Here is a 144,179-nt window from a genome sequence, read left to right on the forward strand (position 1 = left end):
ATTACCCGTGAACTTCAACTGACACAGTGAAGTGCGTACTGCTTTTTTATGCAATCATCAGGAGAGCAATTAGACATACATGACTCCAGAGATACGAACTAAAGTCTTGGTAGCGTATAAAATTGTAGAACACCTAGTTCTTATCGGTGAAGTAAAGAGATAGTTCCTATGGTGGTCTTAAATTGCTGAATGAATCAAAGTAGTAGATGGTATTGGTTTTTTTAATGTACACAACTCAATGAGTCCCAAAGCCTCTGCAACATATAAATTGACAAGCCCGCATTATCAAGATTTTCACATCATCTCTCGCAATGTAGCCCACATAAAAGCACCACAAAACCGTAGGATTTTGTGTTTTCTGACAAGCTTAAGCAGATCTGTGTTGTAAATAGTCTGTTCGATAGTATCGCTATGACCTTTTCTTTATGAACAGCTGAAGCCCTTACCTGTATAGTTTTAAGCATAGCCCTTTACCGTTATCAATGGTCTCCATTGCCATACTATGTCTTTTAGACTCTTGTAGTTGCTTCTCTGCAATTCGTGCATTCTTTATTGCCTAAGTTATGGCATCGGTTCCTCCTTCTGGTGAACCAATGACTGACAGCATGGCAAATGTAAAGACTAGAAACTAAATTATTCCATCAGATGTCTTAGGTATTGACAAAACCCTAAGCGTATTAACATGTCTTTTTGTTCCTCCTTTCTGCCTCAAGGCACCTATCGCCACTGCCACCACTGACTGGATGCAATTTTTTAAACATCCGGTAGATTTTTTTCCCTTCTTCTCTACTGTACAACGAACTGCATTCATAGTTAACCATAAAGTTATTCCAACACCCAGTTTACGTTTGGCAAACACTGCCTTATCGACTGCAAATGTAGCAATACGTTGTCCTATATCAGTGTTCTTCCTTCAGTGTATCTCCTCCGTTTTATCAGCTAATGTTGGGTCTACAACGCGACACTCTATTTTATGGCATAATCAGTATCGTGCTCCTTGCATGTCTCATCTGGTCTGTTAATTCACTTCTCGCTAGGCGCTATTTCATCTTCGTTCCAGATCCACAGAAGTTTTTCCAGGGGTTTGCAATTCAACTGGTAGATTATCGAGAATACCACCCCCATATCAGTTGACACGTTTGCTAGCACTCATGTCACCTTACTTCATGGCGTGAGGTCTCCCTGTTCTATTATACAATAAATTGAAAGAATTCACCCAACTGTAGTGCTTTGTTGGAAAGCCAAGCCCATTCATTAATGTCTTGCTCCCTCGATGTCTTATGACCCGCTCTAGAAGGGACACATCTGGTTCAGATCTTTTCTCTGATTCCTCTGTGCAAATACTCCCTGCATTTTCTGCACCATCACTGTCCTTTAAGAGCAAGTTCTTACGTACTTTGGAAGCCATAAATACTGTATCACCTTGAATAGTTCTGTAGGTAAGACTTCTCAAAAACCGTTTTGTATTTAGAAAAACATACCAAATAACATGCATGTGTGGATCCCACCAACTTAATACGATTGTACACTGAATTTAGAAGCCCATTATCATGGATGTCAATAGGTCTCATCTGAACTGTATAATGAGTAGTATGAATATACTTGTCAATAATTCCATTAGCGCTTTGAAATGCCTTTTGTAAATTTCGGTTCTATGGTCGGTTTGAAGGTTGTCAGGACATCGATTTGGTCCAGTCTGTAGCAATTGTTCAAACACCTTCACAGAAAAATGTCGCGATGATGTTGGGATTCTGGGAACGTGGTGATAAAAATGTGCTGACGGATGCTGAGTCAACAAATTCCGCTAGAAATTGCAGTGAAAACCTATTAAAACTAGGTGCCAAAAGGGTACATTTCTGTGCTCTGAAACCCAGCAATTACATAGCTTAGTGGTAGAGCTCCTGGCCACACTTTTGAAAGAAGATTCCCGAATGTTACTTTTGTTACTCTCCTGCTGCAGTTGTTTCCCCAATATCACATGAATTTGTTATCCCAAAATGACTTTAAGGGCTTGAGCAAAGACTTGTCCACTGGCTGCAGGGTGTGGGTTGTGTTGCTTGGCAGACAATAAAGAGCAACATCATTCTCCTCTGCCACATCAGGAATGTTTGCATTGATATGAGGCGAAGCTGCATAAAAAAATCTACAAAGCCTTGCCAGCCATTATGCACTTGGTAATAAGTTTAACCCATCCAATGAAAACCATGGATGACATAGAGCCTTTAGGTGTCATCAAGAGCACTGAGCCAGCTGATAAGTTTTCTGTCCATTCAGGCTTTATTCACTGTCCTTGGATCAATACAATGGGAGGGATTGATTGGGCAAAAGCATTCGCACAAGCCACTATCTTTACATTTTCTCCACATTCTGGTGCCAATAAATGCACATTTTACCCTTTTTGGCCAAAACCATTGGTGAATGGTGTAGTGTCAGTCTGCACCCTTTTTCATCAATATTGTATATGCATTGTGGTTTGTCCATCACATCGGTTCCTCTTATCGCCTTGCGTAATTTTATGAAATGGTCATCAACTATTCAATGATACAGTTAAATTCCATATGCAGAGTTCAGGTTCTATGCCTTTCTCTTGGCTATTTCTACATTCCAAATCATGAACCCATTAAAACTACTTTCTTACAGTTAAACTCTTTACAAGTGAAAATGAATGTGGAATATTATTTGCTGCACTGAAAGTGAAACTGACCTTCGAACAAACTTTGGTATGACAGAAATTCAGATATCAGTCATTCTGATGATCCTCAAACTTAATTGGTTTTCTTGGTTGAGAGTGAGATGCAGTAGATGTTCTACCCCTTTTACCTCAGATCCATAACTCAAGTGACTTCTTAGGGTGCTGTGAAAAATGTTTCAAATTGAAGAGAAAGCTTCATACTCATTCCATTCCAGACAACAGCCATAACTCACTTCAGCTGACCTTTGGACCACAGTCCTCTTCTCGGAGGGTCTTTCTTCCCTCTTACTTCACCTGTAGTATGAGCCAAGACCTGTGAAAATAAGATAAGTAAATAAATCATAGGAGGAAAAACAGGTGTGAGAGCCCAATAAGATTTACACACAGCTTTTTGTCCTTCTCACACATAATTCGGCTGTTTCTAACAAACCAATCTTAAAATAATTCAGTAGTGCCAAATTGACTACAAATATGCTTTAAAAGAATCACCAGTTCATAAAGCAACCACAAAAATTAATAACTCCAATGCACAAGAAAAACGTATCTCAGTAGCTTAGAAAAAAACCTCTGAAATCAAATATTCGGGTCTGCTACCAAATAACATAAAACATGGTACCTCTTCTTCTTTTTTGGCACTCGGACACCAGTTCCACTCATGTAACAGCTGTCATCCGACAGATTTGACTGGGAGTTTGCAAAATAAGGGCAATAGTCTTATTAGGGGCTATAGCCTTATTTGGCACACTTGCCCAGTGTGGCGCATTCCTATATAATGTTAAGCCCATGAAGGCTTTGTATAGGTTGTTTTTTATCCTAGTGTTGCATTCATGCTTTTAACTAATTTTTGTGAAAAGAGGAAAGCTGGTAATGACAAAGAATTATGTATAACAAAGTAGTTGGCAAAATACCCTGTTTTTGAAGAGGTTTCTACAAGATGTTCCAGAATTAACACCAAACATGATTCTTATAATACATTTCTGTATTCTAATGATACTATCCCTGCAATCTGAATTTCCCTACAAAATAATTTCATAACTCATTTGTGAATGGAAATAAGTATAATAAATGATTTTCTTCATTGCATGTAATTACTGTTATAGACATATAGCAGCAATCATGTGTACTGGACAAATAGCTAAATCAAGAGGTTCATTAATTGTAGAGAGTGGTTTTTGTTTCAATAACTCTTTAGAGAATGGAACTATGCTTAAAAACTATTTTCTTCATTTTTAAATGGCCTATAACAGAAATCATGTGAACTGCATAAATAGTTAAACCAAAGGGCTTCACTAACTGTAGGCAGCGGTTTTACCAGTTGAGGTTATGATTTATCTTAGTCCCTAAAACTTAACACTTTTTACTTCTTGTATTTTATTGTTTTATAAACTTATTTTTTATAGCTTGTGGAGTTCTGTGAGCTGAGTCTTGTCAGAATTCAATGATAATTATTTTACCTTGAATCATCTTTAAGTTTTTTTTCCAAAATTACATTAGCTGTGTTTTTAGTAAGGGAACCAGTACTTGCATTCTGTACAAAAAGTACAGCTTACAGTGCACATTACAGTATCTGCATCCCCCACCAAGCCACAAAATGTAGTCAATAATATAGTCGTACCAGAAGTATAATTTCAACTAGAATCTTGTATGTACAGAACTATAAAAGAGCTGTTTTCCTGTCTTACAATAATAGTATAGGTACACAACTATAAAACAGTTGTTTTCCTGTCTCTCTACATGAGGTGATACACAGGTTGCTAAATTTCAGTTTTTGTTGCCTAGTATCTTCCAACTATTGCAGTACAATATTTCATTAAATCCACCCCACTGTGGATTCCTTTACTTGTATTTGTGCATGGAGCAGTTTCCTCCCCTGGACTGAGACATGTAATTCAAACGATTTTATGAGGTCCTCTGACTTTAAATCAGAATGCTTGCTATAAGCTCAAGAATAACTCTTCAGCCTTGTTCTGTTCTGTTTTAATCCCGTGTCTTACGTCTTTCTTTTCTGCTTCAACTTAAAGCCTTTGTAGTGCTCTGTAATACTATCACAATGTCCATAATTTCAATGAATACAATGGACCTATTTGTCAGCTTCCTGTTTGGGCAAGCATAGCTTGCATTCATTTTCTTCTGGATTTGTCCTACAAAGCATTGTCTATTTTGCTATATATTGGTATTTTAGCCTTAGGTAAAACAAGTGGCGTCGTTAGCGGTTGCTACTTATTATCAAGTCATTAGCAGATGATCTGTTTAAAACGAAGAAAGAAGGGAGATACTAAAGCGCTATGAAACAAAATTACGAATAAAACTAACTTCTATGCACAACTATATATACTTGAATATGTTACATTGTAACTCGTCAGCTTAGGAGGCCTGGAGATATGTTGACAATTTAAACATATCTGGTTTCCATCTGACTACATAATAATATAAAGATGCTAACTTTGAAGTCACAGTTAAAACTAAAAAAATATTTGCAATGTAAAATTGACTGTGAGAGAGAGTTTTCTCGAAATGTAAACTAGTAAAAATTTACTTAACTAGTGTAGTATGTAGTCTGTCTCTGTAGCTGAGTGTTCACTGCAGCTGCCTGGAACGCAGAGCTTGCGGGTTTGTTTCCCGATACTACCAGGAATTTTTTCTTGGTGACAGGACTGATGAGGAGTGACTCAGCTTCATGAGCCCAATTGAGGAGCTACTCGGCCGATTAGTAGAGGTTCCAAGGTCAAAAAACCTGACAACGACCTGGAGAGCCATATGATGCCCACATGCTCCTCCATACTGCATCAAAAGACGCATTTGGCAGAGGGTGACAGGCAGCTGGTCGAGTCAATTGCCCATCTAGGCTCGTAACGCCTATCTTTACATTTACCTTACTAGCGCAGATTAATCATTAGTACACTAAAAGCAATATAGATGGCGTCCGACTGCAGATGTGATGCACAAGCAGCAAACTCGTATTTGGCAGTTGCTGGTATACGCTAAGCAGCCAGTGTGAAAGACCTGATAAATCAAGCTACTATAAGAGAAGTGCATGCTGGCAGAAAAAGGAACGCCAACGAAGTAAACAGGCAAGGAAGAGGGAGAAGAGATATTATAACAGAGTAGAAAATAATTTGAAGGAGGTTTTTTACACAAATCTCTTTGTTCATTTAACACGTGATCTTCGTATTTTTTTAAATCAGTAAAAATTTCAAAACTCTTCAAATGTTTGTAAAGGGCATCGTTTAGGAACATACGAACTTGTTAATCGATGCATCCTACATTAGGTCCACATTTCTTTGATTGTGAACCAAATCAGTTTTATCGTTATCTATATCGCATTGATTTCTAAAGTAAACACAAAATAAACTGCACATTTGGCCAATGTAAAATTTTGGTCATATGCCACATTTTATCTGATACACACTTTAAAGTGTCCGCTGCAGGTGGTCGAAAAATAAAGGCCCAGGTATACAATGACCACCATAATTTTCAGTGTGATAGGGTCTGCAGCTGCAATGAATTTTCTGAAAGATTTCATGATTATGAAATGTTTCAATGAACACCATGTTTACTTGAAGTAAGAAAACACAAACTTCCTTCCTGGAAACGAGTCTTGAAATTGCCATAAATTAAAAGTTCTTGGTACACTTGGTGCAGAAACAAGGTCCAGAAAGGACCACTTAGAGTCAAAGATCACAATGAGAAAAATTTCTAAGTCCAGTAAAACCAAATTAGAGAGAAACACAGAAATTTGACAAGTCCACAAATTTTCTATGTTAGTCACAGTCAATGGCAGGAAAGAATTAACATAAATATAATCCAAAGGCAGAAGGCCTTTAGAGCGAAAGCAAACACTGTTTGAAACTGTTATTAACTAGAAACTACACAAAGCGCTATGCTAAAAATGAAATTCCAGTACTGACAGGACAGTCACAGCTGTAACATTCCAGTATGCCAAACGGGGTAGCTGCACGGTCTAAGGCGACCAGTCACGGTTCACGCAGCTACCTCTGTTGGAGGTTGAAGTCCTCCCTCGTGTTTGGATGTGTGTGTTGTCCTTAGCGTAAGTTAGTTTAAGTTAAATTAAGCAGTGTGTAAGCTTAGGGACAGATGACCTCAGTAGCTTGCTCCCTTCAAATCTTACCACAAATTTCCAAAAAAAAATTTCCAGTATGGCGAAAACAGTTTCAGATCTGGGGTATCACAAGTGAAGACAGTCTTGAAACCCTACAAGTCCGTTTGCAGGAACAATGACACAAAGTGACTGGCCCAAGAAGCCCACGTGAAGTGAACTGCCTGCTCAGGGCCCTGATGTCGGCCTGATTACAGTCCCAGCGCCAGGATAGAGTTGGTCTTCCTTTCTGTCAACGACCATCGTAGACAAAATTTCCGTAACTTTGCTGTAATGGGTGTTGCTAGGCCCCTGATACAGCACACCTGACTTTTGAGTATTTATTGCGAACCACTGTTCCTTTGTGCTGTATTTTATCTCGAAGCTGACTGACAGTGCAGAAGATTACGCTCGTTTCATTCTTGTAGAAAGAACAACCAGTCCTCTTAGATGTTTTTCTAATGTAAATCAGTACAATGGTTTTTTGTGTGTGCTATACTTTTATCATATACACAGCTCATCCACTCTTTTATTAATTTCTTATGCAAGTAACTTAAGTCCTTTACTTTACAACCATTAGTCATTACTACTTGTTTTGATATATCAATCTTTCATTGTTCTCGTCCTGATTTACAGGTTCACTGCATAATCTGCATGCATTAAATAACAAAACAGCGCCAGTTGGGCAGACCTATCTAAGGCATTTGACTATGTGAATTTGATAAACTGGAGTTTCACAGCATTGATGGTATAGTTGACAAATGGATAATGTGATATCTAACCAGATGAATGCAAAAAGTTGTGCTTAACACTACCACTTACATAGTCTGGGAATATTATTTTGACTGAGGAAAAATCACATATGGGGATTTCCAAGGCTTGATCTTAGTTCTGTTAACATTCATCATATGTGTAACCAATCTTTTGTCTGATATGCAAGAAGTAGAATTATTTCTCTTTGCAGATTGCACTAGTATTGTAATCAGTCCAAGCATACAACACCAACAGGAGTAATCATAAACAATACCCTTAAAAGTATGATTGACTGGTTTACTTCACAATAAATTAAAATTTATTAATAAAAAAATTCTATCCTGCAACTGTTTTTGGCTGCCATCCTTTATTGTGAAGAATTTTAACAGTTGCTGCTGCAGCCATGTTTAAAATCTTGTGACTGGTTTACTGTGAATGGACTTACCCTCAGTTTTAAAAAGACACAATACACTCAGTTCTGCACATCTAGGTATACTACACCAATGTTAAGTATAATACATGGTGAGAAAATAATAAATATGGCGGAAACTTCAAAATTCTTAGTTGTCCATATTGATGAGAACTTAAACTAGAAAAAGTACATTTTAGAACTCGTAAAACAACATATTTCGGCCGCATTTGCACTTAAGATCATTATAAACCTTTTGGGGAGACATTTTTCATGTTTACAGTCAATAATGTCATATGGAATAATGTTTTGTGGTTATTCATTTTTAAGAAAGAACGTTTTTATTGCTCAAAAGCATACTGTAAGGATAATAGGTGATGCTCTCACCCATGATCATCTTGTAGACATCTGTTACAGGAGAAGGGCATTATGACTACTGCTTCACAGTATATTTATTCCCTCACAAAGCTGGTGCAAATAATCCACTGCAGTTCAAAAGGAACAATGGTGTACATAATTACAACACCAGAAGAAAAAAAATCATTACTTACTCCACATTAAGGCTGTTCTAAGTACAAATAGGGGTGCACAAAGCTATAACTTAAATTTTGGATTACTGAGCGAGGTGACACACTGGTTAGAACACTGGACTCACATTCTGGAGGACGATGGTTCAATCTCGTGTCCGGCCATCCTGATTTAGGTTTTCAATGATTTCCCTAAATCACTCAAGGCAAATGCTGGGTTGGTTCATTTGAAAGGGCACAGCCAACTTCCTTCCCCATCCTTCCTAATCTGATGAGACCAATGACCTTGCTGTTTGATCTCTTCCCCCAAACAACCCAACCCTACCTATAAAATTTTGGATCACTTACCCAGGGACATAAAATGTCCGAGAGACAACAAAGTAAAATTTGGAAACACACTGAAGAAGTTTCTTTTTCAGAACTCCCTCTATTTTTCATAAGAATTTCTATGACTGCAATGTGTTAAATGTTGTGGGTAAGAATTACTACCTCATATCTGTGTATTTAATAATGATAATAACAATAATACAGACTTATAAATGTTCAACATGTAGCCATACTTACAAATTAATTTGAGATGTGAATGTAAAATTACTCATTCCCTGTCACTGAGATGTATCATGTAAATGATCCATGGAACACGAAGCTAACTAACTATGTGTATCACAGACTGGAAATATGCCCACTTGCATTGCAGCAGGTGTATTGGCTTCTGAGTAATGAAAGAATCTGAACAAGTCATCTTGCAGTAGACAGTAAACAAGATAATAAACACAGAAACGAAGAAATTCAGTTTATCTTCAGCCACATTCAAATTCTGTTATGTTCATTTAAAATTTAACATTTTTAAATGCAATCAATAATTTTTCTTATTGTGCCTTGTCAAATTCTTAGATGCTATCAATATGTTACCTTTATGTGCCACTGTTTTCATGAACATTGCTGTCCATCATGTTTGATGTGACATTTTAATGAAATTGTAACACCCCACCCGTCACTTATCTGGTTTTGGTATGTGTTCACCCCATTTAATTGACTAACAGATCAACAGAGAGTGCAAAACTGCCGAAATGTCAGATAACGCAAAGAAAGTAAGAAGGCTCTGTGACTCCTGATTGAACTGCAGTGGCAGTGTTGACATTAATTGATTCAGAATTAATCCCTTTTAATTAAAAAGGGTGCACATTGATGTTATATTCAGCTATTGAACACCAGATGCAAATGTTGAACATAAAATTAATTAAGAAAGTGACTAGGGATTTCAACTACTTGGTTGAAAACAGATGCAGTCGATTAGCACAGATTTGCTTATAGTGTCAACTTTGTCACACCGTGAAGCAGTTATCTGTGTTTCAGCAAGTGACGGTTCAGTCAACGCAGTAATTACACCCTTCTCCTTTCCTGGTTTCTGTGTAATGAGACGTTTTACCTCGTCCTCTAACTTTCTTTTTAATGTCTCCACCTCCTCTTTCAACATCTCGTTAGGCCCTATGTCCGGTTGCTCTTGTTGCTTTTCTTCGACACGTTTTATCCGGCTTTGTAGCCTTGATAACATGACCTTTCCTACTTTTGCCGTGCTTTGCGTGGAGTCCCGAGTTTCTCTCGCTATTTTCCTTGCTCCTTTCGCAGTTAATTTGGCTTCAATTGCCGTTCGTTTGATGATGGTAATCACTTTCTCTATTTTGACGCCGAGATTCTTTATCTCCTCTTTTACTTCCCTATGAACTTCTGTGAGCCTAGAGTTCAGCTCCGAATTCGCCTTTTTAATTTCGGCATTAAGGTTGGCGCTCTGCTCTTTCAGCTCCGAATTCGCCTTTTTAATTTCGGCATTAAGGTTGGCGCTCTGCTCTAAGTTCACCGTTTGCATCTGTTGCAACAGGTCAGTAATATTTTTGAGAGTCGCCGCATTTTGATCCTCGTTCTTTTGTGGTTGAAAATGCGACTCTTCCCCTCTGTTCCGAGGAACCCTTCGATATCTAGACAAGTACCGTCTCCGCGCCCCCGTCGGATCACTTTTGAATGAATCGTTTGATAATGGTCGGACACCTTTTTGTTCCAACACACTCTGGCTTCTTAGGCTGGATCTTCCATACTTATGGATTAATTCTGTACTCCCTGTGTCCTCCGAGCCCTCAGTATCACTGCCTGAATCAATGTCCTTGCTATTCAGCGGACTAAACCGGTTGTGAGACCCAATTTCACGAAGTTGCAACTCGCGCTCATCACGCTCATCGGTAGAGCTTTCCCTACTATCACCCATGTTCCCCGAGTAACAATCTGATTATATTTTGCCGTTTTCTTGGCTTTTCTCCTCGTTATCATTTGCACTTTTATGTTACACGAAAACTCAAAACCCAAGTATCCCTTACACTGAATAATTAGATAACGCAAAACATATATCAGGACACAAATTGATACACTGGGTGTGAGCAGTAACCCGACAAATAGTTCATGAAGCGTTCCCCCAAAAGGGCTAGTACCAATGATTGTGTTCTGTGTGCTCAGCATCGGCTGATTATGGCACTGCACATCATAAATACTCCAACAAATCACAAATACAATGCACAGGCACCTATAAATGTCAATTTTAAAGGACAGCACATGAAGAAGATAATGTAACTTATTGTAACTAATACTACCCCTTTTTCAATTAAAAATGGCTAAGCAATGGATCACGTGGAAAAATTTCCTTTTTCAAGACTACTTCCCAGCAAATCCCGAAGTATCATATCCTGGCATGGGTCAGCCATATGTAACACCCCACCCATCACTTATCTGGTTTTGGTGTGTGTTCACCCCAGGTAATTGACTAACAGATCAACAGAGAGTGTAAAATTGCCGCAATGTCAGATAACACAAAGAAAGGAATAAGGCCTTGTGACTCCTGATTGAACTGCGGTGGCAGTGTTGACATTAATTGATTCAGCATTGATCCCTTTTAATTAAAAAGGGGTGCACATTGATGTTATATTCAGCTATTGAACACCAGATGCAAATGTTGAACATAAAATTAATTAAGAAAGTGACTTGGGATTTCAACTACTTGATTGAAAACAGATACAGTCGATTAGCACATATTTATTTTAACTCACGATCTTCAGTCATCACATCACATGACTCTCCTAGCAGGCAGTGGTAATAAATTGCGTTTGCTTGGAGTAAAGCACGATAAATCAAAAGTAATTCCTATCGACTGAACCAGGCGTAATGCGAAGTGCGAGAAGAATTCTACAATACATGGCCCATGAAACCCTCATGGAATCTTTGCCGACATGATCCAACAAATTAATCAGTGGCCAGAGCGGGCGCAATATCACCGAATTCAGCATGGCAGCACGGTGTCGTTATGCGGACATCGGCCGACCTCGTGGTGCTGCAAGGCTGCGCTCATCTATTCACTTCTAGCTACCTTACTCAGTACATAGCTGAATGAAAACTTTCTATCTCCAAGCTCAATCGCTCCGTTTGCTAAATCCTAAACTGCAGAGATGCTCACTCTCTCTCAGGCAAGCTGAGTAAAGAAGGCCACGTAAGCACTCTAGTCAAGCTGGGAACAGAAGACCTCTTCTGGGACTTTTCCCAGTCCGCTCTTTGCTTCGGTTTCCCCTCCAGTAAAATCACTTACGTCAATTGCAGCGCAAGTTGCGTTAATTGTGTGTCGCTTCCCAGCGCTGACCAATGCCTGCTCTGGGAAGTGAACAAATTCCCACAAAATTTCTCTTCCTCTCAACTTCTGCTATTTAGCTCCTCCCAGGCCACCCATCAAGGTTAGTGTCTGCACAAAACACCAATTTTTCCGGAATTCTGACTCCCAGGAGAGTACTTCAAATTCCTTGCTCCTATTTTCCCGTTGGAGGCCGGCGTATTTCATTCTGTCGCTCTTCACCTGATTTACTTCAGACTCTGTGGACAGTGAATTCAGCGTGAAGTTGCTGTAGTCACGAACACGCATCTTTTGGCCCTTGTTGACCACTCCACCATAGCTTTGTGTGGCTTACTTGCATGTTTCACTGAAAACGGGACGACGGACATTTATCAACAGGTGTACAAGTTCTCCGTCTGCTTCCCAGTACACCAGCATGGTGTCAACCACCCGCTCACTGTCACTCATCTTAAGGCAGCTGGAGGCCATGCCCCGTTACCGCTTTCTCAGAGCTTGAGCCACCCTAAGCTGCCTATTGTCACTTCCCTTCGCCGCTCCCCGGCCGGCCACGGTTAACTCTGTATACTTCCCTCGGATAAAGTAGCCTCCAGTAAATCGACACGTTTCCACTAAGTTTTTCATGTCATGTGAATTACTTTAAAACCATAACCCGACATTAATTATTCCAATACGTCCATACTATACCCTCTACAAGAAGCATTGTGCCTTGTCAGTCATTTTTTTTAGCCCTACTGTTCGCTCAACGTGAGTTAGGTGATCTTTAATGACTTCATGTAAGGGGCACAGTTCTTTCCATCTTACAAAATCAGGTGATTTAATGGAACCAGATGGAAATCTACTCAGAGCATACAACATGTCTTTAAGCTGATGGCCATTACCTCCATAGACCTGGACTGTGTTCATGTGGCATAACAAATTTGTTAGTTGTTCTTACGTTTAATATGAGAAATACTGAGCCATCATTCTGTATCTCAATCACAACTGGATTATAATTATTACAAGAGCTGATTCAACAACATTTTTGCACACAAGTAGTTTATCATTTGGCACCCCCTCCCATTCCCTTGTACACTTTCAGCGGTGTCAGTTTTCACTGCTAATTGTGAAATACAGTGTATACAAATCTTGCACCTGGGCGCCCTTGGTGCCACTCACAATAGTGGCCCGAGTGGCCAGTACTGACAGAGATACATCATGTATAGAAAACTTACAGCTGTGGAGCCTCTCACGCCCTCTCAGTTTGGCACCCCAAGCAAGGGCTTTGCATCACTTGAGCCTTAAACCAACCCTGATCATTACTGTAAGACTGTAATCGACACAAAAGTTAAATTGAACACCTCTTTACTTTACTATGCATGGTCTTAATAGAAGCAATAAGCCATTGCTTTCTTCTGACCTCTGAACTGACTTTCCCACCCAGTTATAGAGTGACCTACATGGGTCAATACTCATGATGTACCTCAGAATATTCACATTAACAAAAACAGTCAGACTGTAATCGACACAAAAGTTAAATTGAACACCTCTTTACTTTACTATACATGGTCTTAATAGAAGCAATAAGCCATTGCTTTCTTCTGACCTCTGAACTGACTTTCCCACTCAGTTATGGAGTGAGCTACATGGGTTAATACTCATGATGTACCTCAGAATATTCACATTAACAAACACAGCTAGACGTGAAAGAAGTGAAAAATGACGAATAAAAATCCTAGATCAGACCAAGAACTGAACCTGTAAGTCTTTTGATATGTATAGTATCACACTTTTCCACTGAGCCTTGGAGCCATTACTTTTGCATCTGTTAATAATACCATGGCTTTCTACAAAATATCTCATTGTCTTCTGACAGAATGCAGTGGCATGTATTAAACAGACAAGAGGTAAACAATGCTTAGCCACGATAAACTGGAAACAATAGCGAAACTAATAGAAACATTAAACTTTAATAACATTCCTTACATAGATTAAAACTGCAATATTATACATTAGTTTTGGATTAGCACTGCAGTTATTTATTATTCTCAGCAAAATTCATAAGCTGGCACACATAATGCATTATAATCCAGGCAAGGACCAATGTTCTCTGAACAGGCTGTATAAGCAGCCTCTGTAGCTGCAGGAAGCGTGACTACTTGCTACCCCTATAACCACAGCCTGCAGTGAGGCAACTGTGGTCCTTAGGTGAGAAGAACTGAAAGTTGAAATTTCTTTTCTTGTGCTAACAGAAACGTACAGAAAATGACTAATTACAAATATGGAACATACTCTCAAGCTATCTCAACGCCATAAGCAGCCTTAACAGGTTGTAATAACCATTGCATATACATGGCGCTGTTTCAGGAAGGGCAAAAGAAGGCGCTCGCTGTGTAACACACCACTGAGTTGTGAAATCATGAAAATACCAGCAATATGGCGCCAGTGTGGATGTGGGACTCTGCGGCACAACTTTGCTGCCCACAGTTTCCAGAAGGTGAAGAACGTAATACAACTGGGTAGACCCACAACTGAATTATGCATTATAACAACAATTCTTGAACACAATGCAACTTCACAAAATACACTCTTATGTATTCTCAGTGAATGTGAAGAGAAGCTAAAGCATCATTTAGAACATTTTTATGTCTCTACAGGAGTGTAAAATATAGTACAGAATCACGCTCATTCACAAAATTCGAAAGGAGATAATTGAATTTTGTGTCAGCTATTCTGGGTGAAGCAAATGATGTACACAATTGTTCACAAGTCTGCTCAGCACCTCACTGTGCCACAGTTGTTAGTCAAGGCCATGAAAGCTTTTTAAAATTCATGAGAATGCTAAGATTTATGATGGAGCTTGAGTTGCTTATTTCATTGCATTGCAATCAGAGGTGGTAAACATGGCTTCTACTGCAATGTATATTCACTATTTTGTTTGTTGACTAAATTCACTGCTATCGTAAGCTGTGTCAAAGATTGTAAGATTGTTTTTAGTCAACCAAAAGAACGTGGGCTCATGATGAGGAAGTGAAGAAACGACTGATATGGTTCTACATCTTATTTGGAAAAAAAACTCTACATCACAGTAAACTGGTATTACTTTTCAAGAGGATAATACATCCAGATTAGAAGTGTTGCTCATGTATTTGAAATCATCCCACAAGATGTCAGTTTTAATTTCAGCCTACATACTTCCCCACATATTTTTCCTCTCACTGAAGTCTTATTTCAGTGCAAGCCAGAGCTTATGGTATTCGCCATTGCCGAACAAAAATGAATTAATTCCGAGATATGTTTAAAACAAAGAGTGCTGGATTTGAAAAAATGTGGAACCCCTTAATTAATGGCCAACATATGGATGAATCAATAACTAAACATCCTACGCATAATGTTGCAGTCAATTTGAGAGAATCCACAGTAAAAAATTGGACACAGTGATGGAACAGTTACAAGATACATTTAGTAATTAGGACTCTGTGTTGCTTATGGAACCTTTGAATGTCCATAGGATCACTATGGTGTTATTCTGAACTTCTATTGTAGTCGCTAAAAGACTGCTATAGATCTTTTTTCCTGTTCATGGTCACAGCTAATGGCTGTGTATATTGTTTATTCATTGAAGTTTTGTCAACAAATCGACTCCAGAGTGCATACTGTGAAACGCTAAAACGTTTTTAACTTGTCTCAACTTCTTTTGTACTCATTGCCTTACTTGAGATAAGTTTAACAGTTTAGAAAGTTTAACAGTTCTAAAAAGGAAAAAATCTATGTATGTATTTCAAAAACTGAGGAACGGCTTACAAACTTAGTCCTATTAATAATCAAAAAGAATCTTCTGTGGCTGCTGAGTTCTGAATTTTATGAGCCAGTGGTCAACAAATTCGCCAAAAAGGAGAATTAAACTTTATTACATATAAGGGACCGTCATATTTAAAAATGATATTTTATTTTTTTCTAACTACCTATCTTAACAAGAATTTCAGAACAGACCACTGACAGAACATGTTTTATCTTTCGTCTCCATGTTTTGTACATTCTCTATTTTGGCTATTGTTCCTTCCCTCCTTATGGCTATATTTATAACTATAATCAACATATCCTCTTCGTTTCTGTTTTTTCACTCTTTGTCGAGCTATTTTCTCTTTCAGTCTTTCATTTACAAGTGTCCTGATTACTTTCATCCTTGCACTATTCTGTTTCTCTTCTTGAATAGCACATTTTATAACAAAAATAACTGTGTTGTCTGAACTCTCCATCTTATCCTCTACTTTAGACTTTCAAACCCTATCACTCCTCTGTTAGTTATCACCAGTTCCAATAAGCAGACCAATACATAAACCATCATGGTCACTGTAAAGAAATGTTTACACTGAAAATTGCATTAATGTCTCTTTCTTAATCATTTTCTTCTTTTCCATAATGGTTCTGTAACTTTCATGCAACACATAAACACTTCCAGAACATTTCTCGTTTCTTTTACTTTCTCTTTCATGTCTTATGATAACCAAAATTGCCATTTTTCTGAGTCATTTATAGCTATTATATTAACATAAGTCATGGTCTGATATATGTTTGCTCTTTCAAATTATGTTTCCACCTCCAGAGACTCTTGTATTACGTCTTTGCTGCATATTCCATAAAAATTAGATTTAATGTTGCTTAGTTCATAACTATTCATGATGAAATACAACTGACACACCCTGCAAGTTTTTATGAAGGCATGCTGAAAAGTAATGCCTCCGAATTTTTATGTGAAAATTCTTAACGATTTTAGAATAAAACGTGCATTATTAACATTCCACATCTTTATTCTTCATGTCTGCATATTAATTTCTCAACATAGTTACGCTTGTGATGAACACATTTCTCCTACTGAGAGACCAGTTTTTTTGATATCATCACTGTGGAATGTTTGACTTTGTTGACAGAGTCGCAATATTAACCCTGGTTGAACCATTTCATCATTACCAGAGGGAAGTCCTGATGATATTGAACCCAAAATGCTTTGCAGTTGCAGATGTTGCAGCACTCGTATGTGGTCTGGTATTGTCATGCTGCAGGAGAGGACGCTGCATCTGTGGACGAACTCTTAGAATTTGAAACTTAGTTGCAGCATGCTGTTTCTCACACACTAACAAAATTACATTACACACTGCCATTCTACATGGCTACACGCTAAGTTTCAGAATACTCTAGTGGCAGAAGGCTACAAATGTGTGGACTTGAAGAATAAATATTGAGAATGATTATCATATTCATTTTATTTTAAAAGCTTTATGAGTTTTCACATAAAAAGTCGGAGATATTATTTTTCAACATGCCCTCAGATTTGAATTCTGTCGATCAGTAGTCTGTTATCTTTTACGAATGTTACTTTTTGTAATCCCTGGTGACATAACTGTTAGCAGTTGTTGTCAGCCTGTCTTTCATCTGGCAGACAAGTTTACAAAATCACAACTGTGACACTACTGAGAATGTCTCCTAACAATCTATGGATCTGTAGAATGATCTCTCAACAAGAAAAATCTTAGCACCACAATTAAAAATACTGAGATCAGAAAATCACATCAAACTAAAATTTTCATTTTCTAGGGGAAGAATGTAGTTGTTTTCCATTTCAATAAACTTCACTAAATTTGTAGCTCTACCCAGCACATCCTCCACCTTTTGGCTCCGTTATTTAATAAAAATCTGTCACTGAGTAATAATATCTACATGGGATAAATCACCATTCACTTGTCTGTAAAAGTCGTGGCTGTCAATCAGCTATCACTAAACCAAATCATCTGCTCTGAAATCACACACATCTGTGCTAAAGGACCACCGTTATCTATGATCCTCAAACCTACTGCTAACTCAAAATTCCAGTTCCATCAAACATGCCACCACCCTGCACGAGAACCCATCACCGCCCACTTAAATTTCCTAAGTTCTGAGTAACTCGCAAAATACATTGAACACTAAAGTCATTTAACCAGTCAGTACTGTAACAGTGGAAAGACAAGCTTCTTTCTAACCCACAGGCATGATCACTAATTCAGCCCACTCTTCACCCAATAACCATTGCCCATCTAATGCTGTCATTTAACAGGCTCACTCATAACCCAATTTTGCAAAGTACTGAACAAAAAAATGTCTCTAAATTAATGAGAAACCCTGCCATCAAACAAGAAACCTTGCCATCAAGAAGGGCTAGCAAAATATTCAACTTGCATCGATGGCTTTCCTGAGTGGCTCAAAACGTTCGAATTTGGAGAAAAAGTCCCATATAATCATAAGGCTGCCAACAAAGAAAGCAGCTTAGGGCCTGTGTCCTCTGTCATTTTTGGATGCATTTCCCACTTTAACACTACAATGTTTTGTACCTACCTCTTCAGATTCAAGATGCCTTTGATTCATAAATACCTTCACAGTTTCCAGCAGAAATTTCGTTAATCTCATAAATAGTTTGGGATATATCAAGTTTTTTTTCTGATTTCTCGAACTATATACAAAAGCACCTATTTTCAGTATTTCTAATAAAATATTTGAGGTTTCTTCTGATCATTCTATTTCCGTGAGTGCAGTCAACTGTCCCTGATGATGAAAGTGAGTTTCATGTCTTGCATTACGCTGTTGATACAAGCACACCAGACGATAAATAACTTACTTCCAGCAGGCATAACGCTAGTATAATGTAACTGCCACCTCTAGCCTTGATAATGGCCTCAGTTCAGCTATGTAGAGACTTCACAGGTTTCTTCACCTATGATAAATAAATTCCTGTGTTCGTTATAAATATTTTAGCATGCAGCCACTAATATTAGGAACATAATCCATAGCAATTGGCTTCAGGAACCAAGATCCTGTCGAAGCTAATCCTACATAAAATGCACCTCAAAAGCACAAAAGGCAAAAATATAAAAACAAATAAAATTATTCAGGTATGAAGCCCTTGTCTTACTTTAAAAATGTCAACACCAGATTCTCTGCTCTGCTTGTTACTGCATATCCTCCAAACTGTTGCTCCTTTAAGATGATAAACACTGGTCACATCAGCTGCCTCTCCATGCACTGCTAGTTTGTTAACATATGCACAGCTCTGACAGACTGCACTGAACTATCAGCCATTCCATAATATTCCAAAGATGCTACAAAGGTCATGGAGAGACATCACACTAATGTTTATCTAAGCCAAATCGTCCACAGTTATAGCCTTAACGCCAGCCCTAAAAGAGATCTCTATGCAGAAGAGTTTACAGGGAGAGATTACCAAATCATGCCACATGCCAAGGACTTGATAGCCATCTTCGTGAAACAGGATCCCTTAGACCAGATCAATGGGAAACTGGTAGACCTCTCAGTGTCTGAACTGTTTATTTTCACAAAGCTGTGTTTCAATCAGTAGAGGACACGCTTAGCACCAGTACATGATCCACAGAGAAAGAACTAAATACCTCCAACTCATGCACAAGATGCAAGTAGCATTGGATACAAGACCTGTCAGCTGATGACTTTCCACAGCAAGTGGAATTCTGCCGATGGTATCTAAATCAAGCTGTAAACAGCCCTGACTTCCAAACATGACTTTTGTTTACTGCTGAGATGGAAAATCTTAAGGCAATGCGTGTGTTCCATCATCAACAGGGGTTTACCGTAAATGTGTGGGTTAGCATTGTTTGCGACCATCTGATTGGGCTGCATATTCTGTCTAACATGCTCGGTGGAGGAAGTTACTGTAGGTTTTTTCGTAAAGTACTAACAGAAATGTCACAAAATCTCCCATCAGCAGTCATTTAAAAAACAAACCTTTTTTAAAATGTAGTAGCATGAGTAGGGCTAAAAAAATAATATTATCATCAATGTTAATACTAGCCATGTATAAATATCCCGTTAACTGACTCGTTCCACATATTTCGATAAAATTACGTTCAAATGATCTATGGAACATGTAACTAACTAACTATCTAACTAATCAGCATACTGTGGTAAAAACACACTGCCATTTGCACCATAGAACATTTACACAATGTTCACCCAACTTCACTCCTGTGGATTTCTTTCTGTGGTATATGAGACATTGATAGATACTCCAAAAGAGCTGATTGCCCCTATAGCTAAAAGTGCAGTCATTATTCATGAAACACATGGTTGTTTTCGGTGTGTTAGACAATTATTAGCCTCTTGCCGCCAATTGTTTATTAATATTAATCGATGACATTTCCAACAACATCTCTGAAACAATATTCATCACACAGCTCTTCGACCACTGTCGCTGAACATCACTAATATGGTGCACCTGTGACATTTTTGTCAAGAAAAAGAAGTGTTCCTTTTTATCTCGTCTAAAAACTCTAAAATTTCCTGTACACAGCTTTTTTACACCCTGTGTAGTAAATATTTTGATAATACATGGCCTAAGGAGATCTATAAAATATTACAGACATTGACATTATAATGTACCATAGAGGAGGCGAAATGGTATGTGAAAATTTCCAGATAAACAAAACTAGGATAGTCCTGAGATTTGCGGGGGGAAAAAAACTGTATAATAAGCTTATACGAGAAATCGAATGTAGGTTCTAATAAATCTAACGTATTGTTTTGGACAATATTCTGAAAACTTTATGGTACCATGTACAAAACAGGTAAGGTTCTGATCCAGTGGTGAAATAGTGCTGGAAAAGGTTGAGAAGGAATGAGGGGATTTGTTGGAGTTTAGTACATTCTGAATCAATGTGTTGTTGATGTGGTGAACAGACTGAATAGGGACAGCCCTCCAGATGCAACAGAAAGATAAAATAGTCTCTCTACAAAATAAATGTTCCTACAGCAAATAAATCAAAAGTTACAAGTTGTGGCACAAAACATACAGAGTGTCCGAAAAGACTTTCCCTGATTACCTAAATTGATAACTCAGGCTAGAAGTAAGATACAAATATGAAATTGTTTACAACTATCAAAGTTTTTTTCTGTTTTAGGTTCGCAGTACGTAAGTAGTGGATGAGGTGCAGTGCCCAAGAAGCCATGTTAACCAATCAGGAGAAGGCACAGTATGTCCTGTGGTACCATGAGACATGATCACAAACCACAGTGCAGAGACACTTCCAGACAACATTTGGAAGGAATCCACCTATATCAAGAGCATTAAAGCGTGGTATGAGAAGTTCAAGAACACAGGATCGGTTGCTGACCTTCTGAGGTCTGGTCGATCAAGAACCTCAGCAGACAGGGTGGAAGCTGTAAGGCAGTCTTTTCTGTGAAGTCCGAAGTAATCGGTGCGCAGGGCCTCACGTGAATTACAGATGCCAAAAAGTTCTCTCCATGACATTTTACACAAACGTTTATTGTTTCGTGCATACAAAGTGCAAATCGTTCAGGCCTTCTTGCACAATGACAGTACACGTCGATATGGCTTTGCGGTCGAAATGCTATCACGTATTGAGGACGGTGATGGTTATCTCAGACGAATTGCCTTTTCCGACGAAGTGACCTTTTTTGTCAGTGGAGCAGTGAATCGCCATAATGTGCGCATTTGGGGTTCACAACCCCCTGTCGAGGTCATGGAGTGCACCAGAGGCAGTCCAAAGGTGAATGTTTGGTGTGCGCTATTGCACGATCGAATTATCGGGCCATTCTTCTTCGCTGAGGCTATCATCACATCTGCAGTGTATCTGGACATGTTGCAACTGTATGCTGTTCCTCAGCTGCTTCAGTATCACCCTGATGTCTTGCTTCAGCAAGATGGTGCACCGCCTCATTGGGGTTTGGATGTCCGTGCCTATCTTGATATGACCATTCCTGGATGATAGATTGGTCGTGATGGGCCAACGGTTTGGCCTCCACGCTCTCCTGACATAACCCCATTTGACTTCTTTTTATGGGGTTATGTCAAGGACGAGGCCTACTGAACACGTGTACCAGATCTTGAAACCCTGTGGCAATGGATAACCACAGTCGTTGAATCGATCCCTCCAGTGATGTTGGCTAATGTGTGGATGGAAATTGAATATCGCCTAGATGTGCTACGTGCTACCAAGGGTGCTCATGTGGAAGTTTATTGATGTGTCAAAAGAACTTTGATAGTTTGTAAACAATTAGACACCTGTTTCATATTTGTATCTTACTTCTAGCCTGAGTTATCAATTTATGTAATCAGGGAAAGACTTTTCGGACACCCGGTATAACTGGGTTGCATGCCACATGCTGCAAACTGGTGCCAGCAGTCCTGGGTGCATGTGTTGCAGCCACCTAGCTGTGCACTAACTGTCACCTCATCGGTCTTACAATGTCCGCCATGTGCTGAGAGGGGCATGGTTATAACTCCCTGTCAGCAGAGTCCGAATGTCTGAGTAAAATACAGTGTTCATTTTGACAGATGTTTTTCTTTTGGGCAGCCTCCAGCCAGCAAACCCACCACAGCCCTCTGCTGCCAGCCATCCTTCACTGGAGCCACTGCATCACCTCTGGGCAGCTTCATCTGATCTCGACATTGGGATCTTCAACTCTGTTGCCATATCATTTGGTGACAGCAGGAGGAGCGACATTATCTACAGCCACCATCTGTGAATGAAGAAGATTGCTCTACTACTGCAGGGTTGCAGTCTCATCAATATAAATTGGGGAGAGTGCAGTCTTTTCTTTTGTTTACATTTGACTGGAGTATCATGGCAAGCCTGTGAGGCTTTGGCCATATGTGTAATGCTATTTTTGGGCTTGATATGTGGAAGGTAAATGTTGATGATGTTCTGTGGATATGGAAATAAGAATGTTGAGTTTTTCAGTGGGTTTTGTCACGAGCTCATTGCGTAGTAGTATATAAGCTGTTAACCATTAGTAACGATTCAGGAGCTGACATTACATTTATTTATTGCTTCAGCATATAAATAGTAATTATGAGCAGCCAAATAGACAAGAATAGTTATGTTGTATTAAGAAGTAATATGATAGTATTATGGTTAAGTTTCCTCACAATTTGATTTCTTTTTGATGTTTTGCTATATTTATTTAATGAAGTTGTCATTATACCAAAGTCTGAGAATTGTATGGAATGTGTGGTAATTCGCGCTGTTTGGAACAGAGAAAAATATAGAGCAAGGAGTATGGTTCAGAATGTAAGCATGTGAAGTAGTGAGAAGTGTGGGATTGTAGTACATTTGAGCGTCCTTCTCGGTTGTGCGTGAAATTAAAAAAAAATAATGGTGTCGTGATTAGTATCACAGGAAGAGAAGTTTTTGTTCTCATGGAGGGCTACTTCACAGGAGGTGTTAAAAATTGTAAGAGCTGAAGTGAGTAAGGCACAAGCTAACAACACAGAGCTGTCTGACAGACTGGAAGCACTTCATGATAGGGAGAAGGAAACAGCTTCTCGCAGTACTGTAAAATATGTAGAGGAGGTGCAAAGCAGACATGATGACTGGTGGATTGAAAATGGGCCTGAGGACATAAGGAATCGGGAGTTTCATTGGAGAGAATGGAAAAAGAGTATTAGAGGAAGCAGAGAGGACGGAGAAGAAGAAGATAGAAAGAGAGAGAGTCAGACCTGTGAATAGCTTGCTTGTTCCTGTAATACCTCCATCTACCATTGATGTAGCTGACCCTGTCAATTCAGTATGGGGTAGAGCAAAATTTGATAGATAGTGGAAAAAATTGTTGAGTGGAAGGGTTAAGACAATTAGTAAAGAGAGTGGTTATGTTATGCAAATTCCTGAGAAATTACACACTGCACGGAATAATAGCGTTGTCCAGGTTGGGGAGAGTAACGTAGAAGTATCTGCTCTGATATGTGACTCTGTAGAGTTTGAGGTAGCAGGAATGAGTGTACACTGTACCAAACTGAATAAGTGTGTAGATAGCAACATGCGTGATGTAAGTGCTTGAGTGTTGTTTATAGACCATGGAGCCTGGGCAAGATTCACAGTGAACTGCATGTGTCGTTTTTGCGTCCTGCATAATGTAACTGCAGACAATGTTGTTATCTTAGACACTACGAAAAGTGCACGAGAAGTTGTTGATAGATATATTGCAGATGTTTTGGAAGAAATGGTGAACACGCACAAATTTCGTTAGAAGCAGGTTTAGCGGTAGTGGTGGTGGTTAGTGTTTAACGTCCCGTCGACAACAAGGTCATTAGAGACGGAGCGCAAGCTCGGGTTAGGGAAGGATTGGGAAGGAAATCGGCCGTGTCCTTTCAAAGGAACCATCCCGGCATTTGCCTGAAACGATTTAGGGAAATCATGGAAAACCTAAATCAGGATGGCCGAAGACGGGATTGAACCGTCGTCCTCCCGAATGCGAGTCCAGTGTGCTAACCACTGCGCCACCTCGCTCGGTCAGGTTTAGCATATGAAAAGGAAGAGGGGACAAGCTTATAAGGTTTGTGATCGGACCAGCAAGGTGGAGTCTGTTGAGGAGATGTGCAAGAGGATCGAAATGTAACAGTAGCTTGAGTACTGGGCCACAGAGTTGCAGAGCAAGTTGCTGACATTACTGTGAGATGTTTACAATGCAGCCACAGTCTGATATGCATGATGAGTATCAAGCAGGTTAAGGTGGGACAAACCTGAGAGTAAACATTCTGACCGAACATCATACCAACATTCACCTTCAGCGATGTGAAGCTGTTGCCAGTGGAGCTGTCGTAAAGTGCATCTATTGTGTGGGACACACCAGTTCAACTGCATACAAGTATTCTAAGTCTTCATTCGTATGTTTTAGTGCCACTAGGCACCAGGAAGTTGCTCTGGATTAGCAGGGGTACCAGGAAGCCAAGCATTTCTGGAGCAGTTCAGTCTGTGATGAGCACACAGTTAAAAAAATAAGTGGTTCTACCTGGTGCAGTATAGTGAGTGGTAGTATGGTGATGCATGTGTGAGGATAAGTTTGGAAATATGTTTTCTAAGAAAGCAGAAAGTGAACTGTTGTCGCAAGGACGAGGTCCCAAATGATGTTCCAATACAACATGCTAAGAACCCATCAGATAGACAAAACAGAATAATAGTTTAATTGAGCTAGACCATGTATTGTTAAAGGTGATATGTTAAGGATGAATTATTAAGAAAGAAAAGTCCTCCAGGCTAATTTCTAGTTTTTAAGTGTGGAATGGAGAGTTAGAAGTTGTGTGAACATAAACATGACAAGGTGTCTAGTGGTGAAATAGCTTTGAAAAAATGAGCAGGGTATGGGACCCTTGAGACATGTTGCAAGATTGAGCAACATGAGGAGAGATGACAAGGTGACAATAGCAGTAGCGACTATATATGTGGCATTGTAGTGTGAGTGTTGAGAAATGTATTCCCTAGAGCTTAGTAGGACATGGGGCCTCAGAATAAGACATGAGGGCATAGAGAGAGATTTGTTAAGGTCACATGACTAGCAGAAAACGAAGTAAAGGCATGGTGTGACGTGTGATCTAAGAGAAATAATGGACTATTACGTGCAGTAGTAAATATGTAACCCAGCAGCATAAGAGTAAGTCTACTGAGTAAGCTTTGCAGGTTAAATGAGGTTTCTGAACCCTGCAGTGTAATCCAACAGACATTCCTGTAGTGGAATCCAGTTCTGTGGTACGACTTTCACAAGTCTTGGGAATCTCTCATGTATATTGGTTTAAATTGTGGCCCAGGGGGTGGGGTGGGAGGGGGGAGAAGGGGGTTGGGTATTCCCTTAGAAGGAGTGGTGTAGCGCCGCTACTCTCTTGCGGGAAAAACTGTGGGAGTATAATGGTAAAGCGTTTCAGCAGCCACTGGCAGCTGGCAAGTATGAAGTGTTGGCATTCCATTTTCAGTAACAAGGCTGTTTATTCATTGGGAGACGGGCCAGGCATGGCTCCCCAAACCTGCCAATACACCAGTAAGATACAGGTCTTGCAGTATAGGCAAGGGGATTTCACCACCAAAAGGCTTCAATAGTGCTATCAAGAATGTGACCAGAAGTGGCACATTGACATAACAACGGTGCTGCTATCTAGTATAAACAGCTGTCATTTTGCAGCAGACTCATTCACAAACCAGCAGTACTACTAGGACATGGTGGCTACACCTGACAAGGGCATAACATGAACCTTCCAGCAGCAGTCATGGGTTCAGGCTTTTGTCACTGTATCTGCCTCCTGCACTAAGTCTACCTTCCAGACTTGGTGCCACAATATGGCAAGGCTATCCCAGGCCCACTCCCTCAGCGAGCTGGATCTCTGAAAGCAGTCGCAGTTTACTTTAAAGTCACTTACCGAAAGCAGCTGTAACGAGCACGCACCTCGAACAGTGCGCACCTGCTGTTGATATTTTGTAATTAGCTTCTGTGTCAATCACACGTGTGTGAACTGTCACTGCTCCAGGTAAAGAACTACTCACAGGCAGTGAAGAAAAATATGAGTTGCCTTCTAAATAAGACATACAAAGGTTAAAGTTATAATGCACATAATTCTGATAATACATAGTGAAAGATTCTCTAAAAAGGATCACAGTGAATGGATACGTAGAGATGTATTTTGGTCATTGTCACCTTGCTGAGTCCTGCAAATGGGAGCCTGTATCTACTAATACGTGTAGAGGATGTAGACTCTCAACAATATTTCTGGCTCTAAACAAAATGCATAAAAATAATTAGCGTTTTGTTAATGACAAGCACGAGAGTACTACATATTAAATTGCAACACCTATCCAGATGAAACATTTTCCTGTGGTAAGCCCGAAAAAAATTATTTACTTAACCAGATTTAGTATTCCGGACTATACAGAATAATTTAATTCCTCTGTACTTTGAAAAACAACTTAATAAATGTTTACCATAATAAATACTGATTCGTCAAGAGTAAAAGCAGTGCGTGATATGGGTGACATCCAGCAAAAATAAATAAACAAATGCGTTCCTTCTCTATAAATGTAGAATTCGATGAATGTCATGAATGTATATATGAAATCCGTTTTCGAAAATATTGTCGTTTTTTCGCAATGGATGAAAAGTTTGTTTGGAATCCTTACTTGCATTCTCTGTGCCTTGGCTTCGTATTTGTTTATATTCTTTGGTTATGGGAAAAAAAGGTATTTGGGAGAGTTGTATGAGGAGGGGAAGGTTGTACATACATGCAAAATAACTGTAGTACACTCCGTTCTAAGTTTTAAAAAAATCCCTTCTCCCCCCATGAGTGAAAAAGTTCTGAAGTTGTAGATGGCAAATTCTTGTATAAATATTAAATTTGCACAGACATTCAGGTTATGATACCACTTCCGTTAATAGTTTGCAAATTTCATCCACCGCGCCGTTTTAGAATTAATGCGCCTAAGTTTAACATTTTTACGCCTAAGGTTAAATGAAACGCGCACTATTTATGTACAGAATATTCATCTGAATGCTGCAGTTTGTCTTCCCTCAGAAGTTTATTCCTGACACGTTTTCTGCTCGTTTATAACCACTTGTGTTGGTTATGGATCTTGAAGGCTCTGACAGCTCACAATCTGGAAAAAATAAGGTAAATAACACATTCTGATAGCTGCTTTTCATGTTTAATATAAGTTATGTGTTCTTACCCGTATTCGTTAACAGTCACGAACTTTCAAAACAGCTGTGTTAGAGCAGAAATCTTGACATACTCTCTCCTTGTGTGACACTTCCTTGATGTTTCGAATAAATCCAGTCAACAAATACACAACTGTCGTCGTGATCAAAGTGTATATTAATCCGTAATTGAGCCGGCTCATTGAGAGTAAATGTAGCAGACAGCTTATTGTTTCTTATGATGTAGGTTCGAATAGATAAAGTCCAGTAAATGCTGTTGTTTCTTTAAACTTACTGGAGCCCTGGGATGGAAAAAAAACCCTACGTCTGTACAAAATTTGAAAGGAATTGTCACAGTTGTAGAAACAAGTGTGACGGTTTTAGAAGGAAGTGTTATTTTAACCATGTTGTTGGACTGACTATATGTGTAGCACTAGAGAACCGTGCATGTAAGATTTTCGGGTATCGTCATATGTTTTTCAAGTAGCGTAACAGGGTATAAATGGGAGACACACGCTGTTGGAACTTGTGCACAATTATTTTTTCGCCCAGCAAAAAATTGCAAGTAGTCTCAGAATAAATTGCTTGGCAATGTCGAACGAGATGGTTCATTCAGATTCCTTACTGCACCACAGAGTTTATTATTGCCTACAAAGTTCAGTGTAAAATATCTTATTCTGATTGATAATAGTTGCCATCTGATGAGGATTCATCTCTTATTTCCCCATTTTAAATAAGTTTTCTATTTAGCTATAAAAGAACTTAATAGAAACTAGACAGATTTTAACTATCAGGCTGATATTGAGAATTGTTGTTATTGGAGACAGTTCTATGGTGTTAATCCAGAAGCTAGTTAGTGTTTACAGCTGTTTAACAGTGACAGCTCAATATATATATAGAACTTCACTGTGAGAAAGATGATGAAAAAGAAAAGTCACTGTAAAAGCATCGGGAAAACCACACCATGTGGTTAAAAGCCATAAAATAAAAGCCCACTGATGATGATGCAACTGCAGTGAAACATGTTTGTGATAAAAAACAAACTTTTGTTTTGCTAAAGGCGGACCCCTTCAAAAAATGTGTTGTTAAAGCAAACACGGGCTAAAGAGTTTCAAACCTAAGATGATTACTTAGACGATTACCACGTGAAGATTGATTACATATAATTTGCTTTATCATCAGAAACTTCTTGTTAATGTGTAGGTCTTTGCTGATTAGTAATTCATTTATAGTAATATATAGTGGAACATTATCACTGAAATTTAGTTGGTTCCCACGTATTTTTGTTTTTAATTGCTTATTTTGCACTGTTTTTGGTAATACCATTAATCTGTAATTTGTATTAAAAATGTGAAAATTCGTGTGCTAGCTGTGCTCTCCTTAGTTTAGTTATAGTCTGATTATAAATACTGTCGAAAATTGTAGTATTTTGATTAAATTTTCCACAATACATACGTAATTCCTCATCCATACAAGCTAATAGTTTCCATGTTAGAACTGAATGAAGCAACTTTATAGCTGGACTCGTGTTAAAGGGTGTGTTATGAATACCTGTGCAACCATCCATATTTAAATTTTTCCTTAATCAGTTCTGCTGCATCCTGGAACTGATACGTTCAGTATTGTAATCATTCTCATCTGTGGTCCTTGCCGAGTTCAGCTAGTCCTCCATTTGTAATGCCCTGTCGATGAGATATTAATGCCTTCTTTACTTATCTTCCCAGTTTCCTTTCCAAATATCTTGAGGTGAATGCCAGGATGAATTTTTTGACAGACAACTGATTTCCTGTTCACTTTTTAGCTGATGTTATTCTCCTCTTGTAATGGCATTTATGTTGAGGCATTAAATGTTGATAATACTTTCTTATACATTCATAATTTGTATTATTAGGTGAAGAAAGGGTTTTGTATCTGCACCGCAGCCTAAGGTCTAGGTTAGGTTGGAAGGTAACAATTTAGTTGAGAGTTGATCACTAGCGAAGCTAATGTTTTCTGTGACGTATTGAAAAGTGGAAGGGAGTTAAAATAAATAACTGTTACCTGGCAATGAATATTTTTCTGTTCTATTGAAGTAGGTGATATATTTTACCTAAGTAGTGCTCTCCCCTCCCTTTCACAAAGGACTACAGTTGCAGTGTGACAATTCATGCTTTTCGTTAATTTTTTTTTCTGTTGCTTTAGTGTTCGATAATGGCAGTATGTGTAATTATCTAACTGAAAATTGTAAATTACTGTGTGACAAATTACCATTATAACATATTAATTTTCTTTGCAGCTGACAAACAGTGGCACAGAAAATGACTCGTCAAATAAGGAGATATCAGATAAAGATGTCAGATCAAAGAGGTGAGATTAAAATATCTTTCAATGCCTTGTTCTGATCACACACACACACACACACACACACACACACACACACACACACAAAATGGAAATCTACCTTTGTGGTGTTTAATGCAATTAAAAAAAAAAATCACTTATACTGTACACTATAAAGTTAATTACTAGTTTTTAAAAGAAATGTACACTGAAACAAGCAAGGTTTTCAGATGAATAAGTTGAAACATCCCCTTTCCAGTGAATGGAGGTTGTGGAGTGATTTGTTTTGGTAAGGCGGAAAACCTAGTCATCTATTAGCAATCAAAAATCTGATATCAGCGTTTTAATATGCCGACTCTCCTTAAATATTAGTTGTGATGACAGGTCAATTAGTAACGTAGCTCGAGGTCTGTGTTTGGTTGGAAAGTGACAATTTGGTTTATTTAAACTGCATACCAATACTGGTTTGCTTATGTTGTAATATAATCATAGCTTTGTGTTTTCAAGAAAGTGAGCATTATGGTGAATTCACTTGTGCATGTAATATAGTAGCCAAACAACATAGAATGACAGTGGTGGTTGTATGCTGCAAATAACACTATGCCTGTTATTTGAACATTCAAGTGTTAGTTGTACATACCTATATCTTGCTAACAAGAGTAACCAACATTATATTGACAACTGTAAACAGTTTAGAAATGGTTTTAAAGTTGTGTGGCATGTTAAAAATAGGAAAGGATTAATTTGTTTGTAAAGCAAGTGACATATTTATAATTTAGTTTGTCTTTGCAGATTTGGTGCAGATTTTGACTTTTCTGAGACTACTGTTTACTTATGTCTTCTATAGTTTTTCTCATCTGGGATAAATATGTAAAAATTATTCAATTTCCAAAAGATGCCAATATTAAAAATCACATAAGACAGATTTCCTTGTGGTTTGGTGATGTGGTTGACATTTATGTAGAACACATTTTTTTGGAACAGCTTGCCTGTATAATGTCCACATTTATTAACATTTTCTTCATTGAAAAGGTAGTTAAATAATAAACTAGAAGTAATTTGTCATTGGGGACATTGCTTTTTCTCAGTGTTATTCGGAAAAACTACTGTTTCCTTTGCCATGTTATATGTAGTGGTGTCTCAGACATTTTGAAGACTTCCTCCCATCATAGTCATCATTATTATCATTGTAAACTGACTGTAAAAAAAAAAAAAGAAAACCAACTTAGGAAACAACAACATTCAGGAAATAGTAGCACCTGTAACTAACAGCTCCTGATAACAGGGGAAGTCATCAAATGCTTGAAATACCATTTGAACATAAGGCAGGAAAGCTGAGTGGATTTTATCCATCCTACACCTATGTTAATTTCTTACATTGAATTTCTCTAGCGACTAATTTCTTTGATACATCAGCCCATGAACTTTGTTACACCACCAGATAGTGAGTAGGAATCAACAGGTACCCATAATTTATTTTATTTATGGTGATTATTATTATGATTAAGTATGATTCATTATAGTTCATCACATAAAGTTTCTCTTCACTTTTATAATGAGTGTTGTATTCTGTCACTCGTAGCTGCTAAAATTCAAGAAATAGGTCCTTTGTCAGTTGTTACCAACAGCACTTCATACCTGTATAAATATATTGAGAGTTATTTTTGTGAGGAGCCAGCCACTGATATAAAGGGTGAAATGAATCTGTTGATACCAGTTGTTTGCTTTGACACACGACATAATGGTAATGTGGCAAGCGACGTCATATACATGCAGAGATATAGCAGAACACTAGCAATCTGTATTTCGCTTCTATTTTATTTTAGTTTTTGGACTGTAGGGTATGGTGATATGTGTAGAGTTGTCAAAGGTGTAGGTTGGGTTGAAGGGTGAATGTTTTGCTGTGAGCTCGCAAAGCCAATGAATGTGATGTCACGAGAACAATTATAATTCTTGTTATGGAATGTACTTCACATATATTGGATGGTTGCACATGGCTTATGGTTACCATTTTGTTGACAATATCAGAGTGGTGATTCTTCTGGAAAACCTGGAATTCGCAGGCAATTACATTTTAGCTGGAAAAATCAGGGAAATCTTGGGGAATTTCAGGAATTTCACAAATTATCAGGGAATTTTTTGTTTTTAACTTAGCATTGAAACCGAATTTTATTTTTATAAATAACAAATTTTAATATACCTAAGATTTCTCAAATTGTCTTAATTATAGGAATATTATTCCATGTAAATTATCAATGTTTAAGAACTATGGTATGCTTTAATTTGAGTAATTATGACTTGCTTTCATGTTTTATGGAATGCAAGATGGTGACTTGGGATCAGTTTCAATTGCTGAGGTTGAGGACTTGTTAAGACTCAAATTTATTTTATTAGGAAATTGTAGTATTTTCAGATGTAGAATCACTTTCTAAACATTTGGGCCTATCGAGAAATATTCTTTTACTCCTGAAAGCTTAGGTCCCATGTATCATTACAGTTTAATCTCCCACCTTACTGGTGTTCCCTGACTCGGTATCTTCAGCTTTCTCACGCAATTTCCTAGTCCTCAAGGTTTTTGTAAACGTCCGTCAATTTCGTCGTATTTGGTTTTCCACATATACTTCGGTTTCTATAGGGATATTACAGAGTGGACCAAACAGAGGAAGGAAGCTTGTAGTAAAATCTGTAAATACAATTTTTGTGTACTTTTACTCCATGTGTGAAGTGAGTAATTTCAGGTGTGCATATACATTTTGAATCAGTGAGTTCTCTGATTTGTGTAAGAGAATAACTCAGCTCAGTAACATAAGATTCATTTGGAATTGCAGAAATCATTGGTGGAAACACTTTGTGGATTGTAACTACCCAGTGGCCCATAAGGTGTGCTGCAGTTCTGTTTAATGAAAGTTTTGGTAGCTGAAGCTGTGGCCACCGTTGATTTCTGGTGGTGGGATAGGGGACACATGACAATGCTGTAAATATAGAAATAAGCAGGTACAAAGTATGGAAGTTACATGAAGGGAGAATAAAAAATTGTAGTCAGATGTGGTGAGCTTTACATAACACTTACAATTATGCAAAAGAAATTAAAAACAGTCAGAGATTCTGTTAGGTTACAAAATACAGTTGTTTGTGGCTTATAGTGAATGACTATTTGTGTGACATGTTTTGGTTCTTTAGTTGTAAACATAAATTCCACAAATAATGGTTTTGCAAGACTTGGCTAATCAGTTTATCATTTGGAGCAAGAAGGCACTAAATATTAGTGCCCAACCACCACATACCATGACACCTACAAGGTGATTGATACTTTTCTGCTTTGTTTTCTAATAATATGTAAAGCTTGCGGATATTGAGGATCCAAGTTACTGTCCAGCCACACAGATTAGAGTTTTCCATAGTTTCTCTAAAATTGTTTCAGGCAAGTAGACGGGATGGTCATTTGTAAATGACTCGGCAGGTATCCTTCCCCATGCTAGTCCAGTCAGGGCATGCACTTCATCTCTGATGACTTGATCACTGACAGAACACAACCCCAGTTGCATGCTCCCCCTCCCCTCCAACCTTCCACAATTTTTTAAAGTTATTTTCTGGTACAGTCTGCATTTCAGCAAATAACATTTTCCTGCTGAAAAGATGTACCCAGTTTTTTTGACAGCACTAACTCCAATTCTGAAAATGATTGTTGTTGGGGTTGTGTAACATATTTTACCTCACTAGTTTATTTCTGTAATATATTATTAAGATTGGAGTCGCAGCTTGGTGGCATTGGTGCATGATGCTGGTTCAAATTTCTCATTCTGAAACCAGTAGGTTGCAATATGCATGTGAAATGCAGCAGATGACATTGTATTGATAGTATGTGGAACTGGAGGGCTTTTGATGTGAGTATGATTAATGTGGGAATTGCAAAGTTTTTTTATAAAACAGCTTCTGCTGAAAAGTTTTATGTGAGAAAGCGCCTTCTTAATTGTAAATATTCATTGAAGTTTCATGTGCTGTACTTAAGTAAAATATGGCGACCGGAATGTGTACGATTCATAACTGGAACAACTCAATTTTCTTGACTGAGTTGCCCTTTGGCAGTTGCAAATGTCAGCAGGCAATCTATTAGTGCTGACTGATAAACAAACGTGGCTGGAACACAGTACTGTAAATAGTTTGGATACATAATTAGTCAAAAGTTAACCACAATAAGTCTGAACAGTTTTCTGCTTTTCATTTTTACATTGTCAGACCAGAACACATTTGATATATTGTGATCCCATGAAACTCGACTGGCTCTGTTCATCCATGGAATTCAGAGGGCAAGAGGTAGCAGTGCCCGGCTTGACACCCTATTTCGATGATGATAAAAAAAATTGGTTGAAACAGTTTTACATTTAACACATCAGAAAAGAGTTATTTTGGGTGAGCAAGATAAGTGGGACACCGTGTATGATATAAACATTTCAGTAAATCAGAATTCAGTGTCATTTATATAAATAAAAATTGTTGAAGTAATGCAGTAGCTCATAAGAGACATGTTAGCCACTTGGGTGTCCTTGTCTACCAAGTTCCCTATATTACCCATCTTGCCATGCCCTGTTTATAGGTCATTTTTGTGCAGTCTAAATCTGATGAACCTTGTGCAAGAAGTTGGATGTTCTCTTTGTTTATTAGCAAAACTGCAGACACAATTTTTGATTAGTATGCCTCTCCCTCTATTTGTATATGATGAGAGATTATATTAATAATGAATATTTATGCACAAATTTAATAAAAGATATAATTTATAAAGAATCTGTATTGAACATTAATACAGTGTAAATGCTTAAGAGGGCAAATGTAACCAATCAGGAGGCTTATCACAAATGTTTCGATTCAAACTGAAGCATTTGCAGAAGTCATTACTTGACTTTTGCTTCCTTGGATTTCCACAGTCATTATCAATTTAATGTGTACATAAGAATACAAGTGACAACAATGTAGTGACCCAAATTCACAAGTTCATTCAGAAGGTAATTACACACGGCTGGTTTCTGTGAATATTAGCCATGATCTGACATTAATTCCTGGTTATGTAACACTGCCACATAACTAACTATTAATTTGGAATGTCATTGTTGCTTGGTAGGGACTGCTGGATCTCTCTCTCTCTCTCTCTCTCTCTCTCTCTCTCTCTCTCTCTCTCTCACACACACACACACACACACACACACACACACACACACACACACACACAAAATAAAAATAGAGAGAGGGGGGGGGGAGATTGCTGTATTCCAAATTGCAGTAAGTGTAGAGCAAGAATTAGAAATTCACTAAAGGCTGTTCATGTTTTTGCTTCATAGTGTACATTCATAACAGCTGCTGTTCCTGACGAGGGGTAATAAGGACAACAAACGAACAGTGGCTTCTCAGAAGCCAATGCTATAATGATATGATTTAGATCACAAAATAATGTGCGTGTAATGAAAGCAAAAGTGGTTGGATTGTAAAGAAATAGTATTTTCAGGTTAAATCACATTGTTTGTTGCTCACAGTCAATTAAAGCATAGTATCACCTTCCATCCTAATGTACATCTCAGACAGAGCAGTCCGTCACCCCAACCAAAATTCTGTATTTCATAAGAAATCAGAAATATAAATATATGGAGTCAGTGAAAGGTTGACCAACAATACAATGTTAGCAGCGTATTAAGAGCTTGTCATTGGCTGTTCCAAAATATCCTGTTATTGCCTACCTCTAAGTTGAAATGATAATGCATAACAAACATCCACTCTAAACTGTGCACAAACAATACACAGAAATGCAGATTAGTAAGCTAGAACTGATCTAGTAATACTGTTATGCCTGCACAAACACCACCACTTTTTCACATATGGTAATTGCATGAATTCTACTACATTTTTATCTTGACGTAATATTTTTGCTGCCTGCACAGTGCGAAGAAAAGAAATCGGAGGAAGAAAAATTCCATAATTACTACCGAATCAGAAGCTGATAAAAAGGCGTATGACTCTGCTATAGAAGAAGAAATTCAGGCAGGATGTAATATCTCTCTCCAGGTAATTGTGATGTGATTTGATTTTTGTTTGAAGGTTAACAGAAAGTAAGTTGTGAACTTAGTGAACAGACACCATCATTTACAATTTCCTAGGCACTTTGTAGCAATTTTTGTACAAAACATACATTGAAATGACAGTATGTGATACAGAGGAAAGTATAAACTGTTAAGTATTTTTTGAAAGCATGTTGTATGTCAGTCCTTTGTTTGTATCTGATGAAGACAAACTGGAAGTGTTCTTGAGATACGAGTGCTAGAACAACGTGAATCTGAATGGTGGTAAGTGATATTCATAGCTGTGCATGATTCAGGACTCCTGGTTCAGTGTGTTATATTTTCTGAGACTATGACATTCAAGATATCAACCCCATCTTATGAACAGTGCCATGATCCATTACTCTTGAATCATTTAGTTCAAAGTAAATAAAGTTGTCCAAAGCAAATTAGCAAGTCACTCTGGCTAAACTGATATCAAAATTTAATTCAGACACTACCACATATGTATGAAAGGACAGTAAGACACTCATCGGCTACCATTAAGTATGAATAAGTATAAACCCCATCCTAGTGCCTCTTTTAAGACCACAGCAGAGGCGACAGTTTCTGTGAGTTTGAATAGCCACTTTTTGGCTTGCACATGATCTGAAACAAGTAGCTTGATTAGAGTTATAGTGATGGTTTTGCAAGCTAACAGTGAAATGAGAATGTGACCTTCAGTACTTGATGCCATAAATCTTATTTGGCAACAATATACAGGGTGTTACAAAAAGGTACGGCCAAACTTTCAGGAAACATTCCTCACACACAAAGAAAGAAAATATGTTATGTGGACATGTGTCCGGAAACGCTTACTTTCCATGTTAGAGCTCATTTTATTACTTCTCTTCAAATCACATTAATCATGGAATGGAAACACACAGCAACAGAACGTACCAGTGTGACTTCAAACACTTTGTTACAGTAAATGTTCAAAATGTCCTCCGTTAGCGAGGATACATGCATCTACCATCCGTCGCATGGAATCCCTGATGCAGCCCTGGAGAATGGCGTATTGTATCACAGCCGTCCACAATACGAGCACGAAGAGTCTCTACATTTGGTACCGGGGTTGCGTAGACAAGAGCTTTCAAATGCCCCCATAAATGAAAGTCAAGAGGGTGAGGTCAGGAGAGCGTGGAGGCCATGGAATTGGTCTACCTCGACCAATCCATCGGTCACCGAATCTGTTGTTGAGAAGCGTACAAACACTTTGACTGAAATGTGCAGGAGCTCCATCGTGCATGAACCACATGTTGTCGTACTCGTAAAGGCACATGTTCTAGCAGCACAGGTAGAGTATCCCGTATGAAATCATGATAACGTGCTCCATTGAGCGTAGGTGGAAGAACATGAGGCACAATCAAGACATCACCAACAATGCCTGCCCAAACGTTCACAGAAAATCTGTGGTGATGACGTGATTGCACAATTGCGTGCGGATTCTTGTCAGCCCACACATGTTGAGTGTGAAAATTTACAATTTTCTCACGTTGGAATGAAGCCTCATCCATAAAGAGAACATTTGCACTGAAATGAGGATTGACACATTGTTGGATGAACCATTCGCATACCTGTGGAGGCCAATCAGCTGCTGATAGTGGCTGCACATGCTGTACATGGTACGGAAACAACTGGTTCTCCCGTAGCACTCTCCATACAGTGACGTGATCAACGTTACCTTGTACAGCAGCAACTTCTCTGACGCTGACATTAGGGTTACTGTCAACTGCACGAAGAATTGCCTCGTCCATTGCAGGTGTCCTCGTCGTTCTTGGTCTTCCCCATTCGCGAGTCATAGGCTGGAATGTTCCATGCTCCCTAAGACGCTGATCAATTGCTTCGAACGTCTTCCTGTCGGGACACCTTCGTTCTGGAAATCTGTCTCGATAGAAACGTACCGCACCACGGCTATTGCCCCATGCTAATCCATACATCAAATGGGCATCTGCCAACTCCGCATTTGTAAACATTGCACTGACTGCAAAACCACGTTCGTGATGAACACTAACCTGTTGATGCTACGTACTGATGTGCTTGATGCTAGTACTGTAGAGCAATGAGTCGCATGTCAACACAAGCACTGAAGTCAACATTACCTTCCTTCAATTGGGCCAACTGGCGGTGAGTCGAGGAAGTACAGTACATACTGACGAAACTAAAATGAGCTCTAACATGGAAATTAAGCATTTCCAGACACATGCCCACTTAACGTCTTTTCTTTATTTGTGTGTGAGGAATGTTTCCTGAGAGTTTGGCCGTACCTTTTTGTAACACCTCGTATAGTTCAGGTGAGTAATAGGATTATGTAGCAAGATATTTCATTCACTCACTTCAAAATAATATTAAAATATTTAATATTTTGGTGAGTTTTAAACACTACCTTGGCGGATGTCTTTTCTCTGTATCAGCTCAAGCATTTATGAGATGTTGTATGAAGATCTGATCTTACTAGAGATCTTTTACCTCTAAGAACTAAGAGCTGGGATCCTCGTTGGAAATTATATTACTCAATTTTCTCCACATATTTTTCTCTCACATATTGTCAACATCACATTGAAGCATTTCAGCCAGCTTGAGCTGAGGAGGGTGGTGGATACACAATATTAGGCATATATGCTGTGACTTACGTCTTGTCAATGCAGAATGTTGACTTCCAGTGCTTAAATATTGATGAAGAGTTGCAATGATCTTTGTTTTTTCTCCATGCAAACAAGGCCACATACATGAAATACAATAGCGATGTGTCTATAAAGTTTGATGCACTGCAGATGATCTACAGTCTTATTAAATCAGAAAGCGTATTCACAAATTGCGAATGCAGACCTACCTAAGCTATACAATTTACTGGAAACAAATGAAAATTTGTACCAGACGAGGACTCAAACCCTGATGTGATTCCCACACAGGCAAGGACTTAACTTAGTCTTCTCATCAGGTTCCCTGGGCTTTGGCAAGAAATACATTTGCGCCATGTCTGTCTTTCACAATGTGTACAAAGTTTGATGCAGTGTTCTTTAGGACATGCATGCTTGAGAAAATTTACCATGCACAACTTAAAAAAATCACAGAAAATGTTGAGCTCTTCCCAGCAATTTGTGTTCCATAGGTCCACAGAAATCAGCACGAATCACTTCTCCAAGTTGTGTAGTACATTACTGTCATGACTGAAAACTGCTGTGATGCTGCTTCCCCATAACACATGCTCTGAAAAATTCTTCACCAAAGTCCTCAACTTCAGCACCTCATTGCTTCAAAAATTGCTGAACAAGGCATTTGATTTGGGACCCAATCATTCATGAAAAATATGCAGGATCCTTTGATGTACGATTTACCTCAGGATTATGAGATTGAATTTGTATTGTCACTCTGATGGCTTTAACAATGCCATTGTTTCAGAACTCGCCCTTGTGTTTTGATGAAATAAAGTCTAAACTATTGTTCATAGCATGTGATAACAGAAAGAAGGTTTCTTCATCCTTCTGAAGTATACAAAACACTATCCATATGGCATAGCTCCACTCTCCATTGACAAAATCTTCAAAATAAATAGTCCCTTTTCCTAGTGCTTTCACAGTTCAATTACTGCCCATACGTATCTGCAGTGATTTTGCAAACTTAGAAAACAATAAGTACCACTCAATTTTCTTAGTCATATGATTCGTTGCTCCACAATTGGTGATCCACAAGTTCTTGTCTAATTCTGTGCTCATTACTTCACCAATCAAAGCCTTGTCAGACATTTCACTTTCATTTTGGTTACGGATACTTTTTTTTTTTTTTTATTTAACAAGTGGAAACATTTTTTATAATGTATAAACCCGCCACAACCAAAACATTTAAGCTTTTTTTGTGTTCATTTGACAAAGTAACATTCCTGCCAGTAGTGTGTTCCGTATTTCTCGTTTGTTTAATATTTCTTTTGGTATGGAACAGTGTAACTAACTCATCCCGTTTCTCCCTCTGATAAGCATGATGATTATAATCAGATGTTAACAAATCCATTAAATGTTTTAGTATCTGTTGATCTTCAGATTGTGCCCACCATGACTGTCATAGGCTTTCATGAGTGTCAGGCAGTGTGTCAAGTATTCAAACCATTAGTGATTTATCGGGCTTCACGTTGGGTTGCTGCATGCGAAGTACCAAGTTTTCAAAATGAGCGAGATGTATCACCATGTCATCACTTGTAATCATATGAAAACTGACAAATTATGACCAAGGAGAATGTGGGGCTAGTTTTGTTTTCTGTTCAAACACCCCCCAGGGGGCTCATGGTTCTTTCGTGAGTTCGTGCATGGTGCACATGTTTCAAATGGCTCTGAGCACTATGGGACTTAACATCTGTGGTCATCAGTCCCCTAGAACTTAGAACTACTTAAACCTAACTAACCTAAGGACATCACACACATCCATGCCCCAGGCAGGATTTGAACCTGTGACCGCAGCGGTCACGCAGTTCCAGACTGAAGCGCCTAGAACCGCACGGCCACACCGGCCGGCGGTGCACATGGGGCCCCGAGCTATTGCAGCTCATTTTTCATTCCCTAGCTGCTTTCCCATCTCCCTGTCCCCTCCCTCCCTATCCCCACTCCTTCCCCGTTGCCTCCTCCTTCCCCTCTCTCGGCGTTCTGCTTTATGTCGACCTGGCTACTCCCGTGGTTTCCTGTATTGGTTGCTATTTTGTTCCTTTTGCCTATTCTTTCACCCTTTTGGTATTTCGGTCCGAGGCTTGACCTCCACTTCAAAATTTCCTGTTTTTAGTGTGAGCCATATGGGGAAGATTTCCCTCCCTAGCATCTACAGTGTGGATTCCTCTCCCCTCTCCCTTCCCCTCTCCATTCCCCACTGTAGCCCCCTTCCACCCTGTGAGGTTGCCAGCACGTGTAGCCTGTCCGTGTGGTGGGACTGTTATGTACCCATAGGGCTGAGCCCCCTGACAACACAGGGATCACACTACTGATATGTGAGCTGTCCCCTCCCCGTGTGTGCCAAGGAGTGGTTGCTTGTCTTCTTGGAGCATCGGCACTCCCGGCAACGTCCGACGTGCCAGACGGCCCTTGCTGTGGCTAGGTGGTGTCCCTGGTTGGATTGGGTGGTATCAGGGTGGATGCTTGGTGCATGAAGTGTCTCAAGCTGCAAAAAGCTGGCCATTCTCACATGGCCATCTCTTCGAATGGTGAAGGATCCTTAAATGCTGTCTCGTATGACCCGGCAGACTTCCCCTCCCTGGCTACACCACAGGAGGAGGGCCAGGCTCGCTGTCTTGGGCTGAAACCTTTTCCCCATTACCTCCTCTGTACTAGGACAGGTGGGGAAACATTCACTGCCACAAAGCCATTGTTTTTTGTGGAAAATATCGAGGACAAGTTTGGTGAAGTGGAGTCTATTAGTAATCAAAGCTTCTTCTGCCACCCAATCCGCAGCTCTTAGTGCCTGTGATCGTCTTGGCAGACTTCAAGTGTCAATCACTCCTCACCCATCTCTGAGTATGGTCCAGGGAGTCATTTTTCAAGGGGACCTCACCCTGCAAACTGATGAGGAACTCGGTGGAACTGCAACGGCTACTATCGTCACCTACCAGAAATCCAACGTCTTGTCTCCTCTTATTTTGTGTTCTGTCTTATTGTCCAAGAAACACATTTCCGTGACAACCACTCTCCCACTTTGCGTTGTTAACGTGCATTCTGTCACAACTGTGCTGGCCCTGGGATAGCATCTGGTGGAGTCTACACTTTGGTTCTCTTCCATGTCCTTAGTGACTGGATCCCCCTACATACCACCTTGGAAGTGATAGCGGTTAGAGTGCAAACGACTCCGGCAATCACCATTTCCAATGTGTACCTCCCTCCAGGTAGGCCACTTGCTTATGCTGCACTATGTACCTTAATTCAGCAACTCCCACCTCAATTTCTCCTCCTTGGGGATTTCAATGCCCACCGTCCACTGTGGGGGAGTGTCACATCAACGAGTCAGGGTATCCTAATCGACCAACTTATCGTGGACTTCAATTTGTATCTCCTCGACGATTGTTCACCACCCACTTCAGTGCTGCTCATGGCACCTTCTCTGCTATCGATCTCGCGTTCTGCTCCTTTGCCCTCATGACTTCCCTACATTGGTCATCCCATGATGAGCTTCGTGACAGTGTCCACTTCCCAGTGACATTATCCAGGCAAACAGGCCCCCATGTTGGGCATTCCACAGGGCCAATTGGCCTTTATACGTGTCTGCTGTCCACTTTGACACCTCCCTCTCTAATTTCATTGATGTAGTCGTGCAAGGCATCTCTGTCGTTCTTCTTCCTGCTGCTGGCACTGCTGTCCCCCTATCCACAGGGTCCCCTTGTCATCGGCCAGTACTGTGGTGGACCAAGGATGTCACTTTCCAGGACCGCTGACGGGCGCTGCAGCGATTTAAGCGACACCCCCTCCTAGACCAACCTCCTCATTTTTAAGCGTCTTCATGCTAAGGCTCGTTACATTATCAAGCGGAATAAAAAGGAATGCTTTGAGTCCCATGTTTCCTTTCTGGGGACATATGCCTCTTTATCGCAGGTTTGGTCGAAGGTCTGTAGTGTTCTGGGCCGCCAGCAACAGTCAACTGTCCAGGGTCTGATCATCCAAGGAGCTCTGTGCACTGATCCATTGGTCCTTGCAGAACACCGTTTGACACACTTTGTGATGGTATCGTTGTCCGATTTCTACCCTCCTGCCCCTACAATGCTCCTTTCACTGAATGGGAATTGGTGCAGGCTCTTAGCTCTTCACGAGACACAGCCACAGGGCCAGACTCCATTCACAGTCAGATGATTCAACACTTGGATGTTCCCCAGAGGCAACAGCTCCTCAGCGTCTTCAATCACATCTGGCTCACGGGTGCATTTCTGTCACAATGGCGAGACAGTATAGTTATTCCTGTCCTTAAGCCTGGGAAAATCCCAACATCTCTAGACAGCTACCACCCCATTAGCCTTACAAATGTGCTTTGTAAACTCCATGAAAGGATGGTCAACTCCAGATTATGTTGAGTACTCGAATCTCGGCGCCTTTTGTCACCATACCAGTGTGGCTTCCGGGCAGGGCGATCTCAAACTGACCATTTACTCCGATTGGAATCAGCCATCCGACAGGCTTTTACCCACTGCTGGCGCCTTGTCGCAGTGTTCTTTGACCTACGTAAGGCGTACGACATGGCTTGGCGCCATTACATTTTAGTTACCCTCCATTACCGGTGTTTCCGTGCTCCCCTTCCGATTTTTATCCGTGACTTTTTGTCTTGCCGGCTCTTCCGGGTTCAAGTTGGCACTTCACTCAGCCCCCCTTATATTCAGGAGAAGGGTATCCCACAGGGTTTTGTGCTAAGTATCATGCTCTTCCTTATTGCCATAAATGGGCTTGTAACCACTGTTGGGCCTCTGGTTACCCCGGCGTTGTGTGTTGACAATTTTTGCATCTGGTGCAGCTCCCACTCAATGGTGTGTGCTGAGTGCCAGCTCCAAGGCGCCATCAGACAGGCCTCTACGTGGGCCACCGCCCAAGGCTTCCAGTTTTCCTCCTGCTGACATGGCTGCCCCACATTCGCCATCTAAAGACTACATGCGTGCAGAAGCTTAATGCTCTCTGCCTCCTGGCCCACACATCTTGGGGAGCAAACCATTGCACTCTTCATCATCTTTACTGTGCTGTGGTTTTGTCCAGATTAAATTATGGTAGTCGGGTTTATGGCTCAGCAGTGCCTTCCACTTTGAAGCTCCTTGACTCTGTCCATCATTGTGGGGTGCGTCTGGCTTTTGGTGCCTTTCGCACTAGTCCTGTTGATAGTCTCCTCACAGAAGCAGGGATTCCCCCCCTACACACCTGATGGAGCCAACTCCTTGTTTCTTATGCAGTTGCCATTTGCCAATTCCCTGACCATCCTGTGCTCTTCGCCATTGAGGGATGTCTGCCTCCTAACACCTGTCCACGGGTGGGATTGCTGGTTGGCATGCGTCTCACTACCCTCTGCTGGGACCTCCATCTTCACTCACTGGGCTGCACCCCATGTCTTTCCTCCCATACCCCCCCCCCCCCCCCCACCCCCCGCCCCCCTCCCTTGGATGGTGCCTAGACCATGGATAGGACTGCTCTCTTCCTGGGTCTTTAGGTCTCTGTTGCTCCTATGGTTTACTGGCATCTTGTATGTGCCATCCTTGCAGGGTTCCAGGGTGCCACTGTCTTTTACACTGGTGGTTCTAAGATTACTGTTAAGGTGGGATACACTTTCACATCTCCTACCAGCTTCGAGCACCATTTATTGCCAGGGTCATGTAGTGTATTTACAGCAGAGCTTCCAGCCATTTACAGGGCCCTCCTTTTTGTTTCTCAGGCCTCCCTCCACAGTGTTTTAATTTGTTCAGACTCCATGAGCAGCCTTCAGGCTATATATCGATTCTACTCTCGTCACCCCTTGGTCTCTGCCATCCATGACCTTCTCTCTGCCCTTCAACATGCCACCTGTTCAGTAGTCTTTCTCTGGGTCCCGAGTCATGTGGGAATCCCAGGGAATTAATTGGCTGACCGTTTGGCTAGAGCAGCAGATACTTAACCCCCTTTTCCTTTCATGGTTCCAGCTGTGGATATGCGGATCTGTCTCAAATCTCTCTTTGCCCAACAGTGGAATGCCATCTGGAGTGCTACTGCTCATAGTAATAAACTCCGCACAATCAAGGAGTCTACTGCAGTTTGGGGCACTTCTTTCCGCCTCTCTCAGAAGGAGTCCACCGTTTTAAGTCGTTTACACATTGACCGTACCCGACTCGCCCATTGTTTCTTCCTACGTAACAACCCGCCCTCACAATGTGGTTGTGGTGCCAGACTGACGATATCTCACATATTGGTGGCATGTCCCCTTTTTTCGACACTTTGTGCTAAGTATAGTCTTCCTGCTTCCTTAAATTTAATATTAGCAGATGATCCACAGATGATTGACCTGGTGGTCCTCAGTTTCCTCCGTGAAAGTGGTTTTTATTTCCAGACATAAGATTCTCCTTTAGTCCTGGAGCAGGGGCCGTTTGGTTGTGATTAGGACTCCTTTTGCAGTCTCTACGGTCTGTGACCCCATGACTGCTGCCCCCCCCCCCCCCCTTTTCCAGTGTCTAGACTTGGTCTCATCTTTTATGCTTATACTGTGTGTGTTTAACATTTTTAGCTGGCTTTCTTATGTAACCCCCTTTGGAAATCTGGGACTGATGACCTCATCGTTTGGTTCCATACTCTCTCAATTAACCAATTCATCAGTCAATCTGTTCAAACACAGCATGTAGCTTGTTCCACATATCTCACGCAACCAACAATGCCATGACTCCTGCATCAACAGTTGTAATGATGATCTACCTGCCTGCATCATCAGCATTGTCCCATGTTTTTAGCACCCACTGGCAAAACTGCTGGTTTTTGCTCATCGCCAATAAACACCTAGCATTTGCCACCTGATGCACGTAATATGTTTCTGCTGAAAATGTCCATATGATCCAATTTTCAATCCCACACAGTTTCTCAATGCTGTGGAAGTCCATTGTAGCCCTGTAAAACAGTTCAGATTTGCAGCTACAAAAATTCCTTATGAGAACATACTGGACAATTGTTAAAGTAGAATACAAACTACGTAATCATACAATGCACACAAATGCAGTTCTGGAGTCATGAGATGTGCAATAACAGTACCCAATTACTTACTTACAGCATGTTATTTAGGACAACAACAAAAGACATTACATACAGAGAGATGTTTCATAGCAACAAGGTTAATATAAGCATTTCACTTTAGCGTACAGGTGGGCTGATGTGGGAGTTGTGTCTGGTGAGGGGGATAAGGGGGCAGAGAGGGGAGGGGGGGAGACAAGAGAGAGAGAGAGAGAGAGAGAGAGAGAGAGGGGGGGGGGGGGGAAATCAGAAAGACAGGGTGGGGGTGGGGTGAATAGTTAGTGGGTCAGAGGGAGGCTGCACGTTTGCTGGCTAGGAATGCAGAATGGTGGGGTGGCAGGCGCACAGGCTAAGCATGTAATACGCTGTGTTCAGAGCTAGTGGGGAGCTGCACAAAATGAAAGTTATGCAGATACATGAACTGGAAGGGACTAACAGGACAGAGGGAGGGGAAACTGTTGGATGCAGAGTGTGATGTCTGCGGGTTAACAGAGGTTGAGGCCAGGAAGATTACGAGAGCAAAGAAGGTACTGCAAGGAGCACAAAATGTTGGATTTAAATGGCTGCATCCCAACCTGTTCCATCCAGATTTGTCCCTCTACCACTAGCTTTTCTGAACTATGCAGATGGAAGTTACCCTTGCAACACAGCCTTTGCTCTGGTAACATTCCTGGCTTCAATATCCATTAACCCATTGCCCCCACCCCCAACAATTCTCTATTCCTCTGTCCTAACATCCCTTTCAATTCACATCTCCGCTTCACCTTCATTGTGTGCTGATCCCCACCAGCTCCAGCACACGTGCATCACGTGCCTAGCCTGTGCACCTGCCACCCCTCCCTCCCTGCATTCATAGATAGCAAGCCAGCTGTCTCTCTCAAAGCTGAAGCTGCCCACCCCAAACCCTCATCCTACCTCCCACCTCTCTCCTGCTCTACCCATGCCACCCGACACAATCTGCATCCCATCAGTCCACTTGCAAAACTAGCAATCCCTGCATTGTGCATCCAGCTGGTATGGCTGTAGGGCACAGGCGTACATGCTCTTATATCTTAGCTGGAGAAAGGTTTTACTTACAAAAGCTAGTAAGTTTTCCTTCTCTTTTGTGAGTGTTAATTGATGACTCCAGGTTTTTGCTGTTCGGTGAGTGGTCTCTTTTACCCCCAAATTATTTACAAAAGTAGTATCTGTTGTGGACTGGCAAGACAGCCAATCCACTATGACAGGAAGCCGAAAGGCACGCGTTTAAGCTCACGCAGGCTGGCGTGAGGTCTGGAACAGGCCAGGGATATGAGACTAGCAAAAATAGTACGTATCTGTTGGAATACTTAACTTTAATCCATAATTGGTGAACATCGCTCTTGACGGTACATGTTTTACAGCATCAATAGTAACTGGTAATGGCGCCTTGCTAGGTCGTAGCAAATGACGTAGCTGAAGGCTATGCTAACTATCGTCTCGGCAAATGAGAGCGTAATTTGTCAGTGAACCATCGCTAGCAAAGTCGGCTCTACAACTGGGGCGAGTGCTAGGAAGACTCTCTAGACCTGCCGTGTGGCGGCGCTCGGTCTAGTGGCGACACGCGGGTCCGACGTATACTAACGGACCGCGGCCGATTTAAAGGCTACCACCTAGCAAGTGTGGTGTCTGGCGGTGACACCACAGTATCCAGAAAGATATGCTGCACAGCAATGCTTTCATGTGGACTAAAGTTGTCTGATGACACTACCATTTTTTTAAGCTTTTTTTGTTTTTAATAGACGTATCAAATTTTACAGAACGGTTTTCTGTAAATGTGAAACTTCACACAGTCATGTAGTCACTGTAGCAGATTTGTTTTCTCTTCTATTTGGATTACTTCCCAAGTGTCCAAGGCAGTAGTTGTCATCACAAGGCAGCTGGCGTAATATGCGGATCATATGGAGCACCAATGAGAACTGCCATTCCTGGATGAGTGACTACTTATATTAGGCACGTCAGCCAAGGGATACCACCAATTGATGGGGCAATTGCCTTGAAGGCATGGCTTACTTCTGGCATTTGTCTTGTAGCGGCCACTCACAGTGCCACTCACAGTGCCATGAGCAGAGCCAGCATCAAGTATGTATCAGTTTTGGACATTTGTGATAACTCCATATTGCTGTCAGTCGATTACATCAACCCCCCCCCCCCTCCCCCTCTCCAAAGACAGTAGACTGGGGTGGGAGCAGCCCCTATGGTGTGGACTGAGATGAGGGATGGTGGGACAGCAGACAGTATGGGGTCTGGGAGTGGCCCTGGTGAGGCGTAGTCCGGGCCATGCTGCATATCAATGTCTAAAATCCTAGGACTGTCAGGAGCAGGCATGGCTGTGCACAGTGCATCCACTGGAGATGGGGGCTGCCTCTGCTCTAACTGAAATGGAGAAAGGCAGAGATCCCAGGATCCACTCCATTACCTCTGGGGCACCGAGGGCCTGGCCGGGGCAAAGCGGAGCTGATGGCTGGAGAGGCGAAGAGAGGGTAAGACAGCAAGGCATCCATGGCTGGGGACACCAGCTGCGGCTATCGGGGATGTAGCTGGTTGTGGTGGCACAGTCAAAGGTGGCCCCAGCAGAGAAATTGTACATCTGGTGACAGAAACACAGGATGTACAATGACTGAATGATTGTGCCCACACCAGGACACTGAGCTGGAGGCAGCGACGGCCTGAGGCAGAGGGGGGGGGGGGGGGGGGCGGAGCTGTGGTTCTGGTGGAGACAGCAGTGTAAGGAGAGTCCACAGTGGCTGCTAATGTGGTAATTCAGCATGGCTCTTCTCAGCATGGCCCTTTCTAGCAATGGGAGTGGCTTGATAGATGGCAAAAAATAGTGTGAGGGCCTCATCCGTGGAAGTAGTGTCTGCCATGGTCGACACCATCTTCTGAAAGCCTGCACTGTACATTCTGCCTCCCTGTTTGATTGTGGGTGGAACAGGGTAGTGAGCAGCTCTGTGATCCCTTGGAGCTCACAAAAATGGGCGAACAGTATGGTGATCAGCTCTGTGATACCTTGGAGATCACAAAAATGGGCGAATAGTGTGGATGTAAACTAAGGGTCTCCTGTCAGCCATTTTCTTGGAAAATGGCCCCCATTGTTTGAGAAAATAGCCAACATGAGACCCTCAGTAGCAAAGATGTGAGAGGAGGCCGTAGTGACATTTGCTGATGTAGAGGCAAGTGGGATGTAAGGAAACTTGGAGAAAAAGTCAACCACTATGTACCATTTCCACTGCAAAAAAGGGCCGGCAAAGTCAATGTGGAGACATTCCCAAAGGTCTGCCATGGGTCAGGGTGGAAAAACTTTGGAGGAGAGCTTGCTGATGATGGGCACACGTGAACCATTGACTCAGTATCCTTTTTGACAGGCAGCCAATAACATGCGGACAGACCAGCTGCTTTAAACATGAAACACCCCAGTGACCGTCATGTAGGAGATCAAGGACCTCGGACTGCAGAGCTGACAGAATAATGACCTGAGGCCAATCTTGTTCCATTTGAAGGAAGGGGACTCTATCATGGAGAGAGTTGAGGCCAGAGGGTAAAGTATGTCTTCAGGGCACTGTGGGTGGTTGTGAGCAATCCCTGAGGCCAACCATCCTGAATCCACTGTTCAATGGAATGGAGTGCGCGGTTTGCTCATGTCAGCTGTGACAGCCGATGCATCGGGGGGGGGGGGGGGGGGGGGGGGGGGGGGGGGGGGGGGGGAACTCCTGAAGGACCAGTGACAAGTCGGAGGCTATTTGAAAAGTGATGACTTCCTGACCTTCAAACTTGAGATTGCGCCTGCTGGCAGACAATACAGACTGCTGACATTTGCGTTGTGACTGGAAGGTTTGACGGCGATGTCATAGGTATATACAGACAGAAACAATGCCCAACACTGAAGCCTTTGTGCCATTTTGTCTAGGAATCCAGGCTGAAAACCAAACAATGTGTGTAATGGCTTGTTGTTTGCTGTCAACTGAAACTTCGCACTGTACATATAGGTATGGAACTTTTCACTGTGTAGACAACAGCAAATGCCTTTTTCTGTATCTGCAAGTAGTTGGAGATGAAAGCAGATTAGTGTTTGGAGCCATGAGGGTCCTGGTGGGAGAACACTGTGTCAACTCCAGGGTGTTAGGCATCAGTGGCAAGGAGAAAGGGCTGTCCTGGCGAGTGCAGGATGAGGCATGGCGTCAATTGCAGAGCCAGCTTTAGTGCATGAAATGCTGCCTCACACACAGGTGACTACACATGAAATGAGCCCCCTATCTTAGTCAGAGCATTGAGTGGGGGGGGGGGGGGGGGGGTTCGTGAGCTGAGCAACCTGTGAGATAAAACAATCATAATAGCTAATCTTCCATAGAAAGGACTGTAGTTCTTCCAGAGTTTGGGGCGGAACATGTTGTCGATTGCCCGCACGTGGTCTTGGTCAGACACATGCCTTGTTTATGGAGGAGGAAACCAAGGTACTCCACAGAGGGCTGGATAAATGTACACTTACTGAGGTTACATTTCAGGCCCTCAGCTGATACGCAAGATAACAAGGAGTGCAAATTCTGAAAGTACTGGGGCACTAACGATTCCAAATGGAAGTCGTTTGTACCTGTACAAGCCAAAGGGCATGTTAAGCACCAGCAACTCACAGGAATCTGTATGTAACAGCAGCTGTAAATATGCGTCTGACCGATCAGTCTTTGCATAACAGTCTCCATTCTGTTGCCTGGAGAACAGGTCCTCTGGTCATAGAATTTGAAAAGAATCTGTGATGAACTGGTCATTCATAGCCTTAAAATTGCTGCACCATCTGAGAGAGCCATCCAGGTTTTTGACAGTGAAGGGAGGGGTGGGGGGAGGGGTGTGCACTGACTGGAAGAAAATAAACTGGCATGATCACATTGAGGGTGACCAACATGTCCAATTCTGTCTTCTCCATGCCATGGAGGACATGAGGAAGCAGGTGCACCCATGCAAAACATGGAGCTGAACCTGACTTCAAGTGAAGATGTACCTCGACAGATGCTGCCCAATCCAAACGTGGAGTGAACAATTCTGAAAAGGTCATCAAATCTCTAACGCTTTGGAACATAATAGCCAAAGATACTCAGATATCATCAGAAATACTTGGATATTATCAGAAATGGAAAAACCAAATTCCTTGAAGGCATCTAACCCAAAAATGTATTTCACTGTGCTGGAAGAAACCACAAAAAATGAAAGCATGCAGGGCACATTTTTATGAGACCGCCATCAAAAACACACCCTAAACTGGAATTTCATGACCACTATATGCCGTGACCTCCTCCTGATGTGGATACACTGGAGGAGCATCACATAGTTAGAACTATTGCTCAAAGAAGATGCACCAGTACCCACCTGGAATGGTACTGCCAGACCCATCAGGTGCAGCGGGTTGTGAATACCAGTAGAAACAGGGAAGAATACACTGCCCATGTGCTTGCCAGACAGGGAAGGAGACGCAACCTCCAGAAAGGAACTATGACTGGGAACACTCGATGTGTTGCTAACCAAACAAATTGTTTACTCAGAATGCTGGGTTGTGCCCCAGTTTTCTTGGTGCATTCTTGCAGCGTGTGCACTGCTGGCCTGTCTGTCAGGGCCGATGTGGCAAAACAAGACTCCCCTCTACAGTCAGCCGCATGTGGCTTCAAAAGCCGTACTGATCTTGAGAATTTTGTCCAAGAAAGTATCTGCATGGCTCGTAGCTTGTGTGCACACTTAGCTATCCAGTGCAAACTGAAGAAGAGAATCCTGGATCATGGAATATGCTTATGATCTTCGACAAGTACTCACCGAGAAATTGAGCATGACGACTATAGCCGCAAAGTTCAGTGACCCATTCCATCTAAGATTCTGATGGCAGCTTCCACCACCAATAGAATTCCAATCTCGCACACGCCATCCGAGACTGCCGTCCACACCCCTAATTTGGTGACAAAGTGCAAATACTAGGAAATGACTAAGTATTGGGATTCACTGTAAGTGATAACTTGTGGAGCAAAACTAACACATCTTGAGAGGATCATGACAGAAAAAAGGATTGCTTACAATCGGTGTTGGCTATCTGGTATGCCACAAAATGATGGTTGAGGCGTTGTTGTGAATACGTGGCCCACTGGTCAACACTATCCACAAAGGCAGGAAATGGAGGAAAATGTGTGATCATATGGAGCACCAACAAGAACTGTCATTCCCTGCAGAGCACCTGCTTATATCAGGCAGGCCAGCCACAGGATTCCGCCAGGTGATACAGCAGTCACCTCATGGGCATGGCCTCTTTCCAGCGTTTACCTTATGGCAGCCACTCGTAGCTTGCAGCACCATCAGCAGTGTGGGCATAAAGTATGTATTGATTTTGGACAGTTGTGTTTACTCCATCTTGCTGTCTGAGTTGGTTACATCAGAAGTGCCATGGAGCATTACGTAAGCAGCTGCGGGTCGGTAGTGACGTGGGTGCCAGCGCATTGTGCAGTAAGGATAGCAGAGTTCAGTGGTAAACAGTGCTAGCCGTGAGGCACAGGGCTGGTGTCACCACACCAGGGCAAGTCTCTTGTTATGGCAACATCACTAGATGCCCGGTTTTAGTGGAAGAAATGGGCACTGGAGACATATAACTAAGTTTGGATTTTAAGAAAGTGATCATTCATCACCTGAAACCAACAGTATCTCCACAATGCCAGAATGATGTCAGACAGCAAGGCGACTGGACTCCACCAGCAGCAACAGCGGGTTTGAGACCAGGCTGCACCTGCCATCTGCACTAAATCCTTCACAATACTTGGTGTCTGTCCTTCCAATCTGCCACCTGCACCTGCTGACTCCGACTCTTGTGCCGAGTTGCTAGCAGGACCCAGTACCAGAACACCAACTGCCAGCTAATTTCTGTCAGAGGATGGCAGGTTGTACCAAGGCACAGCAGTCTCCTCACACCACTACCGCAGCCGTGTGTGGAGTCGAGGCACTATCTCTCTAGTGAGACGCCATAAGAGCATAATGCGACATGCTGCAGATGTCGACAGCTATGGCCTACAGAGGTTGCTGGCCTCAGCAGCATGAGGTGCTGGCTGAGCAGCAGTGCCAGATAGGAGCTGCCACCTGTGCAACAGTCCCAGCCAGTGTCAACAAGAAGGGGCATGCCTGTCTCGCTATGTCATATGTATCAAGATCAGTAAAGCTCTCTTGAATTGTTAAGTGTTTGCCTGAGCCCACAGCTTGTAATCAGCGTTCATTCACCCACATCATGCCCGGCATGTCACCCACATCATGCCCGGCATGCCACACATGGATGTGCTGTTGTGCGATACTATCTTAAAGACTGAACAGCCGTATACACATCAGGGTGTTCTGACTAGGCCGGCCGGAGTGGCCGAGCGGTTCTAGACGCTACAGTCTGGAACAGCGCGACCGCCACGGTCGCAGGTTCGAATCCTGCCTCGGGCATGGGTGTGTGTGATGTCCTAAGGTTAGTTAGGTTTAAGTAGTTCTAAGTTCTAGGGGACTGATAACCACAGCAGTTAAGTCCCATAGTGCTCAGAGCCATTTGTTCTGACTAATAATCAGAAACAATGTTTCTTTTCATTTCTGTTTGTCTTTGCTACTATTTAGCTTGTTGTCAGCAACTCACGTAGTTTGACGTATATGTAAGGCTGTATCATGTTGTAGTACTCATTTCATTTCTTCATCTACATCTATGAACTTATTCCACAATCCACTGTACAGTGCATGGCAGAGTGTAGCTTGTACCACTGCTAGTCATTTCCTTACTTGTTCCACTCACAAATAGAATGAGAGAAAAATGGCTGTCTGTGCCTCCATATGTGCCCTAATTTTTTGTACCTTCACGGTTCTTGTATGAAATTATGTTGGCAGCAGCAGAATCATTCTAGTCACTTTTAAATATGCCGATCCATCCGAGGATTCCCATTAGAGTTCCCCAAGCATCTCTGTAATACTCTCATGTTGTCATAACCTATCAGTACCAAGTCTAGCAACCCACCTATGAATTGCTTCAATGTCTTCCTTCAATCTGACCTGGTGTGGATCACAAACACTTGAAAGTAATCAAGAATAAGTTGCACTCCAGTCTTATATATGTTCTCCTTTACAAATGAACCACATCTTCTGAAAATTGTCCATTTACCTTCCTTCTTACAATACTTACACGATTCTTCCATTTCATTTAGCTTTTCAATGTTATGCCTCGCTATTTAATCAGTGAGACTGGGTCATGCAGAACACTATTAGTGCTGTATTCAAACATAAGGGTTTTGTTTTTCCTACTCATCTGCATCAACTTAAGTTTTTCTACATTTAGAGCTAGCTGCCATTCACCTCAGCAACTATTAAATTTGATAAACGTCGTCTTTTATCCTCCTACAATCACTCAATAATGACATCTTCCCATGCACAACATCATCAGCAAACAGCAGTAAATTAATGCTTATCCTGTTCACCAGATCATTTATGTATATGGAAAATAACAGGTGCTCCGTCACTCTTTCCCAGACACTCCAGACGATACCCTTGTCTCTGATGCACTCACTGTCAAGCACAATGTACTGGGTTCTGTTAACATAATGGGTTCTGTCAACATACTGGGTTCTGTTACCTAAGAAGTCTGATGTATCTGGGAACCTTTTCCATATGCTAGTACTCTTGTTAACAATCTGCAAAGGGACAGCATGTCAAATGCTCTTCGGAAATCTAGGAATGTGGATTCTGCCTGTTGCACTTCATCCATGGTTGGCGGGATATCATGTGAGAAAAGGGCATGCTCAGTTTCGCATGATTAATGGCTTCTAAAACCATGCTGGTTCATGGACAAGAGCTTTTTTTGTCTTGGGGAAAAGTCAGCTTTCCTTTTCCTCTTTTCTACTGCCACACGAGACTGATCTACAAGTGACGTGATAGAAGCCTTTAATTTCTACTAATTTGGACCTGCCATCATTTGTGTGTTCTCTTTTGATCTGAGAGTGCAACAGCCATTGATTCCACAACATTTTCTGAATTTTGTTGTTACCTTTCTTTATTCATGTATTTAACACACACTTATCAAGAGCAGTCTGTTTAAACTTTGTCCATAATACCTCTACATCCATCGTACTGGAACTAAGTGGTGTCAGTTCATCATCCAGGTGGGAAGCCAACAACTGCTTATCTGCTCTTGCTAGCAGAATACCCTCCTAGCTTCCTTGATGGCTTTATTAACTTTAGTGACCATCACCACCATGATACCATGACCACTAATCACTGTGTCTATACTGACGCCATCGATAAGGTCACACCTGTTTGTAATTACAAGGTCTCAAGTATTTCCAGTGCTCATGGGCTGTTGAGCTAGATTCTCTAGCATGTTTTTGTGAAACATGTTAAAGAGCAGTTCGCAAGACTGTCTTCATCCCTTGCAGTAAATCATTAGACATCCCAGTCTATACTCAGTAAATATAAATCACTGATCTGGGGATTTCCATGCTACTGACTGGACTCCCTTGAACATCTCTAAAACTGTCCTATTGGAACCAGATGGCCAGTGAAAACATCCAACACTTAACTTGATTTCACTTAGACCTGTTATATGCAACCAGATACACTATGTCATCAAAAGTATCTGGACACCTAGCTGAAAATGACTTAAGTGCTTAAAACGTCAGTGTAGGCCTGTGCTGTGATAGTGCCACACAAAACAAGGGGTGAAAGGGACCCCCCCCCCCCCCCCCAATGATGAAAATCACGAGTACACCATAACACCATCACCTCCAAATTTTACTGTTGGCACTACACCCATTGGCAGATGACGTTCACCAGGTATTTGCCATACCCACACCCTGCTCTCAGATCGCCACATTGTGTACCGTGATTCATCCACACAACGTTTTTCTACTGTTCAATTGTTCAATGTTTACACTCCTTAAACCAAGCGAGGCATCATTTGGCATTTACCGACATGATGTGTGGCTTATGAACAGGTGCTCAAACATGAAATCAAAGTTTTCTCACCTCCCACCTAACTCTCATAGTACTTGCAGTGGATCCTGATGCAGTTTGGTTTTCCTGTGTGATGGTCTGGATAGATGTCTGCCTATTACTCATTACAGCCCTCTTCAACTGTCGGCAGTCTGTCAGTCAACAGATGAGGTCAGCCTGTACCCTTTTGTCCTGTACATGTCCCTTCAGGTTTCCACTTCACTATCACATCAGAAACTTTGGACCTAGGGATGTTTAGGAGTGTGGAAATCTTGCGTACAGACATATGACACAAGTGACACCCAGTCACCTGGCCATATTCGAAGTATGTGAGTTCCGCGGAGTGCCCCATTCTACTCTCTCACAATGTCTAATGACTACTGAGGTTGCTGATATGTAGTACCTGGCAGTAGGTGGCAGCACAATGCACCTAATGTGAAAAGCGTATGTTTTTGGGGGTGTCCGGATACTTTCGATTACATAGTGTAACTTCACTGTCACACTCAAATTTGACCTCAACACAGACAATATTTTTGTCAGCTGCCATGAACACTCCCCTCTACTGTAGCATCTAATTTGTCTTTTCGATACATGTTCTGTGGATCACTAAATATCTCAGAGATTTCTACTTCAGGTTTCAGCCAGCCAACTCTCGACCCCAAGAATAGTGTGAGCATGAGAAATTTCTCGGAGGGCACTAAATTTGGAGACTTTGTTATGAATACTTTGACAGTTTACTAATAAAATTTTAATAGTCGAAGTATCATTACTCTGAGTGCAGTCTGGTTTCACTATCTGCGTTTCATCTGGCAAGTGTTCACCAGAGTACTTCAAACTACCTCTTAGCGTAAAAAACCACCATGTGCACTCCACAAGTACTCTGCTAGCAAGTAACTGCTTCCTTTGTGTAGTGCACCCCTGACCTATCAAGAAGGGGTCCTACAATTCCGCACTGATAACACAGGTCCAGAAATCTGTAGCCAAGACTGTCACAGAGTCAATGAAAACTTTGGTTGAGACACTGCACTTGGCTCCAAACCAAAGGAGCCGATCAACTATGGGAACAATTCTGCAAATTTCGAGCTCTGCTCGCACTCAATGTGTGAGACTAACCACTTCTACGAATTGAGAATGGCCTCAGAACCAAAGCGACAGGTGTGGTTGGTGCCAACATCACAACTTGCACTTAACTACACCCTGCACACTCAAACTACACCCTGCACACTCAATAGCAGCAGGTAAGGCCGCCTCCACATCTTGGGTGAGGCCCCTCAGCTGACATACAAAGTGCACATTGGTTTTCTTCCCAGCCCTGAACCCTGTTATGGCCTCCATCACACACCTAGCATTTGAAGCTCTCAATAAATAGCAAATCTCGGCCTCCATGTGCCTGGTCGGACCCTGCAGAAGGAATAGCCACCTGTTAACTCACAGGGTGAATAAGCGAAGCCAAATCGCCAGTCTCTAATTATGCCTTCTGCCCTCTGCTCTCTGCCTCGTGTGGTGCAAATGTGTTACCATCTACTACTGTTCCTGCTGCGAGGGCATGCACTGAATTGAAGAAATATACTGCTAAGAAAACATAGTAAAAGCTAAATATGTAACTTGCTGCTTGACAGTTGGGGCCTGACCAAATGTTGTAATTATCACAATTACTATTTTATAAAATAACTGAAATTCTTACCAGTTACTTGTAACTTCAAAAAGAGCACTGTTGATTTCCTTCCCTAATACAAGCTTGAGCTTACTTGTGAGATTTTGGTTGAGGGATGTTCAACCTTTCAATTTTCCTTCCTTTTTTCATTTATTTGTGTTCTTTTTTTTTCTAAAAAAAAAGTGATATGTAATGTGTGGTTTCTTTTGAATGACACGTCTTCCACATAATGTACATTGCATGTAGATAAGTTTTTAATTCCAGTATAGTTATTAGTGAACACATACACATCTTGTATACAAGATTTACCTCCTACCGATTATGTTTCTCTAATAGAAAGTACTGTCCTTCAGATGTTAAAGTATCTTTTCTGTGCCTGTGGACTAGTGTGCAGTTGAATCCTTGTTAATGAAAAATTTGTATCTAAGTTTTTAATTTGATGTAATAATTGCAGTCTTAGTGTGTGACAATACCTGTCCATAGAAACAGTAACAGGTGACATTGTGAATCAAGAGGCATGATATCTTTTAGTTGTATGACAAGTAGAAAATATTCTAGTGATCAGTGAAGTTTGGTTTGAAATTTCTGTGTAAATGTTGCAATAATCATGACTAATCCGGGATAATTTCACAGTGATGACTGACTGAACTAATTGTAACTCTTCATACCCATAGACTGCAACTCTGTCCTCACTTCTGTACCATAATGTTAATAAAAACTACCACAGCTGTATTTTGTTATGCGAAAAGTTGTTTCTTTCTATAGAAAATCATCAGATGACGCTGAAAATTCACCAACAATCTCTGTAACTAGCTCACAGAATTGTCCAATATCGTGACTCAAAAAGTCTACTTATCCCATTATAACATGAAAATCTGCACAACCATGATATTGTCACAATTCTGTGAGAATTATTTACAAAGACTGCTGATGAATTTTCATTAGAACAAAACCTGTTAATTTTTATTAACACACGTCAGCTGTAGAGTACAAAATGATAAAGATTGTCTTCTGTACCTTTGTGTGTCAGATTGCTGTTACTACTACTACTACTACTACTACTACTAATAATAATAATAATAATAATAATAATAATACAACACTGAGGTTCCAAAGAAACTGATACAGGCATGCATATTCAAATACAGAGATATGTAAACAAGCAGAACATGGTGCTTCAGTCGGCAACTTCTATATAAGACAAGTGTCAGAGTGCACCGTGGATATCAGGAATCCGGTAAAACATCAAATTTCTTACATCGCTCGGCCAGAAAAAGATCCTACAAGAATAGGACGGACTAAAACTGAAGAGAATCGTTCAGTGTGACAGAATTGCAACCCTTCCCCAAATTGCTGCAGATTTCAGTGCTGGGCCATCAACAAGTGTCTGCGTGTGAACCATTCAACGAAACATCAGCGATATGGGCTTTCGGAGCCGAAGGTCCACTTGTGTACCCTTCATGACTGCATGACACAAAGCTTTATGCCTCACCTGAGCCCGTCAACACAGACATTGTACTGTTGATGACTGGTCGGGTGAATCTCATTTCAGACTGTATCGAGCAAATGGACGTTTATGGTATTGCGACATCATCGTGAATCCATGGACCTTGCATGTCAGGAGGGGACTGTTCAAGCTGGTGGAGGCTCTGTAATGGTGTGGGGTGTGTGCAGTTGGCGTCATATGGAACCCCTGATATGTCTAGATACGACTGTGACAGACGACATATACGTAAGCATCCTGTCTGATCACCTGCATCCATTCATGTCCATTGCGCATTCCTTCAGACTTGGGCAATTTCAGCAGGACAATGCGACACCCTACAAGTCCAGAATTGCTCCAGAAAAACTCTTCTAAGTTCAAACACTTCCACTGGCCACCAAACTTCCCATACATGAACATTATTCAGCACATCTGAGATGCCTAGCAATGTGCTGTTCAGACAAGATCTCCACCCCCTCATACGCTTATGGATTTATGGACAGCCCTGCAGGTTTCATGGTGTCAATTCCCTCCAGCGCTACTTCAGACATGAGTCGAGTCCATGCCAGTTGTGTTGTGGCATTTCTGCGTACTCGTGGGGGCCCTATGTGATATTAGGCAGGTGTACCAGTTTCTATGGTTCTTCAGTGTAATAACAACAATAAAAAACTATAATGCTGAAGTAAAATATTGCTGTAAATAAAAAAAGAAATGTTGTAAACTTTTCTTACAATTGAATATGGCAGATGTTCTACAATTTTCCCTAACATAGACTGAAATACAGTCCTGGTGGGAATGTTTAAACTGCTAAAAATCTTTGCTGATTTATACAAGATCCAAACATTATCTGTAAATCAGTGTACAGTTTTTAATTCTGTCTTCTACAGTTGTTGGACCCTTACCTAGGTAATTACCCCATTGTATGAAGTGACTGCAGTGATTCCACAGATTTCACCAGATAATTTCATTTGCAATGTCCTTTCTTACTGGTATTATGGAAATCAGTGACTGTTGTAAGTCCCTTGTCACTGTGGCACTGAGATCCCTTGCACCATTTGCTCCTCAGCACCTATAAAATGTTCGTAGCTCACCTACTTATTAGAGTAGTTTGCAATTGTACTGATAGTCAAAAAGCCTTTGACTATTATTTGTGTATGTAAGAGCGCTTTTAGAGTCATTGTCAGAGTACTTTGACATAATTGTGTTATTTTAAATTTAATAATATAATTTTTTCATGATGCAGTAATTCTGTATTGAATGGATGTGAACTTTTGTAGGATATTCGCAAAGCAATGGAAGTGCTGTCTTTCCAACAAAAGCCAGCTAAAACTACTGAAGAAGCATTACAAAAACAGTATCAGTTTTGGAACACACAGCCAGTCCCAAAAATGGGTGAGTAGGGCTGATGGTCAGCCGTAACTAATTCCCAGAACTTTTAAGCATGAGAACTAAACCCGCACAGTTATTCAGTAGTGCATTTTTACAACTTTCAAAGAATTTTTGATAAAATAACTGTTTTTGTATGTGATGCAAGATTTTTTGATTATTAATTTTTGTTATCTCTGTTATATTGTGATGTGAATCAGTTTTGTGGTTGCTGCTGTAAAGTGACCAACAACTGGAATTGATTCTTTGAAAGCAGTCATAAGATGTTAGGCATTGGTCAATAATCAGGCTGCCTGATTCTCAGTACCCCATTTTCTCTCTCTCTCTCTCTCTCTCTCTCTCTCTCTCTCTCTCTCTCGCTCTTGCTCTGTATGTACTTTTACAAACACAATACTGATGGTGCGCTCACTCTACAAAAGTGCTGCCATTGACCCTTAATTCCATTATTGTACAGTTGTAAATACTCATTGACAAAAAAGACACACAATAAATGAATTATCCAAATGGGGCAGAAATTGGTAGATTTTATCTACACTCCTGGAAATGGAAAAAAGAACACATTGACACCGGTATGTCAGACCCACCATACTTGCTCCGGACACTGCGAGAGGGCTGTACAAGCAATGATCACACGCACGGCACAGCGGACACACCAGGAACCGCGGTGTTGGCCGTCGAATGGCGCTAGCTGCGCAGCATTTGTGCACCGCCGCCGTCAGTATCAGCCAGTTTGCCGTGGCATACGGAGCTCCATCGCAGTCTTTAACACCGGTAGCATGCCGCGACAGCGTGGACGTGAACCGTATGTGCAGTTGACGGACTTTGAGCGAGGGCGTATAGTGGGCATGCGGGAGGCCGGGTGGACGTACCGCCGAATTGCTCAACACGTGGGGCGTGAGGTCTCCACAGTACATCGATGTTGTCGCCAGTGGTCGGCGGAAGGTGCACGTGCCCGTCGACCTGGGACCGGACCGCAGCCACGCATGGATGCACGCCAAGACCGTAGGATCCTACGCAGTGCCGTAGGGGACCGCACCGCCACTTCCCAGCAAATTAGGGACACTGTTGCTCCTGGGGTATCGGCGAGGACCATTCGCAACCGTCTCCATGAAGCTGGGCTACGGTCCCGCACACCGTTAGGCCGTCTTCCGCTCACGCCCCAACATCGTGCAGCCCGCCTCCAGTGGTGTCGCGACAGGCGTGAATGGAGGGACGAATGGAAACGTGTCGTCTTCAGCGATGAGAGTCGCTTCTGCCTTGGTGCCAATGATGGTCGTATGCGTGTTTGGCGCCGTGCAGGTGACCGCCACAATCAGGACTGCATACGATCGAGGCACACAGGGCCAACACCCGGCATCATGGTGTGGGGAGTGATCTCCTACACTGGCCGTACACCACTGGTGATCGTCGAGGGGACACTGAATAGTGCACGGTACATCCAAACCGTCATCGAACCCATCGTTCTACCATTCCTAGACCGGCAAGGGAACTTGCTGTTCCAACAGGACAATGCACGTCCGCATGTATCCCGTGCCACCCAACGTGCTCTAGAAGGTCAAAGTCAACTACCCTGGCCAGCAAGATCTCCGGATCTGTCCCCCATTGAGCATGTTTGGGACTGGATGAAGCGTTGTCTCACGCGGTCTGCACGTCCAGCACGAACGCTGGTCCAACTGAGGCGCCAGGTGGAAATGGCATGGCAAGCCATTCCACAGGACTACATCCAGCATCTCTACGATCGTCTCCATGGGAGAATAGCAGCCTGCATTGCTGCGAAAGGTGGATATACACTGTACTAGTGCCGACATTGTGCATGCTCTGTTGCCTGTGTCTATGTGCCTGTGGTTCTGTCAGTGTGATCATGTGATGTATCTGACCCCAGGAATGTGTCAATAAAGTTTCCCCTTCCTGGGACAATGAATTCACGGTGTTCTTATTTCAATTTCCAGGAGTGTACATGTACAGACAAGCAAATGATTGAAATGATTGTAATTTCAGAAAAATTGGATGATTTATTCAAGAGAAAGAGCTTCACAAATTGAGTAATTCAGTAACACATTTGTCCTAGTCTGTCCCTTGTGCAAGCAGTTATTTGGCTTGACACTGATTTTAAAAAATGTTGGATGTCATCCAGAGGGATATTGTGCCAAATTCTGTCAAATTGGTGTATTAGATCAAAAATGTCCCAACGTGGTTAGAGGGCTCTGCCTATAGTGCTCCAAATGTGCTCAATAGGGAAGAGATCTAACGACCTTGCTGGCCAAGGTAGGGGTTTGGCAAGTACGAAGACAAGCAGTAGAAACTGTCACCATGTGTAGGCAGGGATTATCTTGCTGAAATGTAATGGCTTGTCATGAAGGCCAACAAAATGCTCCGTAGGATGTACCACTATGATGTAAGGGTGCCCTGAATTACAAACAAAGGGGTCCTGCTATGGAAAGAAATGCCACCCCAGACCATCACTCCTAGTTGTACGGCTGCATGGCAAGAGGCAGGCAGGTTGGTGTGCCACAGCTGTCCAGGGTGTCACATTGGTAGAATTATCTTCATTGAAGAGTCCCACTTTGAAGTGAGGTGAGACATGGGATACCATCTTGACTTGCCCACCATATGGCCCGACAGACAGAAGTGATGGTGTGGGGTGCCATTTCTTTTCATAGAAGGACCCCTTTGGTTGTCATCAGTGGCACCTTTACAGCATAGTGGTAAATTGCTGATATTCTACAACCCATTTTGTTGCACTTCATGACAAGCCATTCTCTGCTTACATTTCAGGGAAATAATGCCCGTCTGCACAGTCGAGAGCCGGTCGGTGTGGCCGAGTGGTTCTAGGCGCTATAGTCTGGAACCGCGCGACTGCTACTGTCGCAGGTTCGAATCCTGCCTCAGGCATGGATGTGTGTGATGTCCTTAGGTTAGTTAGGTTTAAGTAGTTCTAAGTTCTAGGGGACTGATGACCACAGCAGTTAAGTCCCATAGTGCTCAGAGCCATTGAACCATTTTTGCACAGTCGAGAGTTGTTTCTGCTGCTTGCCTTCAGGGTCGCCAAACCCTACTTTGGCCAGCAAGGTTGCCTGATCTCTCCCCAGTTGAGAACATTTGCAGCTTTAAGGGCAGGGCTCCTCCAGCCAGCTCGGGATATTGATGTTCTAACACACTAATTGGACAGAATTTGGCCCCGTATCACTCAGGACGACATCCAACAACTTTTTCAATCAATGCCAAGCCGAATAACTGCTTGCATAAGTACCAGAGGTGGTCAAATGTGTTATTGATTTATTCAATTTGTGAAGCTCTCTATGTTGAACAAATCATTCAATTTTTCTGAAATTGTAATCATTTGCATGTTTATACATGTATGTCGTATCTACAGATTTCCATCCTCCTCAGATAATTCCTTCATGGTGTGTCTTTTTTATATTTTTAGTGTGTTTTGTTCCCTGTGTGTTGTTGTCTTTTCTCTGCTTCTTTTTGTGTTGTTAATTTCCTCAGTGATGAAATGCCTGTCTCTATAGTCAAATGCCCCTACTATTTACATTTTGTCCAGTGATTGGTGTTTCAGTAAAATACTATAACTGCTGTGGCATTTTCTTGATTTATCCATGGGCACCGTACATCAAGCTACATACAAATTTTTGAATGTTATTTTCAACAAAATCAAGGCTGATTCAATCCTTGATCTGTAGTATGTGACCTGCTGTTTGAGTACGTCTGAAATCCAATAATGTTTAATGTTGCCCTTAATTATCTATCATCTGAGAGAAGTGTTGTTCTAACAAAAGTTTATTTTGAAGTTTCCAAAGCATTTATGATTTCCATAGTGTTCAGATTAACTTGCAGTGTTATAAAAAGAAAATTGTAGTAACCATACCAAAAACACAAACTATATGTGACAAACTTCCATATTTGGTGTTCCGGAAAAGTAAATATATAAAGATGTTTAAGAGGCAAGGAAAAGAGAAGTGTTTTGTAATCCTATTTTTTAAGATTCTGAACAAACTAGGGAATTTATGAACTTTCTATTTCTGTTTCAGATGAAAAAATTACTTGCAATGAGCCAATCGAACCAGATAAAAGTAAATCGGAAATCCGTCAAGTTCCCTATTCCCTTCCAGATGGTTTTAAATGGGATACCCTGAATCTGAATGAACCATTGGTCTTAAAGGAGCTTTATATGCTTCTTAATGAAAACTATGTAGAAGATGATGATTCAATGTTTAGATTTGATTATCCTCCAGAATTTTTGAAATGGTAAGATATGTCTGAATTATCTATTAAATCCCTTTTGGGTTGAAAAGTAATAGCTATTTTTGTGATAGTGTTAGGGGGATGGGGAGAGTTTTGTCATCTTGTTCACCATTCCTCCTCCCACCTCATTGCCCCTGTTGGCAATTCATCATGTAATTTTTCACTGTCAGAAGTGTCTTCACATCTCTACATTTAAATCTCACGTGAGTGCACAGCCTATAGTTCAGGTCAGTGCATTAGAGTTTGAATATTTATTTCTTGCAAGTAGCTTTTGGGTGAGAAGATTTTCTAGTAAAAAGTAACTGTTGATACATCCATTTTTAGTAGAGAAATTTCAGGCTGTAGTGAGAAGTCTGCAAAGTAGATTTTAGTATTTGTTTATTCTCCTCGTTATATTCTACGCATATTCCAAGCTCAGTAGTGCCACAGTCATGTAATGTACTCTTTTGTGGGGTCTGCTAGTACTTTGTAAGTAAATCTTGACTGCTTTGTATGTTTTGACACTGTATATCAAGTTTTTACACAGTAAAATATAGCTAGGGACTGTGCTTGTTGTGAACGGATGCAAGCAGAATTGGCTGCTGTCTGTAAACAGCTGGAAGCTGTGTTGGCTATGGTCGACAGGCTTCTGGCTAATGCTCAAAGCTGTGGCGACATCAGAGTGCTGGTGGTGAGATACGCAACACCTTTGGTGCAGTTCGAATCCCCTGGTGACGTTGTTGTCACTGTATCTTCCGGTAAGAAACACCTGACCAGTCGTTCCTCACCTGAGTGTGTTTGGCAGACAGTGGTGGGTTTGGGTGTCACTTGATGGAAGGTGAAAGAGTGAACGGGTCGCACAGCTGGTTCCTTACACGTTAGCAACAGGTAATAGTTGCTACTCAATGTTGATGAAACTTCTGAGTCAGTATGGGGTGCCTCTCCTGATAGGCAAGTGGCCAATTCTGTTGCCCATTTCGGGAGGGTGATTATGCTGGTTATTAGGAGCTCCAATGCTAGGCAGGTAATGGAGCCACTCAAGGAAATAGCATGCAGAATAGGAAAGAATGCCAGTTTGCAGTCAGTATGTTTACTGAAGGGGAGGCCTCTTCCGTGACAGAGGTGGCAACTGGCTGCAAATAGTGGCACATGTCTGCACAAATGATGCACGGCGCTTGGGTTCTGAGACTATCCTCTGATCCTGTTGGCAGATGGCTGATTTGGTGAAGGCAACTAGCATTCCACACTGGGTGCTGGATATGCTGTCTGCTTGTAGCATCGTATCCAGGATGATTCTTGGTTGTCTGGTTTCAAGCAGAATGGAAAGTCTAAACCAGAGGCTCAGACAACTCTGTGATGGTATTGGATCTGAATTTCTTGACCTTCAGTCTCAGTTGCAGAATTGTAGGGTTCCTCTTAATAGGTTAGATGTGCACTGCACCTAGGAAGCGACTGCTAGTGTAGCAGATTACATGTTTTTTTTTTTTTTTTAGGTTAAAGAAACACCCCCTTCCCCTTGAGATCAGAGATGAATTGCATACCAAAATCAAAGGTACACCAACCACAGTGTTCTCAGAGAATGCTCGTCCTCTCTGATTGGATATAGAAAAGGTTAATATGATATTAACAAACTGCAGGAGCATCTAACGAAAGGTCCAAGGACTGGTGTCATTTATTGAAGGTTATAATGCCCAAGTAGTGTTAGGAACAGAAAGTTGGTTGAAACCGGAACTACATAGCAACAAAATCCTGAGTTGAGCTTGGAATATTTATCATAAGGAATAGGTTAGTTGCCAGTGGTGGTGGCATATTTATTCCAGTAAAGAACTCAGTAATATAGTGAGGTTATCAGGGACACTAAATGTGAATTAATTTGGGTGTAGTTAGGTATTAGTGATAGAGCATTTTGGAGAGAACTTGCAGAATATAGTTAATAATTTTCCTGATCATACTATTGTAATTGGGATGACTTCAACTTGCTAGGTATAGATTGAGAGAGTCTTACTATCAGAACTGGTGCCAAAGACAGGGATTTGTGTGACAGCCTTCTGAATGTCTTGCGTAAAAAATACTTTGAGCATATAGTTGGAGAACCAAGACTTTAAGGTAATATCTTAGACAACCTTGCAACACACAGGCCTGAGCTTATTGAATTGGTTAATGTAGAGGAAGGCATCAGTGATCATAAATTCATGATAGCAACTATGACTATAGGTTTTGCAAGGAATGTTAAGAACTGCAGAAAGATATTTTTGCTTAGGAAGAGTGACATAATACAAATTCCAGAGTATATGAGTAGTCAGCATCAAATATTCAGTGACGAGATGAAGATCTGGAGCACAAATGGAGGGGGGATCAAAAGCTTCGTTCAGTATGTCAGAGATGGAAAAGACTCACCATGATTTAATAGCTGTGTTAGAAAACTGCTCTGTAAACAGAGCTTTATCTCAAATTCAAGAGGTCAAAACCTAGCTACCAAAAAAGCTGAATTAACAAAAAATGAGCATAAAGGGAGCAATGAGAGAAGCATTCCATGACTTTGAAAATAAAATGTTGTCAACTGATCTGAGTAAAAAGCCAGAGAGATTTTAAACTTATGTAAAACCCATAAGCAGTTCGAAATCATCTTTTCATTCACTCTGAGACCTTGCTGGCATCAAAACAGAAGATGACCGATAAGGCTGAAATACATAATTCGGTCTTCAGATATTGTATCACCACGGAAGATTTTAACACAGTCTCTCCTTTCAACCATCGTATGAATGTCGAAGTGGCAGGTATAAAGATAACCAATTCAGAGTAGAAAAGCAACTATATCCACTTACTAGTGAAAAGGCATCAGGACCAGATGAGATACCTATAAGCTTATGCAGAACAACTTGCTCCCCTACTAGCAGCAGTTTATCGTAGTTCGCTGTGGCAATATAAGGTACCTAGTGACTGGAAAAAAGCACAGGTCATTCCCATTGTCAGGAAGGGCTGTGGAATGGTCGCATAGAACAAATAGTAGGAAATGCAGATACCAGACTGACATTATTAGGAAGAATCTTAAAGAACTGTAGCTCTTCCATGAAGAAAGTAGCATTCAAGGCTCTTGATTGATCGATTCTTGAGTGTCGTGCATCAGTATGAGATCCTTACCAGGTAGAATTGGGGTGTGTGTGTGTGTGTGTGTGTGTGTGTGAGAGAGAGAGAGAGAGAGAGAGAGAGAGAGATCCAATGAAGAGTGGAATGTTTAGTCACAGAATCATTTAGTCGGTGAAAGAGCATTACAGAAGTGCTCAACAATACAAGAGAGACATTGTGCATTACAGAGAGGTTTACTATTGAAATTTTGAGAGGGTACTTTCCAGAAAGACTGAGACAACATATTACTTCCTCCCACATACATCTCGCATAATGGACAAGACAAGAAAATTAGAGCTGATACAAAGGCCTGCTGACAGCCATTCTTCCCACACTCGGTTTTTGAGTGAAATGTGTTGAGGGGGCATCAGTTAGCGGTGCCAGAAGTACCCTCCGCCAAAAAGCACGAGGAGGCTTGCAGAGTATAATGTTGATGTAGTTAAGTCACTTCAGCTACTTTTCTATGTGAGCCACCAATTCAGGTTGCTTCTGTGTCATGTTGGGAGTCGCATCGCAGGTTATATTGCATATTGTATCATCTCGGTGAGAACCACACCTCATTGCCTAATTGTGAAACTTTCACGAATTCTTGGTGCTGTTGCACTGTAGTTTAATAAAAGGACAACTTGAGTTTCTGCAATTTCACTGCAATATTTTGTCAAATTAAAACTGTTTTGCTCTAACAGTATTTCTAAACTGGGAGCTTATGTGTAAATTTTGTAATTTTTGCATGTAAGTAGACCATATTCTGTCACATTCACTATACTCAAACTACTATACTCAAGCTACTTATATTTAGGAAGACTGTATGTCCAAATCTTATATCCAAACTTTTTTGTACTGTTATTTATAGGTCATTCATACATTTTGAGATACAAATAACTTAAAAATGGTCAACAACTTTCGTTGTTTGACTAGATGAATAATTTTCTTTCTCAAACACAGTTTCGTACACTTGAAATGTGAGTAATTGTCATGCTCTTCCTTATGTGATTAAATTTACAAACAGTGCATTCCCAGAAATGAGAAGTAAAAATGTTGATTTTGTTTCTTATGAATTTTAAAAGCAGTAGAGACTGAACTTGAGGAGATATTAATGCTGCAGAAACCAGAAATTTGCTTTATCTCTGTTTTGTATCTTACTGAGTTTTTGCTGAAATTTATTTGTGAGTGTAAAGTAATGCATTGATGGATTTGTGTGGAAACAGCAACATTAGTATGTGAGAAATTATAAATGAGATTATTGTTAAATATTGTATAAGGTGTTACTACTAGAAATCACAGACATTATCTTTTATTGTGACTCTCTCTGCAGCTGCAATGACTTTTTTAAATGATTTTGTGAGGCCTTCAGTTAACGTTTTCTTTATTTGATGTACAATTGTACAGTTTTGGTGTTAGGCTATTTTCAAGTATCTAAACTGGAAGCATTATGCATTGAGTGCATTAGTATCACTCAGGAATTAAACTTAAGAACAAGTCATATCCCAAGATATACTAGGAGGATTATGGCCTAGCTAGTAGAAGGTTAGTTGAGGATACATAGTGCTCTATGTGTCTGGAAATATGTTTGTTCATTATTATGGGACCACAATACTTTTTGAGCTTTTGTGTGTGCGTGTGCGCACGCGCTCGCCATTAAAGAATGTTCTCTGACACATGATTTGTTCTTACATTTAATTCATGAGTGATATACCAATGAATTCAGTGTCTAATGCTTCTGTTTTAGGTATGTGAAAATGGTGTTAGACTGAAATTGTTGAACCCTACATATAAATAAAGAAAAGTTACCTAAAGGCATCACAAAATCATTTTAAAAAAATTTCGTACATTGTTTCATTTGGTAATTACTTTCCCTGCAAATTCAAGGGAAAATGTTCCATAGTGGCAAAATTTTGCAAAGTAAGCACATTTGCATCCTATCACTATTGTTCATCTGGGAAATAGTGAACACTTGTTTTACAACTCAAATGTTCTTGAACTATTAAATAGTGTGTGTTTCTTTTTATCCCTCATCCTCTCCATAGTGTTGCTCAGCATGATTCAGCTATGTTCCCATAAGTATTAGCAGTGCTGGAGAATGTGTTGCGTAAGGACTGTTTCTGTTTATGATGTTGTCTTAAAGAAGCAAACTCGGCAATGCTTCACAATTTCTAAATATGTATGGATATACATCATAATCTCCTCCTCCCCCTCTCTCTTTCCATTCCCTCCTTTCCCGTCTGTGTCCATTTCCTCCCCCCTCTCTCTGATCTTGAGCCTTGTTCATTGTTATTGCAAATTCATATTCCATTGTAGTTTTCTAATCATAAGCTGATAGTGAAGGGAGGAAACAAAACAGCACACTGTTGTGTACACAATTTTTGTTTAAAAATACATATAATGAGAGAGAATATATATGGGTAAAAATTTTTTTTCTGATGGTTTAAATCCCCTGATATTGTAGTTAAAACCGACTGCAAGAAAGAAAAGAAACTAAACATTTTAACAGTAGAGCACAGCACGACATTTCCTTTTTTTGAGTTAGTTCTAACAGAAAACCTGCACATTGCTCTTTAGAAATGTATATAGCCTATATTCATTTGAAAGTTTATTAGAATATAATGTCAAAATTTGAAGTAAATGCTGAAGTATGTTTTGAGATTTTTAGTGACAATGTTAAACAGCCACGTTCCTTGGTATAGTATTATAGATAATTATTACACAAAATTACTGTCCTCACTGTTTAGCACTTTTTATGTTCCCTATCACCCTTAATAATGATTTCAATAAGAATAGAGCTGTCATAAGTGCTATACCGCAGAAACTAATATTAAATGTTTAACACCCGCAATATAAAGGAATCATGTGGTTTTGTTAAATGCATCGGGTAACACATCTCCCTCTTACTGACACACACACACACACACACACACACACACACACACACACACACACACAGGTAGCATATCAGCAATGTAGGGAAAGAAAGATTGCTACCTACCGTAAAGAACACAAATTAAGTTGCAGACAGGCACAATTAAAATACTTACAGAAGAATGCTTTTGGCCACAGCCTTTGTAAGCAAAAGAAAGAAAAAAAAAAAACCATTCATATGCACAAGCAAGCACACCTCATGCGCACATCACCGCCATCTCCAGCAGCTCGGGCTAGGCCTAGCTACTGGAGGTGACAGTTATGTCTGCACGAGGTGTGCTTTCTTGTGTGCATAAAGTGTGTGTGTTTCTCTTTAGCTGATGAAGGCTGTGGCCAAAAGCATTCTGTAAGTGTATTATGCATTCAGCTTTGCAAGAAAATCTGTTTTTGTTACATTTTACATTTCCAATCAAAACAAAACTGGTGCTCTGCAACTGTTAGGGACACAATGTTGGACAGTTTCTGCTCCTCCTTGTTGTGGGCATGGCTTGTCTCTCCGTCAGCATGTTTCTTGCAAATTGTGTCTTAAAGAAGGAAGTGGTCATAAGAAAAAACTGACTTAACCACTTCTGCTGTGCTGTTTTGCTAAAATGTTGGACTCTACATTAGACACAATTAAAAGAGAAGAATGATGGGGTTGAGTGGGGGTATGAAGCATAAAAAATAATTTCTGTGCTGAGAAAATGACTCCTAGAACTGATATACTGTCTTATTTCATCATAGGTGCCCAGGTCAGCCTAACATTCAGTTGAGAAACAGAAGTAGTCTTCTTTCTAGCAGACTAAACAGTTCAGTTGCAGCCTTTGGACCTCATTATCATCAAAGTCTGAAAGGTGAATAGCACTTATGCATTGTTTGGAAAACAGCACAATTATTGTTCCCTACAAAGAGTAAATAAGTAAATGAATGTCTTTTATGCTGTGAATTACAATAAATAATATTGAAAGATGTGTCCAGCATCGTCAAAAATAAATTCAAGAAAGGTGTACAATGTAATGATGCTATAGTCAGTTACTAGGACCTGGGAACACACAGCTGAAAAGTGGTTCTGAACGTTTTTAATAACTGAAGGCAAGCCATCACACACATACATTGCAGTGCTTGAGAAGTGGATAGGGACATAAAACACTGAAATCACTATTTAGTGGGTTATTAAAATTTTGTCTCCCGCCCCCCCCTCCCCCTTCCCCAGCTCCCACCCTAACTCCCTCCTGACTCCCCTCCCCCTGTTTATACACATACGGAATGACCAAAACTTCTCATTACATCATAATAATATGTTTAGGAAGTTCTAGGAGAAGAGGTCCAAATTTCAGATGGTGGTCAAACTGTCATATGAAGCAAAAATGTTCATAGAGACATAGGCTTTATTTCAAATAGTTCCCAAAGTGAATATTTATAACCATTATGGAATGGTTTTATATTGTTAGTTTTTGGAGTTACTAATATATATTTGACAGTTCAAAGTAAATTTAAGAAACGTCCATCAACTTTAGTTTATTGTCATACTCTCTGGCAAATGGAAAATGTCATATTTCTTCCCTTAGTGTAGCTTCCATTTCTAAATGAAGCCAACAGTGTTCATTAGGCGACCTAGTAGTTAGTTTCATATCCAACTATCTTCTGTACATTTGTCCAAATCCCAAAATAAGGCTCTGCTTTGATTTTAGATACATTGGTGGCCAGATAATTCATAACTTACGTGAACAGGAGATGCAATGTTGGTGCACACATAAGGTAAAATATGAAGGATTTCCATCATGATAGAGGAACATTCTGTGCGGCCAGCAGAGCGTCGTCTAGTTGTTCAACTGATACATTCCCCCTCCCGCCTCCCAAGAAAAGTAATTTTATTTCCACTCATGTCTCCACAGTAAATGGACTGTGATCATATTACAGAACACACTACATCATGCACTGATATAGAAACAAACATGATAAAAAAATTTTCACTGTACTGTGTGGGTTTTCCTGTGGGCCCTGGTCATTATTGTATGTGCTACTGATTCCATCCCATATAGATGTGCTTTAATCAGTAGATAGTATTAAACCGAGTATATCAGAATTGGTATTTAACTAGTGACAAAATTTAAATTGCTGATGACTGTCTCACATGTGTAGATGTTGCACATGGTTTAGGTGAAATGGTTGAGGTTTCTACATACAATCTCACCACATGTGTTTATTCAACATTGACTTGCAAAAAATCACTACACCTTAACTCAACAGTGTTAAATTATGTTAATAGTGTGCTACTGTTCCCACACTTTTTGTTGAATGTTTCATCTGAGCAAAAATGTAAACTGAGCAGCCAAAATCGTTCACAGTGCATGTTAAAAACTCTGGAAAAAATGTGACAACCCAGAATTTGACTTGTGACAGTGTCAATTATGCCATTTTTAAAGATCATATATACCGTGAAACAGATGTGACACGTCAGTCACTAAAGACTTTGTCATTTACAGAATATCTCTCCGTTCCTCCCTCCCTCCCTCCCTCCCTCCCTCCCTTCCTTCCTCAACTCTGCTGTATTTAAAATCCTAACAACACGCTTAAAGTTGCAATGGAGTGTGAATACAAAAGTGCAGTTGCGTGGCAACAATAAGATATTGAGAGCGCAGGTTTTGATGATATAAGAGGAGACATGGACTATATATAAACCTTGCACATGCAGCAGTCAGACCATGTACATGAAACTCATTCTGTCCCAGAAAACATTTGGAATAAGATCTATGACAATGTGAATTTTACTTCAAATGACTGTTCATCGTTAACTGGGATATTGATTTCAATCTGTGTAGTGTATGATAATGAGGTACAGATCAGTATGTTGAGTAACGAAGAAACAGCAGGTTCAGTGATAGTATTAATCTTTGACATTACACAGTCATAATGTAATCTGTCTATTACTTTGTTCACATTTTCATCTACTTCTACATCTACATGATTACTCTGCAATTCACAATTAAGTGCCTGGCAGGGGGTTCATTGAACCATCTCCAAGCTATTTCTCTACCGTTCCACTCTCGAATGGCATGCAGGAAAATTAGCACTTAAATCTTTGTGTGGGCTCAGATTTCTCTTATTTTATCATCATCATGATTTCTCCTTATGCATATTTTTGCAATCGGAGGGAAAAGAGTTGGTGATTAAAATTTCATGAGAAGATCCTGGGAGAAAAAAGACAACTTAGTTTCAATGGTTGCCACCCCAATTCATGTACCATGTTCATGGCATTCTTCCCTATTTCACGATAATATGAATGAGGTAGCCTTCTTTGAACATCGTAGACATCCTCTGTCAGTCCCATCTGTTGCGGATTCTACACCGCACAGCAATATTTCAGAACGGGGTGGACGCTTGTGGTGTAAGCAGTCTCTTTAGTGGACCAGCTGAATTTTTTAAGAGTTCTATCAATAAGTTGCAGTATCTGGTTTGCTTTCCCCACAATATTATCTATGTGAATGTTCCAATTTAGTTATTCATATGATATATTGTGTAAGTGGAATTTGGTGGATTTCTTTTAGTACTCATGTGGATGACTTCCCACTTTCCATTATTTAGAGTTAATTTCCATTTTCATACTATACAGATATTATGTCTAAATCATTTTGCAATTTTTTTGATCATGTGGTAACTTCACAAGATAGAAAATGACAGCATCATATGCAAACAATCTAAGACAGCTGCTCAAATTGTCTCCTGTGATGTTTATGTAGATCCGGAGCAGCAGAAAGCCTATAATGCTTCCTTTGAGAATGCCAGGTGTTACTTCTGTTTTACTTGATAAGTTTCCATCAGTTACTACAAACGGTGAGCTTTCTGGCAGGAAATCAAGAATCATGTCATGCAACTGAGATGATACTCCACAGGCACTTAGAAGTCGCTTGTGAGGAATGGTGTCAATAACCTTTTGGAGCTCTAAAAATGTGGAAACAATTTGACATTTCCTGTTGATACCACTGATTACTTTGTGAGAATAAAGAGCAGCTTCTGTTTCACAAGAATGATATTATCTGGATCTCTGATGAGTATTTGTCAATAAACCATTTTCTTAGAGATAATTTGTAAGGTTCAAACACGATATATTTTCCGAAATCCTACTGTAAATCAGCATTAGTGATAAGAATTTGTAATTCAGTGGATTTCTCCAATTTCGTTTCTTGGGTATTGGTGTGACTTGTGCAACTTTCCAGTCTTCAGGTATGGGTCTTTCGACGAGCGAGGGGCTGTGCATGATTGCTAAGTATGGAGCTATCATAACAGCACGCTCTGAAAGGAACCTGACTTCTATACAATCTGGACTGGAGGTCTTGCTTTTGTTGAGTGATTTAAGCTGCTTTGCTACATCTAAGATGTCTACTTCTAAGTTACTCATGTTGGCACTTGTTCCAGATTTGAATTCTGGAATATTTACTTGGTCTTCTTTGGTGAAGGAGTGGTGGAAAACTGTGTTTAGTAATTCTGCATTAGTGGCACTGTCATCATTGTTATCATGAAGGCATTGGTTTCATCTTGCCAATGGTGTACTTAACGTACAACCTGAATCTCCTTGGGTTTTGTGCCAGATTTCAAGACACCTCACATTGAAGTTCATGCTAAATTTAGAGCTTCTGTAAGACTTAGACAGTCTTGGGATTTTGCATTCTCTTAAATTTGTCATGCTATTTTTATTGCTTCTGCAACTGTGTTCTGCCTTGTTCTGTGTACCATGGAGAATTAGTACCATCGCTTATTAATTTATTTGGTATATCTACCCCAATTGCTGTTGATACCATTTCTTTAAATTCAAACCCCATCTGGTCTAAAATTACTCAGTCAGATTGGAAGGAGAGGAGGAGACTGCCTCTTAGGAAGGTGTCAAGCAAATTTTTATTTGCTTTTTTTTAAATAAATGTACTGTATTTTTATTTTTGGTAGATTTGGATGTTGCAGTATCCAGTCTTGCTACAACAGCCTTGTGGTCACTAATCCCTGTATCCGTCATCATGCTCGCTATATGCTCAAGATTATTTGTTGGTAATAGGTCAAAATTGTTTTCACAACCATTTACACTTCAAGTAGTCTCCTGATCTAAGTGTTCAAAATAATTTTCTGAGAAAGCATTCAGTACAATTTAGGATGACATTTTATGCCTATCGCCAGCTTTAAATGTGTATTTTGCCAACATATTGAATGTAAATTGAATTGGTCACCAAATATAATTGTGTGAGTGGGGTACCTATTTGAAATAACTCAAGTTTTCTTTGAACTGCTTGGCATAGTTAGGGAGCTAATTAATAATGTATTCCAATTGGCAAGTATAACCTCTGCCCATACTAACTCACAGAAACTATCTGCTTCAGTTCCATTACAAGGTAAACTACTTCTGAGAACAATAAATGTTCCACCACCAACTGTATTTAATCTGTCCTTTCTGAACACTGTTAGGTCATTTGTAAAAATTTCAGCTGAACTTATTTTTGGCTTTAGCCAACTTTCTGTGTGTATAAGAATTCTATCTTTGTTTTCTGTTGGCATGTGGAGCTCTGGTTCTTTTCCAACACAGCTACAATATTTTACAACTACAATACTGACTGTTGCTAAGTGTACCTTCGTGTGTTTGCCCTGCACGCTTTTATACTGATGCCCTTTCTGTAGTTCCTGGGACCCTATAACCTAAAGAAAACCACCAATTCGCCTCCTCCACAGCCTCCACTACCTGTGTAGCTACATCCTGTGTGTAGTGGGCCTGTGACCTATTAAGCAGAACCCAGAAACCAGTCACCCAATGGCTCAATTCGAGGAATCTACAGCCAACAGTCACACAACCACCAGAGCCTCTAATTCAGGACCCTCCACTCGGCTCTATACGAAAGGACCACAGTTGGTACTGTTGACGATGCTACATGTGGTGAGCCCAGTTGGTACTGTTGAAAATGCTACAGATGGTGAGCCCCTTCTTCTTCTTGGGAGAAAGACTGGCAGGTTTTATCACGTCAGCTAGCTACCAGAAACCGGAATCTCTTCTGATACAAAGCAACATGCATCATTGGTACCAACATGAGCCACTACCTGCAGATGGCTGCACCATGCTCTTCACAGCGTCTGGAAGCATCCTATTCATATATGGAAAGACTCCTCCTGGTTTGCACACAGAGTGCACACTGGATTCCTTCTCCTCCTTGGCAGCCATATCCCTAAGAGACCCCATTAATGCACCTAACATTGGAACTCCCAACTACCAGTAAACCTGTTGTGCGTGAAAGCCGAGACCTTGTGGGCCAAGAGGCTTTTCACAGAACAGAGTGAGCAACCAATCTATCTCAGGGACATCATCAGCAACAGATAGCACCCAAAACCTGTTCATCCGAAGAACTGGGGAGGGGCCCTCCGATCAGCCACTCAGAAAGTCTGCCGATGCCTTCCGCATCTTGGAATGAATTCCCACTTGACCATACGTGAGGGGTCAACCTCAGTAGACAGTAGCCAAGGTGGCCACAGTAGTGAACCGACCGGGCGACACATGGGATTTGCTGAATGCTCCTCAAATCTTCACATCTGGCCCTCCACAGTGATGCCCAGTGGCAGCAGCTTCAAGCTGTGTGACTGAAGCCAACACCTCCTGGAGCTGTGAGTGAAGGGTCACCAACTCAGTTCACATCCAAACACAGCTGTCACATTTGTTATTAATACTGAAAACAGCAGAAACAAACATGTGCAAAATTAATGAGCGATGTGCTGCTGCAGTAACAAAAGTGTGAGGCCTGTAGCTACTGCAATGGCTGTTCAAACACAAAACAAATGCCTGGCACAATGCAAACAGTGATACTATGTACTGCACAGTAAATAAAATCCAAAACTGTGCCTGATAAATAAACAGATAAACATGACATTAATGACTTTAAGCTAAAGAGCACAGAGGAAATTTAAAAATAAGTTGCTTCTTATGAGAAGCTTGTCAAACATCGCAGATGAAAACAGTGTCCTCTAACGTGGCTGCTGCAGTAACAAAAGCTAGCACTCGACTAAGGCCTGTAGCTGCCATCCATATTAGTTGGGGCATTTATGTGTATGGCCATGGCTTGGTATTCTCTAGCTTAAGAACTGTATCCTTTCTGGAAACAAACGTGAGAGGTGTGCTGCAGATATGGTAATACCTTCGCCACACAATATGGTGATGTTAAAGTGCTTAGAGACATGCTGCCTCCATTGTTCTACATTTTTGATTTGTAAAAGACCCAAAGGATGCCCTTATGAATGTGTGTATACTGTGTTTGCATAACAGCTTCTCAAGTCATGTTTTCATAAACACAGACATCATCACGAGACACACAGTCAAATATTAACTTGAAATTTTTATCTATATTTGTAACTTTCCAGTAAATTATATACTTGGAGAGTAGAAAGAGTAGAACTGGACTAAAATTAATTTTGAATTCCTGCTGTTTTGATGTGGAATATAGATCACAGAGGGTTAACAATTAAATACTCAATATAATTGGGAGGAGCTGGATTGAAATTCTAACTTTCACTTATGTAGGTTTCCTGTAAATTTTCAAAATCACTGTGTGGCTAATTACATCCCTTCCTGCAAGCCTGTTGTTCATAATTGATCACCTGTTTGCTGACAGGAACCTCGTCCACCACTCGAGCAAAAGACAAACCACTTCCTCCTATTAATTGAATGATTATACTAAATTAATAAAATGATTATTATTATGTGATTTCTGTTTATCCAGATTTTAGTGCCTTGTCACAAAGGAGTAACTATTTTCTCTTTTTGGGTGTTGCAAATTCTTGTTCTTACACGTATCTTTTCTTCGCAGGGCGCTACAACCTCCTGGGTGGAAAAGAGAGTGGCACTGTGGTGTCCGTGTAATTAAGAGCAATCGTTTAGTAGGTTTTATAAGTGCAATTCCTGCTATGCTGAGGCTATATAATGAGTAAGTTGTATTAACGTATTCTAAAAATTATTATTAACATTTTAGTGAAAATGAACATTTTTGAAACTTACTGGCAGATTAAAACTGTGTGCCGGACCGAGATTTGAACTCGGGACCTTTGGCTTTCGCAGGCAAGTGCTGTACCAACCGAGCTACCCAAGCACGACTCTCAACCTGCCCTCACATCTTCAATACCTCGTCTCCTACCTTCCAAACTTCGAAGAAGCTCTTCTCCGAACCAGAAGAGCTGTGAAGTTTGGAAGGTAGGAGATGAGGTACTGGCAGAACTGAAGCTGTGAGGGCGGGTCATGAGTCGTGCTTGGGTTGCTCGGTTGGTAGAGCCCTTGCCCGCGAAAGGCAAAGATTCTGAGTTGGGGTCTCTGTACAGCACACAGTTTTAATCTGCCAGAAAGTTTCACATCAGTGCACACTCTGCTGCAGAGCGAAAATCTCATTCGGGATGAAAATTTTTTGTTAAGTCAGCTTTACAGAGTTGGGGAAAAAGACTTGTGCTCATGATTGTGATGTTTAGGAATAATGATAGGAGAACAAAAAATGTTCATATGTGAATGGTGTGTAATTATGCTGAGTTGGATGTGTACAGTGTTAGTACATTAGCCAGATCACTGTTGTATAATAAACTTCGTTCTTCTTACGTAGTGAATTTCCATGTTTCAATTTTTTTTTATTACAGTGGTTTTCTGGTGTAACCTGAATGTGATACTCAATAGGACCCAATTACTTGTTGCCCAAATTAGATCTTGGTGACTGTTGACATTTTTCATATTATGTGGTCAACTGGCAGCGAAAAATGCAGTTGGATTTTTGTATTGTAATTGAACTACTTCTGAATTGTTTCATTTGTTGGTGCAAGTCTAGTGAAATTTCCACTCGTTTGCATTCTTTATGTTATAGAATGTACCATTTATGCATAATAAGAAAACATGCAATGAGAAAAATACTAGTCCTTGAGATTTTCCTTTAGAGTACCTATGTAATTCGAATAATATCAAACAATGAGTGTTAAATTTTTAACTCAATATATGAGTTATAGTATCTAATTATACTGATATTAAATGAAAAGTAACTAGACATAGCTAGAGGAATCTGCCTCCAGTATTTGAAAATACTTGGCACATCTGACTTTGCCATGTGGAAAATGTAGTAAAATTGTTGTCATAAACATCCAGATACAGCTGCAATCACATTTTAATGATATAGGTTTTAATGCTGTGCAGTCTGACCAAAGAGTCTGCTACAGTTGATGTGTCTGTTGTCAGGACCTGAGAAATTACTTCTAATTTTGGGTGGTGCAATTACCATAGTGGCAAGAAGTGGTGTGCCCCTTTCCAACTATAATTCAGTTAAAAGTAACACCACAGTACTGCTAAGCCTGCCAAATTTATTGACACTTACGTTCTGTAGTTTCAAATTTATGAATATTTGATAGCTGGAGCCAGTCTTTGCATTGTCATGCCCAGTGACACTGATAGATGTATCCTGTTCGTTATTAAACTGTTTTTTTTTTTTTTTTTTTTTTTTTCAAATTGGAATATTTTTGTGTAATTAACACAGAAATGCATTTCATTGAGAAATTTTATAACTAAGTCAATTTACTAAAGTTCATTTTTCTTATCCCATGATTCACTTAGTTTCTGATGGTTTGTTTTTAGACAGCGGAAAATGGTTGAGATAAACTTCCTATGTGTACATAAAAAGCTGAGATCAAAAAGAGTTGCACCAGTTCTAATTCGTGAAATAACACGTCGTGTGAACCTGTGTGGAATTTTTCAAGCTGTATATACTGCAGGTGTTGTTTTGCCCAAACCTGTTGGAACATGCAGGTAAGCCTTATAACAAGTAGTAATCATTAACTGTTGTCAGTTGTGAGGTTGATATTAAATAGTGGCAATTGTGAAACTGAATAATTAAGTATAAATGTTGTGAAATAGATTTTATGTTTGCACCACTTAAAACTTTTTTTTCCAAGAATTTAAAAGAACTGTAAATTGTTCTCTCTTTTTAATAATGTTATCTAGTAAATTAGCATTGTTATTTTCTTCTCCTCTTTCAGTCTGAAGTCTGGTTCGATGCATATCTACATGTCTCTGCAATATCCTTTCTTTCAGGAGTGCTAGTCTTGCAAGGTTCGCAGGAGAGCTTCTGTAAAGTTTGGAAGGTAGGAGACGAGGTACTGGCGGAAGTAAAGCTGTGAGGACAGGGCGTGAGTCGTGCTTGGGTAGCTCAGTTGGTAGAGCACTTGTCCATGAAAGGCAAAGGTCTCGAGTTCGAGTCTCGGTCCAGCACGCAGTTTTAATCTGCCAGGAAGTTTCAGATCTACATGTTACTCTATCCTGTGCAAGTCTCAAGTCTCGTCATCTTCACTTTATTCCCCCCTCCCCCCCTCCCTCACTAATACCACCACACCCCCTCTCACTAATACCACCTCTCCCTCCTCCCTCCTCCCTCATGACCACCACCACAACTCCCACCCCCACCCCTTATTCTTCCTTCCAGTACGAAATTAATTGACAATTCCTTGATGCCTCAGAATGTGTTATATCAACTGAGCCCTTGTTTTAGCAGGTATCTGACCCGGGAGACATTTGCAGGGAGGGGGGCGGGGGCAAATTCATATTCTTCAGGTGAAAAAACTTTGTTTCACAAAGCGCCTAGCATCCAGCGCACATTGGTTTATCGGTTAGTCATATGATTTTGAAACGCATCCCTGTTGGTTTTTGAACACACTCTTGAAAGTTGATTTCTGAATGAATCTAAGTTGATTTTTGAATGCGTGCATAGTGTATGTGATGTCTGTTGGGGGAATCATCGTCGCATCTAGAAATAAACTTTCCTGCAGGCAAAAGGGGACTGGGCTATACAAGCTGAGTGGAGTAAAGCCGAACAAGTGAACGCCAATCGCTGTCTGATTATGTTGTTGATGCGAATGATCAGCGTTGTTATAGTTACTAGGGAAATCCATAGAGTCCGACTACCAGAGTGTAAATAAACGACTAACAGAAATAACAGGTAAGAAAGATTATGTATTATCTTCTTGGTGTATCTAAGAAAATGAAATATGTCAGAAAATTTTTGACCAGATCGCTACACTAGTAAGGGCCAGTTGTACAGCCCCCATCTAGCAGCCGCTTAAGTTCTATTCTGGAAGTAGCGCGCAAAATGATTTGTACGAAAATAACAACTCCTAACCGGAGAATAATCAGGGATAACTTAACCGGTGCTTCTGGCAGGGTTAGTGAAGTTAATCAGCGTATAAGTTTTGACAAAGGCATTTAGTCATGACAAAATTGTCTGTTAGAACGAGGAAGGAGAAGAAACAGGGACATCAAACAAATTAGGGAAGAATATGACGATTCCAAATTTATATAAAAATCTGGTACTACTACTTTTCAACCTCATGCTCGAGAAACTGGAGTGTATGAGTGAAATGTGAAACTATTTTCTAACATAAAGCTTTTTGCTCGTAATAGGCCTAATAGGCATTTTATGTTGGTCTTCGTGAATTATATTCTGTCATGTTATAAAAATGACCATTTGTACCAAAACAGTCTCGTTCATTTGGTGTGTGTTACAATTTCTGCAGTGTTAGAAAGGCTTATTTTGCTTTATCAAGCAGATAGTGACAAAACAGATGTAATCACATCAAGAAACCACACCACTCTTGGGTACTATTTGTATTAACAGCTTATGCAGTATTAGACAACGATGTTTCGATTTTTCATGTAGCAAAATGTTTGACGAACTTTGATGACTTAATAGATTCTTTCGCAGAAAGGAAAGCACGCCATGTAAAGCTGTAGCAAGATTAGAGAGAAAACAATGCTAGGAGCTAATGATTGAAGAAATCTGTACTGTCTTGCTTGTCTCTTGTCTTTACTGGTTTTTTGTCTCCTATATTTAATTTTGTTACCCAAAACAGAAAGTTTTTAGCTAACAGGCAACAAAGAGTGCAAATTTTCTGAAGACATTTCAATTTCCACTGTCCTGATTATAGTTTGATGGCATCCAATACAAAATATACACGTTTAAATTCCACGGAGCGAAATACAGTGACGGGTGATAGAAGAATGCTTGTGAAGAGGGATGGCACTGCACTCTGGCACACTTAGGGCCAAATAACGTGTCTTACATTTCCTCAAACATATACGTTTTATGTATCAGACATCTTCAGAAAGATGTGCGTTAGAAAATGAACATATTTTTGAAAATTCTATTTTTTAAACTTTTGGCGACATATCTCAAATGCTCGAGGGAGGGGGTGGGGGCACTGTCTTAGTATTGCCCAGGTTCGGAAATATCATAGATCCAGGGCTGATGCACAGAGCAGTCTGAGTTATAGTGGGGAAGTGTGTCGTCTCCACGTGACCAATTTTTTACATTTAGTGATTTTGCTGTTTCTTCTTCGTTTACTGCTCTTACGTCAAATGAAAACAAAACGGATTTCTGTGGCCGGGAGCTATCAAGTGAATTAAAATACATTCACATAATTATGGAAGGCCAATAGATGTTATTAGTTTCAGATTTTATTTTATTTCCACTTTTCTGACAGTCATGCATTAATTGCCTTGTAGAACAATGAAGTTATTTTTGTCACTTTTCCAAACAAATTTGGTTTTTATTAACCTTTTACGCTGAGGTAGTCAATGTGTTTGAAACGAAGTGTTTAGTTCCATACTATTGGCTAATTTCAACTGCTCGCTGCATTTCAAGCACACTATTTCATCTTCTAGCATGTATGGCATTGTGCCATAATAAAGAATCAAAAATGAGTTAATACAGTACTGGTACTCCAAGAAAATTTACATCCTGAAACCCACACTGAAAAGCTTAATATCAGCTCGAGCACTACTGCATTGGGAATCTGGATATATGAATGTGCTCTTTAAGTATGCACTTTAAATGTGCCATTTTAGTATGGTTCACGAAATTCTGATGCTCTTGGAGTATCCTCTGATGTCTTTTTGCTTTTATGACATAATGTAAGATCTTTTAATGTTTTACACGTATGAACATTCGGGCGTCCTGCGTCATAGTAACTGCCAAAGCGCGGTGGTGCCTGTTATCTGGCGCTCTCTGACAACTAGTGAAACAAACCTATTTCTGACATGTCGTGTGAAAATATTGCGAATGGTGGTTTGAAAAGTGTTACTTTGAAAGTAAATTTCCTTTTACGCAAGTTGAACTATGTACGATGAATTTCTTAAAGCTCTCTCTCCTCTGCTGTAGCGAATTTATTTGTGGAAAACTTTGAGCACAAGTCACTGGACTTTTACTGGCACATTAGTATGATATATCTTAAAGTGTAACACACGCAAAAAAGATCAGTATTATATGTGAAGACTTTGCTTTTTTTTGTAGCAACGCTATGTACAGGGTTATTACAAATGATTGAAGCAATTTCATAAATTCACTGTAGCTCCATTCATTGACATATGGTCACGACACACTACAGATACGTAGAAAAACTCATAAAGTTTTGTTCGGCTGAAGCTGCACTTCAGGTTTCTGCCACCAGAGCGCTCGAGAGCGCAGTGAGACAAAATGGCGACAGGAGCCGAGAAAGCGTATGTCGTGCTTGAAATGCACGCACATCAGTCAGTCATAACAGTGCAACGACACTTCAGTACGAAGTTCAACAAAGATCCACCAACTGCTAACTCCATTCGGCGATGGTATGCACAGTTTAAAGCTTCTGGATGCCTCTGTAAGGGGAAATCAACGGGTCGGCCTGCAGTGAGCGAAGAAACGGTAGAATGCGTGCGGGCAAGTTTCATGCGTAGCCCGCGGAAGTCGACGAATAAAGCAAGCAGGGAGCTACACGTACCACAGCCGACGGTTTGGAAAATCTTACGGAAAAGGCTAAAGCAGAAACATTTCTTAAACAGGAGATTGGAAAACCGATGGATCGGTCGTGGTGGAGATCATGATCAACAATTCATGTCATGGCCTCCACGCTCTCCCGACTTAACCCCATGCAATTTCTTTCTGTGGGATTATGTGAAAGATTCAGTGTTTAAACCTCCTCTACCAAGAAACGTGCCAGAACTGCGAGCTCGCATCAACGATGCTTTCGAACTCATTGATGGGGACATGCTGCGCCAAGTGTGGGAGGAATTTGATTATCGGCTTGATGTCTACCAAATCACTAAAGGGGCACATATCAAACATTTGTGAATGCCTAAAAAAACTTTGAGTTTTTCTATGTGTGTGCAAAGCATTGTGAAAATATCTCAAATAATAAAGTTATTGTAGAGCTGTGAAATCGCTTCAATCATTTGTAATAACCCTGTATATTAATTTAAAACATTAACTTTCCCTGTTTGTGTATTCGTGCTACTTCACAGTGATGTTGCTATTAGCTGACTACATCATGTGTCCTGGGGTCTGAATATCCACTGTCATCGGCTGGTGAGATCACATGACATGAGCAATGACTGGCTTACAAAAGCGCATTGCAATGGTTCGGAAAGGAACATGCGGTGTTTGATGGAATTTGAATTTATACTTCTTTAATAAGAAAATATGCAGCGTACATGTTGCTGAACATCAAAAATCTTTCCAAAAGGGGTTTCTTCCCTGAGTTTTGTTTTATAAAGTGCTGGGAAATTCTATGCCCACACATAAAAACATAACCATTCAAAAGGATTGATAAGTTTTACAGTTCTGAGGGAAAATGACACGGAAAAAGTGTGTTTTCATCGGGGAGAAATTGTATTCTTAGTCGGGAAATCCGGGAATTTTTTTTCCTTGTCCACGTATACACCCTGATAGAGCTCCCCCCCTCTCCAAACACACAGAATTAATTAATTTTAGGCATAGCCATAACAATTTTCAAATCGTAATTTTGGCTTAAATAATTTGACTACCTTAAGGTGTAAGTGGTTGCAGGTGACAAACTGTGAAACAAAACAGTCACTGTAGAAACATAATACATCAGGAAAACCACACCATGTGGTAAAAAGGTATGAATTCATGTTTTGTGTGTGTTTTCTGATATCTGTAATTACGATTTAAAAACTAATATTTACATGTATACAAATAGTAAAAGAACATTCTTTAACAGCCATAAAATAAAAGCCAACTGAAGATGCTGCTAGTGCAGTGAAACATGTTTGGGTTAAAAAACAAAATTGTGTTTTGCTAAAGGCAGACCGTATCCAAAAACATACATACTGCTGTATATTCTTTATATTTGAAAATGAAGTGTTGTATAGCATTTCATATCAGTGTCATAGCGATGCTACAAGCAGATTTTGTAAGGTCTGAACTTGTGTGAATGCTTTCATTCTAAATTCAGTACCTGTTTCTACAGTTTTACTGAGCGTTGATAATCTGTTGTTCTTCAGATATTTATTAGAGGGTCAGTAAAATAATAATAATGTTTGTGTTTCTGACTCATTTGTCATTACTATGTAAGCATCCAACAACTTGGGAAAATTTTACTGATGTTCAACTTTTTAATGGAATGACAGAAGTATCTTGTTCCTCAGTACATAATAAAATGCATTTACTTCGCATGAATGCCTACTACTACTACTACTACTACTACTACTACTACTACTTTAGTTGCAATTCTGTGCTGTTAGGTCATCCTATGCCCCATAGACAATTTTCGGTTTGTATGTAATGAGATTTAGGCTACGTATAGGCGATTTGTTTATTTTTGTGTGTGTGTGTGTGTGTGTGTGTGTGTGTGTGTGTGTGTGTGTGTACATGCTGGCCACCAATTGAACTAAAGCAGTGGATTATATATAATATTAGAGGGACGGGAAAGTAATGTCGTTTCTGTCCATATCTCTATTCAATATTCGTTTGTATGCCAAAGACATTTTACAATTAGTGACTTGTTTATTCAGCTCCTCCTTCTTCTTCTTCAATTCATAATGAACTGGCTAGCCAAACACCAGAAAAGATACATATCCAGCATTATACAAGGGGTGCTCAATAAGTAATGAAACACATTTTTTTCTCAGCAAATTTCAGCTTCTTTTGGCAGAAAACCAGTGCATCACAGATGTTCATAGGCACGCACAGGCTGTCTTCAGGAGCCAGTAGTGAACAAAAGCACAGTGAGTCGTTGGGTGAGGCATCTGTCATCATTGCAGCAAGGTGGGACAATCCTGTCTGATCTCCTGCATCCCGACCCACAGCACACAGCTGTAACTCCTGCATTGTTGGAACATGTGGACAAACTCATTCAAGGTGATCAACAGATCACAATCAAACGACTCGCTGCTCAACAAAACACGTCTGTTGGTAGTGCTGTTACACTCTTCCACTAGTTGGGGTTCTTGAAGATGTGTGCCCGCTGGGTTCCTCGCCGCCTAACAGAAGACCGTAAAGAGCAATGAAAGACCATCTGTGCAGAACTGCTTTCATGTTACAAAGCTAATCATGACAATTTTTTCTTGAACATTGCCAGAGGTGATGGAATGTGGATTCACCACTTCAAACCGGAAGCAAAAGGGTAATCTGTGGAGTGGTATCACACTCTCTCTCCTGTAAATAAAAGTTCAAAGCCACACCCTCAGCCGGTAAAGCTATGGTGGCAGTCTTCTGGGACTATGAAGGGGTTATTCTGTTTGATATCCTTCCTCATGGTGCAACAATCAACTCTGAAGTGTACCACTGTTGCCCTTAGGAAACTGAGGAAATGACTTCAGCATGTTTGTCTCCATGACAGTGCAAGGCCTCACACAAGTCTGCACATCTGACAGGTCCTCACAAAACTTCATTGGACAGTTCTTCCTCATCAACCCTACAGTCCGTATTTCACAACTTTAGACTTCCATCTGTTTTACCCAATGATGTATGCACTCCACTGGAAGCATTATGTTGTTGATGGGGAGGTTATTCGTGCAGTAAGACATTGGCTCCAGCATCGACCAGTAGATTGGTACCATGTTGTCATACAGGCCCTCCTAGTAAGGTGGCTTAAGGCTGTCACATATAACAGGGGTTATGTTGAAAAAGAGGGTTTTGTAGCCAGAAGAGTGGGGAATAACACTTCCCACCTTCATCTGTGTGATTATGCGGGTTTGGTTTTAAATTTGTTGTGGCTCAGCTACATCACTCTCCTGTATCACTCCAGATTGCTATGATTGTAATAGTCCCCAGGTTCTGTTTGGCAGCTGTTTTGTTTGCTATTGTGACCACCAGAGCACAACAGATCATTTCAAACTTTAATGAGTAGACAAAGCCATGCCTCACAAAGATAAACACATTTTCTTACATTTTGTTGGTTCAAGGCAATTCCTGAATCACTTAATACTGAAATGTTTAATTTTACATATGTAAGGTGTTGTCTAAACACATGATTCAAGTAGCAACTGGATTCATTTGTGTGTTTTGAGTTGCAGGATTATGCTTTTCACTTCTTGAACAAACTGTCAGTATTTTTACGTGATTGTACAGAATTTTGGGAAGATGTGGTTCATCTGTAAAGGAGACCACTTATAAAACACTAATAATACCTATTCTTGAGTACTGCTCAAGCGTTTGGGATTCCTATCAGGTCAGATTGAGGGAGGACATAGAAGCAATTCAGAGGCGGGCTGCTAGATTTGTTACTGGTAGATTTGATCATCACGCGAGTGTTATGGAAATGCTTCAGGAACTCAATTGGGAGTCTCTAGAGAAAAGGAGGCGTTCTTTTCGTGAATTGCTACTGAGGAAATTTAGAGAACCAGCATTTGAGGCTGGCTGCAGTACAATTTTACTGCCGCCAACTTACATTTCGCGGAAAGACCACAAAGATAAGATAAGAGACATTAGGGCTTGTACAGAGGCATATAGGCAGTCATTTTTCCCTTGTTCTGTTTGGAAGTGGAACAGGGAGAGAAGATGCTAGTTGTATCCACCGTATGGTGGATTGCGGAGTATGGATGTAGATGTAGATCACAATGTATGGAAACTGGTATGTATCAGATAAAGGTTTAAGAAATTTTCTCTCAGGGTGAAGAGAGATTATATAGTGTATTGGAATCCTGAATAAAACCAATCTGCTTTCAGGGGGCAAAAAAAAAAGGTAATTGTGTTACTTATTGAATGCTGGTCAAGTGCTTTTTGAGTTTTGAAAGGGTAGTAACACAACAGTTGCTACCAAAAACATTTTCAGTGTTATCCATGTGCATTAGCCATTTATAAATGCCCAAGCTAGTTTTCTAAGTTCTGATCTTTTCATTTTGATCTTTCTGACTCGTACTGATCAGGAACACCAACTACTTTAGACACGACATTTTAAGGGTGGAAGTGGAAGCAAATCCGTCTTGTTCAATCAAGGAACCGTCAAACACTCTTAACCAACATTGGTTCGAATAAACATTTGCAGCAGATTGGTAAAGATAAACGAAGCTAACTGATCCACCATATACAACCTACTGCTTCAGTGGTACAATACAGAAGCATTTTTTGATTGCTTGATCACTGGAAATGAGAAATGAGTTCTCTGCGACAATAAAAAATGCAAAAGACATTGGCTGTCTCTTGAATAAATTACCGTGAAGTACAGCTAAGCCAGGTTTGTTAGTGTGTTCACAAGGTTGTTCATTTTAAAGTGCTGAAAGCTGGACAAACGGTGAGTCATTTCCATTTATTCCAATTGCTGCAACATTTTCTAAGTGACAAAAAATTTGAAAATGTGGATGATGTCCAAAATGCCATCTCCAGATATTTTGCTCAAAACCCAATTGATTTTTATTGCGCCGGCACTGAAAATTTGCACACGATGGCATAAGATTGGTGGTAATGGGGGTGCTTACATGATTGATTAAAATAAAAACTCGTCAACAGTCTATCTGTTTGAATTTAATGTAAAAAAGGGCATTAATTTCCAGTACCCATAATTACAAAAAATCATAGTATTCTACCATTACTCTTGCTGTTTGTGAAACATAGATTGATGATCCAAAATGTATTGACCATCTGCTTTATAGCATAATGTCCATAATTGGAATGCAGTGCAGCTACAATTCTATATTATGTAGATTTGACAAGTCCTTAGTAGGTTTCCTGAGGCATGTGGCACCAAATGTCTATGCATGGGTTATGCAATCCCATAAATTGTGGGCCAGTGGCTTGTGGGTGCAAAGCTGGTGCCTTATAGCATCCCACATGTGGTCAATCAGGTTCCTGTAAGATCAATTTAGTGGCCAATACATAAACACAAGTTAACTGTCATGCCCCAAAAACCACTGGGATTCTAGCCTTGTCACCTGGATAGCTATAGTGCTGGAAGATGCCATTGCTTTCAGGGAAACCATCAAGCATGAAGGGGTACAGGTGATCAGCAGTAATGTTAACATAATCCACAGTGTCACGGTGCCTTCAATTACTATCGTTAGATGCCATCAAAGCCCAGATGACTCTCTCTCATAGATAATACTTACCCTAGCACCCTACCTCAATGGCATGATGCATGTTTTGAGCAACTGTTTGCTCTGAGATGGGGGATCTGGATAGGACCATTGACATCAACCTGATGTAACAGTAAATATTATCCATCTGACCAGGTGACACATTTCCATTGATCAATGTTCCAATCTCAATGATACTGTATCCCCTTAAATCACAACTTAAAACATCATTGGGTCAATGTCAGAATGAATTTATGAAGAATTCTGCTGACAGCTGGTAAAATTATTACTTTGATACACAACCAGTTTTAGGTCTAAAGCCACATCATCAGGTGCAACAATATTAAAAGATCATAGGTGTGCCCATTGCTCCTAGTCAAGATATACTATTCAGTTAATATTGTCTACATTACATTGACGAATGAAGGTTCACAGAGATGAGATCCATTAATTTCCTAAAAATTGCTGGTGGGTGGCTCATGTTATTATAGACCCTTGTTTCAAAATTTGCCTGCGCTGTTCTGACGACAGGGCGACCCGGTGTTGGGAAGAGTAGAAGCGGCCCGCACATGCAACTAAGATGATTATGTGTATCCTGCTTTATAGAGTCAGCAAGCCTCCAATCTGCACATTTGGTGATGTGTGGGTGTCCAACACCTTGTCTCCTATGCATGATTTCACTAACTTCAACCACTTTCCATAGATGTTCACTATAGTAGTACTTGAAGAGCTAACAAGCTTCGCTGTTTCTCAGATACTTGGGTTTCGGTGTCAGGCCATAGCAATCAGTCCTTTGTGAAAATCGCACATGTCAGTCGGTTTCCCCATTTGTAGCCATATTGCTGCTAGAATGGTTCATCTCTGCTCCACTTCTACACTTTCCTTACTGTGTCACATGCTTGCAACACTACGAGCGTGCATTCACTTGTGGTGGACGGTAGTCATTATGTTGTAACTTATCAGTGTATCTTCCTCCTTCCACCACATGTAAAAACTCAAAATAGCATTATTTCCACAGTTGCTTGGAAAAGACCATTTAATAAATCATCTACTTGTTCTTTCACTGATTGGTGAGGGCTGGATAACAAACCAGTATACTGCTCACAGGATTTGATGTGCATAAATTATTTTCATTACACAAAACATTTCCACAGCCTATGTTTAAGCATTGAGCCTTAAGGAGTTTCGTGTGTGGTGTGGTGCCTAAGATTTCTGTTCATAGATTTTTACCAGAAGAACTACTCTTGTGGATATATCACCAGATAGTTACGTATATGTAATTATGGAAGAGGGTATTTCCATTTAAATGTTTGTGTGTCTACGAATTGATAACTCTCTAAATAATGTTATGCCATGTTGCTTGATCATTTCAATTAACACAAGTGACCAAAACTATGGAGAAAAGCTAGTATTTAATGTGTAGACTGAAATAATATTTAAATTGGGGTAGTGGACAACATCATAATTTCAAACAGATATCCTAGAAACCACATGAATGTCTTGGGGGAGCTCATCTACTTAGAAAACATTGCATACCTTAGGTGGTTTCGTGCCCTGAACTTGTCTAGGTTTTCTGATGTAGATACTCAGGTAGTCCATGATTTCTATCAAATTTCTCTCAACCACTTTCCTGTAAATATTGAAATGATTTTCTCTCTCTCTCTCTCTCTCTCTCTCTCTCTCTTTCTCTCTCTCTCTCCTCTCCTCTCATAATATACACCCACCCTTTCCCTTCCTCTGACCCCCTCAAGCATTGTTACATCTGAACTGAGACTATAACAGCAATAATTTTATCAATGTGACGTCAAATCTTGGTGGAATTAATTTGATATTCTGTCTTGATATACAGTTGATAAATAGTGTGTGATGGAGTGCTTTTATATAGGTATGGTATATATGAAATATAAGTGTTTTATATATGCAACAACTTATTAGGATTACATAAGACTGTCCTCCATATTTTTAAAATAATGTGTTACTAACTTGAGCATCTGAGGTATCTGTGTAACATTGTTTTTCTCGATTGTTGCAGATACTGGCATCGTTCACTCAATCCTAAAAAGCTCATTGAAGTGAAATTCTCACATTTAAGTAGAAATATGACAATGCAGAGAACACTGAAGCTTTACAAACTCCCAGATACAACTAAAACACCAGGTTTCAGGAAAATGACAGCTGCAGACTTACCACAAGCTCATGTCTTAGTTAATGAGGTATTCATAAGCATCTTTCTCAAATATTATGATCAGTTTCTGTGAAAGTGGTGTGAATAGTTCAATTTTGAATCCAGATACTCAAAATCTGACTGTCCTAGTTTCCTTAGATACAAATTCATTTTTGTCCCTAGTAGTTTGCTGGTTAATATGTGAACTTGGATTTGCAGGATGGAAGTGAACATATAGTATAACTGTGTGTTTACTATGTGACATGTTCATAAGACAATGGGTTTTCAGTAACCACTACTTTTGATAGAGGAAAACTTCCTGTGCTGATCCTGAAGTAACTTCCATGTTAATAGCAGCAGTACATTCCACAAAAGCTTATGTTTCAATGCTATAGAGGGACACATCAGTGTACTGAACAATATTAGAAATGAGACCAGCACTTCGTTTCAGTATTCTGCAAACATTAAAATGATCAGATTCACTTGTCAATGTATCTGTTTTGTGCAGCAACAAGAGTTTAGGTGTACTGCAGTGTAAAAATTTTACTGCAGTGTGAAAATATTTTAAAATGTATACTAGGTATTGACAACGAATTACATGCAGATCAGTTGGGGATATAATTCTGTACTCCAGATACTAGGAAGAAATTAAATTATTGTGAATTGAGAGAAAATATTGGTTAAAAGCATAGGCTTCATTGTATGAATGCCATTTCAAACTATGACCAACAAAATATATTCACTGTTTAAATGCTGAAAATGCAAGAGCCACCATTAAATACCACTGCACATTATTTGTAATTGGTGAAGAGTATGAGTGTGTTATCATGTTTCAGACTTGCTTAACTGCAGTACAATAATGCTCTTTTGACTAATTTTGATGTTTAGCTGCTTGAAACTTTGACTCACAAACAAGAAGAAAGGGAAATAGAGTACTCCTGTGGCTTAGCTACCAGTGATCACTGATTCCATAAATATTTTGTGGAATAGCTTTTTGAAACACAACTGTTACCTAAATTTTACATATATTTGGTAACATAACCCTGAATGAACCAACCACCAAAATAATTTTCTTTTCATGAAAATATTGCTTCAATTGGTATAGGAAAAAATAGTACTAGTGAAAATAACAATGCTGAAAAATAGTAATTCTTAGCAGCAATATTGTAGTCCTCTGCTAATGTCTGAAATTATCATCAGATTTTCTTCAGTCATGTACATAGGCATCAACAAGGGTGCGTAGGAGTTGTCAAGAGGGGGCACTTGATCCCCCATTCCCCCCTCCCCCTGCAACCTGCAGTACAGAGTTAGAATTCATTACAGAATTCTCATACACGATGGGTAACCATCAGTTGTTTGGGATATGATGAGTTTTTTTGGTCATCTACCAAATTTACTTCTTGTGGAATGACACATTCCGAAATTGTCATTTATATCAAAAATGCTGTTTTGAGTTTTACCCCCTTCCCCCTGGATAAATTTCTGTCTACGACCATGGACATTTATGACTACTGCATTTATTACAGGGTGTATTTTATAACAAGTGTAATTAGTTTTGCAATCACTGTTCGCAGTAGAGCAGAAGTTGATCAGGAAGTTTTGCGGCCATAATTAGCTGTGCATGTAAATTTCTGTTTTTACTGTTGATTGTGCATGAAGTTCTATTACTCTGTACTCTATTTAAGTTCATGCCTTATATTATCAAAATTTTTGTTTTTCAGTACCTAAAAAGATTTGACCTGGCACCAGTTTTCTCAGAGGAAGATTTTCGCCATTGGTTTCTACCCCAGCCTGGCATAATTGACAGTTTCGTAGTGGAAGAAAACAATAAAATAACAGGTAGTAACACACATTTCAGCTGCAAACCAAAGTAACAGCTATGACTTTTTAATTGTAGATGCCGCATTTTTGAATTAATTGTATTAGTAGCAAGTTTATTACATTGTGATTCATCTGTTATTTTTATTTTTTTGCGATATTTATGTTGTGATGCAGATTACCTGAAATTGAAAGGTATGACTTGGTTTTGACTGAGGTCCAAACCATTTTCTCATGCAAACATTGAGGCATTCTACATGCCCATTACTTGTGACACTAAGAAGGAAATGAATGATAATTTATCACTTATGCACCTTGGTCAACATATTGGTAACATGATTACTCTCATGGTCATAAAGATGTCAGGAATTTGTATGAATTTTTCGTAACAGGTCAGTCAGCGACTACTTTCTGCTGCTTGTTGCTTGTATGAAATAGCTTTCGCTGCCTTGTAGGTGGCTGCAGTTTTCCACATGTGCTGTATATGTTTATGAGAAATAGCAACAAGGTTTCATCTTCATAAATTATGCTGGACCACTTATTAGCTAATGGTTTTCTTGTTAACTGTTGATGGTCAAGCAAGCTGCCATAGTGTTCAAGATACTAGATTTGTATTTAGACACACCCTTCCCTGTTTGACTAATCTGATTTAGATTTTCTTGTATTTGCGTAAACCATTTCAGACAAATCCTGTAATGATTCCTTGAAAAAGGTCTTGACCGATATTCTTCTCTATCCTTCCTGAAGCAAGCATGTATTCTGTCTGACCATGCTGTACCAAGAGCTTCAATCTTTTATCAGAAAAAAGGAAGAGTTTCTGTTGTAATCACCTTGCCACCAGTGGGACACTAATAATACTTCCTTTAAGTTAGTAAAGCTGTTATCAGCTCAAAGGTTGGTTTGAACACCACAGTACTTTGTGAGGCATGTTCCTATTGTAGGTGGTATGCCATTGCCTTCCTCAGACCGTTGAACTGACGTAACCAGCTAATTATAGGGAGACCTACAGTTCAACATGGGCTCTGAACCATGGTGAAGTGAAAGAAATAGTCACACACAATCCTAAGACTGACTCAACGTTGAACTTTGGACCTTTAGAATTAGAAGTCCGAACTTAGCTGCCAAGTCACACCCACTTCCCCTTGCATTATTTTTTGTTAAATGTAATATTTGTCCTTTTTATCATATCATGATTTGACTTAATTTAGTAGATATTAATGCTATTGAGTGCTGCAATTTATCTTGATTGGCTCAATTTGATACACAGTTATGCAGTGGAACAAGCGTATGTAGTTGTTAACCAGTCAATGAACATTATTATGGACAAATTAATTTTCAACACTCCACTATATTTAATTAGCATTAAGACTGTAATCTTGCAGCATGTGTGTATTCCTTGCCGTTTTTCATATCTACAATTGTATTGCGACTATCTTTAATATGTAAGTGTAATAAGTAGTAAATTCTCAACATTCTTTCAATTTACTTCCACTTACCTCTCAATAAAATTTTAACTTCATTTTTCTTTTCTTTTTTCAAGATTTTGTTAGCTTTTACACACTGCCATCTACAGTGATGCATCATCCATTGCACAAAACTTTGAAAGCTGCATATTCTTTTTACAATGTTTCTACCAAGACTCCGTGGGTAGAGTTAATGGGAGATGCTCTGGTCTCAGCAAAGAATGTAAGTTAAATATTGTGTACCTAATTTTTATCTTATATAGATGCTAAGTAAATTAACTATTTGCAATAAATCAACAGCAAAGGTATTTCTTTGACCGATGCTCCAGATACTAAAATTTGGTCCATTTCTTATTGTTCTCATCAGTCCGGTTGGAATTTGTATAAGGTGGTAATAATGATACATAAATTCAAAACAGTGTGTTCATCATGATTATTTGTGCAGATGTGGCACTGGAAAGCCCTGTTTGGAATGCAAGAACGACAAGAAATAAAGGCACCCACTCCCCGTAATATTTTGTCAAGAATTGACATTGTGAGAGTGTTGCTGTGTGAAAACACAGGTTAATTCTTACAGTAAATTAAAATAAACAACAAAAAAAGGCTCTTTATCAAGAAGAAATAGTGCCATTACTGGTACATAAATTTGACCATGTAAGAATTAACCTGTACTCCCCGTAAAGTTGTGACATTGAGCAGTTGGCAGGCACATACGGAAAACTGAAACTGTTGCTAACCTTTTGGACAACATTATTCTTAAGAGCTAACTAAAATAAAACACACATCCATATATGCATGTCTGCATTGTCAGTGCTGCAGCTTCTTTTGTTTGAGGGCTTCTCAGGTACGCTGAGCTGAGAGGAAAAAGAAGGCAAAGAGTGGAAAGAAGAGTGAAGGAATAGGGTATCTTATGACAGAGAGAAAGAGGCCACAAGGGAAGGGTATGAATGTGGCACCAGGTGGCTTGCACTGATGCAGGCAAAGACAATTGAGTGTGCTACACGAAGCAAAGGAGATGGTGGGGTTGGTGTAGGCTCTCCACAGGAATATTACTCGTGTGGCAGACCAGTGTATTTCATAGATTCAGTGAATGGCAGAATACCACTTTGAGAGGTGGTAACAATTGTGGGAAGGATGCTCCTCATTTCCAGGCATGATGATAGGTAGGTGAAGCCCTTGCAAAGAATGTGTTTCAGGGTGTTATTGGATAGTGAAAGAAGGGAGCTCATTTGCATCTGGTTTATGAGGATGATTTGAGGATTATGGGCATGTATTAGGAGATCAGTTTGTAGACTAGGTTTGGAGGTTGGTGCTTGTCTGTGAAGGCCGTGGATCTTCAGCATACTGGGCAAGAGATCAGTGATCACTGCAGATTTGTTGTCTAAGGGTGGTTAGACCATATTGGAGAGACGTTAGTGTGGAGCTATCGAAATGAAGGTACTGTGTCTGCTTGATCTTACAGTGGGATCACTTCCCCCTCCCCCCCCCCCCCCTCTTCCACCCCCCTGCCAAACCCTCTAACCAAAAATCAACATTGAATGTTGCATTTACCAGTTTGTATGCCTGTTCTTTCAGAACAATTGGCTAATTTCCCTTGAATTATTTCAGTTATTGCAAGAATTTAAAAATGTTGGCTGAATTTTCTCGAAAAATTAAACTGTGCCACACTTAGATCTACATACATAATACTGAAAACTTGTAATTGTGGCAGTCCCATAAACAGTGTGATGTGTTCTGTTGTCCATGTTCAGCTGCCACAACTGTATTGTTACTTGTATGTATTATATGATGTATTACAGTAAATGTGCAAATGTGCTGTTAGTTCGAGTTCTTACAGCTGTTACTTTGATAAAAGGTGATACAATTATGGTGTCATGGGAAAATATGAGTGCAGATTAAATAGTAAATTATTGCACAAAAAACTGTCCATAGACAAGGTGTAAATGTTGACTGTACAGCTTGTGGACACAGAAAACTGAATCATCATTGTAACGTGTGTGAAGTCAAACAACATGAAGTTGAAATGCCCTCACAGATCAGAACTGTGTGCCATACCAAGACTCAACGCCAGTATCAAATCTCGGTCCATTGCACAGTTTTAAGCTACCACGAAGTTTCAAAATGGCACATTATCGGATGTGAAAGGAAAGATTCATTCTTGAAGCTGCTGTTAAAAATGCATTGTTAAGGCTTTGATAACTATGAATTGGTGAGAAGAGTTATAGATGTGAAAAAGAAACTAGCAAGGGAAGTAGCTATGTGGGTGTACCACACTTTGTTGCACAACTAAGTGTTTTAGGCTTATGGATTGTTGCTCTGATATATTTGGAAAGTTATTCAGGCAGAAGTTTTTATGCTCTCAACAACAACAAAACCAGTTATCACAAATGTAATTATGTTAATCTGTATGGAACAATGAATCGGTGGTTTTATAAAAGCACAATTTATTTCAGTAATTATCAATCCATTCAGCCATATGGATTTCAAGCCGGTGCCTGAACGACTTTATCCAGATAAAGATGTCACAGCTGCCTCTCTTCCTCACTCTCGCACCCCTTTCTCCTTTCTACCATCCCCTCCAACACCCAAATTCAAATTTAAAAACGATGTTTTTAGTATTTATGGCTCAGATTTATCTGAAATTGCTTTATCAGAAGTAGATGCACAAAAGGGAATTAGTGTGTCAACAGTTACTGAAGGTGGAAAGGCTTACATTTCAGTTACTAACACTATGCTGTGCACAGTAACAGACTGATCAAGAAAACATTCCTTCTGATTCATGTCATCTTAATTTTGACTAATGTGTTTCAGTTACTGAAGCTCAAATTATAAAAGAAAGGATTTTAACAATGGAAACATTGATGATTTCATCTTCTCTCTTCATGTGTTGCCTAAAAACACTTTTTTAAATGTTTAATGACTGGCATATTCTAATTGGATTCAACTTCATCAGGACATTTATCTGAACTTGTGCTTACCTTACTTCTGTATAACAAATCTACTCCCAAATTTTCCAGTAGTAGATACTACAGTGATTTTTAATTTCTGACATTAATTTAAAGGCCTTACATTTGGGCTTCTTCCTAGTTTGCAATGGTTTCGTGCTCAATGTGTGTGCTTCTCCAGTAGCTTGTGTTTTTATTTTTCTGAGAGTGTTTAGTATTATTGTCATCTAAAGGACACAAGGAATTGTTTTTATTTTCTTGTTTTAATGACGTGCAGTTCATAATTTTGTTAGTGTAGGTTTGTGGTGCATGCGACACTACAGTTGTGGATTTCAAGCAGCAGTCTTGTCAAAGTCACCTCACTCTTTGCTTGCATGAAATTCCGAAGGTGTATGGCGCCTAGTTCGATGTTGTATTCCTAGATTTCCAGAAGGCAATTTTTAAAATAGGAAGAATTAATGTAAGAGATTGAGATGATGCAAAGGTTGCCATGGGGTTTAATGCTCACTGCATCTATGTCATTTGATAAACCATATGTGCCTCCTGGTTCTTACAATCATCAGGGAATCACAATGTATATACATACTTTTACAGGCATTGGAATCATAACTTTGATGCTCTGTAGCACTGTTGCATGACATTTCCAGACATGGGTTCTTATTCAAAGTATTATGTACTCACTCCCCTATACAAATCCTAGAATTTTTTAATGATAATTTCTGAACACCCTGTGTACTGAGGGAGGCTATTCCAGAGTCTGGTTCCTGCTATTGAGAAGAATTTCAAGAAGGTGGCTGAACAATGGAGTGGGACTGAAAGGATTTTGCTCTCATGAGAACAGGTGTTTCTGCCATGTTGTTCAGACAAGAATGTTATGGTTGAGGAGAAAGATGGGGGCAGTGTATGTTGATAGGACAGTAGAGTAGACAGAGGGCACAGAAATCTCTGTGCTTGTCTACACACAGCCAAGATAGCTATTCATAATACAATCAGCTGAACATTGCATAAATAACAAACACAGGCATTCATAGCCAATTCCAGGCACATTGAGCCTTCATGAGAAAGGCCTCACAGGAGAATATAACTGTAATCAATAATCAGAAGTATAAATATTTCTGAAAGTTTTCTTTTTTTTTTTTCCTCAGGCGAAGAGGGAAGAGCTTTTAGTATATTTGTTGGGCATGGAGAGATGCTGATGTCTTCTTGCACATTGCAGCTATGTGCTCAGTTCAATTTAGATTTTTATCTATTACTCCTAGATATTCTTTGTTGAAGGAGAGGTTGATATTTGTCTCATTTGGGGTTAAAGATTTTAGGGATTACCAATAATTCGGGCTAATGAGCCTTGAATGGCTAACCAGTACTGCTTGGGTTTTGGTTGGGTTGAACTTTAACCTATGTCTTGTGCCCATTTTGATAGTGCAAACACATTGGCATTGAGATTGTTGATAACTATCATCATGTTTATTGGTTTCACACTGAGATACAACTGGAGGCCACAAGTGTACATACAGTATTTGTAGTAGGACAAAATTAATGTCACATTGACATACAGTTATGGGTATAGAACCCAATACTGAACTCTGTGGGACACCTGATACTGTTTGCATACATTGCTACTTTATGGTGCCAGACATGACGCACTGCTGGTGAGACATCAAGTATGAGCAAAATCATTGAACTGAACTTGACAAGAAACTTAGGCTGTTAAGTTGGGCAAGTAAAATGTGGAAGTGAAGAGTGTCACAAGCTTTGCTGAAATCTAAGAAACACATGATAGTAGCCTCTTGTACAGCTGCTGCAAGCTTCAGATCATCTATTATCTTTATTAAGGGGGGACGTTGATGAAAAACGCACACTGTTTCAAAAATTAACCAAATCCACAATTTTTTAGAAATGGCAATTAAATTTTGCACCACATTTTACATGAAAGTAACACATTTACATATAAAATCCTTTGATTATATATATTCAACTTTTTTTAATGAAATTTTAAGTTTTATTTTCAAAAAATAATGTATGTTCCTTTTTCTCAGAAAGTATTAAAGAGATTTCTACAAAAAATTTTCTGTTTCATCTCTTTGTGTTTAATCTTCTCTCATGAGGTTTTTGGAATAGGTCGAATAGGAGAATTTTCATAAATTTTTAATTATAATTCCAGAAGTACAATTTTAAATTCATGCAAAATTCCAAGCGTTTTGCCCTATATCTCAGCTTGCAATCAGAATTTCAAAATTTACTCTTGAGACAGCGTTTATTAGATTTACAGAAATATGTGTACAAAACTTCATAATTCTAGCATTCATAGAATCCGAGGAAAAGTTACGTAAAAAACAAACTTTTCAGGAAACGCAATATAAAGTTAAAAGTAACTTTTTTTCCCTTATGTCACTACTTCAAAAGGCACCACATTTGTGCTCTAGGTTGAATTTCCCTTCAGGGCTTCATTTCTGGTTCCTTGTTTATCTTCTTTCCTGTACCAGGTCTTCAACTTTTCAGCTGCAGAGACGTGCTGTAAATCATTTTTCTCAGGATGTCTTGAGTAAAATTTCCTATCTTGAAGCCCATTCTTTCTAATACCTTCATCCTCCGACGTTCCCATCATTAAATACAATAACTGCACCATAAGTTGCAATTTTGACAACTGTAGCAGATGCAAATGTGTTTTTAGGGCATCATTTCCATATGAGTGAATTTAGAGACTCATTTGGATTTTGCCTTGAATACACTTTCTGAGAAGTGCAGGATCAGCCAAAGATGATTTATAAAACCGAAGAGTATGTATCACAGCCTTCTAGATGTATCCCGCACACGTTTGGTTGAAAGTCATACACAGAATCATTGTTCACTGAGCTGGTATTGAAGTGCTGCTTCAAAATGTGGGCGTGGCAGGGAGGCTGCGTCACACTTTTAATTAATTTTCAGGCACTTCGGATGCGATTTCAACATTGAAACTTTTGGGAACTTATTGTCCATGAGTTACACTAACAAATAAAAAATAAATCAAAAATTGACATTTTTGGTCAATTAAGGCAGAGATTGTGCTGCATTGTTTATGGAAACCTAATTGGTATTCGTCCAGTAGGTTGTTTGTGGTTAGGTGGTTTGCTAGCTGTCCAAGGCCTTGGGCAGTGCAGGAAGAATGCAAATAGGTTGGTATTCAGAGGGTGCTTTGGCTCCGTCCCACTTAGGTAGTGCCTTAACTAGTCCCTGCTTCCAGTGCTCAGGGGAAAAAACCAGGGAAAGTAGTTTTTAGGAAACTTGAGGAAAAAAGCAATTTTAATGTGTGAACTGTGATTCCATCAGTATATAATTACATATAACAATGTTTATTTCATAAATTAAACATATTGGCTGCATTGAATGTGGAAGTAGCATTATTGGCTTCTATTGTGTTCACAGACTGAAATTATTTCTCAAAATGCAATCAGATGTCACTCTGTAAGGGAAAAGAAACGGGTAACTCAAGTGAGATAGTTGCAATAATTCCATAAAATTCACAACTAAATGAATTTCTGATTGTGGTAATTCAGTAGTTGTCATATCATGTATATTTAGCTATGGGGCAACTGACTGAAGAACTTCACTGAACTAGGATAGTAATATCTTGTTTGTATGCTTGATATGCAGCGTCTCTGAGATTCCTGAGCTGTTTTAGTCGTTCAGTTAGCCAAGGTGCGCGTTTCTATGTGACTACTCTGCAATTCACAATTACTTGCCAGGAAGAGGGTTCACTGGACCACCTTAAAGCTATTTCTCTACTATTGCACTCTCGAACAGCATGCAGGAAAAGTGGACACACAAATCTTCCTGTGTGAGGTCTGATTACTTTCTTACAATGAACATTTCAGCCTATGTAGGTGGACACCAACAAAATACTTTCACCAGCAATATATTTTTGTATTCAGAGGAAGAAGTTGATAATTGAAATTTTGTGGAAAAGATCCTATTACAACAAGGAGCATCTTTGTTTTAACAGTTACCAGCCCAACTCTGTATTCTATCCATGACACACACTCCAGTATTTCATAGTAATACAAAACGAGCTGCTCTTATTTGAGCTCTATAAATGATCTACACCAACCCTGTTTGATGTGGATTCCATACCACGTAGCAATACTCCAGAAGAAGACGGGCAATTGCAGTGTAGGCAGTCACTTTAGTAAACCAGTTGCATTTTGTGTGTGTGTGCGTGCGTGCGTGTGTGTGTGTGTGTGTGTGTGTGTGTGTGTGTGTGTGTGTGCGCGCGCGCGCGTGCCCATACTGTTGCTAGGGAAAGAGGTAGTACTCTTAAAGTTAGTGTGAATGCTGTTTCCTGGTATGTGTTTCTGTGCTCCAGGCATCAATCTGCTATGAGTTAGTGGTAGCCTTTCCTTTATTTTATGTTTAGCTGCAATTTAAGGTAAAGGAAATTCTTAGATTTTAGTTCGATAGACAGCCTTTAGATTTGTGTGATTCGTCGTGTATCCAAAATTTGGTGGATTCTTTTTGTAATCGCATGGATCACTTCACGCTTCTCATTATCTATAGTCAGTTGCCACTTTTTGCACTATATATGTCTTGCCTAAATTATTATTTAATTGGTTTCTTATTCTTACGACTTGAAGAGGCAGTAAATGACAGCATCAGTTCCTGGCCATCTGAGAGCACTCCTCAGGTTGTCCCGTAAATCGTTTATATAGATTAGGAATGGCTTCATTGAGATACGCCAGATATCAGTTCCGTTTTACATGATGGCTTTCCATCTACTACCATGAATTACTGTGTGATAGGAAATTGTGAATCCAGTGACACAACTGAGATACTTCATAGGGATGCAATGTGATTAGAAGTTGCTTGTGAGGAGCAGTGTCAAAAGCCTTCTGGAGATCTACAAATATGGAGTCACTTTGAGACCATCCCATGTTGATAGAACTTATTACATCATATGAATTAAGAACTATTTATGTTTCACAAGAAAGATGTTATCTGAACATTTGCTGGCTATTTGTCAATAGATTGTTTTCTTCAAGATAATTTGTTATGTTTGAACACAGTGTGTGTTCCAAAATCCTACTGCAAAGTGATGTCAGTTATGTGGGTCTGTAATTCAGCGGATTACAGGACTAGCCTGATGCAGGTGGAAGTACTGAGCATTAGGGGCATTGAAATTTGTCCAAGGGATCCAGTAAGCCCATTCAACAAATCTTTTATGTCACAACATCCCCACCCTGGTCAGAAGATACAGGCAAAAAAAGTAAAAGACCACATGGATAAGATAGCTCCCATTGGGTGGTAGAATGTAAATGGGTTGATTGCACGTATGAAGTCAGACCTCTAGTACAGGACGTACGTCTGTTCATGTGTTTGCAAGTAACACATTTTAAATTAGTTGATGTCCCCTTTGTTAATAATAGCCTCTGAGAAAAGGATGACCTAAATGTGGAAAGAACTAAAGGAGAGTAGTTGTTCTCTTAGATGCTACATACCTTTTCTCACCTTTTCCTGTCAACTTGAGCCCGCGACCACTTAAAATTACAATGTATGAAAGAGAAAAATTATGCTGGTTCTTGAAGTAAGTTTTGCCACATCATAAGGTGACTTAGAGTGTAGATTTAGATGAATGCCTCACAGATACAAATATTTGTTTGAGCAGTGAAGATTTCATGGATGGTGAGGTTCTGTATTATGATGTAAAATATATTGAGCAATTATTCATGGCACTGTTATATTTGACAGATTGTGCAGCTACTGTCTACTCTATTTTTTTGTGCTATGGCCATATAATTGTGCCTAAGAACTAGCAGATTCCTTAGACATTTTGGAATGTGTAAACCCAAGTGAACAACTGTGTCCCATTATAACTATGAGGCACATTAAATATTACAGATTGCTAATTTATTGGAAGTCTATTAATGAAATTGGACAATTTTTTTTTTTTTTTCTCAGGGGGGTTTTGATGTCTTCAATGCTCTAAATTTAATGGAAAACAAGGAATTCCTGGAAGCTCTGAAGTTTGGAATTGGGGATGGAAACCTACAATATTATTTGTACAATTGGCGCTGTCCACCAATGGAACCAAACAAGGTATAATTTCAAAATACATAGTTAATAGGCATGGTTTGGTTAAGTAATTATTTTGTAATGTTCACATAATTTAGGAAATTGGATATACAGTATTCATTGAAGAAATAGTGCAAGATTTTAAAAAATCAGTTTAAAGAGGAATTTGATATGAGGGAATTAAGTTTCATGATGCATTTTAATTTCCAGTAGAATTTGATGCAGGCGTTGTTTCACTTAGTATGTTAACAACACAGAAATCTTTCTTGTGCATACACAATTTGGTGTTTTTAAGAACTACTTTTATTCTTGAGAAAGAGCAGAAGCATTTTAGTTATAATAGTTTATGTTGTAGACTTTTGAATAAATACAATCAAGTACATTTTCCCACTTAAACCCTCTGCTCAAAATAATTCCAACTTTTTTCTAATAAATCATGACTGTATATATACACAATGAGAAAATATTTTTGCGTTTATTCTTTATATAATCAGTGAGCTTATTTCTAATGTAACTAAACTTTACAAGCAAACTCTCATTTCTCTTCTATGAACTGTTAAAATAACAGTTATTCATTTTAAGAGTAACTTATTCTTATATTTAACTTATTTAAAGTGTTTAGTTGCAGATTGTCTTCAAAGTTAACTATTATTGTGGAAAATCCCAGGGACAAGGCTAAAAACTTCTGTAAGAACAGACCACCACTTACTGTACAGAACTGGCACTGACCTGTAGAGAAATATATAAAAATTGGGCAAATATCATGTGGCTATAGATACAGTCATGACACCTCAGTTGTGTTTTGATATTATTCCTCCTTTCATGTGATGATTTCCTCACTTATTTTTGTATATACTTGTCCAGGCCAGCTCATTATTTTCAGCCTCTCACAGTATGAAGTTTTTATGCAAAGACTGACCTTCTCTGTTCTGCCATTTATGGCCCTTTCTTCCACCTACTATGTGAAGATTCACATTTTTTTGGTATTTCCTTCATTTAATTTTTAATTGGGTATAAATGCTTTGGAAACATTGTGCTGTGTATTGTTTGCCTTCAGACATATTAAATGGAGTCATAAGATTTACTGGAGACTCTGGAGACCCCAAAGACAAGGCTTCATGAGATTAAGAAACCTTGTGGCATGCTGTGGTACCCAGTGGTGCAGCACTGTGTGAAACAGGAAAGTATGGAATAAGTCTTCAGTCGGCAGTGGAGGGATAGCACCTGCAGAAGAAAGGATGCTGGCTGGATGAGTGTGCTGGAAGGACTGTTCTCACCTGCCCAATGTTAATTTCTCTACATTGAGAATTCCATGCAACACTTGCCAAGATGATGGCAGAAATTTACATAGCTGTCAGTGAAGTTGATTAAATCTTTGTTAAAGGTGGTATTGCTGAAGTTTCATAGACCATCAAATTCTGGATGATACTGATTTTTTGTGAGAAAGATCTGTCTATGGAATAACCGACCATTTCCCTGCACCACTTTTGTGACAGGTTGACATATTGATGTTGGATTAAGATTCAAACTTGGTTCACTGCTATTCTTTTATCTGAGGCATTTACTCACACATCACATACCAGCTGATGAATAATCAACCCAGTAAGTATCCCAGCAGTGTGCAGGAAAATATGTTCTTATTCAGCACAACTGTGAGTGCTTTGCAAACAGTCCAGAAAGTATCTCTGCAGAGAAAGAAGACTGAATGCTATATAGGTTAGCTTTTCCAGAGTAGAACAATAAAGCGCTGTTATACACTGCTAATGGTGAAGTTACTGATATAACAGCTGTGCATGTGCATTGCACGTCTTCACACCACTTGCACAGTTATTCCAAGGTCTTCAGATTCATGTTTAAAGGAACCCTACCCCTTGGTAGACCTGACCAGGGGGCTCGCCACTCTTTGGCGGGTTCATGCTTGGCTACCACGAACCCCCAGCCTTTGCAGCATTTTTTACCTTCCATGTTGCATTTCTATCCTCTTGCTCTTCTATTTTCCCTCCCTTGGGGAACCTGTCTGGGATGTTACTGGGAATGTTCTGCATTTTCTGTCACTGACGTAACAACAGTCTCACCTTTGTTTTTTGCTCCCTTTTCCTTTCTTTGTTTCCTGTCTCCTGTCATTCCTCTATTTCAGCGTTTGAGGTTCCTCTTTTTCTCCTTTTTCCCTGTGCACTCCTGAAGGCCAGCCCACGCATCTGGCATGTAACAGATGACGGGGTAATGCTTAAAGTGTAATTCCCAGCCCCGGGTCAACAGGTAGGGTTCGCACGTACCCCCTGGTACAGGCCAGGCCGAGGGAGGGGTGATTGCCTGAGCTGCAACCTTCCCAAATTGCCAATTGGTCCCCGTCAGGTGTTCAGGAAGTGTGACCTGAGTTGTGAACAATCACCTAAGACGAGTGCACGCCCTTGTCAAGGGAGCCCTCAGTTTGAAGGAGCATGGCATCAGAGATGCTGGCAGTCGTGGGGGATTTTCTTGCAATGAGTCAATCATCCTCCCAATCAATGTCTACAAAACGTAAACGTAATGGGGCTAATGATTCAAAGATCCTTCCTGTTGCACCATGGTTCCTCGTGGTCTCGCATACTGAAGATGGTCAGTCCTTCACCATGGTCAATCCATTTATTATTCAGAAAGGTGTTGATGCAGTTGCTGGCCCTGTGAAATCCTGCTCATGTTTAGGAATGGCACTTTGCTTTTGGAGACTGCTTCTGATTCTCAAGCACAACAACTGCTTGCTGCCTCGCTTCTTCACGGCTACCTTGTTCGTGTCGAGGTCCATAGAACTTCGAATTCTTCCTGTGGTGTGATTTACACTAGGCTGCGCAGTGGTCTAACTGAGGCTGAAATCCAATCTTACCTCTCTGATCAGGGTGTCATTGCCATCCTTTGTCACAAAAAATGTATATTCCTCCTCACCTTTGATAGAGTGGTGCTGCCGTCGAGGATCAAAGCAGGCTATGAAATTCACAGTCCAGCCGTACATTCCGAACCCGATGTACTGTTAACACTGTTATTGTTTCAATCACACTAGAACATCTTGTCGACACCCAGCCGAATGTGTAACCTGTGGCAGGATGTGCATGAGGGCGATAGTCCGTCTCCTCCCCGCTGTATCAACTGAAATGGTGCCCATGCTGCCTCCTCCCGGGATTGTCCCATGTATCTTGATGAGTGGGCTGTCCAAGAGATCCGGGAGAAGGAAAAAGTGCCTTACCCAGTCACTCACAAGTTACTGGCTAGTCGCAAACCCTGTGTTTTCCCGTGTGGCACCTATAGTTGTGTTCTTGTTACCTTTGCTCCATGAAGGACATGATGATGCAGACATGCGACCTGAAATTCAGTTCTGAGGTTGTGAAACCACCCAGTGTCAAGGTAGCATTGCCATCCCCCATCCAGCTGTGCAAAAAACCCTCAAAGTCTCACCTCAAGGGGCGAAGCCACCAGCTTCGCAACCAGTAGGCTGGAAAGGACAGGAGTAGTACTCCCATGTAGACTTCCTCCGTCCCTCCAGCCAAACAACACCCGAGTCTTCCTCTAACCAGAAAGGCTCGAAAAGGTCTACCAAAGGCAAACGATCTTCTCCTTCGCCAACTCGAAGATCCTCTTCGGTGGTGTCATCACGTGGTACCTTGGCCCGGTCGTCCTCCATTTCACCGGTGCACACCACCAACCGTTTTGAGATGTTGCATCACCTTTCTCCTGCAGGCAAGCACTTTCTGCTTAACATGTACAACAACATCTGGGCAGAGGGGACATTTCCTGGACGCTGACGTGAAGCCACCATCGCACTCACACCTAAGCCCGGTAAGGATAAAAACATTCCTTCTAGCTACCACCCCATCTCTCTTGCCAGCTGCATTTGCAAGGTGATGCAACGTATGATTCATGCCCAGCTGGTGTGGTGGATGGAGTCCCACCATTTACTGATGAATGCACAGTGTGGATTTAGAGCGTGGCGTTATGAAGTTGACCATCTCATCACTTTGTCCACCCATGTCATGAATGGTTTTCTGCAGAAATCCCAGACTGTGGTCGTGTTTTTCGATTTGGAGAAGGTCTAAGACACCTGCTGGAGAACGGGTATCCTCCATACTCTTTACACGTGATGCTTCTGTGGCCACCTGCCCTGTTTCTTTCAGGCATTTTTAAAAGATTGAGTTTTCAAGGTGTGTGTGGGGTCCTGCCTTGTCGGACACCCTTATCTAGGAAAACGGTGTGCCTCAGGGTTCCATCCTGAGTGTCGCCCTCTTTGCTATCGCCACTAACGCTGTAATGGCCTGTCTCCTGCTGGGCCTCTCCAGCTCCCTTTTTGTTGACAGTTTTGCCGTCTGTTGCAATTGTCCGTGGACCTGTCTCACTGAGCAGTGTCTTCAGCAATGTCTTTGATCGTCTTTACTCCTGAAGCATCGACAATGACTTTTGCTTTTCCACTGACAAAACCGCTTGTATTAATTTCTGGTCACGCAAGTGGTTTCTCACACCATCTTCACATTTTGGGCTTGTTGCCCTTCTGTTCGTTGAAACTACGAAATTCCTGGGGCTCAAGCTTTATAGGAAATGCTCTTGGTCCTCCCATGTGTCTTACCTGGCAGCCCACTGTACACGTTCCCTCAGTGTCCTACAAGTCATCAGTGTCCTACATGTCATCAGTGTTACTTCCTGGGTGCAGATCGAACCACCCTCCTCAGTTTGCACTGGTCCCTTGTCCATTCGAAATAGACTACGGGTGCTTTGTTTATGCATCTGAACGTCTGTCCCTCTTACGCCGTCACAACACTATCCACCATCGTGGCATCTGTTTGGCCTCTGGTGCCTTTTACACTAACTCATTTGAGTGTCTGTATGCCAAAACTGCTGAACTACTCCTGTCCTACCTCCATGATTTTCTCCTCAGCTGGTATGCATGCTGTTTGTCTGCCATGCATGGCCACCCATTCTATGCCACCTTCTTTGGTGATTCCTTTGATCGTCAGTAGGGGTCGTGTCCCTCTTCTCTGTTACCTCTTGGAGTCTGCTTTCAGCACTTGCTACGGTGGCGTAACTGTACACCACCCGAAACTTTTCTGGTGGGTGTGAACCCTTCACCACCTTGGCTTTGTGAAGCGACCCATGTTAACGTTGGCCTTCATTCACTTCCTAAAGACACTACTCCAGCCTCTGTGTATGACCTTCAGTTTCACGACCTTTACATGGAACTCGGCGATAGTACACCACTGGCCATTAAAATTGCTACACCATGAAGATGACGTGCTACAGACGCGAAATTTAACCAACAGGAAGAAGATGCTGTGATACTCAAATGATTAGCTTTTCAGAGCATTCACAAACAACAGTTGACCGGCATTGCCTGGTGAAACGTTGTTGCGATGCCTCGTATAAGGAGGAGAAATGCGTATCATCACGTTTCCGACTTTGATAAAGGTCGGATTGTAGCCTATCGCGATTGCAGTTTTCGTATCGCGACACTGCTGCTCGTGTTAGTCGAGATCCAATGACTGTTAGCAAAATATGGAATTGGTGGGTTCAGGAGGGTAATACAGAACACCGTGCTGGATCCCAACGGCCTCGTATCACTAGCAGTCGAGATGACAGGCATCTTATCCCCATGGCTGTAACGGATCATGCAGCCACGTCTCGATCCCTGAGTCAACAGATGGGGACATTTGAAAGACAACAACCATCTGCATGAACACTTGGACGATGTTTGCAGTAGCATGGACTATCAGCTCTAAGACCATGGCTGCAGTTACCCTTGACCCTGCATCACAGACAGGAGCACCTGAGACGGTGTACTCAACGACGAACCTGGGTGCACGAATGGCAAAACATAATTTTTTCGCGTGAATCCAGGTTCTGTTTACAGCATCATGATGGTCGCATCCATATTTGGTGACATAGCGGTGAACGCACATTGAAAGCGTGTATTCGTCATCGCCCTACTGGCGTATCGCCTGGCGCGATGGTATGGGGTGCCATTGGTTACATGTCTCGGTCACCTCTTGTTCGCATTGACGGCACTTTGAACAGTGGACGCTACATTTCAGATGTGTTACAACCCATGGCTCTACCCTCCATTCGATCCCTGCGTAACCCTACATTTCAGCAGGTTAATGCACGACCGCATGTTGCAGGTCCTGTACGGGTCTTTCTGGGTACAGAAAATGTTCGACTGCTGCCCTGGCCAGCACATTCTGTAGATCTCTCACCAACTGAAAACGTCTGGTCAATGGTGGCTGAGCAACTGGCTCGTCGCAATATGCCAGTCACTACTCTTGATGAATTGTGGTATCGTGTTGAAGCTGCATTGGCAGCTGTACATATACACACCATGCAAGCTCTGTTTGACTCAATGCCCAGGCGTATCAAGGCCGTTATTACGGCCAGAGGTGGTTGTTCTGGGTACTGATTTCTCAGGGTCTATGCACCCAAATTGCGTGAAAATGTAATCACATGTAAGTTCTAGTACAATATATTTGTCTAATTAATACCCATTTATTATCTCTTTTTCTTCTTGGTGTAGCAATTTTAATGGCCAATAGTGTATTTGTGTATACACTGTTGGCTCTCGGACTGGCTGTGGGGTGGGGTATGCCTTTGTCATTGGCACCCTTGTCTTCCGATATTAGCTTCCGGCACACTGATTAGTATTTACAGCCGAGCTCCTCGCCTCATATTGGGCCATGGAGTACATTCAGTGTGTCCTCCTCCCAGACTCGCTCAGCACCCTTCAAAGTCTGTGTGTACTGTACTCCACCCATCCCTTAGTGTAGTAGGTCCAGGAAAACTGTCACTTGCTCAGTCTTGGTGGGGCCAGTGGGATGTTTGTGTGGGTTCCTGGTCAGGTCAGTCATTCAGGAAATGAGGCGGCTGCCAAGGCTGCAGTCCTGATACCTCAGCCTGCGAGTCCCTTCACAGGAATAAGCTCCGGCTTATTAGGCCTCTCCCAGTGGCTGGGACGACCTCCTCTAGGCCCTCCCGCCAGGAGTAGGTCATTTTAACTAGGATGTGTATTGGTCACTGCCTTTTCAACCTTCCTCATTTGCTAAGTGGCGCTACCCCCAACACTTTCTACACATTGCACCCAAGTAACAACTGTCTGCCACTTTCAGATGGAATGCCTATTTCTTAACCATTTACGTTCCCGCTGGGGTTTGCCATCTGATTTATTAGCTGTTTTAGCAAATGACTCATGGGCTGTCGACTGTGTTTTGCTTTTTATCCGCCAAAGCAATATGGTGAAGGCCATTTAATTTTTAGTTTTGGACCTCCGTTTCTGTATTTTTTTTTTTTTAAACCAATTTTCAACTTGCCTGTTTTTTAGCGGGAAAGGAATGAAACCTCACACAGAGAAAAGAAAGTAAGTTTCATGAATGTGGGCTCAGGGTGCATTCCTGTTCATCAATCAACATATTTTGTCTTTCCTGTTTCTCCCAATAAATATCTCGTACTTAGTCACAAGTACCTGAATTGATATCTTGGGGTCCTGTCTTATTTGCATTGCTTCACTAGTTGTTTTCTTTAATATTATTATTCATTCTTTCCTCCTTCTTCATAATTTCAATAGAAAATTTTATTGTTCTTGTCTTTCATGTTAGTTTACATAGTTAATATAATTAAGTATATGTTGTGTGGGATTACTACCAGATGTATCTTACATGTGATGTAGTGTGCACTGCTGTGTAACGTGTTCTTCCTTTTGTCTTTTACAGATTGGTTTAGTGTTACAATAGTTAAGAAGTGCAATCAGCAGCTTGGCAGAGACAGATCAGACTGCAGTCATGCTACCAGGAGTCTGAAATGTCTATCTTATGGCATAAGAAATTTTATAATGGTGATAAATATCTATTTTTCTGATCTTTCGAGTCATTTGCTGATATAACTTAAAGGACAATACAGGCATATAATTTTTAATTTATGTTTCTTCATGCATAGAGTACAAAGGTCAATATTCATTAAATCACTCATTCTTTCATTATATTGTGATTGCTTTATGCATAAGCTGAGTGAAATAGCGTAAGCTGTGATGAATCTTCTGATGCACTGCCATTAGTGCATATTTGTGAACAAAAAAAGTAAATGGCAGTCCACAAAAGTCCTATATTAGCTATTAAGACTGTTATTAAGCTGTGGCACTTCAGTATTTTGCAGAGAGCTTAGCATGTCTGTCTGATGATTTTCATTTTTTGAAAGCTGTAAACCAATAGAGTGGAAATGATTTATTGTCGTGGAGAGAATTGTATAGTTCCAGAAATGTAATTATTAATCCAGCCAGTTGTTGACTGCATTAGTAGTAACGGGTAAAGAATTCTAAGCTTTGTATTCACAGGTTCTAATGTGGTATACAATACAAAATATGATAATTTGGAATGCGTGACCTGTTTGCTATTGACACTTCAAAATTATTGTTGAAATGGGCGTGGTAGATAGTTAAATAATTTACTTGTTATTTGTTACTATATAAAATATCTTAAATGTTTCATGTGTGAGTTGAGTTTGCTCATCTACCTACACTTTTCCAGATTTCTCAATCACTTCTTGTAATGTTATCATTCTCATACAGAAAATTGTTTCTGAATTGCTTCAGTAATATTAGCTTATTTACTTATCACCATTCTTTAAGTGAACTTTCAGCTTTTAACAGTTGACCATTTGTACGGTGCTAAAATGTACGTGAAGAGTTTCAGGATTTGTCAATTGTGCACTATCAAAAATTAAGCATAAATGTTTGTAAATCTCCAAGAAATTTTTGACTGTTATAACTAGGGCTTAACATTTCATTATAAACATTAATTATGAAATCTGAATGATTATCAAAATCAGAGTGTCATAAAAATAAAGATGATAGAATTTTGGCCATAAAGAGAGAATATGGTGGCAGAGCTAACAGGAACTCTAAGAAGTTAGTTTTGAATCAATTGCCCATGTATGCGCGGGTGTGTGAGAGCATGCGCGGGCGCATGCGTTTACATCAATTAAAAGTTTATATACTGTTCATAGAACAGTGGCCAGCTAGAGTTGCGTGTTTTATCTTGATGGTGTGTGTTTCGTATTGAGTGTAAGAGTATATGGAAAAGTGATTTGAAAAACAAATTATTTCAACATAAAAAATTAGTATCCAACATCTCAGTTTGTGCAGTATGAAGAAAACTTTCCATGTTGTTGCTACATTATCATTACCACATACACCGTAATATTTATGGGTTCACACATGACATTAAAATTGTGCTTGAGGTAGAAGTTGTATAGTACTGGAGTGGTACCTCAACATTCTGTGGCCAATAACTTTTCGGTCTGTTCAAATTGTGCTTGCCTTTTGTGAACATTGGCTACCCCATTTCCTTTAGACATAATGTACCTGCTTCTCGCCATTTTTATACATAGAAGGCAAGAAATTCTTTCTCATACGAACTTTCATGTGTGCGCAGAATTTGTTGAAAGTTTTTCATGCGAAGGTCATACGCCTTCCTCAAATACATCAACATATATTCTACCCAGAGTTGCTATGTAGGTAGAACAAAACTTACCAACAATTGTTTAGCACTTTACACTTATGTGTAGTCCTCAGGCAACTGAACTTCATACAAATTCCTTAAATTTCAGTAACAATGAAGAGTAATCCAAAATTTTTTAAAATTTGAGTTACATTCTTTGCCTACTAGAATCCACAATCTTTTACCTGTATGCAGTTGCACTCCTAAATGAAACGTTAACCAAATATTACAAAAAAACCTTATACTTCCCGAATAGTAGCCATTGTTAATATTCATTTATGGTCTCAAATGTCTCTTGTACCATGGGGATATGGCCAGTTTTACTCATTAATTACTGAGCAAGTTCATTTCTATGTTTCAGACTTTCTGCTGATGCTTTGTTAGTAGAGATTTCTGAATTTAGTTGATGACAGTTTCCATGATGTAGTAAAATTTTAAAATACCTATGAAAAGTTTTGAACTACCAACATATCAGCTGTGTGAACATTATTAATAAGCAACTTTTTCACACTTTTTGGAAGTACATGACAGTTTTTATTGCCACGCGTACATATTAATTAACTGGTATGTAGAGTGAAATAATGAACAATGCTTGTATTGTTCAGTCGCAAAGTAACTTCCCATGTGGGCATAATTTGCTCATAGTAAAAGCTATCCAAGTAATTAAAACACACAATTTTCCTGTATATAGTTGTGTATTCAGCTTTCGTGATATTTTATGAAAAGTGTGGTGTTAAAATAATTGATTCCTAAGCTCTAGTTTTGTCCATGGAAACTGAGCAAGATGGCACATTGGTCTACTACAGGAACACACACTGGGGATAACTCAGGGTGCATATCTGCATCCAATCATCCAGTCATTGAGAGATAATCTCAGGATAGGTGAATAAGTAGGGTTTCTGTGATTCCATTGAGTACTTAACGCAAATGCTTGTATGGTTCATTTGCATGAATCATGGAAAAATTTCCTTTTCTGTTCTGAGCTAGTGCTAGGATGATAGTGCCAAGTGACTTATTACCTTAATTTCAAAGGGGCACTGAACTTTGATGTTCCCTCCGTCTCTTTCTCGGATTTAATCAATCACATAATAGATGTGTTTCTGACTTCTGTGCCATGCATTGCATATGACATCTTACGACTGTTGTTTGTATCAGCAGATAGTCTCTTTTACACAGTGCTATATTTTATCTTTACCACTTATTTTCAAACTTGTGATATTGTACAGAGTGACATATGGATTTCTTATTGAACCTGGTACCTCTGCAACCTTTCCATATTTGCCTTCCCATTTTTCCTGTTTTAATGTTTAAATTGGAAATGTTGGATGCAAAACTTGTAATTCAATAATGAGCATATTTCTATTGACCCAGTCACAATCTTCTGTGTTTACAAATAAGTAAATTTTTGTGTCATCATTTGTTTTTACCTGTGAAATCATAAAAAATGTGGCAATATTAAGCACTTCATTTGCAAATTTAATGAATTTTGTATGTGAAACATAAGTGAGCATGCAGAGAATTTATAAATTATGTATGCTCTTTTTGCCATTGTGGTAGATATGTGCCTTAGGAGGGTTTCTGTCTGAAATCAAATGCAAAATTACCTGCTCTTGGTTACCATTCAGTACCCATACAGTGTTCATCATGCAAAATTATAAACGAAGTGACCTATACAGTACTAGTTCAGCTATAAAGTTTATTGAATTTTTCTACGAAAATGTGCAACCATAATTTTTGTTGTGTTTTCTCAAATGTGATACCTCGTTCGGTACTCTGTATGCAGCTTTGTACATACAATCAACTTTTCACACCTTTTGGATGTATGCAATATATTTTTTATTGCTACACTTGCATAATAACCAATGTGTAGAATGAAATGATTAATAACATTTGTATTATCCAATTGAAAAGTTACTTGCTATGTGGGCATAATTTACTCGTAGTAAAAGCTCTATCCAGATACTGAAAACTTGCAATGTTCCTGTGTATAGTTGTGCATTCGACTTTTGTGATAATTTATGAAAAATGTGGTGTTCAAATAAGTGATCCTTAATCTTTAGTTTTGGCCATGGAAACGGAGCAAAATGGCACGTTAGTCAGCTACAGGAACACACATTGGAGCGAAGTGATATTGCAAATCTCCATCCAATCATTGTGATATAATTTTGCGATAGATGAATAAATATGATTTCTGTGATTCCGTTAAATACTTAAAGACAAGTGCTTGGGTGGCTCATTGGCATAAATCATGGAAACGTTTCCCACTTTATTCTTGTCAAAGTAAGCTAGTGCTCAGTGTCTCATCACCTCTGTTTCATTGGGGCACTGAACTCTGATGTTCCCTTTGTCCCTCTCTCTTCTTCAGAATTAATTAATCACATAATATGTGTGTTTCTGACTTTTGGCATCTCTTGACTGCTACTCTGTGTCAGCAGATAGTCTCTTACACTTTACTACATTACTTTATCTTCACCAGAGTCTTTTCATTACTTGTGATGTTGTGCAGAGTAACTTATGGGTTTCTTATTGAAGAACGTGGTCCCTTTGCAATATTTCCATGTTTACCTTCCCATTTTTCCTTTTTTTAGTGTTTAAGTAGGAGACTTCGAATGCAAAAACTTGTAATTAATCAATGAATGTGTTTGTTACCCAGTCACAATTGTATCTGTTAACAAATAGGTGAATTTTGGTGTCTTTATTTGTGTTTATTGTAAAATCATAATGTGGAAATATTAAGCATTTCATTTGCAAATTTAATGAATTTTGTGTGTGAAACATATCAGTCAGCATGCAGAGAATTTATAAATTTTCTGTGCTCTTTTTGCCATTGTGGTAGATACGTGCCTTAGAAGGGTTTCTCTGTGGAATCCAGTGCAAAATTATCTGCTCTCGGTTATCATTCAATATCCATATGTTGTTTGTCATACAAAATTATAAGGAAAGTGACCTATACTAGTTTTGCTATAAAGTTAGTTGAATTTTTCTATGAAAATGTGCAGCCATAATTTTTGTTGTTATTGTTGTTGTTTTTTTAAATGTGATACCTCGTTTGAGACTCTGTATGCAGCTTTTGTACATATTGTGTGCATAGAGGACAGCAGTATGGTCTGTATATTTACTAAAGACACTAAATAATTGAATGTAAGGTACATTGGAATAAAAAAGTGAACTGAGAGAGTTGTCATCTTAACCAAAATGGGGTTTTTCTGTTGATATTAAAACATTCCAAAGAAATTGTCCATCACTTGACTTATGGAACCTGTTGTTTCACCTTGGAAGTTAAGAACTGAACCATGATAATGTGTTTGTTTGTATAATAATTATATACCACCCAGGAGATCCGGGAAAAACCCGGAAATTTTTTTAGAATTCCAGGAATTTTTCATTGTTTCAATTTTCTTTTAAATTTTCGTAATTTTGACTGGTAAGAACAGATACTCTAACAAAGGATATTACTGTATCCTGCTATTGCAGAACAATCCTTCAACAATAAAACCGAATGAGAGAAAAAACAAAAATAACTTAAATTGCAAAGGAAATGCGCCATATACAGCAACGACACACAGTGCTCATGCAAGTGTCTGCCAACAGCAAAATGTGTCCAAGGCTTTAGAAAGATGATGCAATGCCTCAGAACAACAAATTGCCCCCAATGAGCGTGAAGTCACAACTCTAATGTAAACATTGATTTTAGCAGTTACGAGTGGGCTCATGCGCATGCATAGTTGAATCACATTTGAGTAGTAGATTCTCCCACTCCTGGCTACAGGAATGTGGCTGTTGGCTGTGCAAGCAGTCGCAGCAAGCAACTAGATGCTACCGGGAAAAGGGTGCGCCAAATTCATATTCTTGAGGAGGAAAAAAAAAACTTGTTTCACAAAGTGCCTAGCATCCAGCGCGTACTGGTCTATCGATTATTCGTATGATTTGAAATGCATCCCTGTTGATTTTTGAACACATTTTAAGTAGATTTCTGACTGAATCATAAGTTGATTTTTGAATGCGTGCATAGTGTACGTGATGTCTGTGTCAGGGGAATCCTTGTCTCATCTAGAAATAAACTTTCCGCAGACAAAAGGGGATGGGGCTATACGAACTGAGCGGAGTAAAACCGAACGGATGAATGCCAATCGCTGTCTGATTATGTGGCTGATTGGGCTTGTGAATGAGCAGCATTGTTATAATTACTAGCAAAATCCATAGATTCAGACTACCAGAATAGAGATAAACAACTGACAGGAATAACAGGCGAGAAAGATTACATATTATCTTCTCAGTATATCCAAGAAAATGAAATTTTGACAGAAAATTTTTGGCCAGATTGCTGCACTAGTAAGGACCAGTTGTACAGTCCCTGGCAAGCAGCCGCTTAAGTTCTATGATGGAAGTAACGCGGAAAAAATGTTGTACGAACATGTAAGAATGCCTAACCGGAGAATAATTGCGGGATAACTAAACCTGTGATTCTGGCAGGGTTAGTGAGGTTAATCGGCGAATAAATTTTAACAATGTCAGGAATAGCTACAGAATTGGTGCTGGCAAGACTGTGTGTTAGAACGAGGAAGGAGAAAAATTTTCGATCTCGTGCTTGAGAAACTGGTGCGTGTGAATGAAATGAGGAACCGCTTCCGAACATAAAGCTTTCTGCTTGTAGTAGGCCAAATAGGCATCTGATATTGGTACTTTGTGAATTATATTCTGACGTGTTATAAAAATGACCATTTGTGCTAAAACGGTCTCGTTTATTTGGTGTGTGTTACAAAATTGCCTCAATATTAGAAAGGCCTATTTTGTTTTATCTAGCAGACAGTGACAAAATAGATGTAATCAGATCAAGAGACCACGCCAGTCTTGGGTATTATTTGTATTAAAAACTTGTTAGTATTAGATAACGACATTTCGATTTTCATGTAACAAAACGTTTGAACTTTGATGAGGTAATAGATCCTTTTGCAGAAAGGAAAGCATGCCATGTAAAGCTGTAGCAAGATTAGAGAGAAAAAATGCTAGGAGCTAAGGACTGAAGAAATGTGTACTTTCTTGCTTGTCCCTTGTCTTTATTGGTTTTATGTATCCTATATTTAATTTTATGTCACACAAAACAGCAAGTTATTAGCTAATGGGCAATAAAGAGTGCAAATTTTCTGAAGAGTTCTTGTTCGCCTGATTACAAATAATCCCATCTGCTATTAATTGAGAGATTTTTTTTTTTAAAGAGGGGCAGGCTGTCAAACTGACAGACTGGGAGCAGGAGAGGCACCACAGGACATTTCAGTTTCCACTGTCCTGAATATAGTTTGATGGTATCTATTACAAAATATATACGTTTAAATTCCACAGATCAAAATACAGTGACGTGCGATAGAAGAATGCTGTATGAAGAGGCGTGGCACTCCACTTTGGCACACTTAAGACCAAATAACATGACTTACATTTCCTCGAACACACATCTTTTATGTTTCAGACTTTTCAGAAATATGTGTGGTACAGGATGAACATATTTTTGAAAATTTCAATTTTTTAGTATTGACCCGGTTAGCAAATATCGTAGATCCGGGGCTGATGCGCAGAGCAGTCTGAGTTTTAGTGGATAGTCTCCATGCGACCCGTGTTTACATTTGGTGACTTTGCTGTTTCCCCTTAGTTTACTCTCACGTCAAATGAAAACAAAGTGGATATCTGTGGCCGGGGGCTATCAAGTGAATTAAAATACATTCACATAATTACGGAAGGCTAACATATGTTTTTAGTTTCAGATTTTAACTGCCTTGCAGAATAATGAAGTTATTTTTTTCTGTTTGAAATTTTACTTTTATTAACCTTTTCCGCCAAAGCAGTCAATGTATTTGAAACGAAATGTGGAATTCCACAATGTTTCAACTGTTCGCTGCATTTCAAGTGCATGTTTTCATCTTCTGGCATGTATGGCATTATGCCATAATAAAGAACCAAACACGATATAATACAGTGCTGGTGCTCCAAGAAAATTCACATCCCAAAACCCACACTGAAAAGCTTAATATCAGGTCGAGGTCTACTTCAAGGAGAATCTGGACATATGAGTGTGCACTTTAAGTATGCACTTTAAATGTGCACATTTTAGTAGATTCCTTGAAATTCTGATGCTCTTGGAGTATCCTCTGATGTCTTGTTTCTTTTATGACATAATGTATGTTCTTTCAATGTTTTACACGTACGTACATATGGGCTTCCTATGTCATGGTAGCTGCGCAAGTGCGGTGGTGCCTGTTACCTGCGCTCTCTGGCAACTGCTGAAACGAATCTCTTTCTAACAGGGCGCGGGAAAATATTGCGAATGGTGGTTTGAAAAATGTTACTTTCAAAGTAAATATCCTTTAACGTAAGTTGAACTATGTGCGAGAATGTACCATGAATTTCTTAACTCACAGAGTGTTTGACTCATTTAAAAATCAACTCTTTGATGACAAGCTATTTAGAAGATTTTCAAACCCTGAAGATCAGACATTTATGTCATTATTAAAAATTTCACTGGCAGATTTGTGTGATATATCTTAAAGTGCGGCACGTGCAGAAAAGATTAACATTATATGTGAAAGCTTAGCTACTCATACAGCTTACTAACCTTAGAGACCAGTATATTATGTGAAAGCTTTGCTTTTCTTGTAGCAACACTATGTATATTAATTTAAACTATTAACATTCCCTGTTTGTGTGTTCATGCTATTTCGGTGACGTTGCTGTTGGCTGACTACATAATGTGTCCTATGCTCTGAATATCGGTGAGCGAGATCATGTGACATGAGCTATGACTGGCTTACAAAAGTGCATCACAATCTCGATTTCAATTATTCGGAAAGTAACATGCGGTTTTTCCAATGTATACCTTCGTGATATGAAAATACACAGCGTACATGTTGCTGCACATCAAAGATATTTCCAAAACATGTATCTTTTCCAGAGTTTTGTTTTCTAAAGTGCTGGGAAATTCTAAGCCTATGTATAAGAATAAGAATCTTTATCAGCCGTTCAGTATTTTCTTATACAATGGGCTTCGTCAATAAGTTCAATTACAGTTTAAAGATGTTTATATTCTCATAACAATGTTAGTACAATAGCACACATTCGGAATTTTATATATTGTTAATTTTACAATAAAAAAAAGGAAACATTATACAAATTTATATTAAGCGGGGAGTATTCATGTTGATGACATTATGTCATTATCATATACATAGTACTATGTTGTTATCCTAAGATATTGATACAAATATAGAGCACTTGAAATAGGTTTATTATGCCTATATGTTAGATATTGTTTTTCCAAATTTAGGTCCTACTACAGGCAGAGGTACCTTTCTCTATGTTAAAACAGCAAATCTGCCATATTACAATCTTTATATTCATCAACTGAGTAAAATGCTAAAACCATAATCATTCAAAGGATTGACAAGTTTTGCAGTTCCGAGGGAAAATATACTGTCACTTAACACAGAAAAAGTGTTTTCACCCAGAAGAAAGTTTATTTTTTAACTGGGAAATCAGGGAAAATCCGAACAACAACAACAATAATAATGCCAAAATGATAAAATATATTCATCACCAAAATAAAAGAATAAATAAATATAAGCAATAAAGAAATAGTAGTACACTTGGCATACCCGTAGCTGAGTGCATGCTGCAGTTACGGAAGTGTTGATGAAAACAATAATTCAAATATCAATTTTTGGAGAAAATTGTTGTAAACCATTCTTTGTAAGAATTAAGTGCAAAACCAGAGGTAAAAAATATATGCAAATTATACTAGTGACAATTACGACTAGTGTTAATGGCAAAAGGATTCTAACAAAGATGTGGCATGCTTTTAATTTGATTACTAAGATCTTGCTTGATTGGTGTGTAAGGTCACTGTATTTTGAGAGTCTTTGTAATCAAAGTATTGTTTCTCTCCAAGCATTAGCTGAATCAGTACATTTTTTGAGGAGACAGAGAAAGTCTCTCTCCTTTTATGAATAATTTCAGGAAGGTATATCTTTTCAGCAGTCATAGTTCTATGTAAGTGAGCATGAAGACTTTTGTGCTCATAGACAGATGCCCCATCTTGATCTGTTTCAGTGCCTAACAGAAATCTTGTCTTAGTTCAATAATCATAATGTCCACGACAGGTGAAGACTGTTCACTGAATCTGAATTCCGGCCTAGACGCCTGTCTTGTATGAACTATGTTCTTTCAGGTGACTAATGCTAATGACAGGAAGTTGAAATTCTTGTCTGAAATACAGTTTTAACTCCGTATGAAATTAATAGTGATGTTGTTAGATGTTATAAAGTGTCACTGGTTCCCCTCCCCATCAAAGAACATCATGTAAGGCTGCAGTTATAGTGGAGTGGTGCGGCACGACCAGAGCCATGCGGCAGCATTGGGCTGTTGCTGTGGATAGTAGAGTTAGTACTGTTACTGGCACTTGTTTCTTTTGCTGTACTGTGGAGAAAATGGCATCAGCAGAAGCTTTCGATAGCAGCTGTTTTTACTGAGCGTCCTTTATGGGGCAAGTGAAACCACCATCATCACAACTGATTCATTTTGGAAAAGTTATGTGATGAGGTGACAGCAGAATTACAGACTATAAGTACAGAATACATTTCATTAATCTCTTATTTCTTTCACTTTCCTAGAATGAGAGGTGATAATATAGTTGAAGTAGCATAGCTGAGAAACACACGAAAATTGTGTTTTATATGAGAAAGTTTTCAAAACCATCTCATTTGGAGGACTATTGAAGTTTCATCCTCTATGATAAAAAGGCACTCATATGTGGAGTGGCTGGAGGCAATCTCACAACACTTGAATAGTTGACTTCATAATTCTTATGACGTTTGTGAATCCTGTTGTGAATGTCAGAGCCATGTCTGAAAAACTGCTCCTGGTTTATAGGAACCTATAACAGTTCTTTTTATCAGCTATCAGTGGCCCTTAAAATGACATTATTTCATTGGAAAAATCTGTAGTTTCATTAATATCGGTTGGATATGGAAGTTATGCGTATTAATCATGTAGCAAAATATTCTTCTATGCACTTACTATCATGTACCAAAATCTTATTTCAGCATCTCAAACCATTTATGAGACAGGAGGAATGCTGCAAGTATTTCATTCTGGCTTTTTCGCTGGTGTGAGAGTTTGGGACAAATCGCTTTACGTATGATCCATTTTCTCAAGATTGGTGATAGATATTAATAGCCTTCTTAGTTCAAAGAATAATTCAGTATGTAGCTACATTTCGTATGTTGAAACATATGACCTAACATGAACCAAACACAAATTCATAGCGACCTCTATGTTTCAATGCAAGCTCCTCGAACGTCTTGCAGCAGTTTAATCAATCCTGAAATTTCACAATAACTGATGATGATTAATGAAACGATACGCAGTTCATCGTGAAGCTGACAAGTTAAGTTATGAGATGCGTGACACTTTAATCTTTTTACCGAGTACTTTCTTTAAAGTCATTTGAGAAAGACTGCATATTGGCCAGCTTGCACATTTGCCATTCACACAGTGTAGCAAGCCTGCCCCATTATACATGGATGCGAAGCAGCACTGCAGCAGCTGACTTATGCACAGCTCCGCTCTCTTCAGTTGTGTCGCTCCACAGTAATCCGGGACTAAGGAAAATCATTGTTTAGTAATAACTATTACTACTAATGTGTTACATATCTGCTCTTGTGTGTAATGTTGGGTAGGTAGTGTACATACCTTAGTATCCTTGCATAAAAATGTCTGTCACTTAATCAATTGATGGTATCCACAACAGGTCACTGTTAGTTTGATGTGTCTTTCCACACATTTCTTTGAAAACTTGTACGTCAAACCTTAATGGATGACACATCTTTAGCAGTCACTGAAGTGCTGTATGATATATTACATATTAGGCACCTTTTGTGCCGAACCACGTGTGTTTACATTGTTTCCATCATTTATTGTATGCTTCAGTAGTTAATTGGAGGAACAATGCCTGCTACCTACTTCGTCTGTCTTTGCTCACTGCTTCACTACATAAGCACCCCAACACAAATTTGCAGTTGGGATGACTAAGTTCCAAATAGCTCTAAAGAAAAGAATAAAAGGAAATAACACTGTCCTTTAAAAGAGGTTTTATGTTGCCGAGGCCTTGCAAAATGAACTGATGATTATGAAGAGGGCAATATTGTCCAAACAGGAGTCTTCAGGCATCTGTCAAACCAGATTTCAGTTTGAACTAGTGTTGACATCCAAGGAAGCTTATGCACCAGATTGTTAACTTATAACATGGCTGTTGCTCTACTCATGTGGATAACAGTTCATATAATTCAATTGGTTCTTATGTTACTCCATAAATCTGAATTATGCAAAGAATTATACACACGGTTTTAGTGACCAACTACATCGTAAACACATGCTGTATTCCATAACAGGGATATTATTCCAAAATATTGTCCAAATTCACACTTACCACTGTTTTGGTGTGATTTAATGACAACATGGGACAATTCACTGTTTCCGTAGTCATACAAAATTGCCAAGCGCTGTGTATTTTACAGTGTTGTTAATAAAGTTTATGAATATACAATTCATGATTGACATGCATCTATTCCAGAATGAATCACAGCTGCATGGGAAGTTAAAGATGTTTTGATGATCTGTTAAATATGGTAATCAGTTTTGATTATTTTGATAACCAGCTATTCATTCATACCTCCAACTTTCCAAATTCACAATACAAGCATAGATACACACATGACTCCCTGTTTTACTTCAAATAATGCTTCTAAATTCCTCCTGAACAGCCCATGGAGGCCCAATGATGGCAACTGGCTGCTGTGTCATCCTCAGCCGATAGGTGTCACTGAGGTGCAAGTGGTCAGTAAAACATTCTCCCAGCCGAATGTCAGTTTCTGAGACAGCAAGTAATCCTTCCTATCTGACAAAAATTTCATATCACTCATCTGGGCCACATTTCTTGTTGACATCCATATGTGTCTGCTCATGGAAAATATATTTTGTTTGTTTCTTCCCTTTTCCCAAATAAATGGAACCTTGTCATGTCTTGTTTGTTACACCCCTTATTTCACAGTGAATTAAGTTTTCTGTGATTTACTAAAGACAGGTGGCCAGACACTTCCTCAAAAAGAGGACAAAGTGATTGTCCTGTCCCATGACTGTGGCTTGGGCTCTGTATTCAATGACACCATCATCAGCAGGACATTAAACCCTTGAGAGAGAGAGAGAGAGAGAGAGAGAGAGAGAGAGAGAGAGAGAGAGAGAGAGAGAGAGAGGTGGGGAGGGGGCGCGGAGAATCCATTGCTATTGACCCTTGTGTACTTATTATATGTACTTCATTGCTCTGTTCTGTTTGGGGATACAGATCTTAATGTTTATGTTTGTTGACAATTTTGTCTGCATGCATGTATGCATTAGTACTGAGCATTAAAAAAAATTACCTGGTCTTGGCAGGATCACTGACCTCCACATTACAATGTGCTACCAACACAATTGTTATGTTGGCATCACTCTCTATATCAGCAATTTTGACCTACTGTTTTTGATAACTAGTTACAATCTTCACTTCCAGTGGTAAGCAGGCTGACCTCAGTGTAAAACTAGTCGTCATCTTTGCAGAATTCCACAGCCAGTAGAAAAATTCATTACATTAACCCTCCAGCTGTGGGCAATGGGAAGTTGTTTGTTCAGCACTTTCTGGACATTTTCACGGGCCCCATGATTAATGCATTGGACCTAATTTCTGGGCTGTTTGTATGTCCAAAGCTGCTATTTTCACATCAACCCTTCCTCTGTTACTCTGAAACATTGGCAGTTTTACTTTACACGTTCTCTTGTTTTAACTGCTGATGGAAATGGACCAGTTTCATTGTATCCACACAATTGTAAGCAACAAATCGTTGCTAATAGTTTATGATAATATTATCAAATTTACATCTCAGCAGCAAGAAAAATTCTTTGAGCAAATAGAAAAGATCTATTGACTGCGTTTGCAGCCATAAAACTTAAAAAGAGAGAAATCAGGGTTTCCCAAAGAGACAGTCATGGTGCTAAAATGGCAAGACAAAAAGCAATTTTCTCTTCAAGCACTATATGCAACCCATCATCGCTTATAACAGAAACAAAAAAGGGGTGATGAAATAAGTAACCCCAACTAACTCTAGAGTATAATGATAAAATAGGTGGCATTGACAGCTCATAAAAGAAAACTTTCTTATTATGACACCACAAGGAAACAGCAAAAGACATATTACAAAAATATATTTCAGCATCTTATTAATCCATATCTATTCAACATATTTATTATACTGCAAAAAGATCCAAACAACACAAAGAAAACATTTTTGGAATTTAGATGGGAAGTAATTGAATTGATTTTTGAGAAATGAATATGTGCATTACCTTGACATGCACAAGCAACTTACAGTATAAAGTAGACTGAGAGAAAGACACTTCATATCCCACATACAGTGTGTGATTAAAAGTAACAAAAATTTTTTGTTTCTTAAATAGTTTTATATTTAATCATAAACATGTCCCCTTCAAAGTAATCCCCCTCAGGTATAATACACTTGTGTCAGCACTTTTTTCCCATCTTAGAAGCACTGCTGGAATTCACTTTTCATTGTGGTATTCAGCTCCTTCAGCAAGTCTGTTTTTATCTTATCAGTGGTAGCAAAATGACATCCTTTCATGGTTCCCTTTAGCCTTGGGAGTAGAAAGAAGTTGCAGGGGGCCATTTCCTGTGAATACGGCATCTGAGGCAATATAACAGGTTTCTTTTCTTTTTTTTAAAAAAAAAAAAAAAAAAAACAGTCATGAACAAGCATTGAACTATGCGTAGAAGCTTTATTGTGATGGAATTTCCACGTGTGGTTTTGCCCCAGTTCGGGTCTTTTCTTCGGATTGCTTCATGCTAACAGCACATAACTGCTAGGTAACTCCTTATTAATTGTAAAACCATAAGGCAGGAACTCGTGAGGCACTGTCCCATTGTAATCAAAGAAAACGATGAGAAGCACCTTCAAATGTGGTTGGGCCAGTCGGATAGATAGTATTGATGTTTCTGAGGACATTTCAGCAAGGAAGGGTCTTTCAAGTCGGTAAGTGATTGCCTGTAACTCGTGTAAGATGCACAGTGATACTATGACATCACCAGTAACTGATAGTCGACATTACAGTGTAAATATTCAGCTTGCTTATGCAGTGTCATGTACTGGAAGGGGAAGGAGACTTTGGGATTACGGAAGTGTCCTATTCCACCCGTCTGCTTTGACCCATGACATCATCATTATGGCAGAAATGGTTATTCTAAGTGTCTCGAATATGGTGCCTATGATGTCACTACATACACATGGCAACAAACACTGAAATACGTATAAATAAGGCAATAACATCTCCCTCCAAAAATACAATCAAACTAGTGGGACAACTGCGGGAAATTGGGGGTTTTAGGAAGGGGACAAGCTAAATATAACAGTAAAAGAAAACATGCCATGATCCCAAAACACACACATAAAATAAAAAATTAAAAAAAAATTGCAAGATAGGAAGCGAGGAATCAGACACCTCCCTTGACCTATATAGGTTAACTGTCAAACATACCTATGTAAATTAAAACACATTCAGTAGGTCGGCCATCTCTCTCTCTCTCTCTCTCTCTCTCTCTCTCTCTCTCACACACACACACACACACACACACACACACACACACACCACCATCAAACACAATAAGACAACATCTAAAAACCAACTCATAAACTCCCTGCCGTACTGACATCACACACCACAACACGAGCAAACGGGTGGAATTGGACTGTTGACCTTAGACTTTTTGTGTAGTGATGGATCTGCCTCCACCTCCACTGAGGTTTGACAGATACAGTAAATTAATACATAATGCTTTATGTGGTGTAAGTGAACATTCAGTGAAAATAGTAGCAGAAGAAGCAGTGGCCTTGTCTGAGAATACAGCATTGTAGCAGCATTTGATGGATCTTGGCAGAAGAGGGGCAATACTTCTCTGAATGGGGTTGGAACTGCCATATTTTTTGAAACTGGTAAGGTACTAGATTATGAATATTTAACAAAGCACTGCCAGGGTTGTTCAAGTAAATTTATTGGCACCCATGTTTGCGTAAAGAACTCTGATGGCCCACGTGGAAACATGGAAACGAAAGGAGTTCTAAACATTTTTAGAAGATCAGTGGTCAGTCATAGTGTGAGGTATGTAGACTACCTTGGGGATGGAGACTGTAAAGGACACACTACTGTTGTTAATGACAGATCATATGGGGACACACTGATAAAAAAGCTTGAATGCGTTGGGCATGTACAAAAAAGAATGGGAGCTCAGCTGAGAACATTATCTAAAGACTTCAGTGGAAAAAAATTGTCAGACAGAAAACACATAGGTGGTGCAGGTTGTGAAATTGATTCTTTGACTCAATATTATGGACTAGCAATAAGGAGAAATGTAGGAGATTTGGAGAACATGAGACGAGCTGTTTGGGCAACATGGTTTCACAGAGTGTCAACAGGTGAAACCCCAAAGCATGGTTTGTGTCCAAAAAGGTGAAGATTCATGGTGCAAGTACTGGTTTGAGCGATGCTACAGGCATACGATATACCCACAAGCATTCCTTAACACTTGCTGTAATGGAGGCAATTAGGCCTATATATAGGGATCTGGCAAATAAAAATGTGCTTAGGAAATGGGTGCATGGTCTCTCGCAGAATGCAAATGAAAGCTTCAACAGCTGTATATGTGAGAGAATACCCTAAAGTGTATTTGTTGGGCTGACAGTGCTGAAGATTGGTGTAATGGATGCAATAACATTTAATGATTGTGCAATTTCAAGGATCAATGTTGTGAAGAAATTGAACATTCAGACGGGAAGGAATATGGCTTCAGCTCTAACTGCTATTGATAAGTGGCGGGTAACTGAAGCAGAGAGACCTACAGAAGCTGCTACCAAGGAGTCAAGGATAAAGAAAAGAATGAAGAGAAAGGAAGCAGGACAACTGGAGTATGCAGCTTGAATGTTCTAAACGAACATAGTGGAAAGTTAATAAATCTGTAAATCTTTTTTTGCAATTTACCGAAAACTTGAATTTTCATCATTCAGGTACAGCTTTCTCCTAAACGACTGAACTCACAAAAATCGGTACAGATATTTTGAATGACTTGATCTACCTCCCTTGCCTACTATTTCCTGAAAAATTTGTAACATGAAGATGATGTCAGTGATATTTGAGCTAAATTTTTAAATATTTTTGTTGTAAAATAAATTACTTGCCTTTTTAACAGATCAGCATCATGGAAGGAAATTGGAGGCATAAAACACTTATGTGAATGTTGTCTGTACTCTGACTCTCTATTTTTATACAAGCTGTGCAGTCAGTGGTTCCAAAGAAAATGGTACCGCAGTGAAATAGTGTTCCGTTTTTTATACTATTAAAATATTGTTGTAAGTACCAAAGTATAATAAGTATCTCAATTACTTTTTGGGAAATGCTTTGACTAATGACCCTAATTGCGTGTAAGAATTTAGAGCTATCTCTCATTTATAGTTCAGTTGCACTATGAGGGTGAAGATAATGCTAAAAATACCGCCCGTTCAGGGGCACATCCCCTTAATGTCAATTATTATAAATTCAGTTTCTGGTTTTCTTGTTACTTTCCTTTAATACTGTCCTTACAACTATTGTAATTATTGTATAAAAATGCACTGTGATTCAGGAAAATCAGAAAGTTGCCCTTGGTTAGAGGGCTAAGTTGTGGGCACAACATTTCAGCAAGGGTAGTGGAATCGACTATGCTGTGGGCCTCTAACAGATCTCTTTATGTTTGTTACATGTCCACACCTTCTCCCTGCATATACATATTTTTCTTGGAAGGTCACTCATTTTCAAGATCCCCCTCAGTAAACTGTTGGCATGGTGAATCATACAACCCTTCAACTCTGCCATTGGTAATATGATGGTACCCACTGTGAGGTGGTTTAACTGTATTAGGTTAACACTACACTGTTGAAAGTTTGTAACTTCTTCAATTCTTGTCAGCTGTAGGTGATACTTGGTCTTGTTACAGGGAGTTTCACAACAGCTTTCCTGTTCTATTGGCCTCATTCGACGTCAATATATTTGCTATACTACAGTTCAGTGTCTCTTTTTAAACGTTTTCTGATAGCAGTAATACGAGTTGCTCAACTGGACATGCAATATTAGTTATTTGCATATCTGAAAGAACAGACCTTGTTGACCTTCTTAATAATATAGGACAGTGGTAATCGTGAAGGGTTTGGTAAGTAATTATTATTATGTGCTTTAACTTGCTGTAACTCTGCCTTATAAATTTTATAAACCTAACTTCCGCACTTTATAAACCAACTTTAATGTGGAACCAGTGGGCGGTTAGAAAATTTTACTCTAACAGTGATGCAAACGTGGGTGGAAGGAAAAAAAGGTTGACTACCCCTGACATAGATGATTAATACACTGGGCTGTGACATAAGGATGTAGATATAAGGTGGTTTTAGTTGTTCCAGGGAATGTACATGGATATCAAATGATTAATGTGACTACACATGATAAATGAGGAATCTGTGTTCAAGTCCCATTCTGGCACAAATTTTCATGTCACCAATAGGTAGTACTTCTATACCTAATGCAGCTGATGATGAGTTCACGGTCATCAGATAAATTTCAAATACAATGTTAGGTTAATTACTTACAAAGTTATCATCAACAGTGTTATTTGTTCTTAGTTTTTGTTGTTTATTAATGTGTGTTCACGTCTACACTGCTGGTTAGATTGCTGTCTTCACCCTAGATGGGTTCATAATAGCTCCTTTTGATATGAACCGGATTGCTGTAACTCATTTTAGGCTTTTGTCATAATTCCATGCATTAGCCAAATAAATCGGTCCAGCTTTTGAAGCACATAACTTGGCATGTTTTGTTGTGTGTTCGGAAGGTGTCTGTCAATTTCTTTCTTGATATTATCCACTGTCTTCTCTCTGGGGGAGCACTGCCTTGTTGAAGTACTTACTATGAGATCCATGCTGGCTGTAGTGCAGCTCCAGGCAGAGTCTCCTGTGCTAGATAGGTCTCAGTGGATGAATGGATGAAACGTGTCCCACAGTGCCCCATATTACCTTATCCATTCCCATTTCGTTCTCCAACTCCCCACATACCCAACCCAAAGTGTAATGTGAAGCATGCCAAGTGGTGTGTGGCACATGGGAAAATGTCATTAAAGGATCCTTGGGGATGCTAAGTGACCTCCCCGAGAAATTAGCCTTGTTTCCCATGGGGTGCCATGGTGTTGACTCAATAGATTCCCAATTCTCATGGGACTAAAATAGAGAACTTCGAAAACAAAACAAAAACTGAGGGTCTTGATGTGTCCTTAAACATTTAAGCATTGAGTTTGGAACCGATGGAAGCTGTTTCTGAAATTGGATTGTGCGATAGACTATTCCAAGAAGGGAAACTGTTACTGAGAAGTTGGGCCAGGTCAACAACAAATCATTGTCTGGAGCTCAGAGGAGGAAACTTCTCAAAGAACAAGAAGAAAAGAAAGGTAAAGAAAGGCTTCCTAAATATAAATAGAAGGAACTAAAAGGTCCTGAACCTAAGAACTCAAAACTGTCTGTGTGAAGGTATAATGAGACCCCTTCTACCTCTGTCAAGGAACAAGAGAACATGGGAGGAATCTTAATACTCCTCCCACTTCTCAAGGTAAATGGATCCAGAAAAAGCCAAGGCAATAAATAGGGAAATGGAGCTACAGTACTGCAGTCTTGATTTTTCAGGATGGCTATTACCCATTAGTGATATCCACTTCAGCATAACCTAATGGCAGGTGGAGTTTGTTAAGATGGCTCTCTTTGAGAAGATTGGAGAGGAGGCAAGTCTAGGCTCCAAATTCAGAATAGTCTGTCTAGACAATGAAGCTCTTACCTTTGCAAGGGGATGGAAACAGTGTATTGGCTTAATGAGATGGTGCTTAAGATGCCTTCATGGGAGGAGGCAAAGCTGCTGGTCAAGACAGTGGCTGAGCTCTTAAAGACCGCAATGACATCGATCTGGGTACTGAACTTCTTAAGGGTACTCCTCCTAAGACTCTGTTCGTAAAAATGCAGGCATAGACCCAGAAGGTCTCAACTGAGGACTGGAGGATAATCAACCTGAAGGTTGTATAGGCTGGACAAACCTTTGTTCTAGAAGTTGACAAAAGATCGCTGATGGCAATGCAAGAACAGGGTCTGAAATTGTACTTAGGATTCTCACAGGTTGCTGTCATGATAATCGAAGAGATTAGAAGTGACCATGGCAGCAAGTTAGAGGCTGCAAGTGCTGCACATAAACGTGCAACACAGTAAAGGATCAACTGCTGCCCCGAGTCATCTTCTAGGAAGACAGGAGATGGACTTGTGCCTGATTCAGGAAACATTTCTTCAGGCTTCAGAGGAAGTGGAGATAAGTTGATCTATTCTAGGAATCTAAAGATCTCCTGAATATGCAGTTATGTTAAGAATGAGAGCACTTTCATGCCAATGGCGGGCTTCTGTCCCAGGGATTTAGTGACCATGTGGATGAAACAACATGAGGAAGGAAGCACAAGAGAAACTGTATTGGCCTCCACTTATCTTCCTTATGAAGACAGTACTGTTACTTCCCATCAAGTAAGGAGACTGGTAGACAGCTGCTCACAGCAGAATGAAAAACTGCTGGTTGGTTGTGATGCTAATGCTCATAACCTGGTGTAAGGAAGCTTGAATTTTTATCTGAAAGTAGCCTGGAGATCCTGAACAGAGGCAGAGAACCTACATACATGAACAAAAGAAGGGAAGAAGTAATTGACATAACTTTGTGGTCCATTCTAATGTGTAGTTATGCCAAACAGTGGTATGTGGCATTGGACCAATCCTTAACTGACCACATGTGTATTAAGTTTGATGCCAAAATGTGTGTTAAACAGACCATTGTCTATGGGAATCCTGGGAAAACAGACTGGGAATCATAGGAAAGGCATCAACTCACAATCTGAAGTTGGAACTTCGATAACAAATCCAGTAGATTTTGAAGAAATGTCAGACACAGTGAAATCTGACTTATGCCTCATGTTTAATAAAATGCCTAATCGCCAAGAAGTGCACAAACAGGAATATACAACGGTGGAACAATAACCCGTAATTGCAAAGGAAGCAGGTAACAAGACTTTCAACCTTGCAGGAAGGAAAGGAGAGTGGGAAAAATATTAGGAGACCCTTGTCAAATGCAACCTTGTGATTAAGCAAGTGAAACTACCATCCTGGAAGGTAGTCTGTGAGGAAGTGGAAGGTATGGCTACTTAAACCAGATTTCACAAAGCCCCACTGGAATACCAACTAATCGAGGAGGTATTCTGGAGGAGGAGGATGGTGAGTATACAAGGATAGCACATGAAATGTTGGGTGTGCTCCTCGAGACTCATTTCCCTCAGTGCACTCTAGCAGACAACAAAGACCAAAATTGAGTCCCTGGCAGGAACTGGTTGACAGATAATCAAAGGGAGAAATGGGACTCTGCCAGAGAATGTGTTTATTTAAGAAAAATCTAGTGGGTGGTGGGCACATTTCAACTGTTCAGGTCACCAGGCCCAGATGTAATCTCCCCAGCTGTACTGCAATAAGTAGGAGAATTTAATTAGACTCCTATGTAGTCTGTTTAGAGTTGGCCTAGTAGCAGGAGCAGCAGCAGCAATTATTCCTGAGGATTGTTTTCATTCTGAAGCCAGGGAGAATTTACCATGCCAATGCCAATGATATGTGACCAGTCAGTCTGTCCTTTCTTCTTAAGACATTAGGAAAACTGGTTAAGGTACACATTAGGAAGAATAGGTTAACTGAGATTCCTCTACAAATAAACCCACACACTTCAATTTTGCTGGTACTGTTAGAACAATGTCGCAATGTCCATTGAACAGTGTGCAAAAGTGGTGCAGGAAACAGGAAATGAAGGTCAGCCCCAAGAAAACTGTTGTAGTACTATTTACGAGGAATCGTATCTAGGACATGTACTGGAATCTTAAGCTTCTCAATGAAACTCCACCTGTAGAGGGGGCCAGTGAAGTATCTAGGGGTAACCTTGCATGTGAAAAGTATCATGATCCCCTCACATAATACCCAAAGGAGAAAGGCACCCATGAGCACTAGAAGAGCCTGTACAGGAGGTAGCTGCAAAGGAGCTAGGTAAGGTACAGGGACTGGCCTGCTCAGCCGTAACAGATGGAATTAGCAGAAGCCAATTGCTGTTGTGAAGATCATACCCTTTATTACACCTGTGTGTCAAAATGGAGTCAACAGCATGGGCATACAGGCAAAAAACTTGAAATAACTGGATACCTGTAGGATATCCAGAATCCACACCAAAATAGGGAATGTGGTAAATACAGGAATGGTCAGGAGGAATGCCGACTGACTGTACAATTACTTCCAGTTGCTTCTATAAGCCTTTTGACGTAGCAATTGAAAGTAGGGAGCAGTGGAGGAATGAACCAAACACCATGCAAAGTCATAGTCTGGTTTACTGATAGGTCGAAAACAGGCAAAGGTACTGGGGACACGATATACGAGGTGGGGCTAGGAAAAAACCGGACTGATGCTGCAAAAAACATTTATTTACAATGATTTACAATTTCATGTTATCTCCTTCAATGTACTCTCCTCCTCGGTCTCTACACCGCTCCATACGAATTTTCCACTGTTCATAGCAATGCTGCAGATCATTTTCGGTAAGTCCATACATTACTTCCGTCGCTTTTTCTTTTACTGCTTCAACAGTCTCAAATCTAGTTCCTTTCAAAGCTGACTTGACTTTAGGGAAAAGAAAAAAGTCACAGGGGGCCAAATCAGGTGAGTAGGGTGGATGATCTAAGATGGGAATGTTGTGTTTTGCCAAAAACGTCTTCACTGACAACGCACTGTGAGCTGGGGCATTATCTTGGTGAAGGATCCATGACTTTTTTCTCCACAAATCGTTCCGTTTTCTCCGTACTCGCTCACGTAGGGTAGCCAGGACGCTAATGTAGTAATGCTGATTCACTGTTTGTCCCTCTAGTACCCAATCAATGTGCACAATCCCTTTGATGTCAAAAAAAAAAAACAATCATTATTGCCTTGAATTTCCATTTTGGCATTCGTGCTTTTTTTTGTCATGGAGAACCGGGAGTTTTCCAATGCATCGATTGGCGTTTAGTTTCGGGATCGTAAGTAAAAAACCACGATTCATCGCAAGTAATAACATTTTGTAAGAAGGTGGGATCACTTTCAATGTTTTCCAGGATGTCAGAACAAATCATTCTTCGGCGTTCCTTCTGTTCAATTGTGAGACACTTTGGAACCATTTTTGAACGCACTTTGTTCATGTTGAAACTTTCATGAAGAATCTGCCTAACACTTTCCTTGTCAACTCCTGTTAACTCAGACACTGCTCTGATTGTTAAACGGCGATCTTGTCGAACAAGTTTACCGATTTTTTCAATGTTTGCATCAGTTTTGCTGACAATGGTCTGCCAGTGCGAGTGTCATCACTGGTGTCTTCGCGGCCATCTTTAAATCGTTTAAACCACTCAAACACTTGTGTTCGCGATAAACAATCATCGCCGTACACTTGTTGTAACATTACAAACGTTTCACTTGCAGATTTTCCTAGTTTGAAACAAAATTTGATGTTAACACGCTGTTCTTTCTGTACACTCAACATTTTCCGACGCACAGACAAAACGTCAACTACTTAAAACAGACGCCATGGGCAGACTGAGTGCAGGAGGCAGATGAAACTCGAGCAGTAGACGGAGCGAGAGTCACGCGACAGGCCACGCGACTTTCAGCCTTATTGCATTCGTTTTATTGTTTCACCAGTACTAGTCCGGTTTTTTTCTAGCCACACCTCGTATAGTGCACAGCTTAGATTAGAGTGCGCATTCTCTCTAGGGAAGCTGGCCACAGTATTCCGTGCCGAAATATCTACCTTCAAGGCATGCATGGAGAACAATTTGTGTAGGCACTACAAAGATCGTAGCATCTACATTTTTTCAGACAGCTAAGCAGCCCTGAAATCTCTTATCAGCCCCTGCAATGAGATCCAAGATCATTGCAAAATGCCACAAAGCCCTTGTGAGATGAGGGGGAACTGACAAGGTAAATACTGTGGGGTCCCTGGTCACACAGGAATTAGTGGCAATGAAGAAGCTGATACGTTGGCCAGGATGGGTGTGATGACTCAGGACTGGATTCAGGTGATAGTTAAATCAAAACTTCAAAACTGGTTCACAGAGTAACATGTTGATTGAAACTTCCTGGCAAATTAAAACTGTGTGCCGGACCGAGACTCAAACTCGGGACCTTTGCCTTTCGCAGGCAAGTGCTCTACCAACTGAGCTACCCAAGCACGACTCACACCCCATCCTCACAGCTTTATTTCTGCTAGTACCTCGTCTCCTACCTTCCAAACTTTACAGAAGCTCTCGCAGGTAGTAGCAGAAATAAAGCTGTGAGGATGGGGTGTGAGTCGTGCTTGGGTAGCTCAGTTGGTAGAGCACTTGCCTGCGAAAGGCAAAGGTCCCGAGTTCGAGTCTCGGTCCGGCACACAGTTTTAATCAGCCAGGAAGTTTCATATCAGCGCACACTCCGCTGTAGAGTGAAAATTTCATTCTAGAAACATGTTGATTATTGAACTATGATCCAAAAACAAAAATATGGCAGAGCCATGTTTTAAAGGAATTTTTGTAATCCTGGTCTTGAACGGAAGACAGACTAAACCCACGGTAGGACTAATGAAAGGCCATGGGAGCTTTAAGAAATAAGTACACACAGTGGGTATAGAGAAAGATGATCTGTAGGTGTAGTTCGCGTGGTGAGGGTGATAAAACTGCACCACATCTAATCTTCCAGTACAAAGCATTGGAGATCAAAAGACAGAATATTCAAGTCATGAAGGAATTACGTCTAATAAAGAACTAGTGAATGGCCTCCTAATATTGCTGAGGGTACTGATTAGCTTTACCAGAATCATAGGCACTGAAACTGCACAATAAACTCTGTTTCATTGTGGTCAGTAGTGGGCTGGGGCAACTGTTGTTTTTATCTCCCTGTTCAAATGAAATTAATTGTGTCAAGTATATGGCTTTCTAGCTTGTTGATCAGTGTCAGTAGCAGAGTTTTGTATGTAACATAGCGATGAAACTTGGGTATATGGTTTTCTTGTGCCGCTGAGTTTTGTAAGCCCTTATATCATAATGTCATTTATGATATTGTGCACCTCCAGGCATTTGCTCCCTACTAATTTATGAGTGAATGATGATGAAATTTAGATTGTTCTATTCCAGAAGTAATGATGAATCAAACTGCCTCTGTCACAAAATTGCACCTCTCCAGTTCACAGTTCACATGGGGAAAAATTTGTCTGCTCTTCATGAGAATTGCCGTGGCGATGTCTACCACATGCAGCATTGTATGTACGAAGTTGTCTGAGGTGGCACCATAGTCTCTCTAAATTAACCTGCTCCAAAAGGATTTTGTAGGTTAGGCCCACATCCATTGTCTTACTAAAAGTTTTGTTTAACCTCTTACTAGGCATGCACTTTGTCTTCGTAGTGCTCGTACATACTTCCTTTTTGTGGGCCTTCACATTAAACATATCAGTTGCTGTACTGTGGAAATCCTTTAGGTGTGCACAATGTCACAATATCAATAGCTTCTAGAACTACTAGAGACCATTTTAATGACCTAGTAAAAAACAGTTCCTGGAGATGACTGATATCATTGATGACTTGATGAAAAAGTGGCTTAGATTAGATTAGATTAATACTAGTTCCATGTATCATGAATACGATATTTCGTAATGATGTGGAACGAGTCAAATTTTCCAATACATGACATAATTAAGTTAATTTAACAACATACTTAAGTTAATATAACAACTTTTTTATTTTTTTGTGTTTTTTTTAATTTTATATTTTTGTTTTTTTTTTCTTAATTTATATCTAAAAATTCCTCTATGGAGTAGAAGGAGTTGTCATTCAGAAATTCTTTTAATTTCTTCTTAAATACTTGTTGGTTATCTGCCAGACTTTTGATACTATTTGGTAAGAGACCAAAGACTTTAGTGGCAGTATAATTCACCCCTTTCTGTGCCAAAGTTGGATTTAATCTTGAATAGTGAAGATCATCCTTTCTCCTAGTATTGTAGTTATGCACACTGCTATTACTTTTGAATTGGGTTTGGTTGTTAATAACAAATTTCATAAGAGAGTATATACACTGAGAAGCTACTGTGAATATCCCTAGATCCTTAAATAAATGTCTGCAGGATGATCTTGGGTGGACTCCAGCTATTATTCTGATTACACGCTTTTGTGCAATAAATACTTTATTCCTCAGCGATGAATTACCCCAAAATATGATATCATATGAAAGCAATGAGTGAAAATAGGCGTAGTAAGCTAATTTAGTAAGATGTTTATCACCAAAATTTGCAATGACCCTTATTGCATAAGTAGCTGAACTCAAACGTTTCAGCAGATCATCAATGTGTTTCTTCCAATTTAATTTCTCATCAATGGACACACCTAAAAATTTGGAATATTCTACCTTAGCTATATGCTTCTGATTAAGGTCTACATTTATTAATGGTGTCATACCATTTACTGTACGGAACTGTATGTACTGTGTCTTATCAAAATTCAGTGAGAGTCCATTTACAAGGAACTACTTAGTAATTTTCTGAAAGACATTATTGACAATTTCATCAGTTAATTCTTGTTTGTCAGGTGTGATTACTATACTTGTATCATCAGCAAAGAGAACTAACTTTGCCTCTTCATGAATATAGAATGGCAAGCCATTAATATATATTAAGAACAACAAAGGACTCAAGACTGACCCTTGTCGAACCCCATTCTTGATAGTTCCCCAGTTTGAGGAATGTGCTGATCTTTGCATATTATGAGAACTGCTTATTTCAACTTTCTGCACTCGTCCAGTTAGGTACGAATTGAACCACTTGTGCACTGTCCCACTCATGCCACAACATTTGAGCTTGTCTAGCAGAATTTCATGATTTACACAATCAAAAGCCTTTGAGAGATTACAAAAAATCCCAATGGGTGGTGTTCGGTTATTCAGATCATTCAAAATTTGATTGGTGAAAGCATATATGGCATTTTCTGTTGAAAAACCTTTCTGGAAACCGAACTGACATTTTGTTAGTACTTCATTTTTACAGATATTTGAAGCTACTCTTGAATACATTACTTTCTCAAAAATTTTGGATAAAGCTGTTAGAAGGGAGATTGGACGGTAATTGTTGACATCAGATCTATCCCCCTTTTTATGCAAAGGTATAACAATAGCATATTTCAGTCTATCAGGGAAAATGCCCTGTTCCAGAGAGCTATTACACAGGTGGCTGAGAATCTTACTTATCTGTTGAGAACAAGCTTTTAGTATTTTGCTGGAAATGCCATCAATTCCATGTGAGTTTTTGCTTTTAAGCAAGTTTATTATTTTCCTAATTTCAGAGGAAGAAGTGGGTGAGATTTCAATTGTATCAAATTGCATAGGTATGGCCTCTTCCATTAACAGCCTAGCATCTTCTAATGAACACCTGGATCCTACTATATCCACAACATTTAAAAAATGATTATTAAAAATATTTTCAACTTCTGACTTTTTGCTCGTAAAGTTTTCATTCAATTTGATGGTAATACTGTCTTCCTGTGCTCTTGGTTGACATGTTTCTCTTTTAATAATATTCCAAACTGTTTTAATTTTATTATCAGAGTTGCTGATTTCAGACATGATACACATACTTCTGGATTTTTTAATAACTTTTCTTAACATAACACAGTAGTTTTTATAATGTTTGATAGTTTCTGGGTCACTACTCTTTCTTGCTGTCAGATACATTTCCCTTTTCCGGTTACAAGATATTTTTATACCCTTAGTAGGCCATGGTTTGTTACAAGGTTTCTTACGAGTATATTTAACTATTTTCTTGGGGAAGCAGTTTTCAAATGCATTTACAAAAATGTCATGAAATAAATTATATTTTAAATTGGCATCAGGTTCGCGGTACACCTCATCCCAGTCTAACTGCTGTAGCCTTTCCCTGAAATTTGCAATTGTTAAATCATTGACTGAACGTACTACTTCGGAGGACTGTTTAGTATTGCTGAATGGAGTTATGTCATATATTGTAACTAGCTGTGCACCATGATCAGAAAGACCATTCTCAACAGGCTGAGCATTTATCTGGTTAAACTTATCTTGGTCTATAAAGAAGTTATCTATCAATGAGCTGCTATCCTTTACCACCCGAGTAGGAAAATCAATAACGGGTGTCAAACTGAAAGAACTGAGTAATACTTCAAGGTCATTTTTCCTATTACCCTCTTTCAGAGAATCTACATTGAAGTCCCCACAAATAATAATTTGCTTCCCCCTGTCTGACAGATAGCACAACAAGGAGTCCAAATTTTTCAGAAATTGATGAAAATTTCCTGATGGGGCCTATATACATTACAATTATAAATGTGCCTTTATTTAATTTAAGCTCACAGGCACATGCTTCTGTATGTTTCTCTACACAAAACTTTTTTGTTTCTATACTTTTTGCACAACGATAACTTTTGACACATATGGCAACTCCTCCTTTCTCCATATTTTCTCTCATTACATGTGCAGAGAGCTTATATCCACTTACATTTACCTTATCCATATCAGTAACAATGTGGTGCTCAGACAGGCATAGTATATCTATTTCATCCTCAGCTTCTAAATCTTCTAAACAAACCAGAAGCTCATCTATTTTATTCTTTAAACTCCCAATATTTTGATGAAATATACTTACATTATTTTTAATTATACTTTTACGAGAACCTTTCCTTATTCTAACATTTGCAGTACTCTCCTGTCTGAGTTTCTCATTGTGCTTAGGCCTAGTTCCTATACCAGTGGTCACACGGTGTTCAGAGAGGCAGATCATGTCAACTGGGTTGGGTGACTTTCATTCACCAATGCAATTACCTAGGACTGAGATACAACTTGGCGGAGATAAAATTTCTGGTGATTGGTGAAAATTTATAATTGACAGCTGTGATTGGTGATCCAATGTGCTACAATTGTGCTGTTTAATTTCTTTCCTAAACTGAAGATTTGTTTCTATCCTGACCTCTCGTAGAACTTGACATATTTCTGTCTTACCTATCCTAAAAAAGGTGCTGCTCCAACACCTGTAACCACTGGTATTTTACCATTCATGGCAGTGCCTACCCCCCTTAAATTTCCTGCTATTACCCCAGCCAGTTTCCCCTTCCCTTTCCTGTTGAGATGTAGGCCGTGCCTGGTATAGTCCCACCTACTGAGAGAATCAACAGGAACCACACCAATATGAGCCCCCGCACCCGACCCAAGCAGCCGTTCCAACTCCAAATTAACTCTCCCAACAGAAGAGTTCAAATGAGGCCGGTCATGGCGTCTCAGGACAGATACAAATTCAACATTGGTATGTCTCGATGCCGACACAATCTTTACCAGGTCACACTCTACACTGTACCCAGGATTTCTGTCGATGCTGTTCCCTGGCCCTCCCACAATAACCACGGTGTCTTCCCTGGTAAATCCTTTACAGAGTGAACCTAAATCCTCTGTCACCTGATCCAGACTAGCACTTGGTTTGAAAAAAATTGTGACCTGGTATTCTGGTCCTAATTCCTCCTGCAGAAGTTGGCCTACACCTCTGGCATGAGAACTGCCTAACAACAAAACTTTATTCCTTTTCGATGACTTTCCTACATTCTTTTTCAATTTCCTATTGAAAGTTTGTCATGTCCTGTCTACACCTACCTCTGCTTGAGGCTCATCAGTTTCTAACTGAAGCAACAGGTCAAACTTATTTTTGACATTCACCACAAAACTGTCAGACTTAGTTCTAGGCCTGTTCCTTCTGTTACCTGTTGCCACTTCCCACCTCTCTTTGCCCTTCTCCCTCCTTAACCTGTCCAGATCTTCCCTAGCCTGATCTAGCTCAGCCTGAAGGGCAGCAATTTTCCCCTCCTGTTCCACTATCTTCCTATTTCTGCTGCAAATCCTACATAACCACTGATGAGCCTGATCCACTTCCCCGACACCCACGCCACTGCATCCATCACACCAAACCCTGGAACTAACAATTCTACGGCAAGTCAGGCACTTCTCACTCATGGCAAAAATAATACTTTAGCTAGGATAAATCAATTAAATTACCGAAAATCAAAAAAAGATGTTACAAGAATTAAGCCTATTCACAAATGTATATAAGCAAGTTTCTGATTTAAAATTCTGCTGTTTTTCAGAGATCTGTATTAAAACAATGAAGGTATACGCTATTTATTATATATTTCACTCGATGGAATGAAAAAAAGGACAATTAAACGAGATAATTTAAGTTTGATTCTCCAAAAACGTTACGAGAATTAAGCCTATAAACAAATGTATATAGGCAAGTTTCTGATATAAAGTTACGCTGTTTTTCTGAAATCTGTTTTAAAACAATAAATTTATACGTTATTTACGGTAGTTTACTTATTTGTTACCGAGAAACTAGTTAAATTACCGTGAAACAATAAACAAACACGTTTACAAAATTTAAGCCTAAGCGCGACTTCGCGAAGTTACGATCTTTCCGTGTTTTCCGAAAAAAATACGCAAAGAAAAGTCAAACCTTCAACGGCAAGACTAAACGATACACTAATGCACGTATTTAATTTGTTATCGGCGTTAAACTAAATTATATTCCTGTCTAAATCACTTAATTTTCTGGAAATAGTTTCTGGCGTCACTCACTCGGCGGCCATCTTGGATCTACATGAAACCCAGTGTTGGAAGAGCCCTCAAATACAGATTGTATCACTGGGGGCATTCCAAAACCCAGCTGCCAGCATTGACCTAGTAGGTAAGAGGCCACATCTCCAGCACAGTAGATGACATGAAGAAAGAAATTTATGGACATAATATATATATATACTGGAATTGGAAGGAAATCTCAAAAGTAGTTACACTAAGAAATTAATAGAAGTTTCTGTTTGAGAAATAGGAGGCTTCTGATGCAATGATTGAGTTCTAGTACTGAATGCAAGTGCCCTTTGTTTTGGGGGCTATTTTTAAACTTCATATTCACCTGTTCTCTGAACTCTTCCTTGGTGACATTGTCACAAACTTACGTCTTGCAGAGCTCTCAGAGTAATTCTTCATATGAGGTATATGGGACAGAGTAGAGAACTATTGATGGACGCATTTTCCTTGGCAGTTTACACTAAATGTTATTTATGCTTGTGACCTTCCCATTTGCATACTTGCCGTCCACCTGCAGTTTAGTTGATGACTTCATTTGCAACTTTGTGCATTTATTCTATTTTGATGTGTTTTTCTCTTAAGATTACTCCGCCTTGTGATATGGTTGTGAAATATCTTTGCACATCCCGCTGGTATTTTTTAGAATGAGCATAATTTTATGTTTTAGAATACAAACAAGTCTTCAGATTGAGGACTTTGATAACAACTACTATCTATTGGTGCAAAAGATATCATGAGTATTTCTAGTTCCTTCTTCAGTTTAATGATAATGGTAATTCCTGGATGGGAAAATATGTAAAATAAGGGAAAGGCAATCATTTACCTGTGAAAGATTGGCATGTGCACGCCCACGCCCACACACACACACACACACACACACACACACACACACACACACACACACACACACACCTCTGTGTGTGTGTGTGTGTTCCTCAATAGGTAAATGGTTGCCTTTCTCTTATTTTATGTTAGCCTCCTTTAGTTTGGCATTCTGTGGCTGTAAATGTTCAGTATGCGAAGTTCCAAGCTGTTATTCACAAGTTAACATTTCCAGCTAAAAAGCTTTTGCAGAGTAGTTTTATTACATTGGATGTGATCTCTCTCCTTTGAGTTCATTTTTTATTTATGACATAATACTGTCAACAAGATAACTTGCCCTTGCATGATATTTGTTCAAGAGTGCCACTAGACTGCCCACTGGGAGGAGTTGGGGTTTTGTTCCATCATATTGGTCACGTATTTATGAGCAGCTGTCCACAACACAGCTTGTCAATGATGCCAGGCAATAGAACAGCTGGTAGTAGCAATTCTAACACCCTTCATTGTCATCCAACCAAACCATGTTACCATTTGTTTGCTAGAGGGCTGAGAGCATTGTTTACTTGTCATTTACTGCTAAAGTTTTTTGGTTCAGTCATCAGGCTTGTCTGAAAAAGAAATGGGTCAATTGCATTTGGAGGCATGTTATTAGTGTTTCTTGTGGTTTGTTTACTCATGTTAAAGTTCTGTGAAGATGCTGAAGGAACTTAAAAGGGAATCCTTAGAAGAAAAGTGGAATTCTTGTCATGACTCATTAATAAATTTAGAT

General features: G+C 39.8%; 1 protein-coding gene across 1 annotated transcript; it reads left to right on the plus strand.

The window, feature by feature from the left end:
• The first annotated feature begins 27,136 nt into the window (after positions 1-27,136).
• Positions 27,137-116,921, plus strand: LOC126469800 (glycylpeptide N-tetradecanoyltransferase 2). Its single transcript, XM_050097058.1, has 12 exons — positions 27,137-27,568; positions 29,870-29,940; positions 35,841-35,964; positions 60,081-60,195; positions 64,224-64,440; positions 78,267-78,383; positions 80,057-80,227; positions 91,791-91,971; positions 93,644-93,761; positions 95,281-95,426; positions 104,077-104,214; positions 111,906-116,921. Exons 1-12 carry the CDS (start codon positions 27,524-27,526, stop codon positions 111,924-111,926), a joined length of 1,464 nt encoding a protein of 487 aa, XP_049953015.1. The 5' UTR covers positions 27,137-27,523; the 3' UTR covers positions 111,927-116,921.
• The last annotated feature ends 27,258 nt before the right edge of the window (positions 116,922-144,179 follow it).

Source organism: Schistocerca serialis, chromosome 3 (assembly GCF_023864345.2).
Source record: "Schistocerca serialis cubense isolate TAMUIC-IGC-003099 chromosome 3, iqSchSeri2.2, whole genome shotgun sequence".
NCBI lineage: Eukaryota > Metazoa > Arthropoda > Insecta > Orthoptera > Acrididae > Schistocerca > Schistocerca serialis.

Excerpts from the sequence above, each read along its gene's own strand:
- LOC126469800 (XM_050097058.1), top strand. The coding sequence starts at position 27,524 with ATGGATCTTGAAGGCTCTGACAGCTCACAATCTGGAAAAAATAAG. Across the intron at positions 29,941-35,840 it reads AAAGATGTCAGATCAAAGAG|TGCGAAGAAAAGAAATCGGA; the intron begins GTGAGATTAAAA and ends CTGCCTGCACAG. Across the intron at positions 104,215-111,905 it reads CACCAATGGAACCAAACAAG|ATTGGTTTAGTGTTACAATA; the intron begins GTATAATTTCAA and ends TGTCTTTTACAG.